The sequence below is a fragment of the Chlamydotis macqueenii genome, chromosome 18 (genome assembly GCF_036417535.1).
Source record: "Chlamydotis macqueenii isolate bChlMac1 chromosome 18, bChlMac1.mat, whole genome shotgun sequence".
NCBI classification, from domain to species: Eukaryota; Metazoa; Chordata; class Aves; order Otidiformes; family Otididae; genus Chlamydotis; species Chlamydotis macqueenii.
In genome coordinates this window covers 11,404,751-11,548,530 of record NC_141573.1, presented here as the reverse complement: position 1 = coordinate 11,548,530, position 143,780 = coordinate 11,404,751, and the positions used below count along the sequence as shown (strand labels likewise).

At 44.4% G+C, this 143,780-nt stretch overlaps 4 protein-coding genes across 9 annotated transcripts; 2 read left to right on the top strand and 2 right to left on the bottom strand.

Annotated features, from left to right (window-relative positions):
• The first annotated feature begins 47,866 nt into the window (after positions 1 to 47,866).
• On the top strand, positions 47,867 to 74,481 carry LOC147598512 (urotensin-2 receptor-like). The gene is made up of 2 exons (XM_086762558.1): positions 47,867 to 49,015; positions 72,411 to 74,481. The coding sequence occupies exon 1, from the start codon at positions 47,867 to 47,869 to the stop codon at positions 48,962 to 48,964; it is 1,098 nt and encodes a 365-aa protein (XP_086618684.1). The 3' UTR covers positions 48,965 to 49,015; positions 72,411 to 74,481.
• OGFOD3 (2-oxoglutarate and iron dependent oxygenase domain containing 3) lies at positions 70,216 to 120,670 on the bottom strand. 5 transcript variants are annotated; one of them, XM_086762560.1, is made up of 10 exons: positions 120,359 to 120,665; positions 119,840 to 120,057; positions 110,447 to 110,522; positions 109,477 to 109,519; positions 108,628 to 108,735; positions 103,127 to 103,191; positions 102,457 to 102,513; positions 94,942 to 95,095; positions 86,556 to 86,679; positions 70,216 to 72,592 (listed from the first exon to the last, which is right to left on the bottom strand). In XM_086762560.1, exons 1-10 carry the CDS (start codon positions 120,445 to 120,447, stop codon positions 72,456 to 72,458), a joined length of 1,071 nt encoding a protein of 356 aa, XP_086618686.1. In that variant the 5' UTR covers positions 120,448 to 120,665; the 3' UTR covers positions 70,216 to 72,455. The 5 variants fall into 5 exon arrangements, with proteins under 5 accessions (XP_086618686.1, XP_086618688.1, XP_086618687.1 ...); XM_086762562.1 differs by lacking the exon at positions 86,556 to 86,679 and having other exon boundaries at positions 120,359 to 120,669; XM_086762561.1 differs by lacking the exon at positions 108,628 to 108,735 and having other exon boundaries at positions 120,359 to 120,587.
• Positions 120,671 to 120,775: 105 nt separating this feature from the next.
• Positions 120,776 to 130,309, top strand: HEXD (hexosaminidase D). Of its 2 annotated transcripts, none has more exons than XR_015260572.1 (12): positions 120,776 to 120,856; positions 120,941 to 121,050; positions 121,137 to 121,224; positions 121,638 to 121,802; positions 122,940 to 123,123; positions 124,510 to 124,581; positions 125,372 to 125,567; positions 126,231 to 126,313; positions 127,097 to 127,175; positions 127,253 to 127,354; positions 127,791 to 127,975; positions 128,783 to 128,841. XR_015260572.1 is itself a non-coding variant. In XM_086762557.1 (12 exons), the coding sequence occupies exons 1-12, from the start codon at positions 120,776 to 120,778 to the stop codon at positions 128,964 to 128,966; spliced, it is 1,434 nt and encodes a 477-aa protein (XP_086618683.1). In that variant the 3' UTR covers positions 128,967 to 130,309. The 2 variants fall into 2 exon arrangements, 1 of the variants encoding a protein (XP_086618683.1); XM_086762557.1 differs by having other exon boundaries at positions 127,886 to 127,975; positions 128,783 to 130,309.
• Positions 130,310 to 133,417: 3,108 nt separating this feature from the next.
• On the bottom strand, positions 133,418 to 143,388 carry CYBC1 (cytochrome b-245 chaperone 1). Its single transcript, XM_086762402.1, has 7 exons — positions 142,734 to 143,388; positions 140,299 to 140,429; positions 139,091 to 139,132; positions 137,775 to 137,848; positions 136,708 to 136,804; positions 135,319 to 135,463; positions 133,418 to 134,746 (listed from the first exon to the last, which is right to left on the bottom strand). The coding sequence occupies exons 2-7, from the start codon at positions 140,381 to 140,383 to the stop codon at positions 134,617 to 134,619; spliced, it is 573 nt and encodes a 190-aa protein (XP_086618528.1). The 5' UTR covers positions 140,384 to 140,429; positions 142,734 to 143,388; the 3' UTR covers positions 133,418 to 134,616.
• Positions 143,389 to 143,780: the final 392 nt, after the last annotated feature.

The following is a 143,780-nucleotide window of genomic DNA, read 5'->3' as shown; positions in this document are numbered from 1 at the left end:
AGCAAGGATAAGCTCAGCAACCCCCACACCTCCTGCACTTTTCTGACAAGGGAAGGGAATCCAGCAGCCTTTGCTCCTGGTGGCAGGAGCCACCTTGGCCTCAGGAGCAAAGCTCTCCAGCACGTGCAAGTCTCAGAAGTGCAACCACCTGAATATTGTGCTTCCACCCTGCCTGCTCCAATACATACTAAGTTAATTCCCCTGAAACTTCAGAATGACATGGCAGAGACATATAAAGAACCCTCACATCTACTAAGCTGAGAACTAGGTACTGTTACACTCTGCTTCCCTTCTTTTCTAATCCATGTTACTTGGTACAAAGCCATCCTGGCCCAAAAGAGGTGATATCATGCTCAGGTGACACCACAACCCAAAAGGAATCCAAACCCCTCAGCTGGCATTGAAAGTTTCAGGACTGATCTCTCAAGCAACATCTTGAAGGACACATCCACCTTCAGGAACAATCCCAAAAAGCTGTAGCAGAGACAAGCAGGGAATTCCTAGACTCCCACAACAAGGTGGACATGGCACTGAGCCAGGGTGACTGAAATAAGATAAGGATCCTAGCAACTCTTCGAAAGATAAACTGCTCAAATAGACAAACATTTTGCATCACAGGCATAAGTGATTTACCAGCTCCAACTGGAAAAAATCAACAGCAATTTTCACATTTTGTAGAAAACCTTAATCAAGTAGAAATGAGAAAAGCAGAAAAAAATGGGAAATGGTGCGTGAAATGGCTGCGTTTGTCCTGTGGATTTTCCAACAGCATTCGTACACAGCCGAACGCTCCACTGCCCACCCAGGATCAAAGCATCCCAGGTCCCAGGGCAACTTTCACGCTGATAGCTTCCTCATTATCTCTCATAACGCAAAGGCAGAAATCAAGCCCTACATCTTTCAGTTATTAAACAGCCATTAATTGTTATTTCTGCTGCATTTCTATTGCTTCTGCTCCCATTGAAACCACTGACCTGAAGAACGATTTTGCTTCTCCATCACAACTAATCAGTAATGGGACAAGAACAACCTAGAGGCTTTGCAAGCTCGCGTGTTTCCATGTTCTCCCAAGATGCACAAAGTCTTGGGAGAGAACACAAACAACTTTCACACATGCTAGATACATGGGCTTTAAAATGCAGAGAAACACCACCTGCCATCGATGGACACACGGGCTGGCCGTTGGGACAAGGGGACACACTGCAAGTTAGAACCGGAGCCAGGTTGAGAGGCAGCAAAACTAGAGAGAAACTTTCATTCTGTCTGAACCTAGCTACCAGAACGCACCCAAATCACTGTTAAGTGAGAAGAAACAGCTGTCTTTTCACAATTTCAAGGGGGAAAATTATTCATCTGAAAAATTTTGGCAGGTGACAGCTGATGTTAGAGCTACATGCTGAAAAGCAGAGTCAGAACACGGAGCCTTACACAGTGCAAACGTCACTGCCCTTATTCAGTCAAAGTTTCCATCGCATTCAGAGAGGTTGGTCCAGAGTGACACACCAGGATTGAGCTCAGCATAAAAACTCTCATCTGTCTCAATGGAAATAAGGCTATCCACATTTTTTAACAAAATTGCCTTTTGCTAGGAATTTAGATTTGAGTACAGGTTGGTTTTTTTTTTTTCCCCCCTCCACAAAGATGCCTGTACTCGGTTGAAGAACTGTGGTTTCTCATTGTGGTTTTTGGAAAAGTCAACTCTTCCTGCCACAAAAAGGGTGAGGAGGGAGGAAAAAAAATAAAAGATCATTTTCCAACCAGCAATAAAGCAGAAAAACAAAAGCCTGTAAGTGAAGAGTTAGAAAATGAATAATTAGGTATTTATCTGCATCTTGTGGTTTAATTAAGCTAGCTTTCATTGTGTCATCCTCGGGAACATTTGACAAGCAGTGGTGAAAAGCCTCTTACCAGACAAGGTTCCTTGGCCCGCACCAGCCGCGGTGCTCGCATGCCATCAGACGGCTCGACGGGACGAGCGGGAACTGCTGGTGCACAGACCGAAAGCTCCCTCGGAACAGCACCGCAGACAAGGGATGCAGTGGATGCACAATGCCATTGGGGCACCTGTGGCGTTTCCAAATCACAGGTAGCACACCCTGCCGAGATGTTACAGACCCAGCATTTATTTATCTGCAACATGAGACTGGGCGCAGGAAAAGTGAGTGTTGTGCCACGGGCTACTGCCATCAGCGAGTCCTACAATCTCACCTGCTTTTCTCTGAGGTGTAAGTCATACTTTACAAGCTAGTAAAAGGTTTAGACTCCCCAAAAAAATCTGCTCTCCTGGATAAGTGCAACTGTGCAGCACAGACAAGAGGGGGGAGAAGCTGTAACAAGGTTCAGAAGCATCTACAGGCTTCCCTCCCTGTTATAGCCAGGTCCAAAATTCCTCACAAACTTGAGGCCGCATCGCAGAGGTGCGATCATTCCCTGTACAACCAAGTAACCAACATATTCAATCGTTTATACCTGTTAAGTTCTCCCACGATATTCCTGTGCCCAGTACTGTTAATGCTCTGCCATAACTGCTCCTGGTTGGGTCACAGTCACAGCGCTCAAGGGATGCAGAAAGAAGAGGGCAGATACCAGAGTCTTATCCCCAAAGACAGCTCTACCCAAAGCCTCTCTAGCTACTGACTCTCTGTTTCATTCTCCAACTCCTTTTCGGAAAGACAACTCACTCAGCTCCCCCTCACCCCACCGCACGCAAGGTTTGAGGGCAGTAGCTGCTCTGAAGCTGGTACTTACCCTTCTGCATCAAGTACCACTGGTACTTACTGGCAGAGGAAAATTAGGATGTATGTCATCTAAGCAATTGCCCAGAAGCCTCCTAAACACATGTTTTACCTGAATTACTAACAAGCTAATTTTGTTTCTCCAAAATGTTATTCTTTGATCTCTTATCAGGGCCCTTTTCCTAATCAAAGTTTCGTGCAACAGAGCTATGGTGTTCCATAAAGACATGGCTTGATGCTACACCACGAATAAGTATTACATTCACAGAGCTGCTCTTCTATCAGCTCAGCTGCCAGTATCTTTTGCTGCCTTATGAATTTTTTTTTTCCACAAGTCTTTCCATTCAATAGAAATTCATGTCAAAGAGTCTTGCAAGAATACTTTGCACTTTCAGATTTTGAAGAATGGAAAATGTTTCATCTTTTCAAGTCTGATCTTTTACTAAAAGCACCTTGAAGACAAAAGACAGAGAAAACAAACTGACAGATAATAAAACACAAAGGACAAAGAAAACGGGTCTGTGAGTGTAGCTTATTCCCAAGTAAAAATTCCTTCAAAGCTTGGCCAGATTAATTATCTTATTGTAGTCATCAATAACTTTCCATTCATTATCCCAGGCTTTCTGTAGAAGACAGCTGTTATGAAAACCTGCAGAAGGAAAACACACAGCATTAACTTGTCCTTTTTATTACCATTTCCATGGAGCGGTCAGACACAGAGCACAAGAACGCTATGGTAAATCAGCCAATCTTAAAGTCATCCCAGGGAGCCAAACAACCACACGAACAGACGTATTCAGACACATGGGTACCCAGGAGGGTTTGCAGAAATGCCTACATAAATCAATCATTTGTAAAACCCAAAGGTACTTTTCCAGTCTCGGAGGTAGCTCGCACCCCCCATCTCCCCACCAGACCCAGAAGTTGGGGGAAACGCTGCAGAGCAGCATGGGGCGTAACCCAGACCCTCGCCGGAAAAAAGAAAAAACATCAGTTTCCAAATGCGTTTGGAGCAGTGTGTGCTGATGCTCACACACCGCCTGGTCTTCACACCAGCAAGGGCAAAACAGTCTACAGGTCTGGATTCTCTCTTAGCCAGAATTACGTAGCTTTTGAAGTGTCTACTGCTGAAAGGAACATAATTCTCTAATGCATCTGATCGTTTCTGCAGAAACATTGGGCTGGGTTTTTTAAAAATCATCATTCTGCTCCAATTTTCCTTTTCCCTATTCCTTATTGCTGTGCACTTTATACATCCCAACAGGTGGCATTACAGATTGAAGCTTGCGGTCTTTCACATACATGACTACCTCACCAGGGAAAAGCAATTTTGGAAGAATTTATTACTCCTGTCCCTTATCAGTGGAAAGCAGGTGCAAGAGAAACATTCATAATCACTGAGGGACCTTCAATCTGGAAAACTACTGCTTCTCTCACAGTGTAATTGAGAACTCTTATGTCTTTGATTTGGTTACTGAAACTACTTGAATACATTTAGGGTGTTCCAGTAACATAAAAGCAGAAATTGTCTACATGTGTGTTCATAAGCACATCTGTGAACATACATATGTATATGTGGGTCTATTTTTTTTGCCTCTCCCCCTCCCCACCCTGAAGTTTCTAGGCCAGGCATTAGATCTGTACATTTAATAATTTGATTTGTGGTAACTAGCCCTTAATATTAAGAAAAAAAAATTGTATTTATGACTGTCTGAAGTATATACAGAAGATTAACAGCCCGGCAAGGGTTCCTGGAGCTGAGGAACTATTTTTACCAGAAGTCCTGGAAAAGCCACCAGAGACCTCCCACCCCAAAACCTGCTGAGAAGATAAAGCAGAGGGAGATAGGAAGAGCTGGCTCTTACAGGGGCCTTCTCCCAGTGCCTGACAAGGTACGCAAGCGCTGTGGAGGACAGCCCTATACTGTGGACAAGATGCTGCCATAGGTCTTCCAGACACTCCAAGCCACAGACATTTTCTTCTTAACAGCTCTTTGCTGAAAAGATTTTTCTTTGTAATTGCTCTTTGCCATCTCGTCACACAGGGAATACTGACAAAGAGAAAGTTCTCTACTTATGCAGGAGAGGCTGATGATGTTAAAAATACACAGCACGTTCTCAAGTCTTCACAAGCCCTCGCTGTCAGACGGATCTTGGTTCCCTATCAATAAAACTGAAGTACTTTCTTTTCAAATCAGTCTTTCTCCTCACTTTCCCTCCTCCTCTATGCAAATTTGGAGAGGCAACCACAGGCTGCTGCTGGCACCAGTCCTTAGCAAGGAAAAGAGGTAGTTATGTAAAATAAATAAATTACTATCAACATCGTTCTGTAATATATCCACTGCTCCTCTGTCAGACATCTTCAAATACACATCCAGTCCTGTTCCACAGAAATTGGAGTCACAATTTATTTGAACACACACCCAAAATCAGAGTAGCCTTTCATTATCGTCTTGTGCCTAATTCCTTCTCCATGTGATTTGCTTTTCCTGTATTTTGTCCCATTAACATTTTATCGTGGAGCACAGAAAGACCATCTGAGCAGCCAAAGCCAGACAAAAAGCACGCGCATTCCAGCCGGAGACAACAGATTACACTTCAGCATAAGGAATTGTACAACCGCAGCGTGATTATGTTTAAATACCCCTCATGTTATTACAAAAGTACTTTGATTGACCAGCGGAGGCCCTCCAGCGCTGGATGGGAGCAGAGAGCTGCACATCATGGGACATCAGAGGAAGACCATATGACAATTAGAGCAGCTGTTAGTGTACATCTGCAGAATAAGGGGGGAAAGAAAAACCCACCACCTTCGTGGTTATTTTCCCCAGTAGCCATACAATAATCCTGTTCTCTAATTAGCAGACAATTCCATCCCAGTAACAAACAATATAACACTTCAAATACTTTCTTCTTGTTCTCCCAGCAGGGAGTCTCCAGGGATGGTAGATTAAAGTCATATTCAAAGATTAAAAAAAAAAAAAAATATGCAGTCACAAATTGGAGGAGATCCAGAAAAGAGAAATAAAAGAGAGTGAAGACCTAACCTGACAGGAGAACAAACAAAAACACTCAGCAGAGCTAAGGAGGAGGTTTGAAAAGGAAAGTGAAGTGTTTAGATGGCAGAGAGGCTTAACGGATTAGGTTCTCGTGGGAACATGAGCTTTAGCCTGATTAGGTAACACACCTTACTCACAGATTCATTAAAGCCAGAACTGAGCCTTTAGAGGAATAAAGGAAATAAAAATATTTGACAATAGGAAACCAATAAAGCAATGAACTACAAGAAATTCCCATTTGTTTTCCAGTCACAGCTGTCTGTCTTTCCAGAGCATCTCTGGAAGAAACTCCTCCTCCCATTCAAGCCAACACGACTCTGTCAATACACATCACCCAGACCCTTCGGGCCCTCAGCTTTGTGGAGCCAGATGATCTCTGAAATAGAGCTCAGGGCCACCTGTAACGTGGCAAAGCCTCAATTCACAGGCCGGGACCTGGTACATCTGCAAACTACCGTCATCGGGGGAACAAGGAGACTTGATTCTGGGAGTACACAGGGTCAATTTTGCAGTGCTGAGCGTCAGCTGGAAGAAAGCGGTTAAGTGTTTTGGGTTTTTTTAATGAAATATGCAGAAGAGAGCCATGCAACAGAACATTACCATAGGAATGAAAAGGGGGAAAAAACAAAACAAAACAAAACAAAACAAAACAAAAAACCAAAAAAGCCACACACTAATGTTAATTTCAGAGTGAAAGGTTTAGGAACATGTTACCATACAGGTGAAAAAAAGCTCTGTTACAGATTAAGCATCAAAGCACGCAAAGGAATACACCTACAATGCCAGAAACTCCAATATTAACCAACTCTGAACAAATTTGTAAGCTGTTCTAGTATTAACGAGCTAGTCCACTCATGGAAGCCCCCAGAGCGAAAGCAGTTTGCGAACCAGATTACATCCAACCAACAGCAAGAGATTCATATCAAGCCACCCCCAGACTTCCTTTCTAATATGCTTAGATGGCTCCCATCAATCTTATCCCATATTTGTATTTGCTATATTTATTAAACAAAATTATGGTAGACAGAGTGACTTAATCAACATTACACTATAGTCCTCATAAGAAATATCACCCAAGTTCCTCATATTTATCCTTCTCCCTGCAGAATACAGAGAAAATAGGAACTGCAAAGCATGTTCTTGAATGCTAACAAACTTGGGCTACTATGGACCAAAGGAAAACACCCAACTAACAGCTGCTCCTGCCTTTGCGCAGTTCTTCACACCACATTTGGCTGCTACAGGAGTGAAACCAAAGAGAATCGCAGTCCCAGGAGGAGGAGCGGTACCCGGGGAGAGGCTTCAAGAGGATCTGAAGAGCCAGTGAAGGGATGAGAGACGCGCCTGGGCACGCCGCTCCACAGAGCCCTGGAGCAAACAACAGCTCTGTGAACTGAGCTGGGCTTCTCTTCTTTATCCTCCCTCCTTAAAATCAGCAGAGTCAGGAATTCAAACATGGCCCATCTCGGGAGGGAGGTGGTGGTGTCTGCTGATTGGTATTTAAACATAGCGAAAGTAGCAATTCTCTATTTTTATTCCAGCTCCTCTCACCAATGAGAAATGCGTGTTTGTCCCAACAGTCTCAACATCTTGCTGTCCTGGTTATTCAACGCACAAGATTGCTCACAAGAGCTGGGCTTAATTTTCCCCTTTAATTATCGCAGGGCTCCTCAGAAACACTGGGCTGCTGGCAGCACTTTGTTTTGCTGTTACAAGAAGAGAAAGCACCACATCATTTATTCTGGAAGAACAAAACACCACCACCGAGACTTTTTTTGGCCACAATAGCTGCCCAGAAAGCTGTCAGAAGCAACCTTTTGTCTCTTAGTTAATCTACACCAGAAAACAGGGAAGGGAGGGCAGAGCGATGAACTTGCTGCTAATAAATAGATGAGCATCTGCCGCTCTGCAGCTGAGAAATCCTCCCCACCAATACGCGCAGCCCAGGGCAGCGTGCGGGTCCCCAGCCCGGCCTGATTAACACCAGCCCAGTGCTGCAGGTGCCTCACACTGATTAATTAGGCAGAGGTGGGTTGAACTCCCGGTGCACACTGGAGAGAGCATTGGCTGACATCACCTGTGATGCTCCCAGTTGGGTCCCTGTCTCCTAATAGAGCCTCTCCTCTGCTCCTAACAGCTCAGCTACTGGGAATCGGAGGATGCGGTAATTGTTTAGGGTCCAATCAGCAGGAAAATCTCATTAGTGACATAGATGCATGCTGTGCTCTTTACAGAGGCCAGGAGGAAAAAAGGAAAAAAATCGCCAGGATTATTTAAGGAATATCTAAAGGTTCCTCAGACACCTCCTGAGTGGCCTTTCTGCCCAAGCCCTGAGATTCACGGACATTAAGATCATTAGCTCCTTCCCAAAAAGGCTTCTTATAAACAGCTAGCACAGGAATTCAGTCATAAATGAAAGGTTTTTCCTGAGGGGCTGCAACAGGAGCCTTTGTGCCCCTGACTGCTTCCACGCAGGCACAGGGGAGAGGAAAAGAAGAGTTTTACGCGATGGGTACCTCCTCGGGGACGTGACCAGCGGGTAAAGCCGTGAGGCTGCCTGTTTGGGTACAGAGCCTCCGATCAAGCTGCCCCATGCTCAGCTTCCTTCATTTCTATAACAAAGCTAAATAGAATTTTCTGCATTTAGAAAGTTTGCTGATATCCATAAAAGAAGGCAGTCTTAAGGGGAAATGTCTCTCCTAAAGTTTTTTTTTTTTCTTGTATTTTCTGTAGATGAGAGTATTTGGAGCCATTTCCTACTCTCACAAAAATTGTCTCTCTGTAACCAGGTAAGATACCCTCTAACAAGTCAAGCTCTTCTGCTCTGTCACATCTCTTATTTTTCTAGGCATGAAAATAGTATTTTCTGCATTTCCTCTGACCACAGGGACAAGGCTTCAGTAATTCTTTTCAATTTATTCATTTTATTTTACTCTTCTACTCAGTTTAAGGGCTGGTGGGGTCACCTGGAGCTTTCTTGCTCCTTTCTTCCACTGAAGAGCACTGCTCCCAAACTTGCACTTTCCCTAGCACATCACTCCGACTCGTGCAGCAGCTCCCTGTTAACCTGCTCTTATTTCTGTAACTGATATAAACAAAAGCTCTGTTTTACTTGCTCTGTGCCCAGAAGCTGCAGCTGGATCCATTTCCACATGGACCTCATGGTACGAGATACTCCAGCTCCTTTCTCCAGCCCCTTTGAAGCTGCATTGTAAAACGCTCCCAGACAGGGAGCAGCCCAAACTTGAAAGACACCTGGCTGCCCTTTACCTTCCTGACTGCTTCCCACTAGTAAGTCTGTCAGGAGAATTTCACAAAGCTTTTTAAAAAGACATTAAGGCATTTTATATAATATGCCATTTTAGACTCATAAGCTTTTTATTACCTATAAGCCGCTCAAGTAATAAAGTCACACTAGTCCCCTAAAGGAGCTCAAATCATGAACATTTAAGGCTGTAAGAAGGGAAGAAAGGAAGCCAAATTTGAACTACCAGAGTTTCTTCTTCTTTTTGGATCTCTATTCAAAGAACTGTTGGAGGCCCCAGCATCTGAAGCCCTGCACAGACTGACTTCAGGCTTGGAATTGAGCACAACTAACAAATGAGACTATCAAAGACATCCAGTCCTTGGGAGAACACTGTATTTTAATATTAAAGAAATTTTTAAAATAAAAAATTAAGTATTGCAAGGCAAATTCTCTGTGTAGAATAGTTTCTTTGACTCCAAAGCAAATCTACAGGAAACTAAAATCTGGCTCATTGTTTTTTCCAGTTCATGTTTTCATCCTTTGCTGTCTCCAAACTTAGAGTAATTATTCTCTCCAACAGGTTGTCCAAAACTTCCCTAGTTCCTCTTGCAATTACTGTTGTATCTTTTAAAAACTGTCTCTTCTAAGGAAATCAGAGGCCCTGAGCTCTTTGTGCCCTGACAGCCTGCAAGTTCTGTGTGGGAACAGGATGCATTTTTTGAAAAACAAAGTTCTTAGCAAGCAGCACCATGGCAATATGTTATGAGGAACGTACTCCACCACCCTCCAAAGCAACCAAGCACTGCTGCACCCTGTCTTGAATGGTCACCTATGAACTCAGAGCCATTACAGAGACCATCAGTAGTTTGTCAGCAGTCCAAGCAGGAAAGATAGTAGATGAAGATGGCCATTGACTTCTAGCTCAAAGCTAAGATGTAGCAGCAAAGCTTGAGATGCTGGCAGCATTGTCCTCCACTTGCGTTGCAAAGCAATCTTGAGTTTCAGGTGGGAAATGGATTTAACTCCTCTCTGATGGGAAATGGAAGCCAAATGGGGCAGGGTCCCCAGTCCCACCACGATTTCATGTACGTGCATGTGTCACTAACTACATCCATCAGCAACTCCATTCCTCAAGGACAGTGAGCCAATGGGACAAACGCCTTCCCACCACACAAATAGTCCATTTTCAAACAAGTGTTGCCCGTTTTCAGCCATGATGCAATGGCCACACTGTTCCCTGTGGGCTTTATTGATCTGCATCTGGAAAGGCCTGACTAAGGAAGGGGACTGGCGAGAAGAATTCATGTTTTCAGCAGGTTATCAAGTTACTCGGGCATACAGGTGCCAGCATTATTGCAGCATGCTGGAATTTTTAGCTCTCCTGCTAAGTTCAACCCTGGCTGGGTTTTGCGTTACTTTGAAGTTCAAGAGCAGAGCCTTGCCCAGAGAAAGGGTCTGACTTAACCAACTACTTCCCACCTGGTCAGAGCCAAAGGCGAGAGCAGAGGAAAGCTCAAAGCCATGATGGTGAATGTTCTTCCAGTGGAGAGGAGAAATAACCAACTAAAAACAGGCACACACAGACCAAAACAAACAAACAAACAAAAAAAAACCAAACAAAACCTCCCACTTTTCTTCAACATTCTTTTCTTTTTGTTCATTGAAGCAATACTATTGCTTCAGATTTAAATACTCCAAGAATAAACTACAAATACTGTTCTGTCATTGACCAAGCCAAACGACACCTAGTAACGAAGGTACGTCCTCACATTGTTTGAGACAGTAAACAGTTCACAGGTAGCACAAAGTCATCGTGTGACTAACTCAAATAAGCACTTTTCCAGGTCACACACTTGGTAAGGAGTGTACTAGCACCATCTCTTCAACACCGGGGAACTGGGCTACACCACTGCCACTTGCCATGGACCCATCCGCAGGACTGGGGATGGAGAGCTCGAGGTCCTGCCCAGGGGATGCTGCGTAAATGTGGATGAGAGGAGGGAACAACTAAAGGTGCTTACAATTCCTTCAGTGGCTGAGCCAGAGGGACATCGGCAGAGAGCAGCCATCCCTGCCGTGCTGCGGGATACAGACGGAGCCCATGGAGGAGGCTTCAAGCCTGGCTGAAAGCTGCCGGCCGTGCTGACACGCAGGGCTGCGTCCCACCGCACATGCTATTCAATAAACCACCTGCTTCCCTGGGAGCACGGCACAGAAATGAAGTTTAATCGACAGCAGAGGATCTTTCCAAGTCAAAATGAAGAGTACTTCAGCTCTACATTGGAATTAAAGATGCCTTTATCTGACAACACGCAAATCCTTTGATGTGGGAGGAGCAGCTGACAATATTACCCAGGGGCAGATAGCAGGGAGAGATTTATTTATATTTAGGTTTTGCTGTGGTAAAAAAATAACTGACAAATTTAATTTTCTCCACTTTGTTTCACCTGCTTTAAAAACAAGACAGTAAAAGAGCTGATGGACCTGCCATGCCCATTCCCTTCAGCGCCGTCCTCACGCAAACCGTGGGTCACTCTCTCTAATTACATCATTTATTTTGTGTGCATTGCAGCCCCCACCCAGAGCGCCGTTTGTCGGCGTAAGGCTGATGGATGTAACATCACCCGAGCCAAGGAATAAGCACGAGAGCCCCCTGCTCCCGAACACTCTGCTCCCCCGCACCTCTCGCAGGCTGCCCCCTCCAAAACCACTGCAGCACCGAGACCTCCAGTTGGTAAAAGGAAGCCCCAGCCTTCAGACCTGCACTGCTAAATAAGAGAGGGTCAAGGACTGAGCCCTAACTCCAAATTAGCACCCACTGCCTCAAGCCTCTGCTGCCTGGGGCCGTCCCCTCCTAAGGAAGATTTGTTCTGGGGGGATCTGGGTCAGGATGTGCAAAACAGCACCTGGATGTGAAATAACACTGAAATATCAATAAAGGTGAGCTCTGGCCAGATGTACGTGCAAAAATAAACACACTAAAGAGAGCGCAAGCGCATCTGTGGCTGCTGGAGACAAGCGATGCTGCAAGGGGAAAGGCAGAAGCCGGGAATGCAGACGTGGTTTTGGTACCTGATCCGGTGGAGACGTCTGCTCAGGCTTTGGCTAAGTCACTTCACCACTTTTCTCCCCAAATGTGAAGAGGAGGAAAAAAAGCCACTGCCTTCTCACACAGAGAAATCATCAGGAAAAATGCAACAATTATAATGAGGCTGAATACAACAGTTTGGAAGCATGTGATTATTTTTAAAAGGCATATTTTCAAGGCTGAAATTGGATTTCAGAAATATTAGTGTGGAAAAGAAAAGAGCCCCTGTTTGCCACTATTTTAGTCCGCTTCCCAGCTTGGGGTGATGCCCGCGTACCTCCCGAGAGCACCGCCCCGGCGCACAGCGGTTTGCCAGGCTCTGCAGGCACTCCGTCAGGTCATGCTCCTCGTCAGCTGGTCACTGCCAACATGCACACAAATTGCAATTTTTGTTTGCAAAAAGACAGAAATATATGGAAATATAACACCTTGCCCCGTAAACCTTCATGCTGAAGTGTTAAGCCCGAGGCTTTTAGAACCAAGTAGAGAAAAATGAAGAGTTTCGGTTCAAGGGAACGCCCTGCGGCTCAGGTGGTCACTCACAGACCACAAATAACCATCGGCATAGTCCAAGGAGAGCAGTCTGCAAAAGCAGCTTCTCCACAGGTCTCTGGCAGAACTGCCGGGGAAAACGTTGGCAGAGCAGATCCCTGCCTTGCCAAGTCTCCGTCACCGCTGCAAGCCCCCTCAGCAGCACGAACGCAAAGGTCACCCAAAGACTGTGTCATCAAGAAAGAGCAAAGTGCCAACACCAAAGCTGCGACATATTTTGTTTCGTTAGAGGGAATGTATTTACCTCAGGGGTTTTTGTGGGTTTTGTTGTGAAACAGGACAGAATTGAATCCAAATGGAGAGGATGCATCAAGCCCTGCTTTAAAGTTAATTGACTAATGCGATCACCTCAAAATGTTATGCATCAGCCTAAAAGGGGTGTTTCTATAAAAATTAGGCATAGGGATTTCAGTATTCTTATTTCATGCCTTTTTATTTTTTTCTTTTAACACTAAGAAAGACACTTCTATTTAGAATTTACAGCTGAGTGACAGCCTTCGTCCAACCTTTACTCTCCAGCACGTTGGTGACTGCATTGGAGACAGCCTTACTACCCAGCAGCAGCTCTGGAAGGTGTGGGGAGATGACAACTTTGGCCTTACCCAACATAAATCGTCTTTTACACCTGGTCCACGGACACCTTTCCCAGAATCAAGCGTGGCTGATCTCAGCGGCTGCAAAAACGATCCCCGATCGTTGTACACTCCGCTTTGAGGCTGGTCCTGCCCATACGCATGTCTGGCAAGGGATGGGAGATCCCATGGAAACCCTCCCTGTGCCCTCCTGGGGCAGGGTGAAAAGCAGTGTCCCCCAAACTAGATACACGCTGATATTAGGACATCTGGAGTCTTCTGGGAAGAGAATGAGAAAAGTTAAAGATTAGTGACAGATATTCACTAGAAATTATCAACAGGTAACGTCTCCCCACCCCAAAGCACATTTTACAGCCTTCTTTTCAGGCTTCTCTAATGCAAGAAGAATTCCACTAAGGAGCCAGCACTTTGTTTCAAAGCACAGCTAAGTCATAAACTGGCCAACTGCCTCATGTCAGATTCATCGTGACACTTTGCATTTTTGCATGTTGAAATAAACTCTATTTAAAAGCCTCCATGCTAACCATCAATCAGGAAACAAACTGAACGAGAAGAAAAGCAGTGAGCAAGAAACCTCTCATCTTCCCAGAGCTTGCAGCCCCAGGAGGGCACGTGGGGAGGAAGCTGGTGCTGCTGCAAAGTTAAAAATGGGAGGGCACCTGCTGTGGCCTCTCTTGCGGAAACACTCGCGTTATACCACTGCAGTTTGCGAGCCGAGAGTTCCACCAAGACACAATCGAGAGGCTCCATCAGTCCTCCGCTGAGGACTCCGAGCATCCAGTCTCTCTCCCACTTAGGTCCATCCTAAAAAAGTACCTGTCCCAAAGCAGACATAGCACGGACAGGATCATTCTTCTGATAGGACCACTGCTGCGTTTGACAGATGATTACACCAAAGCAACACCAAAAGCCAGGGAAGCCTTTTAAAAGTAAATAACACCATCCTCCCTCACCACCCCCAAAATTCAGGGAAAACACGGAGGACCAAAGAATATTTGATTCCTTGAAAGCTCTCCACCATCCAGCTGCTCTAGAGCAAGTGGGGTTTGTCTCAAAACAGAAGTTTCTAGGAAAGATGGACATTTAAAGATATTTTAGAATTATTCTCATAGGAAATGACATCCAAACATGGAAGCGATGCTGGTTTGGGGTCAGATGTTGCAATTTTATGTCATTTACATTTACTTTTTCCAAGTAGCTCTATGATTTTTTTTTTTCCTGAGTGCAAGCAGTCAGCTTCCAGGTCAGCAGACACTAGCAGCATGCTATCAATAGCAGGTGTAGACAAAGACAGAGGTAGCAAGTAAGAACTTTAATCAGCTATGCCTGAAAACAAGCATTGACAAGAAAGAAAATACGTTGCGTCTATATTTTTTCAACATTATCTTCCTTTCCCATCCTAACACCCGTTCCAGTTAGTCTCCATGGGGCGTACTGTGTGGACATGCCGGTGTGGTGCTAACACCAGTCCTTGCCCAGAACAGATAAGGTCTCTTTGCAGCTTGCGTTGACTAAAGCTGCACAAGAGACAGTGGAAATAAGTGGTTCTGAATCAAGTGCGCAGGGATCTAGTCAGAAAGTGGAGCAAAAATATGCCTGAATTCCCAGAGGGCTCTGGATGGTCACAAACCAAAGCAGAGTTTAATTACATCTTCAACCACAGCAAAGTGATTTTGAGCAAAACCAAAAATGAACAAAAACCCCCCATTTATAGCAAAGCCATTTAGGCAAAAAAAACTTCTCAGCTGCTCCTCTAGCACTCAAGAGCACTTAAGACTCTGCACAAATGCACAAGAAAAACCCCAGAAATCACAGAAGCCCCACAGCACGGGAACAAAAACAACAGCCTCAAAATCAACGCAGAAAGCTCTTCCACCACTTGAACCAACACCCACCAGAAGGAAAGTGATTGAATGCAAACGGGAGAGAACCACCACAACTTTAGGCCTGTGAGGAGCTAAACCACAGCTATGGGGCTGCAGAAGGGAAGGAGCGAAGGAAGGAGGTGGTTGCTGGCAAAGCAGCAGCCTCTCCACGCTGGCAGTCTCCGCTCACCGAGACGGCGAGACACGGGCAGACTGGAATTCCTCCTGGCTGCCCCACTCCAGCCTAAGCTGCCCAGTTTAAGTAGGTTTTAAGGCCAGAAAGGTGGCGTTTTCATGGCAACATAGCTACTAGACAACAGCAATCTTGCTGTTAAACCCTAGCAAGGCGAAGGCAGCTGGAGAGCGTTTCCTCTGCTGCTTTGTCAGTAACACACCAGTACCTTATATCCAATAATAAAGGGCCTTTAAGATAGATTTGCCATTCTGCAGATAAAAGACTGTTTTTCCCAGAGGTGAAGGCAAACCTGCAGAGCAACTGCTCTTTGAGAGCTAGCACGAAGATGTAAGAATAAGATGGTTTTCAGAAGAAGAGTTAAAGTAACACTTACTCATTTGGCAACCCCAGCAATCGCATTCCTTCCTACCTGTGAGCTTCCTTCTCCTAACCCCACGCTCATTCCTTCCAGCCACATCCTCTCCTCTTGCCATCACTGAAGTCAATGTTATTAACATGCAGGCTAACGCAGGACACATTTTAAGCCCAAACTCCTGAAAACAGAGCCCTTCGTTCCAGTGTTGATGATGATGACGGTGAGTTTACCCTGCACAGCAAATAATCCATAGTAGGGCACGGGCATTTCAAGGCTCCCAATCAACCCTACGAATAATACATCCAGTAAGAGTATTAATCCAGAGTTGAGATATGAGGAAATTGCACTCTGCTCACATAGCACACATGGCCGTAAAGAAAAGTGGCAATACTTACAGGTAATAAAACTCACTCTTTGAAAACAGCCGCACAAACCACTATTTGGACTATTTCTCTTAAAGTATTTTTCCTTCTATGGAAATAATTTTGCCTCTGAGGGTGATGGCTCTCTTCTAGACTATTGCATCTCAAGGCTTTGCGAGCTGAAAGAGGCACCAGCCCTCCTCGCTCACCCACCGCACCAGCCAGAGCCCGACACGGGCACGTGACAGACCCGGGTAGAGAAGTGCTGGTTTTCACCCCGTGCAACAGGTACTTCAGTGGGCACAAACCCCATGGAAGAGGGGCAAAGAGATGTCAGAAGTACCAGCACCTCCAGGCAGAACCCAGTGGCCTGTGGTCCCTGCTTGAGTGGGAGACAAGCAGAGGCAACACCAAGCAACCTTAGAAGCTCAGGAGGAAGGATCCCAGAAACCCATAGCATTAAACTCAACTCAGCCAAGCAGCCCATTCTCCCAAAGGAAGACGGTAGCGTATTTTACAAGTTTGTACCACATCTGGCTTCCAGCGTGCTTGGGAACACACAACGCTTTTTCATAAGACTGACCTGGACGTTCAGCAAACCATCTGAGTGATCCCAACGCCCTCCCAAGCTCCCCGCACAGATTCATCTCCCCCTCTTCAAGAGATTTTTTTATCATCACCCCATTTCTCCTGAGTTAACAATGACACTCAGTGGCCAGGAGGATTCCCTGCAGTCTATACTCACGCTATAGCATCCAACAGTTAATATTCATTATATATTACATACAGCAAATGCCTTCCATGAGTTTCAAGGTCCTAAGACAGGACTCAAATTATACGGAAAGATCACGAAAGGACAGGCTTAAGAAAAAGGTGAAAGAGCACCATAATCTTTTTTCCATTTTGTGCAGACCTGGGAAATATTTTCCATCCATCCACATCCAGGCTATAAAAGAAGCAGACCAGAAGAGGCAAAGGCAGCTCTAGATGAAATTATTAACCAGGCACATCCAGAGAAGATGTAGTCACCGCAAATCACGCTGCTAGCACACAAATCCAAACCTCAAGCTGAAGAGTCAGGTATTTCTAATGTAAAACTTTTGTTCTGTTCTCCTCCCCCACCGCCAAGGCTGGATGCAAAGCTGCAGAAGTACAGCGTGAAAGTCTGCCTCTGCAGCTTTGTCCTGCTGCCTTCTTGACATAACAGAATTTTTATCAGCACTTCAGTTCTGATAAGTCGGAGCTCGACGGAAAACCAAAAGAGGATCAAAAGAAAACGCTATTGCGTGTGGACAAATAAGCAATGAATAATTTGAGTCCCTTCTCAAGCAGCATTTAATCAGAAGGTCTGGAGGATTCCTGCACATCCAGCAACACAAACCACACTGGTATGATGCCTTTCATTCTTGACCCAGACACAATACTGCTCTTTCAATTAATTAAACATTTGATCTACAGCATTCCTCTGCTGAAAGAAAAACAAGTAATTAGATATCACACTTCAGCCATTGTAACATTGGGTATTTTCTGGAATCTGTTTCTCACAGTAATTCTCTTCTTTCCTAAAGTGTGGCGCTTATTATTTTTCAGGGAACAGTTTGACACTTCTTTTTTCCTTTCAATTTTCTGGACTGTATGTTAGGCAGATGCGCAAAAAGCAGGAATTATTCTTGCAAATTATTTACAATGTAAAGCACACAGAATTTTAAATGCACACATACACTGACAGAATCTTAAAACATGCATTTTACTCCTGCTAATAACTATTCTGTTCATTTAAGCCTGTTTGCTTCTCTTTGGATTAGAATATTAATGCACCACAAAGGAAAAGGGTTTCCATCCCATTTATTTGCAAAGGGAATTGATTTAAATGTTACACAAGGTTTGGGTTTTTCTCTTATTAATGTGTCATAACTGTATTTTTCATCATTCCAGTGCAAGTACCGATAAGATATAGTTTATTATTAAACATTATTACAGCTGCCAGGTCAAGTAGTCAAAAGACAGGGAAAGCAAGAACTCAAGTTTGGCTCCCAGCATGTACACGTTACTTTATAAAAAGATCTGCCTTTGAGTGCTCTGAATTTTTTACGCTCAGAACTGCGCCCGCTGAGCTCGATTCAGGCACCCTGGACACGCCTCTGGCGATGCCCACGTCTCTCCGCTGCCCGCAAGCGGCTCCAGGGACCAACCTCGCTGCGCTGGAGTGAGTCCTTGGGCACGTCCACCACCAACCCCTGCTGAAGGAACAGCAGCAAAGAAGACACAAGCGTACCAAACAGAGCACTCTAACTAAGGAACATATCACTGAAAACCAATTGGGAAAGGCATCATTTGAGCAACTTCCCCAGCATCACATCAGAAGGCAATAAAATCTGAAGGGGAACTGAAGCAGCACAAGGGCTCCCTGCAATGGAGTCACCCTGCAGAGACATCCAAAGGGCCACCCAGTCCATCATAAGAACCAGCAAACACCCAAATACACTGAAGGACAGAATTTCAGAGGCATTAATGCCTGAGGCTGAAGAAGTCTCATCTAGGTTGCGTGTACTCAGGATGAACTACCACAGTTCAGCACCGCCAAGCAGATTGTGTGCCCTTGCAGCCATCGGGCGTTTCTTGGAGTGAAGGGCGTTTTGTAATTAGCTCCATTTCCTTAAGATGAATAGCAGCCTGGAAAATAGCATCCTTAATCCTCACCCTTCCTCCCCATTTGCCATTCTAATGATGGAAAGGCAATTTAAAATGCTGCGGCGTAAGAGAGTGAGATAAATAGGAGATTCTACCTCCCATAAAATATTAATCAGATTCACTGACAAAAAAAAAAATTCTGATTATTAAACAGATATTTAAATTACAACTCAGAATTACTCCAGCTGCCAAAATAAGAGAACTCAATTATGCAAAGCTCCACCACGCTAATCCCTGCCAGATTCATCAACTAGGGCAGCCAGCGAAGCAACCCAAAGCGTAACTTTATCCCACAGCACTCCGCTTCCCTCGTGAGACCCGTGCAGGATTTACCCCAGTCAGGAATCAGGCTTGGGAAGGAACTCAGCTTTTGGAAAGGTTCTGCAGTGGAAGTGCCCTGTACGTAAGCCTACGGCCCGAGTTACGCAGGAGCCAAGCAGGTCACCTCATTGACACGGCAAGTGCCGAGCACTTGATTGCACCGCAAGACCGTGCGATCCAGGCTACCTGCCTGCTAATTATTTCTTCTCTTTCCTTCATCCTCAAGCCTGCAGCTGCTACATAGCAGTGATGACATTCAGACTTTATTCAAACAACCTGCAGTAAATGCACAGTTAACCAAGAAGGCTATTTAGCAAATAAGAGCTGCTGTTAATATTAACGGCAACTACACATGCTATTGCTGGGAAAATTAGCGTGCGTGGCAGTTATTTACTGAGACCTAGGAGGCTGTTGGAAAGCACGTGAAGGTCAGTCAGACCTTCTGAATTCTCTTTGAAAACGGTCCTTGGGCTCCTGCATCGCAGCCAAGTGAAAATAAAGGACAAGCAGAAAATAAAGAGATCATCAAAATAGGAACCAGAGGGACCAAAGAGGTAAGAAAGGCATGTTGTGTAACAGTAAAATAAAAATAATTTATTCCTAGTGTTTTACCTGTAGAAATCAAAGCACTTGAGAACAGCGATAAACATGATCATCTGTTTACAGCAAAGAATTTACCCAAAATCCAGCAAACCAGCAACAGCACCAGGAATTTCACCAACCTCCCGGGAGCCGCTTTAGTGCTCCATGCCCAACCCTGCGTCACCCAAAAACACCAAATAACTGGCAGGTGACTGGGAAAACTGAAACACCGGGAATGGAGATGAGTAAAAGAGATTTGTATTGTTCAGTTACACCGCATGACATTCGATTCTGCTGGTTTTAAATAATTGCAGTACGTATAAATAGCTGGACAAGTATTTATCCAAGCTCTAACACCTAAGCATTCATATTAGATCCAGCAGGATCCTTTTCATATTAATAATTTCAACATCAAAAAGAGGGATCACTTTAGATGACAAAAACTTTATTTCCCTGGTTCCTATCAGCCAGAGTTACTTTTGGAAATAAAACATTGAAAATAGATGCTTTTCAGCCAAACCCTACAAAAGCTCGTGTTTGGCCAAGAACAGGTTGCTCCCCATTGTCTGAGAAGCAGCTAGAAGGGTTTGGGGATATGGATTATTTTTAAAAACAAGAAATCCAGCCTTCCACCAGAAAGTCTCAAGAGCCCTAACTCAGGTAAGTGCCACCAGCTGCCTCCCCGCAGCGATGTCCTGGGAGGGAAGGTGGGATGCAGACGGACTGGAGGTGGCTCTCAGTGGGTCACACCACATCCAGGAAGGACACGCAGTGGTCTGAGGCCCAGAGCATGCCCAAGGGACTTCACCAACAACTTCTCCACAGGCAAGCATCTCTTCTCAAGTCTTTCTTCTTCAGTGCAAATACGCAACAACGTGGACATTTGAAAAATAAATATATATATATACACATACACACACAAGACCCTCTAAGTACTAAAAACTCTTTGTTTTGCAGTGTAAACACAACGCTGTACGTGTGAGCCTAGGCCAAGCCACTACACTTGTCCCCCAAAGCACCCTAAGGCTCATCGGTGACGTCCTGCCAGCCAGCGGCACCCAGCAGTCAGAAACAGCAAGCCTCTGACAAACAAGTGACTCATCTCCTGGGCACCACTGAGCCTCAGCCGCTCCAACATCATCACCAGAGCCCATGCCAGAATATGCGAACCGGCGTGATACGAAGATTATTTCAAGACATTTCTGAACCACCCAAGGCTGCTTTCACGCCTGTACTAGGAGCACAGAGGAAGCTCTGTAACATATCGCTTTACTTTTTCCTTGGGATCACATTGATTAAACTGTTTTAAGCCCATTCAAGGCAAAAAGCTATTCACACAAACAGTTCCAGCTGTAGCACCTGCCCAGATGGTGATTTCACTCGGGCAGCAAGGCTAACCAGATGCAGAAGATGCGGTCCAGGCTGACCCAAATTTGGCAGCATAGCCAGCTTCCACAAACCCTCCCCAGCTCTGCTTCCTCCAGCGACGCCGGCAGCATCACTGTGATTTTGTCAGGTCCAGACCTAGGCTGATTGTTCCTGGACACCCTTTTCCTATCATGCAAACTTTGTGCCAGAATTTTTACAATTTGTAGAAAAATCCTTAGTGGGATTGCAGCAATTTGAGGCTACAAATACAATTTGAGGAAAGGATCAGTAGGGAAGCAAACATCACCACAGTTCCATGGCCAACACAACTGCGAATCTTGCTATGGAGCACCCATTAAGCCCAGAAACAGTTAAACACAGCTGAACCTTCTCACTCCCTCAGATCCATAAAGTAAATAAACAGCAGACATTTCTAGGCTGAGGCATGGCTCTATCATCAGCCTGGAGGGAATTCATATCCATGAATTAAGCCGTAAGATGACATGCTTATGTAACAGAGCAGTTTGTATGGCACCAAAGGGCTCCAGGCTCTGCTTTAATGCCTCATAAACTTCCATGCTACGGGGCACTTCATATTTACACTCCCCCCCTTCACCACCCTCAAGGTTTCCTGGGATTTTAGCACAGCACTGTTGAATTTTATTTAACAAACAAACAAACAAAAAATCAAAAAGTAATTTCATGCCATGTTGGCATATGACTTCATTGCTTTGTCAAAATTAAAAAGAAATAAAGTGCCATGATCCTGTTCACTGCCTTTGTCATGTATATTTATTTTATTTATTTTGTTAAATAATACTAAGAGCTGGAAACAAGAGCAGCCCAGCACCTGCTGCAGGGCCAAGCACGCAGCCACATGATGTCCCCTCTCCGCCCTGTGATGTTGTGTCGTTTCATTCACTCAGACAAGCAGAGAGCACCAGGCGCAGCTGATGCGGCACCTCAGGCTGACAAAACCCGCAGCACCTCTCAGGCAAACTGCTCCCGGCTGCCGGTACATCGGTGCTCGCTCCCACAGCATCCGACCAAAGCATCCCAAAGTCTTTTCGTTGCTAACGATGGACTGAAGCTGGAAACAATGTGCTCTCAAATGAATTCACGGCTTATGAAATGTACCCTGGTAAGACTGACTTATATGATTCGGGCAGTTGTAGCTGCACAACTGGCCAAGAACCTCAGTTTTAACATCAACGGGGTCAACTTTAGTGTATTTGGTCTCTGCAACTGTTCAGTCTTTGACCTCTCTCCACCCAGTTTCTTCTCTCCATCCCACAACTCTCATCCTAGATAGAGATACATTCCCAAAATAATGCAGAGCTGCAGCCCTTGGCTTGACCATCAGCTGCCAAAGGATGAGCAAGGGGCACCCACTCTGCCTCCCACATCTCCCCTGTACTTCTTTGTCCCAGCGCCAGGTTCAGTGGCCCAGACCAGCTCTGTGTTTACAAACCTACATCCATCATTTGGGGAGGGATCTCAAGGGGTGAATGTCGTGATGAAAAATTATTTGGTATTTATCCAAAACCAAAACAAATCAGTCTTACTCAAGCTGGGACACCTCACCCTTGAATTACCTCTAGATAGGATCCGCAGCAGATGACAGCCTCACACTTTATAAGTGTCACATAACAGGGCCAAAACCACTTCTGCCTTCACCGGTTGTATGGGATGAGGGGCTGTTGTGCTCATCGTCTTTGGCCTCCCCTGTTACCCAAGCCAGGGAGCTCATCAGGAGTTGCTCTAGGTTGAAATTGTCAGGAATCATCCCTTTGCTGCTCCAAAAAAGCACATTTTCCCAAGCTGCTTTCCTTTGGAAAAGGTTGGTTTATTCATAATGATTAAATATTCATTTTTACATCCCTTTGGAGAGTTTCAAAAAAGCAGCACTTAAAACTGATTTTCAGAAAGCTGAAGGGAGAGAGGAGGAAGAATCAGGATTTTTAAAATCCCATCCTGGCTAGAGAGCCCGAAAACGAGCTATGAGTGCACCTGCAGCTTTAGGATGCACCTCTGCAGTTGGAGGCTAGAGAGCTTGAATTGGAGTTGTGCACCTGAGGAAGGAAAGCTGCAGCTGCCTGGGTAAGCAGGAACAGAGCAGGAGGAAGCCAGGGTGGAGCTCCCTCACCCCATCACGTGAAGGGACGCACTCCATTTCCAGTCGCCGGAGAGGAACCCAGCAAGAAAACAGGATTTCTCTCCCAGCCTCAGGGATTTACAACACCAGAACTGCAGAAGCCATTTTTTTTTCCCCTTTCCTGATATCTTCCCAATAAGATGGTTTTATAGGTGTATTTCTATTAAGCCTTTAAATATTTTCAGAAGCTACACAGGGCTTAGCTACTGCAGCTTTACGTACAGGTGAAAACAGAAGGTACTGTGTATGATATTGCCCTACATAGCTGTAAGCACAGTTACCTTGTGCTGACTATTATATTCAGATATACAGACACACACACCCACCCTCAATACCTCTATATGCTAAGAGGCCCACAAAAAAGTTTATATAGATTTTTATACCAAGACAATCAACAGAGGTTCAGAGTTTCACATGCAGAATTTCAATACCACTGCTATTTATTTATTATGTTAAAGGAGTGGTGTGTGTTTTTAAGTGAAAACTCCAGGGAAATTGTGAAGCGGCTTTTTTTGTTAGGGTCAGAAACCAATCATAATGACATCCTTTATATTTCTAAATGCACATGACTCATTCAGGCATCTTTGTTGAAGTAGCAGATTTCTTTCCAGTAATTTAATAGCTGAATGAGTTTATCATTAAAAAAACCCACTACCGTTGATATTCACACTGAGAAACTGGAGAGATTTTACAAAACCTACTCGCATTTGATGCTCTTCCCTGCTCCAAATGGCGAGTACACAATTCCACAGGACTGTTTGTTCCCACAAAGCGCAGCCCCAGCTTGGCTTCATATATCAGTCGGTCCAGAACAAACGTTCTGTACTTACAAACAACATCTTAATTGACTAAATGAAAAGAGCAGAACATTTACTCCAAATAACATACAAGTACATATTTTCTGTGTCTCCTGCCACATTTCCAAGCACATAGGTTAGGATAAGGGTAAACACCTGACCGTATCAACAAACCCTGCGTGCCAAACCCTGCAAAGCAGTGAGAGCTTTCGTGCCTGGATCTCTATGCCAGTACCAACAAAACCTGACATTTGTTTCAGACGTGTGCCATGAATCAGATCGCTGTCACTCCTGGGACTCTCCAAACTGAGTTATGAGCTGTTGCATCTCTTTGCTCGCGTGCACCTTAACCCTTTAACCTTTGCCGTGCAAACCACAGCATGAAGCTTATTACTGTATTAATACTCCGAGTATCTTTAATGCTCTAGGCAAGTCTCGTAACATTTCCTTTAATTCAGAACTTTGAGAGTCTGCAAAGGGGTTTCCAGTGATGAGGGCAAAATGATTGCTTCTCTCACCAAACCCAGAAATTGTAAGTAGCTCTTATTTGCTCACATCTCCCACCAGAAGACACGGATGTCTGAATTAATTTTTGTTTGGGATTAACAGAAGATACAAAGCATTGTTATTAAGCAGTAAAATTAATTAAATTTCAACAGCCTGGAAAATCATTTCAGACTTCCAGTACACAAAATATGTTAATTCCCAAAGATGCCATTCTCAGTCCTGATCTGGCTCCTTTGCACTGAAACAGAAGGTGGGAACATTTACATTATGCACTTTTCAAGTGAAAATCCTTGCTGAAGAGCAAGGTACGGGAACTGAACACTCCCATTCAAAATGGGGTACAAAGGGGATACCTCATTCTGTGGGATATCACATATTTCAGCCTCAAATTTAGCAATGAGCGACGTAACGTAGAGCCCCCTCAATCTCAAACAAAAAGGAGTCAAGACAAAGGAGTCTTTCCACAGTCCAAGTTATTTTGCTCTCAAACAAGAAACTCTACTGAAATTGGACTTTCTTGCACGTGTTTTCTGACTCTTGCCTGGCATTTTCGGCAGACCCTGTGATGCTCAGTTGGACCAGCGCCGGTCAAGAGGAGGTATCCAGCCGAGCCATGCAAGCTTTCTCCATCACCACCTGCCCTTTGCCTCTCCTCCTACGCAGGACACAAGCCGAGACACAAAGTCATTCCCAGGGCAGTGCAGCCAAGAGGTGGCAAATCCTCAGCGCTGATGGAAGCGTCCTTAGGGCCGTCTCTGGTGTCTAACAGAGCAACTGGAGATGACTCAACAGAACCAGTCCAGGGACATGGTCTCCTATGGAGCCTCCTTGCTTCTTCCCTGCACACTGCATCTTGGTTTTGTCTTTGCAAACCCCCTCAATGCCCAGATTTATTATGCAAGACTGACACAGAACCCTCTTATCCTGACACAGAACCCTCTTATCCTGACACTCTCACTTTTTTTTTTAAATACACATACCTGCATATCATGCCCACTCCAACCACGTTCCCAACCCTCTGACATTTCAAACTTTCATATAATTTATTAATCAGCTCAGTGTACAGCTTCCAAGCACCTATTCTCATGTTTATGTTGAGGCACCAAAGCTGCCAAATCCAGAGAGGACTGCAGTGTCCAAACTAGCAGTTATTTTGGCAGCGTATGGAACTACACGTGATGTATCCAGCACAACAGCAAAAGCTCTACCAGCTTGTTCTGATCTTTTTGGAATAAAACAGGAGGTATTTTTCTTAAGTGCTAAGTATTTGATATTGCAACAGCCGCTAAACTCATTAAGCCAGCCCAGATAATGACCACATCATTATCATAATTCTATTTAAAGCATTTACCTCTTTTAAGAGGACCAAGGCAATACAATCATTAGAACATTTTTCTGGCAGTTAGCATCCTTATCTGTTGTGAGGGTGAGAAGCAAACTGCAGCATCCTCATTTTCCTTTGATTAAGGTCTCAATTAGAAAATCAATGACTTACTGAGGTCACCACAACACTTCAGTGTCCCAATTCTTCCACTGAAAACCACAGACACTTCACTGGACTTCAAAAGCTCAGCAAATTGAGCTCTTTGCTTGTGAGACAGCACCAGCATGAAATTTATTAATCTCTAATTATTTAGAATAAAATTCATGTTTCTTATGACTTGTGGGTGTTTTGCAAACGCAGTAAGAGAATACCAGTATGGTTTCTATAGAATGCAAACGCAGCACCTGAGGAGAGAGAATCCCTTGCCACATCTCACAAACCTGCCTGCCTGCAGGAAGCCAGAATTTTCCCTGAAGAGCCGCGTGCAAAGGAAACGGATTGTGAAAATCCCATTACACAGCACTGAGCAGAGGTGCCAGGAAACCATCCCCTGCTGCTGCCTGCGCATCCCGCCCAGCACCTGCAAGGAAGAAGTTGCCGCGTAGGTGATAAGAGAGACAAATCTTTCCTGCCAGCAGGCTAAAGCCATCTAAATCTGAAGATGACGCCAGAGAACACGCCGGTGGTCGGACACCTGGTATCACCTGAACCTTGCATTCAGCATCTTCGGGTGTGAAAAGCAAAGCTGACCCAGTGCGAATTCCACCGGCTCTGTGCACAAACCCCAAAGCATTCAGAAAAGCTGAGTTTCAGCAAAATATGTGCTTATTGGCTTTGGTACTTGTAGATACTTTCTCTGGCCAGAGAGAGAATCTTGTCTTAACAGCATCGTATCCGAGCCTCTGAATCTGCAACACAGACATGCACTAATATTTAAGTGACAATCTAACGATTTAGTTAATAAAAACAGCTGGCTTTCGCCATTTCACAATCCTCACTACATATCTTAGGTTTTTGATGGCTGCTCTGAAATGCCCATTAAAATGAGAGATTTCTAACTGTCAGTGCCGCACATTTTCTGTTGACAACCCTTTAAATTTGGACTGGCCAGAATTCAGACTTTCAAGCTCAGTCAACTTCTATTTACTTTCCTGAGCTGGCAAAAGAAAGAAAAAAGAAAACACAAAAAGACAAAACAAAGCTACAATTTCTTGCAATATTTTAACTTTCCTAAAGAGAGGTTTACTTTGAAATTTCCTGCTAGCACATCAGATCAAAATGATGTCTAAACTGTTTACTCTGAAAAATTCCCACAGAAAGCTCCGATAGAAATCTGTGTTCCTCCAAGATAATTAGATTTTTGTGAGCAGCATTTCCTCAAGTAAAATAGATTCCTCAGATAATTTCCAATCAGATTTTCAAGACCTTTCTGATTTGTACCTATAAAAAAGAATGCAAAATCTAGAGATTTTTTAAATTTTTTTTTTTTTTTTTTTACACACACTTGTGCATTGATGCACACAAACAAGCAGTGGCATTACCAAACTTTCTTCCTTTACTGATTCTTTTTCTGTAGTAAAAGCTGCTGTACAGTGAAAAGAATAGTCCAGGCAAGTCTCAAGTGTGAATGCAAAGTAAACTGAGTAAGACTTCCCACAAGAAAAAAAAACAGTTACATCTACTCCTCCACGTATTAAAAAATTTAATGATCGTGCAGTATAATTTGCCTTTATTCACCCCCTTTATCCGATCAGCAAAGAGACAATTTAATACATTTCCCAGGAATCTCACTGCCTGGAGTGGGAATATAAGATGTCACTTTAATTCTTTCAGCTGTTTAAAAAAGAACATGTCCATCAAAAAGGGTCTGTTAGGTCAGAGGGAGAACTGGATTTAAGATTATCAGTGTATTGGTGTATTGTGCTTGTATCCCCACTACAATAAGCAGGGCTTTAAATCACAGAGTGGTTTGCGTGGGAAGGGATCTTTAGAGGCCACCCAGCCCAACCCCCCTGCCAGGAGCAGGGACATCTCCAACCAGATCAGGTTGCTCAGAGCCCCGGCCAACCTGGCCTGGAATGTTTCCAGGGATGGGGCATCCTGCCCACCTCTCTTGGCAACCTGGGCCAGTGCTCCACCACCCTCAGTGTAAAACATTTCTTCCTAATAAATAGTGAGAATCACACGTGTCATTTCCATTATTCCTACAGTGCATTTCGTGCTGAGGAAAGTTGCTCTACAGCACATTCTAGTGAACATAAGCAGCCACCATCTCCATGGGGCTACCACCATGCCCAACGCCCACCTTACATCCTCAGGAGCCCCGAGGACCCGGCTCAATCCAGCCGCAAGCCTGACACTCAGTTCCCGGCCTCATCCGCATTAGAGAAGCTTTCCTGCTGCTGCTTTACATACACAGCAGTCCCTCCTCCCGCAGAGACCGCACATGGCAGAAAGAGATGACTTATACCAAGCAGGGTACCAAATAAAATCTGTCAGGCTCACAAAATTATTTTTGCCACAGCAACGGCAGGGAGAGTTTGCTAACCTTCAGCTGTACGGAGATCCTCTGCCCTTCCAACTCCTAACAGACATGCTTACACCAACAAACCTTACTCCTAGTAAAGCCAGCATGCTTCTGGCGTGATTTTTTTTCCTACCCTTGAAGATTTCCCACCAGAGCAACCCTACCATCAGCATACCCGTCTTGGACCCTTCTCACCCTCAAACAAAGCCAGAGAGGATCCCATCCTTGCAGGTTGCTATCGACAGACCACTGACAGTGATCTTTCTCTGGCAGTTTCTCTCATTACTCCACGATGATAAAAACAGAAGAATGGACAATTAAAAATGAAGGAACTCTGTTGTTTTTCCCCAATGACTGTGATAACTGCTACAGTGGAAAGACTAAAACCAAGTATTCCTATTCCATCACAATACGTCCTCCTCCCTCATGAACTTTGATGATCACGTAATATTTCTTGACACTGATGTCTAGAAACAGACCACCTAACATCCACTTCCAAAAATACCTGTTTAATTCCAAGCACAGCACACAGTTGCACACAGATGCCAAGGACAGAGAATTAAAAAAAAATTCTAAGCAAATTAAAGATCATGACAACACTTTCGGATGAATCAGTGGTGGTGACCCCATAGGGTACTGGTATCTACATGCACCACTGTGCAATGACAGCGCAGAGCTCTCTGCAGGCTTTCAACATAATTAACGTGGGCTCTTATCTATGGAAATGTGCATCATATTTCTTCATGATGCTATTCATAAGGAGCTATAACCTAAAATGGATCACATTTCTCAGCAACTGGCACCCTCTTTTGCTGACAGGGAAAAATATAATCAATGCTAACACTTTGTTTCCGAAACACGGCTTCTATTGTCATCCCATTTTGACTCACCAGCACACAGCATCAGCCTGTAGTTGGCAGTTTTAGTTCCCCGCTAGTGCAAACACACGGCCCTGTTCCAAGCCCACAACTTGCCTACTAGCAAAGCTTCATAACCTTACATTTCAGTTAAATAAATAGTCCAGATTATCTGCGTTCAAGAGTCACGAACAATACAATAGCCCTGACCCAAATTCTTAGTTTTTTCACTCTGAAAGGTAAGGTAAAGTCAAAATGGAATTTGTAAAATAACTATTTTGATGGCGCTCTTTTTAAGATATCTGACAGGCAGAAGAAACGTGAATCCAGAAGATGTTTGGGATGCTTGAAAAAACTGTTGGTTCCACACATTTATTTACATGCTGCTGCCACTGGTGCAATGGTACTGCAGGTCCTGTATTTTAATCACAGCAGCAGATCTGCCCTAAATTCATCAGCCCCAAAGGACTCGCGTGCAGCGACGGCTGCCAGCAGCTTCTCACTGCCCTAAGCAGGAACCAACACCATTTCTCCATAAGAGGAGGTCTCAGTACCAAAGGTTCATTTTTAAAACAGTTGGCTAAGCTACTGGAGGTTACACGCTAACATCGCCATGTAAAGGCCAGACACCGCAAAGCCTGGTCTAACCCGTGCAGACAGAGAGTCAGAAGGTCAGGTGGGACAAGACCACCTCCTGCAGAAGGGAAAGGAGGGACCAGGTTTCTGCATCACCGAGATGCTCCAGTCGCTTTACATCTCCAGGTATTACCTGCTGCATTTCCCGTGACACATGGGTGTCCTCTGCGAGGAGAGGGGGCCAGGAGATCTTTCACATTCGGTGGGTTGCGTTGGCCTGGACCTTGTCCTTCCTCCAACACTGCCTGCCAGTAGGATGGTGTCCCAGGCAGATCCACCTTGAGTTTTGGAAGGTTCCTCAGGTGCTGGAATTAAAAGTGGGTTGGCATGAAGCTTTTTGCACTGCCTACAATTTGTAACCAGCCCCCCAGGAAAGCTTTCTGCTGTGCCAAGGCAGACATTTCCCCCTTGGTGCTGCTTGGAGGCCTTTCTCGATTTTAAATTGCCAGGCACAGGTTGCGGGAGGAAGCACAAGATCTGTGCAAAAGCAGCTCTTTGGTTCCAGCTCTGTACATCACACAACACTTTGCAGGCCTTGTTTGTGCCAACGTCTCCAAATTGTACCTCAGGACAGGGACAAGAGGTTAAAGACAGGTTATCTTTGTAACCCCACTCCAGGCTCCAGCCTGGCCTTTGGCGACACGGCCCTGGGAAAAAAAAAAAAACTCCTATTTTCTCTCTCTCAGTAATGTTTTCTGCAAAACAAATAACGTCACTAGAGAAGAGGAAACATTCACGCTCACGTCTCAAAAGGCAGTGCATTGAGATGAAGGACTTTTCACACTGCCGCGCAACTCAACTCCTCTGTGCCTACGGCTGCTCGGAAACACCACTCCAGCAACCCAGAAAGCATCACCTAATGTTCTTCCTAATGATCCATACAAATCTGGCTGAGCTTTTTAATCAGAATATACACTGGAGAGCCCTTTCAAATACTAAAAAAAAAAAAAAAATGAAGATTTTCTTTACTTTTTTTTTTTTTTTTTGCTTTCCCCCTGGAAGTCTCTCTAAGAGTTCAAGTAGTTAAAGAGTTAAATATTTTGTCGTCGCAGAAGGATGTAGTGATATTTAATCAGTAAAAGACTTTATCTTTACTGTAGATTGATTCCACCTATGGATTTTCAAAAGTTAAAGTCTATTTCATTGGAGATTTGCATGCAGCCAAATTAAAACCACTTTCTCCCCCAGTTACTTAACAGAGCACAGAGGGACAGAACGACACCACTTTGAAAGGTCTGCGCTGCAGTGTTGTAAGGAGACCAAGACACTCCTGTAACTTGAGAAAGGATTTTGTGCCCCAGAAGGGATGACAGTCATTCCAGAGAGGAAGAGGAAGACGTGGAGAGGGCTGGAGGAAGCAAGCTATATCCAGATCTCCAAGAGAGAAGAGGTGTTTCCTCAAGACTTATTGTTACCATTTTTTTTTTTTACTTTCTAATCCTTCTCTTCCAATAATATTTTGGCTTTTACTGGGTTGTCTAGGGGCAGTTTGCCACAAAACATTGCAAGCTTTTACCTAGCTTCCCCCGCTCCATGACTGCATCAATAAAATAATAGAAAACCTAGAAATGTTAATATTTAAACTGTGAAACATGAATGATTCAGAAGATCACAGCAAGGTTCTAGTGCGTGAAGCTTTCACACCTTAGCTAAAAATAATCTTAGAATCAATTACCTTTTGTTAAAGCGAAGAACTTAGCCAGTCATCTCTAATTGCTTTACTCCATAAAATCATGGTTGTACCACAGAAACACTTATATACTGAAGCTACCAGACAGTGGTTGATTTTTTTTAATGCCCAGACATTTTTCCATCAGAAAGATGTGGTTTTAGTAAAATAAATATTTTTATATGGAAAATACCATTTGAAAGGATACTAGAACTGTATTTTTAACAAATTAACCTTCATGGAAAACTGAATGAACTTCTCATTCTAACCTGAGAACATAAGCACTCCCTTGGGAAAAAGGGAAGAATCTTAGAAGGTGAAAGGAAATAAAATCTAGAGAAGGAAAATGGAAAACTCAGTACATGCTTTGCCAAAGCTGCACTGGGAACTTGTAGCAAGCATGCTTTTGTTTCGGACCTGCTCTGGGAAGCACGGAAGGTGAAAGCAGTCCATCCAAGTTCACACAGTAGCTCAGAGGATCAAACCCTAGGAGGGCTCTGCTCCTCTGGCAACAGCCACCCGAAGGAACCGGCTTTGGAACAGCCAAGGCTTGGAGCCAAGAGTGGTTCCTCTTACCCTGTGCAGGACCGTTTCACATCGAAACTTGTAGTCACAGACTCTGTTGCAGCAGTGGTATCAGGCACGTTCCCCCAGCTGTAAGCACTCATTCACTTGCACAAGTTGGGAGAGTAATTTCAAGATGGTTTTAAACCCCAAAATGAAAGGTGAAGGGGCAAAGTGCACCGATACCAGCCCATAGTCCAGACGGACTCTTTAGTGCCCACAGGTAGCAATACAGAAAATATTCAGACCTGGGCTGCAGCTTATTCTCACTAATTTCTTTGAGGGTTCATTGTCATGGTTTAGCCCCACTCTGCAGCTAAAATACCACGCAGCCGCTCACTGACTCCCAGCTCACCACCCCCCTGCAGTGGGACAGGGAGGAGGCTCAGGAAAGAGAAGGCGGCAAAACTCCTAGGTTGAGATAAACACAGTTTAAGAGAACAACAGAGGAAAAGACAACTGAGACCGAAAGCAAAAACAGTAAGAGAGAACACACAAGCACATAATTTCCAGTACCATAGCTCATTGTGGATCCTGATGTCCAGCTTCCTCCTGAGTAGCAACAACCTCCCCACAGCCCCCTCAGAACACGGGAAGGAACAGCCCTTTGGCCAACTTGGGTAAACTGGCCCAGCTGTTGGCTGATTGGTAACCTATCCCAGCTGTGTCCCCAGCCACGGGGGCCACCACTCCAGCCCCTCTCCCAGCTCAGGTGAGAATTAACTCTGTCCTAGCCAGAACCAGGACATTCATTTATGCTGGATATCATTACTGAGCTTGGCTAATGAAGAGTCAAGCCTTTTGCTCCATACTAGACTGCATTTCTAGGATTGTTCATGGGAACAGCCTGCTCCAAACTAGGGACGTACTTTGAAAAGCACCAGAATGTAAAACATCTCCACAGGCTGCCTTTGTTTATCACCTCTCCTGGGCTTCAGAATGTACTGGCTAAGTCAACAAGAGAGAGCATTACAAGGAACAACGTTTTTCTTTCAGCCCTGACATCTTTGTGGCATCTGCAACCCAGGCTCAGTCCTCTCAGCTCCTAGAATAAGACTACAAGAGGGACAAGACAGCTATGTTCCTAAATACACCTTAACTAGTAGTAAAATTCAAGCTTGTGAGGTCGAAGTTACTCCCAGTGAGAACAAATCAGCCAGATTTCTTTAATTTGCAAGCCAGGCAATTAGAAGATTATTCTTGTTTGTACACAGCAAAATAGTAGAAGCAGTCGAGCACAACTGTTGAACAATGATAACGATTTCCAAGGCAAAAACCACACCGATTTCTTCATGATGATGATTCTTCCATTCACGGGAGCTCATTCATCCCACATGGCAGCGTTGCAAAATAGCTGTAAATCTTGATACTTCTCCCAGAAGAAATGACTGCACTTACAAAAGAGCACGGTGAAGTAAAAGGATATCATATTTTTCCTCTTTTTCTTAGGATTCCTTTCTGGCTCATCCCTTCCAGGACCAAGTTTCAACAAACCCAGGGATTTTGGACATTGCAATAGCTCATTTTCTAGCCCTGCCCTCAGGTTCTTCACAAGGGTTTCTACTACAATCTCTGTCCTCCCAGTCTTACTTTTCAAATTTCACGAATTTGAGTGGAAGCGTTTAAATGAACAACTTTTGGAAGGGGGTGAAGAGAAAGAAAACAAAATAAAAAGAGTTGTCTGCTCCACCATTCTGTTTCACTCAGAGACACTTTGCAAGAGATAATGAATTTTGAATATCAGTAAGATTGTGTAATCCAGCCACGCGCTATCAGGCTGCTTCGCACAGATTTGGCTATAGTTTTCTCCCTTGCCAAACTGTTCCTGCAGCAGGCCCCTTACTTGGCAGAAACGCTGCTGCTATTCTGGCTGTAGAACAGATTGAAGGGGAACACTTTGTCCCACCGTGTCAAATTTATTCTCAGCAAACTCTTCCTTCCTGCTCACGGCATTCCCTGCTCTGGAAAAAGCCCACGAAACCAGAGCAGCCCAAGCCTCGGCCTTGGCTCATCCATCATCCGACTCCACTGCACCGTCCTTCTTTGGGAGTCTCGAGCAGGCGTCAGAGTCCCGTTGATGGAAGCACCTATCCTGAAATAACTCATCTCAAGGGGCAGCATGAAGTGGCTCAGCGCAGGACTCGTTCGTGGGGAGGGACAGGATCTGCACTTCAAGGCTGATCTCCAGCCCAAACTCGGGTTTCTTCACAACTGTGACAAAGCCATGTGTCTGTCTTCTGCTCCAGTTCCCTCGATACAAACCACACATAATAAAAACCCCTAGGAAAGAGGCTGCTGGATAGAATTCATGCACAGTTTCTTGTTTCTTTCTTTTTTTCTCCCACCTCAGCTCATCAGGCCTGAAGACAGCTGTAACAACCCACTCTTACCATCAGCTCCACCGAGATGCAGCAACTAAAAGGGCAGCGGGAGCGGTTTTGAACCCAGGCCTCTGAAAGGGACAGAATCAAGATTTGGGTTTGTTTGTGGCTTTTTAAAATTTGTAAGAAGCACCCATTAATTCCACCTGGGAATCAGTGAAGTTGCCCATTATTCCTAAAGCAAAGCTAGAAGGCAAAAGCTTAAATACCCATGCGCTAGTCCCAGGTTGCAGGCCTTTCAAGTGTCCAGCAGAAAAACACAGGCAAATACCTTGCTCCCAAACCTAAAGCTCTTTTATGAGACAAAAACTTGCACTGAAATGAAAGAAACAGATGTGCCTTGCCACAGAAAAAGGAATAACACAACTTGTAATATTATCAGTGTTTACATCTAACTTTGCCTTAAAAACCTTAACCTTTTTATAGCTTGCTTTGTGGCTGAGCACTTTCTGTTCCACGTGATGTCCTTCTGAATAGCAAAGCCCTCTAAAGTGAATTTAGCCTAATGACAGAAGTCTGCGATGACACTTAAAATCACCCATTCATCTTTTGAAAAGAAACAGTGTACGTGTATTCCCCATACTCACAAACTCGCTCCAAGTCTGTTCTCTGCGGCGAATTTAATCCCAGGCCAGCTCCATTAGCTTTGGTGGGTTTGTATCCTGCTTGATTGCTCTCTGGGAATCGGTTTGAGATCAACGGCTCGCACCCGAGAGCCATGGGACAGTAATTAACTCAGGGTTAACATCAGCTGCCCTCACAAACCAAGTGGTTCAAAGGTTAAAGGCTCCGCATCAATTCTCCTGATAGATCTGTGCAAAGACTGCCTTCAAGTAATTTGCAGTGATTAATACGTGTAACGAGCTGGCAGGACTCGACACAGGCAGGCACCAGAATGCTGCTTTGATAGGAGAGAGGAGGATGCTGCTGCCAGGGAGAGACTTGCCTGCTTCACACCTATGAAAACACAACTCTCACTGCATCAGCACTTCATTTTCTGGGCCTGGCAGAATGCAAACTGCCAGCCTAGCGACTCTAAGCCAAAATCCTACCGAGGATGCAGAATTATGTTTGGTTTCTACAGTGATCAACCATTTTAACACCCTCATCATTTTTACATTTGTATTACTGAGGTCAATGTTATACCTGTTGCTGCTCCTGAATTTGCCATCCAGTCTGGGCTATGTAAATTGAACTTTTAGTAAAATGGCATTTTTTTCCTTGTTAATATACAGCAATAAATCTTACTGATAGGAAAAGCAAATTTGTATTTGTCTGTTGAGAAATAACACGATCATGAGAACAAATAACACCAAACTGAATATCTAGCCTTCACATTCCTAGTTATTAGGGAAAAAAAAAAAAAGAGAGAGAGATGCAGTAATATGAAAGGAAGCACAAAGCCTTCTGCCAAACAAATATCTTGACTTGAAAAATTAGAATAATTACTAGCACTCTCTTACCTTGTTGATGAAGTCTCAAGTGAGCTTCAGACCTAAATTGTCCTATAAATGCAACCCAGCTTGAGCTCAGACAAGCGCCTTAGGAAAACACTTTGAGAAGTGCTTGAACTTAGTTTCATTACTTATCTCTGAAGATGATTTGGGTTGCTTGGTTCCCGAACGAAACCGAATGAGCTGAAATTGTCCATTTAAGATACCACCAGCTCCAGAAATTAAAGGTAAAGACTGTGAAAATCAGTGAGCCTGATTCTCAAAAGTGAGGATCAACAAAGTAAGCAGAAGAGTGGGAAGTAAAACTCAAAGTAACCTGATGCTGGAGCACTTACAGGGTGCAACAACCACCTAGAGAAAGTACAGACACTTTAAAATGGTGATAGCTTCACAAAGCATGAATGTACATATTGCTAAGAAGTTTCAGCCCAGTTCTGGGTTGTATGGAGTTTGGGGACATTTCTACTGAGACCAAATGCATCGGGGCTTAGTAACTACTGAAACTACGTGAGAGAAGTGTTTTAAGAAACGTCCACGTACACAACAGAGGCTGCAGGAAAACCTTTAATTCTGACAGCACCTAACTTTTGACAAGGGAACTCATAGAATTCATGTAAAACAGATTTTTGCTACATTATTTCTTAACTTAAAAAAAAAAAAGGGAAGGGTACATAATGAGGCAGCCCACCACAGGGACCCCCACACGAGCTGTCTGTGGGACTCAGCCCCCACATCCCACAGCAGGGAAGCTCAGGTTGGAGCCCAGGGTTGACCACATCTCTGAAGGAGCCGTCAGCTGTCATCCTCACGCAGCAGCCAGCTGCGGACACTCCCAGGGAGCGAGCTGGGCTCATTCGGGGAAATTCCCAGGTGAGTCTCTCAGCCCTAGGCCTCAATGCAGGTAAAACCTTCCTGGTGTGTATGATGGAGGTGTCCGGCGTGGTGCAGCCCCGTGCAAGCAAACAGGCGCCAGAACAGAGAGGCACCTCCCGCACTGCAGGGTGTCCTGGCCAAATCCAGCCCAGACAAAGGAACTCTTCAAGCAGCCTGGTTTTTCGTGGAGGAAATGGCTTCCAAGGCAAAACATAATGAACAACAAACACCAGGCATGGCAAAAGTCTGAAAAACCCCCTTGTAAGCCAAAACCTGGACGTTGTGGGAAGCGCTGAGCTGTCTCAACCATCTCACCCCCACCTGTAGCTTGATGCTCCTCTCTGCATCCCCACTTCCACAACTTCACAGTGCCACGGCCCTCTGCTACCCCAGGTGTCCCTGGGCACGGGAGGACGCACACACCGTCCTCGGTGAGTGCAGCCACCCTTGCGCACGCCTGCCTGCCGTAAGGGTGACCAGAGACACACCTTCACTTCCACGCCCTGCTTGGCTGCACGCTACAAACCCTTCAGTTTGCTCATCATCGGTTCACCCCAGGCAGCAGCCAGCACGTCCAGCTAATTTAGCTTGAATTTGTCCCACCCAGGCCTGCGACGCAACTCTCAACTTGCAGGGGAAACTCATACCAGAGAGAGAGCGCGCAAAAGCCTCTTCTGTTTCTGGCAGCAGCAACTTTGGATGTTTCTTAATCAGAAGCATCAAATGCTCTCAGCTCCACGTGGACTTTGATTCTCCTCTGCAGAGCTCCTGAAGCCTGCGGATAAAGCGATGTCAGATATCCCGCCAGAGCCACAAAGCTTCAAACCGCACAAAAGCCGATGGCGGGTTTTCAGCAGCCTGTCTGGATTGCCTGGATGGATTAAGCACGAGTAAACTCCTCTGCCTTGCAGGGCAAAACGTCGTGAGTTTGCACATTTTCTGATGGTTGAAACGCAAGCCAGCCCAATGCTGGGAGCATTAATGTGCGGTGATGTAAAGCAGTCAAATACATGATAATGACCGTCACTCGGTCAGCAGTGGCTGTGTAACGTGAATAAGGAACACGTCAAATCTGTTTAAATAATTGGCACTGTGTGTTTAGAGAGGACTAGGGCTGCATACTAAAACACACCTGATTTTTCTTCATAAGCAATGAGTATTTACTACATCTGTGATAGCTGTATAGATTCAAACCTCATTTGTTAAAATGATTAATTGGTATTTAATTAGCATGCGTTACCATACTCATTATATACATCCTAGTTGTGAATGCAAATATAATTCTAATAATTGCATAACTGGTTATGTTTTCAAGAACCTAATACATAATGCAGTGCAGGCAGCTTCCCTCGCCGGTGTAAAACAGCACACAACACACACAGAGCGCCAGCACGGTGCCGTTCCACTCGCTCCCCTCTGCGTCCTCACAACGGCAACGGGGAGACTGAGGCACGGGATCCCCGCAGCAGCCCTGGCTTTGACAGCAGATAACACGGGGTTTCACAGCTGACCGGCCTGAGCAGAGGGAACCGACACATGGCAGGACGTGTCGCTGACGAGATTGCTGTGACAATATTCAACCCCTTTCCTTCCCCGTAGTTGGCAACTCCTTTTTCAGCCACTTTCTGCAATCCATACATAAACCTCCACCCACTGGAGGCTGAGGAGCCTGCGCACAGCACAAGGAGCTGGGAGCTGCATGGGGATCCTGGAGGGTTGCGCTCTGCATTTGTTTTACAGCACGGAGCCTCAAAGCTGCTTCAGTGCCTAAACCCCAGTGATTTTCAATCAAATGTATGATCCTACATCTCTAAGTCCTTTAAAAAAAAAATAAGATCTAGTCTTTTAAAAGCACATTAGGCAGCTTGGAAAGACCTCTAGACCTCTATATTGGCACCCTTTCTAGGAGTCATGAAATTGAGGACCAGGGGTTGCAGGAGGCTCTTCCCTTTGCTAAGATATGCCTGTGTTGCACTCGTTGTAAAGCAGCAGCTTCTTTCAAACGACAGACGAGGTTCTAGAGACGCGTGTTTGAACCTCAGCCAAGGAGCAGTGCTGTGACAGCTCCAGGACTGGGCAGAGGTGGCACCTTCAGACCATGTGCTAGGTCAACCACCAAGCATCAGCCATGTCTCAGCACCTCCCTGGGAGACAAATACCATCACAGTCTCCTTCCCTTCGGTGTGCTAATTCCAAGTGGCAGCACAGAGAACAGCCCTGGGGCTACCGGCAGCACGAAGGGTAGGTGAATCAAGTAATAACGCTCAGTGCTTGCATTCATCATTTTACCAATATCTAAGAAAATCTCTAAAATCCCCCAAATCCCAGTGGTTCTGTCAGATGCTCTCCTATCTTCTTTCAGCTCCGTGCTACCAACAGGGAGCCACTTCTGACCAGGTTAGGAAGGGGTAGGGGGGAACAGAGTTCTTGGGGATGTGAAGAACAACACATCTGCTACTTCTCCCACTCAGAGAAGATGCTCCAGCCCACAGCTCACCAGCCTGGACCTTGAAAGACAAAACTTGATTATCCCAGCCAGCAGAGAATCTATCCAAGCAGAGAATCTCTCTCTCATCCAGGCTATTTAGGCTTTTTTTCAGCAGTCCAATCTCCCCTGATGCTGACAGCTAACACTGCTCATGTCCCCACACATCCTTCCTCTGAGCACTGAGGGAGGCAGAGACATCCCAGCCCCTTTCCTGCGCTTCAGCAAGAAAAAAACCCACCCCCTAATTGGTGGCTGTGAAGAAAAACCATCAGGCCCAGTTCTTCCCTCCAACACCACCTCCCATCCTTTCTTTACAAAGCCCCACACCTCACGTACGCGTGCTTCTGGCCCCGGTTTTGCCAACGTAGTGGTATTTCTATTTCTACCTGCAGCTCGGGGTACAGGAACTAAGCAACAATCCTGTTTCCAAGCCCAGGTACGTCTCTTAAGAAGATGAATTCGCCCTCTGTGTTTCTAATCAGAAGCCTACAAAAGCAAATTTCTGTGCCTTAGGCCAAAGACACACGGCCTCCTTCCAACCCCTCGCTGTTCAGTGTGAGCTTGCAGCTGGGTGAGAAAGAGCGCACCGGAGCCGCTGGCCTCCGCGCACCCCAGAGCATCCTACAGCTGCGGTTAACAGGGAGGAAAAGGCTGCATTTGTTAGTCTGACAAAAACAACCCCGAGATGTGGCATTTTCTCTGAGCTCGATGACTCCCCACGCAGAGCTTCCTCTCCCCCGAGCAGCCCTTTATCCGGATCTCGCCACTTCCCACCAAGGGGAACAAAAAGCCCGGAGCTATTCAGCTGCACTGACCAGGCTTCCCTCCCTGGTCTCTGCCTGCGAGAGCGATGTTTATCTTTCATTCCTCCTGTTGAGCCCAGTGCAGCAAAATCCTACTGAAGATAAATCCCCTCTTTTTAAATGCTAATTTTTCATGGAAGTAGTTTTTAGCTGAAGATTTGCTGGTCAGTTATTGCGAATAATATAGCCTTTAGTTATAAACAATTGCGCTTGTATCGTCTGGTCTCTCCTTTTGTCACACGTGCCTCGCTCTTTATCTTGTAGAGGTTTCTGAAGTGTCAGTTATTGCTCAAAAGAGCTGTTTGATTGTGCTTGCTCAATGCAGCCACACATCTCAGCACCGTCTCTGCCGGAGTTGTCCTGACCATCGTTACCAAATAAACGCCTGACCATCATAAGCGGTGGCAGACGTACCAAGGGAAGGATGACAGAAGGTAGGAGAACTCTTATGGGTCCCACACTTGTACAGTGCTGGTCACCCAAATGGGGGGAAAAAAGGTTTCACCCTATTTTGGCATGACTGCATGAATGCAAGTGACTCTGCAAATACCCACTTGCCCTTGGAGACGTGCTCCTCGTGTCAAACCCACTGCCCGGGGAAGCGTGCATCACCAAAGCGTCTCCTCTGGAGATGCCCAGACAACAGCAGCGCCCAGGACTTCCCACCGCCCTGCTTTACCAGTCCTAGGAACATTTTACATTTAAAGGAAGCATGAACATTGCATGTTTTGAGAGCAAATACCTATTAATTATTGCAGACAGTTAAAGCAAAGGCACGAATTGCCATCAGGAAGCAAGGAATAGTTTTGTGACTGTGAAGCTTTGCGGAGCCACGAACACAGCCGCTGCAGTGTGAGCTGATCACACGGCACAGCAGATTTTGATGTTCTCTTTGCCGTATGTCACGTACTTCGGAGCTTTTGTGCAAACTGCCAAGAGACAAGAAAAACAGACTATTACTGGGGGAAAATCAAATATTCCGTTTCTAGACCAACCGTAGGGGCCTGATCTCTGGGCTGTCTTCAGTAATAAAAGTATCAGTGGTTTTACATAAATATGCTGGTCTGGGCCCAGGCTGATTAGTAAAGAATTGGAAATGTACCTGGCTGTCCGCAGCCCGCACGGAAAAAGCCCTGTTCCTAGTGGGCAGTTCTTCAGTGTCTGAGTTTCTGAACGCTGATTTTCTGATTGTCTACAAGTTGCCACGAAATCAAAAAATGGCTCCCAACCCCCTCATAAACAAACAAATGAATCCCTGTGGTTCCTTTGTCATCGTTCCTCTCCGGTGCTTCTGTTTGTCCTCGTCACCCACCAGCCGGCACGGTGACACACGAGTCCGTGGGGAACGAACCTCTCGGGGTCGGCGTGACCGCGGAGCTGGTGGCACACAGCCATGGCATGGGGCAGCTTCTCCAGGCATGGTCTGAAGAAAGCCCTCTGCCCGAGAAGCCCGGCTGGCAGCCCCGGGGCTCAGACGGCCCCGCACTGCAGCAGCTCTGGGCGGAAAAATGGTAATTTCAGGACAGGGATTAGAGCAAATTCTCTGCTCTCTTTGGTTGAGGTTTTTAAAATCAATTTCAACACAGATCTGAAGAAAGACAAAGTCAGATCCAAAGGCAATGGAAAAATTGGAACAAAGAGGACTTCATCGCTCTTGCTGTAGCCTGTGTCCGTACCCACCCAGCTGAAGTTTTCCCTGGCTGAAATCCTCTTCCAGCAGCAACATCGGACAGTGATAGGCTCCGACACAGACCCTCGAATAATTAAGCCGGAGAAACATTAGAATAAAAATACAACAAATGGTTCTCGGCTTCTCCAGAGGCATTAAAATCTGGAGGCAAAAGTCAGCTTACGGATCAAACTGGCAGCAATGAGTCCCTGCCGGGTGCCGCCGGGCTGCCGCACGTTCTCCTTGCCTGCGTAACACGCACACCTGCACAGCGCGTCCCTCCGAGGAGGAAGAAATCTATAGGAGGAAGAATAGAACAAGGAAAGAAATGACAAAGCAGAGGCGAGCGGGTCTGAGTCACAGACGCAGCCGTCACCGTTGCCCCGAGAGCTGTGCCAGGAGTCGAAGCGCTACCCGAGAGCTGTCGGCGCTGCTTAGTGACGCTCCGAGCGCGCTGACTGCTGGAAGAGTTTTAAATAATCCGCCCCAAAATGATCCTGCGCTGCCAGCCTCCAAGGCAGAGTCACCGCTCAGGTCCCACACATCCCCAAAGCTGGACCTAGCTCTGGTCTGAACCTCTGTTCAGAGAGGGGATACGAGTTCTTGGTTGGTTTTTAATCCCTGGCTTCCTCCAAAACCCACTGAAATCCAGGGAAAAGCTCCCGCTGACTCAAGTGAGCTCTGACGCAGACATGGAGCACAAGGCTTGACTGGGAAGTGTTTCTCCGGCAAAAGGAGATTCTTGGGCTTCCACCTTTTGCTCACATCTGTCAAACATTTTTATATAATTCTTATAAATCCAAGATGAAAAAAATATCCATTTTCCTATTAACCATTCCTCCAAAACAGAGTGGGAGTTTCCCTCTCACGGAGCCGGCTGCTCCCAACTGGCTTCTCTTGTGGTTGCTCTTACGAAATGCAGACCATCCACCTGAAGAATGGTCCGCTTGTGTGGACAGAGAAATATTACAGAAGTCAGGAAATAAAAGAGTGTTTCCAGTAGCCGAAGCCCTTGAGTAACGACAGGTTGAGTTGTGGTGATGAAAGCTTGCCATAGGATTTGCAGCCTCCTTCGGGTGGAATTCAGACTGGAGAAAGAGCCAATCCTTTTTGGGGAGACCTTTGCAGAGACAAACACTACAATTTTCCCATTAGTAGAACAGGGTACTTACGTGACTGAAAGCCTTCCTACCTTGAACAACACCAAATCAAGTACCAAAACAAACACTGCACTGTGACTTCCAGAGCTTCTTCAGCTACATAACAGGTGACTCATATGGCCCAACCAAACCCGTGCTGTCCCCGGCGACACCCTGCGCTCCTCAGGTCCCACCTCTGCCACCGTTCGGCACCACGCAGGGCTGTGCAATGCTGTGCTGTACAACAACAAAATCACTCCCCAGCAGCCAGCATGGTCTCCTTTGTACGTGCTGAAGAAGGATGACTTCTTTTCTTTTTTTCAGTGAACAGTTTCTTTTAGGTGGGGAGAAAGAGTTCAAATCTCAGTGTAACAGTGGTTTGAGTTTCCACAGGAAACGGCTGGGGGTTATTAACATGTATTTTTTCTGTTGTAAAATGACTTCTTCTCAAACGCTCTAACTCAAGGGGAAGATCCTAAAAATCCTGTCGGAGCCCTTACTGCTCAAAGTCACTATAACAGCACACAATTTCCACTCCTCCTCCACTGGAAAAACCAAGGACAAAGCCTTTGATCTTTTCTCGTGGCCCACTGCCAGGTCTAATCCTCAGTACTGAAGATCTCAGGCTTATTGCCGCACTCTGAAGAAGCTTTGATGGCTTTGGACGCACAAGAGGTGAGGAGCAGATTTTTTTTACTCAAAACTTATATGATTGCTTGCAATTCTATGGACTTGGACTCAGCAGCTGTGATGGTGCCTTCCTGCAGAAAGCCTCCTTCAAAGGCAGCCAGCACCACCGGCCCCGTTCTCCGTTGGCGCAAACCCACGCGGCGTCTCAGACCTTACACTGTTGGTGACTTGGCTCTTCGCACATGGCAGCAGGAACAAGAGTGCCCTGCTCTTGCTCACGAGCGCTGTGATGAAGAGGTACAAAAGCAAGGCCCTCCTATGTTCTTGGTGTCTGGGAGGGCTTTTAAAAACCTACTCAATTACCTTCCGGAAATAATGCTGCCTGAAACCTGTTACGCAGCCTTCTTTAGAGATCCTGGAGAGGGTTCAGACTCTCTCCAGTGCCTCGAGACTTCCCTCTTAAACATCTGAGTGGGGAGAGAGCGCCGACTTTAAATGGAAGCCTACCTGTAAATTTAAATGTAAGAGCACGTTGAGCTGTGCTTTCAGAAGCGGTGGATCAAATTTGCTTTTGCTGATGGCTTTGCAGACGGGGAGTGACTCCACTGGGATCAGCGGGTTATGCTGTGCACGGTCCTTGGTTTTAAATAATCCCTGCACCTGAGTGATGATTCTGGTTCAGAAAGAATTTCAAAGACAGATGAAGACGTGTGCTTATTATTGCAGAGCTTAAACATCGTACCAGTGAGATTCCATTGCCAAGCTGCAGGGATTATATGTTAGTGTATTAGTAACTTGAGAAAAAGCTCTGGACAGCAGACGCTATCGAGTTAAGCAACGCAGCCAAACCAGCCTCTGGGTGTCCTGAGGGATATTACGCTGCAGTTGCTTTCGATACCTCTGTCATCCGCTCCCACTACAGCACTACATTCTATTTCCAGGCTCTAAACTAACAGATGATAACTCTGAGGCTCTCAGTTTAGGATAACAAATGAATGTGTGGATCTCATCTGGCGGCACGTGCTTGGGAGCTACCAAACCTCACCCTTGGGCTCCTCCAGAGCCGTCTCAGTCTCAGCCTGTCTCACACGGATGCTGTATCAAGCCCTCTCTGAACCTGGCAAAGGCTAAATACTTTCCCAACACTTTGCCAAGTGATCAGCTACGTCTTTTCACTTCCCACTGAGCAGGAATCTGACGGGAAGAGCAGTGGCCACACGGTGACAGGGCACAAGAACATCACAAGGAGCCACGGTGCTCTCCTGACCAGGCAGAACGGGTACAGCTAGGAGCAGTCCCATCCAAAGGCTGGACCACTGCGCCATCACATCGGTGCGCTCAGAGCTGATGGATGCTGAGGAGGAGGCAAAGGTGGTATTTCACGCGTTCCCTGAACTGCAAAACCCACTCTCAACGATAAAATTCCACCCAGATGGGGCTTCAGAAGGACAACAGCGTACAGTGACAGTCCCTAATTGGGAGCCTCTGCTTCCAAACACTCCCTGCCTCCCTTTTGCCTGGCCAGCACTTAGTTTTGAAGCCTCTCCCAGATGAATAGAGTGACAAGAGCCGCCTTTCAGTTTGCCAAGACCACAGCTTTCAGCCGCCCACCATACATACCCTGACCTTCACAACCAAACAAAAGAGTTCCAGCCATTCCCTGAGTAAAACAAGGGGTTTCTAAAAAAAGACATCGGACATGGCTAGTCAAACAGCCCTCAGCATGTAGACTGCTATTATCTGCTTCCTAATAAGCAGACAATTTTGTTAGGAAATTCTAAAATCAGGCACTGAGCATCTGAAAAAAATTTCCTGTTCAAAACAGACAATAAAACACCAAATGAAACTGTATTTTAAGATGGCTGGGGATGTTTTTGTGCATTAGCACAAATGCCTCCAGAGGGGAAATTTTGCACACAAAGTACATTATTAATAATTTTCATATCAGTACTTTTTAGATATTACAAGAAAAAACCACATGGGGATTAACAGATTTTGAGGTTCACAAAAGACAATTTGATGCTTGATGACTTGGCTTTGCGTGCAGCATGTCCCTGAGGATGTAATTCTGACAGCGATCCCACACCGAGCTCCATATTTCCATTTGATTAAAACACGTCTTCCAGTAAGGCACTTGCAGTCCTTACTCAGACATCTGGAGAAATGGAAAATTCACCACTTCTTCTGCTAGCTTGTCACTCACCCTGCTGAAAAATGTGTATCTTGTGCACACAGACAAACAGGAAACATCGGTATTCCAGACCCCTGCGTCGTCCCCTTTCTAATCCTGACCGATCACGGTTGTCAGACGCCCCAGAGCCCATTCCACCAGGCATTGCACGCTGCCGGCTCTCGCGGGTGTGCGGCGGAGACTCGGCGCGCGGCAGGAGCAGCGTGGCGGAGGGAGAAGCGCCTCGTGCCCGGAGAGCAGGCTTTGCTTTTCTGCAGAACGACTTTGGGCAGCAAACTATTTTTTAAGTGTTTAATAGGAGCAAGTTCTCATGGAGACATGCGAGTACCCTACATGTTTAAGAAAACAAGCGTCTGATGGACTCACTAGCATTGCTCAATTAAATATTCTTCTACTGGAAGGAAAAAAGGGAAGTTGAAATGTACTAAATTTACTGAAATTTACTAAACAGATGGAGTGTTTCTCTGTTTATAAGAACACATCACTCTGATTATCTCTCCCATCTCATGTGATCACCCAAAACAAATCAGGTAACATGGCAGACAACAAAATATCCCTTCTGTTCTCTTTTGGCCTTCTGTCCTGGCCAAAAAACCAAAACAGCACAGAGAACGGCTTCAAAACAAAAAGGAGACGGGACTGCAAAAGTTGCGTGCAAAACCTGATTGGCAGCGAGGATCTATTTATGCCAAATCCGGAGCTCACTCGGAGTCTGGGGCAGTCAATCCCCTTCACTGCCATGCAGGCAGGATTTGGCCCCGGTAAAGTATCCGCCTGCATTCCCAGCTGCTGGGTCCAGCTGCCACGGAGGAATGCAGGGCTGCTGGCATAGGATGGAGTCTGAACTTTCAGCAGAAAAAAAAAAATCTTCATCTCAGTGCCTGGATCTAAACTTTGCAGTGCGATAGCTGAACCGGACAAAGCAAATCCCTGCCCGACAATAATTCAATTTAGATTCCTCTCCCTCACCAGCATTCAAATCATGTTTGAACCAGGTACTTTATGAAACGGAGCTTGAAGGTTTGCAGAGCTTTGGAGAGAGACGCGTCCGTTCAGGAGCAGCACGGGGTAGGAGAGCAGTCACACGTGTGCGTGCGTGTGAACCTTGCAGCAAATGATGACGAGCACCCGATACAGTATTTTTGTAGGGCTGAATCCCGTTCCTACGAGCCGACGAGTTTCACCGCTTTGTAGCACGCCACAGAGAGTTAGATGACAGTTTGCACAAAAGCGCTTTGAGGAGGGATTAAAACAAGGAAATAACCACATAGCAGTCGTTTCAGCACTCCAGACACAAGCAGAAGTGTTTGAAGGCACAAAAGCCAGTTAATTCCCATTGGAAACCAATGGGAGCTGAAGAAACACAGCATCCCCGTACCCCTGGGGAGCTGCCCTGCCACTGTGGACTGCCCTAATCTCTGTTTTCTCTAGAATAGGATTGAGATGCGCGGTTCTCAGTGATTTTGCAACTGTTCCCGGATTTCCTAGCTCACTGTTCGGAAAAGCTGCCTCTGCAAACCTCATTCATCACGCTCTGTGCTTCACCCTCCTCGGGTGAATCCGCCGTCACCAGCGCTCCCGTGTAAACCTCACTGTGACACTGCCACGCTATTTGGAGCAAAATTCAGAATACAAGCTATTTCCATGGCGGGGGGGGGGGGGGCGGGAACGGGGGGAAATGGGGGCTGTTTCAGCTCTGGGTTTGTATCCGCCTCCGTCTGCCTCCCAGTTACCCCGAACGCCATGTGCTCCCCACCCGGGACCCGCGCGGGGTCTCCACCGAGATTTCTGTCACCGGTGGCTGAAGCAAAGCGGCGAGCTCCGGCCGCCGGCGCCCAAACGGCAGCGGAGCGGCAGGAAAACTTTTGGGGACCCCCCCCGCACCTGCCCGGCGGGCACCGAGGGCTCCGAGCCCGCTCCCAGCTCGGGGATCCCACGCCCGCCGGGTCCCTCCCCCCCCCGCCCCGCAACCCCCGGGGTGAGTGCGGGGCTGACCGCGGGGCGTCCCACCCTCCCCGCTCCGGCTGCCGCCTCCCCCGGGCCGGCACCTGCCCGTGGGTGGTGGGGGGGTGCGGGGGGGGCGGGGGCAGCCCGGTCCCGCCCTGCCCTCCCGCGGGGGGCGGAGCGGCCGCCGGCGGGGCCGGGAGCTGCGGGGCCGGTGCGAGGCTGCGGGGCCGCCGCCGCCGCCCATGGAGCCCAACGGGACGGCGGCGGCGGGGGTGGGCAACGGCTCGGCGGGAGGCGGCGGCGGCGGCCCCGGGGGGGCCCCCCTGCTCATCCCCTCGGCCTTCGGGACGGTGCTGTCGGTGATGTACGTGGCCGGGGTGGCGGGGAACGTCTACACGCTGGTGGTGATGTGCCACTCGGCGCGCTGCGCCGCCCCCATGTACAGCTCCATCGTCAGCCTGGCCCTGGCCGACCTGCTCTACCTCTCCACCATCCCCTTCATCGTCTGCACCTACCTGGCCCAGGACTGGTACTTCGGGGACCTGGGCTGCCGCATCCTCCTCAGCCTGGACCTGCTCACCATGCACGCCAGCATCTTCACGCTCACCCTCATGTGCACCGAGCGCTACCTGGCCGTCACGCGGCCCTTGGACACCTTGAAGCGGTCGCGCGGCTACCGGAAAGTGACGGCGGGGGCTGTCTGGTCGGTCTCGCTGCTCCTGACTCTGCCCATGATGCTGATGGTCACCCTGACCGAGGGGGGCAAGGCGGAGGGCAAGGTGAAGAGGATGTGTGCGCCCACCTGGAGCGTGGACGCCTACCGGACCTACCTGACGGTGCTCTTCAGCACCAGCATCATGGCCCCGGGCATCATCATTGGCTTCCTCTACACGCGCCTGGCCAGGACCTACCTGGAGTCCCAGAGGAACCCCCCCCACAAGGAGAAAAGCAAGAGATCCCCCCGGCAGAAGGTCCTCATCATGATTTTCAGCATCGTGCTGGTCTTCTGGGCCTGTTTCCTGCCGTTCTGGATCTGGCAGCTGGTGCGACTCTACAGCAGCTCCCTGCAGCTCACCACCCAAACCCAAAAGTGCATTAACTACCTGGTGACCTGCCTGACCTACAGCAACAGCTGCATCAACCCCTTCCTCTACACCCTGCTCACCAAAAACTACCGGGAGTACCTGCGCAACAGGCACCGCAACTTCTACAGGTTCACATCCTCCTTTCGCAAGCGGGGCTCCAACCTGCAGTGCTCCTGGGGACGGTCCATGTCCTCCAGCAACCAGTATGACTACAGCTCGGAGGCCCTGGGCATGGCCACGCTAAAAGACAAGTGAGGAAGAGGAGGCGCTCCGGAGACACCAGGACCAGCAGAGCGTCTGGCCAAGGTAGGGCTTTGGGACCCCGTAGTCCCACAAGGTCCTAAAAACTCATTTCTGGTGGTCATTCTAGTTAGGGGCGAGAAGTTGCGTGAACCCAAGTACTGAGATGTGCATTTGAATTTCCATCTGGCTCAGGGCTGTCAGGGGGGTCCTGCCGGGAACCGGCAGCCAGCCAGGACAAATCCTTCTGGGTTTTGGGTGCAGAAGGTGAGGTGGACACTTAGTTCAGCTCTGCCCCAAACCCTTGTCACGCTCTGCTGAGTTTTGCCCAGCTCCAGCCCTGCGCTGGTTCTCTGTGGTTTCTCAGTGCTATCGTCAGGCTACAGCCGGGGCAGGTCCCCAGAAGTCTGAGTTTGTCCTGGCATTGCTTAATTTAGCTGCAAGCCTCAGGTTTGCCCTGTAGATGACCATTGTCTTCTTCTGGAGTGTGCAAGGAGACCTTTAAGCCCCTTTTCCTATTTCCTGCTACCTTACAGTGCACTACAGTTTCACCAAGCTTTAAGTCTCTATTTTAAAATTCATTACAGCAGCACTTCGAACCCCAAGCATTCAAAACTACAAGGTAAGCTGTCAGAAATCACCAAAAAGATATTGTAATTTTTTAAGGTTTCTACCTAAAGTGATTTGAATTTGGCACTGATTTTCTTTTTAAAATTGGTCCCTTTCTCAACAGTCAACAGGGCTTGAAAAACTGAAAATTTACCTGGGAAAGAATGAAAAATGTCTTACAGTCCTATCACTCAAAGACCTGAGGCTCTAGGAAAAGTGACTGAATCCTGTACCATGAGACTCATCATAAAAGGCACAAATTTATTCGTGACATTTCACCAAATGCATTTTGCCTCAATGTACTCTGCTCAGTTTCTGCCCACTTAGCGTCTCGTAGTAAACCTTCACCACGAATACTCGAGATGCCTGTAAGCATCTAAACAACTGTAAACCCTCAGTTTATAAAATAAACGGAGATTAAAAAGCTCAGGGGGTGTATTTACTAGGGGAGAGGCTGCCGTACCCAGCGTTCTCTCAGGAGCTCATGTGCACAGGGATGGAGTTGGGTTCGATATTCCTCTCTCCTGCTCTGGGACAGACTCTGGGGATGAGTAAAGCACGATACGAGTTGCATAAACTACTATCAGCAGCTGGTGATGCGCAGGGACTTCTGAAACAGCAGGCAGCTGCTTAAGCAGCAGTCATTTCCACTTTCTTATGGCAAACCCCGACCCCATCTGCTCGAGAGGAGTCCCGTTCTGGCCCTGCAGCGTAACTGGGTTCCTGTGTCCCTGGGTGATCCTCTCGTGGCACGCGCCAAAGTTTAGGGTACGTTTGTGCTAAAGCAGGGCCACGAAGCGCTGACACCGCAGCCAGGGACTGGGAGCAGGGAACACAGCACAGCAACACGCTGGGTTTTGTGCACTCAGCTAACAGCAGAAAAATAAACCCTTCGGGGCAGGTGTTGGATGGAGACCAGGGGAGCAGGTTCCTGTGCTGGGAGTCATGCACGCTTCTTATAGATGCAGGTGTTGGGGTGCTTTTCGGGGAGAGGGGAATAAGTAACTCACTTTGCTCGTACTACTTTTAACCACAGGACTGTCTTTGAAACACTGGCGGCCACTTTGTTGTGTCCAGTGTTGCGCACACTACCGAGCTGGGCAGTATCAGTGGACCTAATGGTGCCCACTTCCTTGTGGGACAGGGGGACTCACACACAGTTCATGTTGGACACTGGCAGGGAGAGCAGTTTTAGGAACAACTTTTCAGGAACTAATTCATTTTTTAATTATGAATTCTGAAGTCATTGTTACTTTTCCTTTGCTTCCCATTTCCGAGGCTGGAAGTCACTCCTGTACAAGAATAACAAAGATAAGACTTAATTCAAAAGGCGGCGTGGGGAGGCTGGAGTACGTGCGTCACCTGCGAGGTGTGTTGCACTGTCCTGCTCTCAGGGCGCGTAACGGTGCGGCCAGACAGACTTCCTGGCAGACCCAGCACAGCCGCATCCCTCCTAGGTGTTGCATGTGCCATTTGCCCACCTTTGAGGGAAAAAAAAAAAAAAAAAAGTTTAAAAAAATTCCTTATGGCTACAGAAAGAAAAACCCACCCTGATTTGGGTCCTGACCTGACATCGTACTGAGGTGTCTTGATTTCCACTGCTTGGCCTGAGGAGAAGGTTCCGTGCAAGGCCACCGACCCACCCCAGCATCACAAAGCTGCTCCAGGATGGATGATTACCCTCTATGAAACAGCTACAAGGCATAGTGTATGCCTCTTAACAGGTGTGTATGGGGAAGCAGGTGATGGAAGGGCTGTAGAGGTATCAAAAACAGTATTAGGGAACACACTTTCTGCTGTGAAAACCACATTAAATCATCTAAAGCCAAACAGTCTAAAACTATAGTTGTTAATACAAAGAGGGAGCTGAAAAGGAGTCGTGCCTAGGAGAAAAGGGATGAAAATGCCGAGCAGATGAGATCTATACTCGTAACTTAGTGTGAGGATAAGCGAGCAGAAGGGTTTGGTTTTGGGGTACGCTTCCGGAGACGTCCCATCCATCCCCAGAAGGGCTTCTGCTGCTCTGCTCGGCGTCACCAGTGGCGCGTAGGGGATGTGCTTTCTGTGCCCCATCGTCAGAGCGTTAGACAGCAAAGGGCTGACGGAGGACCGTCCGGATGAAAGACGGAATGCTGGGTATTTGTCACTCATCGGGCTTTTCAACCAGTATGTGCTTCATCCTGGTCCCATCCCAGTGCTCCTCCCTCCCACCAGGCCCTGGTAAACCCGTGCGAGGTTACTCTAACGAGAGAGCCGGTAGATCCGATGACCCCCAAGGAGCACGTCACTGGGGTGGGGGAGCGCCTGTTCAACAGCAGAACTGGCGGGCAGTCAGCAGGCGCTGCTGTCTGTGATGAACGACGGCTCTTCAGCCGCGCAGGGAGCACGACACGGTGCAGACCCTCGCAAACACGACTCCTCGGGAGCCCCTCACGCGCCTGGGGACCAGAGCTCCGTTGAAAAGATTAATTACATAAACACCATCCCTCTTAGTGTCCCATGGGAGCAGTTAAACTGCCAAAAGTCAGCAGGTTTGTCCCACCTCATAAATATCCCGCAGGAGCAGATGTTTAACGGAGTTCCTCATGTAATTGGGCAAGCCTTGACTCCTCCGGGTGTGCTTATGTTTTGGAAATGAGGAGACAATCTTCATGTATCTTCCTTTAACAACAAAACCAAATCAATCTGGTAATTAGCTTTGGAAGGGGATTGCTGCTGCCTGCCTATAGCACAGGGTCCTGTTCGGGGCTGGCACAGCCTTTAATTCACCCAGGAGGGGCAACTTTGCCTGCTGCTCACCCAGGATGTTTTGGGGAGGGTGCTGGTGTGGGTCTGGGAGGATCTCAGCTTTCCTAAGCGTATCGCCCCGTGTGCAGGCCACGCAAAGCTGCTGTAAAGCTGCTCGGGCTCTTTTCTGCTGGGGGGAAGAGGTATCACGTGTCCTCAGCACTGAAAGGGTTGAGTCAGGACTCCCAAAATCAGGGCATTAGAAACACGTCTTGTCTCCACACCCACAGAGGCTGCAAAAGCGTTTGAAATTGAGATGGACACATAACCAGAATCCAGATGATGGGACTTTGCAAACTCTACCTATCCTGTCAGTTGTGGTGAATCTGAAGCATCTCAGGCCAGGCTGAAGCACACCAGGAAAGTCAGTCAGGCTGTAACTGAGCCAAAGGCGGTGATTTCCTTGAAAACTATTTAACTTTGGCTGTTCTCCTACGTTCTGAGAAGGCAAGCGATCTGTACCCTGGGATCGTTTATCACACCCAAGTCATTGTAATTCTGTGGGTTTTAATGTGGGGTAGTTTTTTTCTAATTATAAATGAAATTTTGCAGCAGGATTAGTGACGTATCTAGTTCTTCAGCAAAATGGAAATGGTAATTTTAGGGAAGACAACAGCATTTTTGTTGTTGGGGCAGAGGTTGTAACTACAAAACTCCGTACATGCTCTACAAGAAAGAAAATATTTTCATCACTAGGAAATCTTTTCCAATATCCATTAGGTTTTAAGTATTTAAGACAAAAAAAAAACCCACACCAACCCAACCCAGACTGTGAAAGAAGTGCAGTTTCATCCTGAGAGCTCTTTCCTGCCTTTAATCTAAGGTGGCAGCTACTGCAGCAAAGGCGATTGTTCTGCTTTCACTTGAAAAGAGAAAATGCCAGTGCTTTGTGGGAAAAGTGAGAATGGTTCTTTTCCCGAGGCACAGGAGAATCCATTTGAATCTTGCTGAATTTTTGCAGATTTCACCTTCGATCACAGATTTTTTTAAACCAAATTTGCAATAAATGCTCAGAAGCCCCACATTACCATTTAATCATGAGCGCAAGGAAATCATTAACGTTTTAGCTGCCAGTTTAGCAGTCATTTTTGGTGCCTAGTGTGTGATTGGTACCGGGGAATCACACAGAGGTGATTTCATGAGCAATCTGTACCTTGCGCAGTACAGAACGCAGGGCTTGCTGCCCGGTTGCGTTAACCAAGGCGAGCAGGCAGGATGAGTGCGTTCATCACTTCTTCCCATATCAGCATGACGAGAGGAGAAAGTGCATAAATTTTCTATCCCAGCTCAGCACTCAAACCCTGGGAGCGGATAACGCGGCACCTGAGAAATGCTGAAGGCAGCCCCAGAAAGGCGGGTGGCGGCGACGGGAAGTTTGGCCGGCTCGGGGACGCTCGGCTCTTGCCGTCCCATTTCTGAGTGCCTCTGCTGGCAGCAGCCATCTTCCAGCCTGAGGTCTTGGGAAGAAAATTCACATTTTATTTTAGGCTTTAAAGCATAGCGGTCGCACACAATCAGGGCACGACCCACCTACATAAGAGCATTTAATTTCTTTAAAGTATAAAGTTACTACAACATCTGAAGGGGAAAAGTCTGTTGCGAAGAGAAATCCCGCTTCCAAGCGCTGCCTTTCCTCTCCCACGTTTCTATGCCGAGCCCAGACTCACTTTATTCCTGTCATTTTGCACAGCATCCTCACTGCCAGCACCCACAGAAACACCCAGGACTGGTGACTAACTGCAGTTTAGCCCAGCCGGGTTTTTTTTTGCCTTACAATATTGGTTATTACTGTTACTTTCAAGTGTTTCTGGGGAATTGAGAGGCACAGAGTTAATTGCTGTGGCTTATAAGAAATAGAGCTCTTTGGCTTCAAATCTCCAGCAGCAGCTTCAGAGGATATAACTTTAAAGTTGTCATTATTCTCATTATAGAAGGGGTTTTGCCCTTATTTGGGAATGTATCTAAAACACAGTAAAGAAGGACGCCCCAGTTGGAAGCAGAGCGTCCGGGGGGGTTGGGTGGCCCAGGTTGAGTTTGTGAAAGCAGAGGAAGGAGCTCGCTGCCAGTGAGGATGCCATGAGCTTCCGTTGGACACCCAACACTGAAAGAAGATACTGAGGTATATTAAAACCCTAAATTGGACATATATTAAAAGGTTTTTTTAAAATTATAAACATTTCTGCTCAGGAATCCACCTTTCTGCCCACCTTGAGTTCCTAGCGTGGTGTCTGTCACTTTTGGGGAGAGCAGCTTCCTCCTGGCAGGTTTTGAATGGTCAAAGCTGAGCTTTGTGACCTGGGGTCCCAACTAGAGCCACGCTGTCTCCAGAGAAAAGGTTCCCAATGGGATATACCAAAGTAAATTTGCTGCAACATTTTCCTGGTTTTCCCCCACCCAAGAAAAGGCCAATGAACAGAGGAAAGGGAGAGATGAATCCCAGAGAATCCTTCTGGCATTTGGGCTCTACTTTTGTGGTTCTCTCCATTTATAATTTAAATTTTAATTTAAATGAGACATTTTTGTAAACACTAGGAATGCTTCTACAGTGAGAAACAAGGTGAATTTCTTAGAGGGCTGACCTTCAATATTGTGGAAGATCTCACTCAAACCCCTCCATTGAGATATCTGGAGGAAAGCAGGAAATAAGTTTGTGCAAAATCCAACCGTCCAGCAATATGAGCCGTGCTTGTCAGAGGATACCGTTCTAAAACCAGGGCGATGCTGGAGAAGTAACATCTGCTAAGTTTGTTTCAGCTTGTTTAGGGCAGTGTCTCTCAGAGATGTCGTTAGCTTTTCCTCGTGCATTCCCGTTAGGGTCTTGAATTCAGCTCCTGAATTCTTAACTAAAACCAAACATGATTTCATCCAAACAAAGCAAGGGAGATTCCTGAAGCTCAGTGTGGTGTGTCCACAAACAGCCTTTTGGAGACAGTCACCATTTCATATACGCACTCCTGCAAGCCTCACCAGGGACATCCATCACACTCACAACACTTCCACGCCTTTTTTTTTTTTTTTTAAATATCAGCTTGCCATTTGAGAAGCACAAGGCTGGCTCTTGCAAGAAGCCTCCCAGGAAAAGGCACAGTGTAGCAATTACTTCTCAGTAATTACAATTGAACTTATGTTTCAAAAGTCTGGAAGGAGGGAGAAGGTAAATTCACTGTAACGCGGTAACGCTAAAAGAGGAGAGACAGCGGCACCCTTGAAGACACCCGTAGAGAGAGGACAACCAAACCTTCAGGGCCACGCGGGTCCCACCAGACGAGCTGTCCACGGCAGCCGGCAGTGCCGGCTCCTGTCCCGCGCTCCTGCAGCATCCTCCCTTTGGGCAACGCGGGCCGAGCGCCAGCTCCCAGCGTTGCACTACTCAAAATCCCGGTAACCCCGCTGATTTCAATTGAGTTTCTGCTTTTTCTTCCTAAGGTTTTTTTTCCCCTTTCATTTAACACTGCAGAAGGCAGTATCTCACAGGAATGGCGTTATTATAAGATCAGCTGGAGCCCTGGTTACCGCTAGCCACCACATTCTGAAAGCCGCTCTCTGCCCCTGGGCAGCGTTCAGGTTAAGGAGCGGTAGCCGGGCGACACGGGGAGCCCGCAGCACCCGCCTGCGCCGCCCCTCGCGGTAGCCGTGGTTATCCGATCCCACTCAAGTGTGTATATTTATCTTCCTTCACGTCATCTGCTGGTGGGGACGCGCAGGCCATTCATCCCAAAAGCACCAGTGCTGTTGATAAGTCACCCAGGCAGGCTTAGAGCAAGATAGTGAGCAAAACCCAGAACAGATTGACGAGGGTTTTGATGTTGGAGACGCCTATCGAGGCAGCACTCGCCACTGGAGCTGATGAGGGAGATTATTTGAAATGGGGGGAGATCAGCAGTCCTGGCTTCTTGGACAAAATCACCGCTGTGACCTTGGGGAAGTCGCTTATTCATAGAGTCACAGAGTGCTTTGAGTGGGAAGGGACCATCCAGCCCACCCAGCCCAAGCCCCCTGCAAGGAGCAGGGACATCTCCAACCAGATCAGGTTGCTCACAGCCCCGGCCAACCTGGCCTGGAATGTTTCCAGGGATGGGGCATCCACCACCTCTCTGGGCAACCTGGTTCTACAACCCTCAGCATAAAAATTTTTTCCTAATTTCCAATGTAAATCTACCTCCTTCTGTTTTGAAACCATTACCCCTAGTCCTGTCACAACAGGCCCTGCTGAAGAGTTTTTCCCTCGAGTTTTTTTCTTGTGCCGCTTGTCGTTAACTGCTTATAAAACAGCGACGCCATTTCCCTCATTTGCAGAAGTGTTTTAAGAATCGCTGATGTGCATGAAGTGGTTTGAGATCCTTGGATGAGAGGTGCTACCTACAGAAGGGAAAAGCGCTTCTCGTAGGGATGACAGGGTTGGGTTAGCTATGAATGGTCGAACAGGGAAAGCGTTTGTGCACCAGAACTTCTCATCCATTTTTAGCTAACGGCAGCCGGTCAGCAAAAAAGGGTCACGTAGCCACAGCAAGGGCAGCTGTGCTCAGCCGGCTTCGCTGGGAACACGGCTGAAGGGAGGCTCCTGATAAAAGCACCATCATTTCATTGCACCAACACCCTCTCTAAAGCCCTTCCTTGGGTGAGAAGCAATAGCAGGAGATAGGGTATGGAGGCAAAATCTTTCTTCTTTAGCTCCTGGGAGCCTCCTCTTCCCCACCTTACGGGTTGGGAGCACTGGGAAGGGAGGGAAAGGCAGGGCATCACTCCCCGGCAGAGCCCATGCTGCAGCCTGCTCCAATAGCAGGATCTTGGTGCAGAGGAGGCTGAATAGAAAGGATTATCCCAACGCTCACGACCGACTGCTGAACACAGCACAGCTTCCCTGTCATTTTGTTGTTGGCATCTTTTTAGAATGACTAAATCTGCTGAGGAACTTCTGCCTGCCTGCAGCACGAGTAATTCCCAACAGCAGAGGAAATAGCAACCAAGGAACTTTGCTTCCCTGTTTTCATTTGTTTGTTTGTTTTAATACAAAGGCGAGTTTATTGTGGCAAACAGCTCTCAACTTCAAAGCACTGCCTCTGTCTTTGCAGCAGCTTCTCTTTGGCAGGATGAGGAAGTGAAGCCCCATGCCCTTTGGTGCCCAGTGTGAGGGGAAAAGCTCCTTGCAGGTCTGGTTTAAATCCGGAGGAACCAGAGTGGAGGGATGGGGACAGAGCTGGAGCATCACTTGGCCTTTCACCTCCGTCCATCATTAGTTAATATTTCTTTACCAGGCATTGTGTGCCCTGGGTATTCAGTATCTTTCTCTTATTCAGAAGAAAAACAAAAACAAAAACAAAAAAAACCCCAAACAACCTAAGTCTTGGTTTTACTCCAATAAAAGCCAAGAAAAAACATTTAAATCTGTAACTTCATGGCCTCAGGAGAGTGTTTGCGTCCCCCCACTCCATCCCTCATGGTCACAGCCCCAGACCCCATGGAAGCAGGGACGAGAGGGTCCTCGTGCATGGGGAGAGGGGCTTGGACAGCTGCGCTACCTGCAGAACGCAAAATCCCAACAGTTAATGGGTCACACTGAATTATTCAATCTTAATGAGAGCACCGAAAAATTGCTTTGGCTGAGAGGAGGCTTAGGAAGGCCGTACTACATCAGCTTCGTGCTACCTCTAACAATAAGCCTTTACGCCCGGTGTGAAAACAGGACAGGGAAGAGATGGGCACCCCAAGGAGCTGCCGAGCAGAGCACGTGCCCACGCGCCGGCAGCGGACGGAGACTTACGGTTTCTTGAAATCTCGCCTCCTGTCAGGATCTCGGCGCAGAACCAGCATTTGGTCTGACAGCCACGTGCCCCATTCAGGATGCAGCCAAGTCCCAGCTCAGCTTCCTTTCGAGTCCTCCTCTCTTCTCACCCTATTTACTGCGCTCACGAGCGAACCTGGTACGGGAGCCTCCGAACCCCGGTGCAGGCACCGAGCCCTCGCGGTGCAGGGTGAGGGGTTACAGAGGCAGCGTGGGGCAGCAGGAGCAAGACGTCTGCTGCTCTGAGAGCACCAGGGCCTGTAAAGAAAGAGGGAAGGTCGCTGGCACGAGCATGTTCACTTAGATCTCAAAAAGCAGCATCTTCGTAGGCATTTTTGTCTTCCGTCACATTCTTCAGTAAACGTTTGTCTGCGAGAGCTGCAAGGCCTGCGTTTCAGACCCAGACTGTGGAGGGTCCATGTATAATGACAGACTTCACCCCAGAACCTGCCTTCACAACGTGCATTCCCATTGCCCACCATCGATGGAATCTCCTGCCCACATTGAAGGGAGCTTTTACGGAAAGGTCATGGATCAAATGTGACTGTTTAGGTTATTTGTTCACTGGAGATACGTGGTTGTTTTTAGCATGTTGCTCTCTTTGGCATTTTTACCTTAATCCTATGACTTTTTTTTTTTCCCGTCTCCGCATGTTCTGTGCTCCGTGTTACATTTCCTTCTCAGCAACAATTTGCAGCCTCTTCCAGGGACTCTGCTTCCACCCTCGCTTTGCTCCACAGCTAAAAACTCTATCCGTCAGACTCCGTAACACCCCAGGGAGAGTTTCGAGGCTTTGGGAAAATTTCATACCTCTTGAATTTCAAATCCGTTGTTTCAGGTGGCTTGCGGGGAAGGCAGAAGTCTCGGTTGATTTCCATAATCTAATCAGAAAGCAGGCGTGTTTCTGCAAGCACGATTGCTATAAATCCTCACCTACATTAGAGAAGTTACATCTGCATAGGTAGGAGCATAATTGGACAAGCGTTTCCTTTACTTCTGCTCCAGCTTAAACCTCCTCTGGCCCCTCATTTGGGCGGGTACGTCTGTTTTTGCAGCCTTGTGTTTTTAAAGGATTACGCAGTTTTAGTTTGTAAAGTTGTTTTATTGTTTTTTTTTTTCCAATTAAGCCAAAAATAATTATTTCTTGTCCCAGTCAGATTCAGTGTCCACCCCCAGGCAGCTAAACCAATACAACTGATGTGAAAAGAAGGGCTTGGGAAACGACATCGTTAAATCTGGTTTAAAAATCACGGGTGAAAAGCATCAATGCACTTGAGCTTGTTCATGTTTAAAATATCGCTCAGACCAGTAAATGGCTGAATTAATAATCCAACTTTTACCCTGCTGCACCTAGAAATACCTGCCAGACCTGTGTTCTCCGATGCTCTGGGCTTTACCTTCTGCTTCTTACCTTCTCCTTTCTGCTCCATGAGGCTGCGTCTCCCCTCTCCAGAGAGGCACACGAGCCCCCAGGGAGGCTTTGCAAAGCCTTGCGAGGCAGAATAACCATGAGGAACCTTCCCAGCTTTGCCAGAGCACCCCTGAAAACACAGTACTGCAGCTTCAATCCACTGGTAATTTTTATGCTGGATGCTCGGTCTCGGAGGCACTACACACTTAGGGACTCAGCACGGGGGAGCAGTTTTCCTTACATTGCCTCTGAACCTGCGGGGTTTTTTTCCTGTTCAGTTTTCAATTATTTGACTCACACTTCATGGCTTTCATTTCCCCGCACATTAACAGCTGGCGGTTTCGAAGGCCGCAGTTGGCGAGGGCAGCGCCTGGAATGGGGAGTAATTACTTGCAGAGCTCATTATAATTGTTTAGTTATTTAATAATTTGGAAAGGCAAGCAGGGGGAATATTTGGTTAATTAAGAGGTCATTTAATCACTGCTAAATTTAGCCTTCGAAAACAGCGCGCACCTTCCCCAGATTCAAAAACCTTTGCTTACCCACGCTGCCAGGGGAAGCAGGAACGCTTTCTCTCCAGTTTTGGGTTCAGTCATCAGGATGGCTCTTGCGCTTCGCTTGTGGTGTCACGGACTTGATCCTTAATTCCCTGCTAGCTGCAGCCCTCCCGTGTTTGGCTTCATGGGCAGTAAGAAGTCTCTGAAGCTGCCATCAGTCTCCAGTGAAATATTTAATATGAAAGAACTCACCTGTAAGCACTCAGGCACTTCTGGAGCCAAATTCTCATCTGATGAAAAAAAAAGTAACATTGGAGAGAGAATGGCCAAGTCTGAGGTTTTAATAGTAAAAAAGAGCAGGAGAAAAGCTTTAGACCCTTCGTCATTTTTCTGTTCCTGCTGATCTAACAGTTGCTGGGCACATGTTTCTTCTGTTTAAGGTTTTTGATAATTCAAGGCTTCGGAAGCAAGTTTATCGCCAGAGGATGCTTTCTGGAGCCTGGACTAACTTCCAGGGGCTCTGGGGAGTCTGCAAAGCATTTACAGCTCATTCTCATGTCTTACTGTTGCATCAAGAACGTCAAGTATCAGTATGAGAGCTGAGGCAGGCTTGTAAGGAAGGGATTTTATTTGAGGACTTTTTGGGAGACTTTTGAGGGAAGGACTTAAAAGGGGAGGTATCATTTGACTCAAGATGAGTAGGACAGTTTTAAACAATGAGTTAATAGATTTTAAATAATTATTTTGCTTCAGGCTTCTTGTGTAAGTGCTTTTATCCTTTGTCCCAGATTGATTTAATGCATTATACTTGCACGCACAGTGTCAGGTGTAACTACTGCCCCAGACATGCCTGTGGGATTTGGCTGTTGGCTGGCACATGCTAGTGAAGAGGGTACCCTGCTCCCAGCATGGAAGTCAACCACAGGTGTTCGGAAAGGAGAAAAAAGTCCCAAAACCCTTGCTGACCATGGGCAGACTTATCCCCTTGGCACTTCCAAAGTGAAAAATGTTTAGAGCCTCCAAGAGCTAGCAGCTCCTCTGATCCCATCTGTAGTACACACAAAATAAAGAGGAGGAAGAGTCCGCACTGAACCTCGTCCTTCCCAATGTGCTTCAGAGCGGAGTAAACTCATTTTTCTGTTAGGGAGAAGACATTTGAATAAGCCAGATCTTGCATGTCTGGAGACATACCAGTCTTTGGCAAAGGCGTCCGTGAACTGCTTGTATTTTGCTTTTAGTTTAAAAGCTGCAAAAACAGAAAATAATTTTTGACCATTTTTTTCAGAGCAAATTCTGCAAGGTAAATTCTGCACAACAGAAGAGCCGTCAAAGCAGGCTGATTTTACAACCTGACAACTTTGACAGCCTCCCTGCAGCAGCACACAGCCACGTCATTTTTGCAGTTACCCGTGGTTACAGAATTGTTGAATGAAATGGAATCCAGCCCTGCCGAGGGTTGTAACTCTCAAGCAGGCAGAACAAACGATGTGGAGTGATAACTAGTCAAGTGCTCCTCTGGATCCTTAATTGAATATTTTGCCAAACTGCTTCAAATTAATGGACCTCGTCCGTTATGAGTCTGGGCTGCTAAGGGGATGAGGAAGCTCCTGGTGGGATCTAGCTGATTTTAAATATTCCTTTTTTTTTTTTTCCTCTTTTTTTTTTTTTTTAAAGAGGGCAAGACATAAGGCAGCTCTTCGAGAGAACCTGCAATTTCAAGTAGAGAAGTGTTATGAAATATTCTCTCCCTGCCCTTGAGGAAAAAGAATCAAGTTAAAACATGGGCTAGAATGAGTGTTTTCAATTAGTAATGTCTTCTAAATTAAGAAGGCTGAGACACCTACTTTAGCAAAACAATTAAGTAGTACATCAATAAAGTAGCTGCCTTAAACCAGGTAAGTGACTTCGCTTCATTCCCCACCTTAGTTTCAGCAGTACCACATCTATTATGCCCTGGAGGGTCAACATTTGTGTATTTGGGGCCACTTTTGGATTTTTGGAAAGACCAGGACCTGGCTGAGCTCCGGGCTGGCTGGGCATGCGGCACTGCTGGCCGCAGGCAAATGTCCCCAGTGCGAGTGCTCAGCCCGGGGACATGCGTGGCTTCTGTCACACCGCCAGACAGTCACCAGTCCGATCCTCCTACGTGTCCTGCCAAGGAAACTGTATTTAATCAAGGTGGTTCCTTAACTTAAGTTCCTTTAACTATTCTTCCTGAAATTTTCTGCTTTATGCAAAACACGCTTCTGCAAATTAGCTTATCAAGTTCCAGAGGAGTTTTAAAGTTTTTAAAAAAAAAAAGAATAATAATCTGTTTTACTCATTCACTCTTGCCTTTGTGCTTTCTGGTCCTTCCCACCGGACGTCTCTCAGGTTTCTGTGGAGGCGTGCCACTGAGGCAGCCACACGCTGATCCCATTATTCCCTTCAGTTTTCTGCTGGATTTTGGAGGTACTGTGCTGGGGATGGCAGCAATGCTGTCAGGATCTTTTCCTCCTGCTAAGTGTCCCTGCCAAAGCGTCCTTCTGTAGCACACCCGGCCAGCATGAATTTTCTGTCTCTCCTGTCAGCCTCCTTCCCTTGCAGGTACCTGGGAAGCTACAAAAAGTCAACAGGTAGAGAGTCCTGTCAGCAAAGGATGGCTGGAGAAGTGCTGCAAACTGATTTGAACTCTCGGTGTTGAGTGAATTGTCTCTAAAAACCTATTTCGGTCTCCTCACACAAAGAGATCCGCCACTCTGCTGGATCCCTGGGCCATCAGTCAGTTTTACCTGTGATATCAAGCCCCATCAAGTGTCATTTGGGATGTCAGACTTTGCTGTTCAGCACTCACCACTACCCAGATTTAACATTGTTCCTTCTCAGCAGCTCTCCAGCGGCAGGAGGTCTCCCTTTCCTTTCTTTCAATAGCAATTAGCTTCTCACCATCCTCCAGACACTGTCCTTTTCCCTTCCACAGCAAACCCAGCTCACACATACTTCCCATCACCTGTCATGTCTTGCTGAGTCCCACAAAAGAGCCCAAATATTGTCTCCCGTTTCTCCCCAGAGAATCTTTTCTGCTGCCACCACCTCTTTAGAGGCTCCAGAGCTGGCAGATGTGTCCTCCCCATCCCAGCTGCTGACTGCGTTTTGGATTTGCCAGCTAGAGCCAACCATCGAGCCCCCACCATGCCCTGAACCTCCTCCTGGGGTGGTCTCTCCCCTCCCCCTGTGAGGGAACAAGGGACACAAGGAGTTTTCTTGGCTTCCTATGCGGGAGTGCGTGCAGTCAGAATTCTTGTAAGCATCAGTTTTACTGCCTTTTCCCAACATAAACTGGACAAATTGATGGAGTCTGGCCCGGAGGATAAACACCATCTCCATTGTTTAGAGTAGCTGTCTCCTGAAAGGAGAACCGTGCGGCTGGGCGGACACCCGCGCTGCTGGGGAGCCACGTCGGGGTACGGGGGGTGCCTGCAGGCTGGTGGCACTGCCCCAGCAGAAACCTTCCCCGCTATCAGCCATGAACAGGAGTAGCCCATAAGGAGGATTAAGGCTCCAAAAGCCTGTGCACTTAACTCAGGTACCATAACAACAGTCTTAAACTTATTTTGCAGAAGTACAGGGAGCTAGCAATCTTCATCTGAGGCACTTGTAAAAATTCCTGCCCAGGGCTGTGCTAAGCCCGTGCCCAAATACAGCGATTGGCTTTTAGTTGCAATACATTGATGTTGCGACAATGCTCAGTTTGAATGGAGTCTTCATATTTCAGATTAGTTTCAGCTTTTTAGCTGTTTAGGAATGGAAAATCCTTTGTGGTTAAGGGAAGCATTCTTGGCTATTATCTCTACAGAGAGCTTACTTTAATATTTATGGTCAGGCTAGTACTTCTGACAGAGATTAAGATTAGATAAGCTCATTAAGTCAAGCATTCTTTCCACACCTATGTTCTTCCCAACAAAACAGTATTTCCCAATTTCAAGGCAGCTAATTAGAGGCAGATTTTACTTGCACTGATACAAACCTGAACCACTGGCATGCTCCAAGAATAAAGCTAGCTCAGATGTACACATGCTATCCTCACCTTTCCAGGTCTGGAACACAACTGGAAAATACTTCTCTTAAGTAATGCAGTCTAGTGCAGCTGGACTCCTCAGAGTGCATTCAGTAAGCATGCCGTCACTATTAGAGAGCCAAAATCTTATTAATTTAAAAAGATTTTCCAATATCCTAGTCGTATTCCCACCCTTGTCTTCTCCGTACCGCAAACGAGCCCTCAGCAGCATGTAGGAAGCAGCTCTGGATGTCTGGAGCAAGTAGTGACTGCAGGAGGCAGGTCCATCACCAAGCTGAGTCTTCTCCCCTACTGCACGTCTGTCCCCTGCACGTCCAACCACAGCTAGGAGAGAAAACTAAGGTTCAATAACCGTGTTCAGCTGATGGACAGGGGAGAGAGACAATGACATTTACTTTCTTAGTTAATTGATCCACTTACTCATTCACTTCATTTCATGTGTTAAAAACAAGGTTTTAAGGCTCAAAGATTTCTGGTTTTTTCAGTTCTGTCAAGTGGTCTAACAAGAGGATATTACTGTTCCTTGTGAGCCTTGCCGTGTTTGTAACTTTAATATATAATCCCTTGTAAGCATGCACACAATTACACCACTACTACACCTCCCACTCCAGGGGAGCCAGGTGAACGACAAGTTGCTGTCAAACTCCTCCGGTTTTGCCTTGCTCAGGATCCTGCAAGTCAGGAAGCTGGCCTGACCAGAGGACAGAATAATTAATTTAGACCTGAATATCACACAAGTATATCCCCTGTACAATTCAGCTATGGAAAGGCTTTTCATTACTGCCTGTCTGTGGGTGCTTTATGGCTGAAGTATTTAATTTAAGGAGAATGATTAGGAAGAGGATAAGTTTTAATGGCCTGCTCCAAAGCCCAGGTAAAAGTCTTCGCTACAGAGTTGAAATGTGTTTATCTTGTATTGAAAGTGATAGTTTTTGCAGCACGCTGGCATTCACTGACTCACAAGGCATCTGGAGGTGCTAAAAGCATTTAGAAAACAAAGTCAAGAAGTCTCAAGTTCCAGTTGCTGAGATGAAAATGCCAAGGCTCAAAGGCAGCAGGCAGTCAGCTGTGAAGACAGAAGACTTCAGCGCTCTTGGCGCTAATAAGCAGGACGTGAGTGAGTGCCTTCATCACCTCTCGAGCTGCGTGCTTTCAGCCGGGCACTCAGAGAGCAGCCTTCCTGAGAAATCCACGGGCGCCGAGGCAGAGGAGTGAGATTCTTCCTGCCTGCTTGTGGTCTGAATGGACGAAGAGCTCCCACAAAGCGTGTGCGTAACTAGAAAGGGAAAATGAGAAGGAAGAGGACTAGACTTCCATATATTGTGGGAGCATGAAAATGCAGAGTGGAACCTCAGTGGAGAATACTGAGGAGCAGGTGCACATCCCCTACAACTCAATTACAAGATTACAAAAATGAGTAAAACTGTCTTCTCTTACAGTTCCAAAAAATCCAAATTTTTCAAACCTTTTTTTTTTTTTTCCAAGGGGAAATTTCTGTAGCCTTCTGTATATTTATGAATGCAGTTTTTAATTTCTTCTTGGATTGTTTCTTATTTGCAGGTCTAAGTTCTACCTAGAGCCAGAAAGGTAAAATAGACAGATGCTATACATGGGGGACACCATCACCTAAAAAGGCCCGGGTGATACACAAGATACATGCAGAAGAATGCTTAACTCATTATTTTTAAAACAGATGGATGCAGCATGACAGCTTAATCTAGCATACTCAACTTTCATTATTAATTCCAACAGAGTATGGACAGGATAAATAGCTTAAGGAAACGCTGTTGAGGAAGAGGTCCCGTTGGAAGTTTTACGAAGGGTTTTAAGAGCAGGAGCTTTGCTGCCTGAAAGCTTGCAGTTTCCAGTTCTCTGTCTGATCTTCTAATGAAACTGTGAGGCAGACTGAAGGCAAGGAGGGAAACACGAGTTCAAGAGCAATACGGACATTTCACTGTGAGAGAAGTCTCCTGTAGCTGCTCTCTGCCTAACACCATCTTAAATTTAACTTACCCCTCTGCTTGACTGACTTGTCTTGTATTTCTTTTTTCATACTAGTGAACAACAGTTTATTTTCATCAGATTCCTCCCTGTGGAAAGGAGTGCCTTCCTAATGAATTTCTATCTGCCTTTAAAATAAACAAATGAGGGAAAAAAAAACCATTTATGGCTCACGGAGCTGTTACACTGAAGTAGAAATAATCCAAGTGCAAGACCACTTTTCTCACTTCTTTTGTGTTCAGAGGTGCAAGAATTACATGGCCTTTTAAGTTTTGAATTGCCTGGTAAAATGTGGCCTTCTTTTTACAGGGTTATTCAGTGAATCACATGTAAAGCCCTGATGTACAGAGAGGGCTTCCAGAACATGTCTCCTCTTCAGTAACATAAGTCAGAAATAAAAACATTTGCCTGCTGGAGGGAATGGAAGAAGCTGCCCTCCAGAGCCAACACATGCAGCACTGCTCCATTAGGACCTGCTGCTGTTTATTCCCCTCAGATTTAATGGTCTGGCTGGCAAGTTAATATGCTGAGGGGGTCACCTCCAAGGTGTGCATCCCCCCAGAGGCCTTACCCTGGCAGTGAAAAGCAGTCTCAAAAGAAAACATCAAGATTTTTTTCTGTGGAGTCAGCAGCAAAGTGTCCTGGCATCTACATAAACAGCTTAATATAATTGTATAAACTGAGGAACAAGAGAGAGAAATTCTCGGGGTGTCTGTCCAGAAAAATCATGCCTCAGTAACCTAGTTGGCTTTTTGTTGTTGTTGCTAACAAAATAGGAAGAGTATCCGTTTCTAAAATGAGCTTTTTGAACACTGGAGGCCTGTTACAAGAAATTTCCAGAAACAAACAACATGAACATTCCATACATCTCAGCTTCTCTTTATAAATAACATTTTTTCCTTCAAAAAGATGCGCTGTGGTTTCAGGCACGTGCTCCTTCTGTACTCCTACGCCACTGAGTCTTCAGCTTGAAGTCTCGGTGAAGGTCTCAGTAAAGTTAATTATAAACAATCTATCTGACCTGGCAGCTTACGGACTCAACCAGCCCAGACTCCTTGGACAGCCTCTGGATTAGCCAGCAGTACATGTAAGTATTTTGAGGTTTTTGCTTTGTTTGGATGCATCTAAAGGTTACAAACATAAAGGAGAGAGCACTTCCAGGCTGCTTTATTGATTTCACAATAAGAACTGTCCAAGCAAGGCATTTCTTGTGGTGATCCCACTGTCTGATCTGCACGCGCAGCACCCTGTTAAAAGTCAATGAGAGTTCACAAAGGAGCAGCTCTACCAGCAGTTCCGTAATGCAAAACAGTCACTGACAAAAAAAACAGCAAAAAGATGAAAAAATGAACTTTCTCTAGTACCTGTTTCAAAATTCAGTACTCACTGTCCACACGTTACAATCCAAGACGAGTGCTCAAGAGCAGGAAACACCGATCCCTACCTTGGCAGTATTTCAGCTGTATAGGAAAACCGGCAAGGTGGAAATAAACATCTCTGAAATAAAGGGCGTTGTTTCAAGTATGGACAATGCCTGTAACAGAAGAAAAATAAGAGTATTTGGAAAAAAATGAATGCCGAAGAATGAAAAAGGTCAAAAACGGAGCAACACTTCACAGTTCCATTACCGTTAGAAATTCTTCTTAAAGACTAACACAGCGCATGAGCTAAGAGGGTTATCGGAACAAAGCTAGTTCCTTTTCAGTTCTAGCGAGCCAGTCTGTGAATAAATAAAGAGCTGCGCTTATATGCTCTATTCAATAAATGCTACAGTTAGAAGCTTAAGTATGCTGGGACAGAATTGAGAGATGGAATAACTATTTTGAGGGGAGATGATGGGCAGAATCAGAGAAAGATGCACAGTTTGGACATAGGACAGAGTTATTTGCCTTGGACAGTCCATCCTGAAAAGTTGTAGTACAAGCCACCAGCACTCATACAGCAGTAAAAAGTGCCTACACAGAACTTTAGGGATAACTGGATTGTCATTGAGAGAGAGTTGACTGGCAGGTTTCAAACATGACAAAATTTGCTTTCAGCTTCCCAGGGTTTACAAAACCAGAGATAAGGCAGAGTACGCTATAGGTCTTCACAGTATTTTACAAGGAGCAACAGACACTCACCGTTTTATGATGGCTCTCTTTGCCGGATTTCCTGAGAAGACTGCCATTCCGTATGAGGCAAAGATGATCGATGCGTGCCAGAGCCATCTGCGCTTCAGCAAGGAAATAACTCCTCTGCTGTTCTTGGAATGTTTGGTTGGGTTTCCGCATAAGAGACTCAAAGAGGAGAGACAGCAGTTTGGAATTTTATTTTTTTTTTTCTGCTTGGGGGAGGGAAGAGGAGGAGGGTGGTTGGTTGAGCGTTTTTTTTTTTTTTAACTCAGAGAGCCCTGACCTCCAGCAACATTTCCTAGTTCTATTCCTAGAGTTTAGACAAGATAAAAATATCGCACAAAGCTACGTTAGAGAGATCCAATTCCCATGTAAACACTGTGTAAGGATATCTAGATGGAGAAGGAATGTGAGGAACTCTATATTAAAAACAAACCCATTTTTATTTACTGGGGAAAGGAAGCTATAAAGGAGAAATTCAAATGTACTAAAAATTGCAACTGAAGAAGAAAAAGACATTTTCTTGACAGTGTAGTAATTATCAATGCCATTTCAGTTACACTTCTATTTTAACGTGCACATCATTATGTGCTACAGCCTCAGAAAGTACCCTGTTGAGATGTTGACCTTATAAATGAAAATAAATAAGACAAAGCTAAATTTCTGCTACAAATCCAAATTAAAACACTTTTGTAAACAGAGTATCCTGGTAAACATTTCTGGACTTGAAATTCATTAAGATGGAGCTTAGGTTATTTCAGGTGGACAATACACATTCAGGAAAACCTCAGCGTAAATGTACCTTTCCAAACCTTCAGTGGATTTACAGGGACAATGATTCCACAACTGCTTACACAATGAAAATTTCATACATGAGAAATGCCAAGAAGTCCATTCAGAGTTCCTAGAATCACATCATAGGGGATAAAAAATTAAAATAAAATGCATGCTACAGGATTGAAAGCTAGGTTTACAAACACAAAAAAAAAAAACCCTAATTTGATCACATATCTGTTAATTTTACAAAAGTTCCTGATATTCCCCAGAACCTTTGAGTGCAAAGATAGTTTTTTAAAGTAGTACAATTTCACAGGAGTCCTCAGGAAGCTTCACTCAGTCTCTTAGTAGGGATTCAGACCCTGGCTTGCTCTACTGCTGTATTTTCTATTTCACCCTGGGATTTTTCACACCTTTCCTTACAAAGATTTTTATTTCAAAATACAAATCGATATTCCCAAATACTTGTAACAAGTATGCTTTCAGGTACAAGGCTATGAATTTAATGTCAGGACTTCGCCCCAATTCGCACTGAACATGGTTCAGTTTGAACCATGAGGGCTCTTTACAAAGGTGCTCACACAACTGGGAAACATCCAGCTGAAATTCTGCTGTCACTAAGAGCACTTGTCTGCAGCAGCTTGGCATCAGATTTATGCTGGTATAACAGAACAAATCCTCTCCTCGGCATGATCGGAGTTTTACGAAACAGAGCACCGTGTTTCCCAGTAGCAACAAGCAGACTGAACCTGGAAGACGACAGACAGTAATTAAAGTATTTCAAATTCAGAATTGTCTGTCAAGAACGAAGATAAACTTAATAAACTTAATAAAAAGTTATTAAAGATATTTAAGTGGACTAAAATCAATTAAGCCAAGTTTATTGCTAATGATCACTGAATTGTGCAAATTCCACTCTGCCCTAGGAACATCAGCCTTCCTGCAATTACTGGTTTCCTGCTGGAGGCTACGTTCACAGTCTTCTAGATTGCACTATACTTCTTCATTTGCTGTTTAATTCATAGATCTAGATATTGCTTTTAGTAGTCCAGATACAGAATCTTCAAACAGATAAGTCTTGGCTGGTACTGAAACATGCAGTACACTGAATTGTACCTCTTTCAAAAGATTAATTCTCTTCCCAGGTACAGCGCACATGTTATTCGCAAATTACATCTGACAAGTCTGGTCATCACATTGAACACATTACTGAAGCTTAAAAACTCCAAAAGACAAATACCAACTTGATTTTATTTCTGAATGACAGTCAATTCATAGCATGAGATGCACCAAGTTTGGGAGATATTACAGTACACAGGACCTTCAAAAGATTAAAATCCGAGAGGAGATCAGCTGAGATTTCCCCTGTGGTCTAACACTATCTTGTTGAGCAGTATTTCACAGAGGGCAGCTCTGAATGTGCCACTTAGTGCAACTCAAAGCCTGCATGACAGACAGAAGTCATTAACAAACACTTAAAAGGAGCAAAGCAATTTATATGACAGTGTAGCAGAGCAGCAATAAGACTCACAGTGAAATTAAGAATTTTGGAACATAGGACCTCAATCTGGAGAATCCCAACCCAAATTCACACAGGTCCATTCATAGTCAGATTCCACTGCTGTCACATATTTTTGTGGAAAAGGCCCTACATTTAAATCTCAAGATAATAATCAGACATCACGTTTTAAGCCAGTAAAGCAGTTGCTGCCCATCTTGCTCTGCCCTCACATAGACTTACAACGTGGGTGTAATGCAATTTCTTGAAATTAACAGGCTTTGAAACAAATATTTAGATATAGAATAAAATTTAAAAAATAAAAGCACATTTCCAGATTTTCCAAGTGTTTCACATAAATTATATAGACTATTAATAAATCAAATCAACATGTTTGCTTCAGAATTTGATTGAGAAAAAATATTAGGTTTTCCTACCGTTTACTTAACAACACGCTGACCCGCAAAAATCTTTGATTGCAATAAGAAAACAAGGTAGCTGGCAAGATTGCGCATTTGTTTGTTATTTTATCTGTACTGCAATGCAATTATCGCTCTTCTCTGAAGTCCCTGCAGTTTATTATTCAAGGAACACCACAGATTAATGGTCCTAGTTAATAGGAAAAAAAGTCTTCATGCTAAACTGAAAGAGAAGTCCAAAAAAGAGCTATTGAGAAACTTTCTGAAACACACAAAACATTGCTTTGGACAAGATAAAACACAGTATTTCACAATACAAGATTTGTAGTTGCATCAACAATAAAAAAAAAAAAGCAAGCTTCCTTCAACTTGGTCTTAAGATTACATTGGAAACCTTTATTTATTGGGCACAAAAGTGCTTCATCATCAAGCTCCAGCTCAAGGTTGTATCAATTTAAGATGCAGGTGGACATCAGTTCCCCTTAGACTCCACATACCAGAGTCCGCTGGTCCCTGCGGTTTTGTTAGCCAGCCTTCCACCAGCAAGCCAAGGTTTACAGGATTGAGTCTAAGGAGGCATATGGAAAACCACTACAAAACTAGCTTGTCATCTCAGCTGTTCCCCTCTCAAATCCTACTGCTCCACCTGGGAATTAGGGATCTATGAATGCCAAGATGAATCCAGAGGATTACCTCTGCCCAGCTTTCCTTTTAGCATTTACTTAGTGTACAGCGTAACGTGGTCAAGCCATCTCCATAAAGACCTCTTAATAACCTTAACACTGGGCTTCCAACAGGAAGACTGCTCATTTTCATTATGACTCAAGAGAAAATGGGGTCAGTTGGTAGTGCTGCACTCTGATCAGAAGGATCTAATGTCATGGCATTCCTTAGCACAGCAAAGTATTTGTCATCCAAAAGCAGTACGTCTTCTCGCTAACAAGAGAATTGTATTTCTGACTTTGTATTAACTAGTCCCAGTTTGTAGCAGAAAAATGTCTGTAGTAATTCAATTTTTAAAAGTTCAAGTAAGTCCCAGTAGTCAAACCACAGGTGAATTGCCCACTAATGCCCACGCTAGGGAGAATACATCCCTGTCAGAAGGTATGTTCAAAAGAATAGCACTCATCTTCCTCTATTCCCTTTGGTCAAGCTTTCTACATTCCCTTAGTGACCGAAGAGACTAAATAATTAAACAGGTAACAGCAGCATGGGGAGTCGTATCAAGACATGGTCCAAAAGATTGTTTGTCTCTTTTGAACTGCAGAATTAAAAAATAATTTAAAAAAAAAAAAGCCCACTCCAGGACTCTTCTTTGTAGCCTATCCCTTTAGCACATGAAGACAAAGCATTTTCAGAATACACCAAATTTCAGGTAGTCTTTAAGGCACTGTTTGCAACATTTATGGAAAAGGACATGTGAAAACAAGATGTATTACAATATATTAATACAGCTGGGAAATTCTAATCAAATGTGAGTTTCTCTCTCTTTTCTCTCTCCTCTTGCAGGGCTTCTCTCATTCCATTTGATCTCATGTTCCATCCCTGGAGGAATTACATCAAGACTGGATCCCCAATGCCATGGTCTGGGTTGCAGGTGAAGGAGATGGTGATGGCATAGCGAGTTCCCCAGTGAACCTTTTCCACTCGATGAAGGTTCTCTGATCCAGAAGTGAAAAAGGAAACCCGGCCTGGAAAAGAGAAAATATTTAATCAGTGACATGAAGGCTATCAGCTCTTTACGCAGTTTTGCTGTTGTCTCAGTCCAGCTATTCTCTAGCTACCTGAGCGCCCGCAGGTCATCACAGAGACAAACTGTTACGAGCTTATGCTGCACTCTGACAGCTTTATGTACTGTTTAAAACGTACGTTAATCCTTCGTGCTGCAAAGCTGGAGACATAATTCCACCATATCTCATAGTTTATAAAAGGCAGGAGGAGGCCAAGAACATCTGAAACCAGTTCTTAGTTGCCTCAAAAGAAAGAAGGAAAAAAAAAAAAAAAGGCAAGCAACTCTAGTGACTGTCAGCAAAGTGTATTGATTTCCTCCCTGCTCCCCTTCTCTCCCCTTCTAGTCTGGCTCTAATTTTAGACCAAAGAAGGAGGAAGTACCGCAAAGGTAGCAAAAAGTCTTCAGTGAAAAAACGCTCAGCAGGTTTACAAGCAGCTGTGGCAGCTTAGCAGCATTGTGCCAAGTATTTGCTATAGCTTTCTGTGCAGTCTGATCACTCTCTGTTCAGCCAGGTTAGACAGTTATGTACCAGTCATATACAAATGAATTTTCCCTATGAAGAGCCCCTCCATCAATGTATTGACTCGGAAATCGTTTTATAGATGCAAGTGCTTACTCCTGTGCTTCATCCTGGCCCTGCCACAGGGTTCTCCAGGCCTTAAGTGGCATCAAGCTGCAATGCTGTTACTTTGGTAATGGCAGTGGAGGTACGTCAGCATCCCGCTCGATGAAACAGCAGAATGGAGCCCTCCGCCCTTTCACATTGCTAAACCATTCTGAGAACACAGGAGTCTGATGTTTAGCAAGTAACTCAGAATTGATGCAACTCTGTAGGACTGCTCAAGTTCTCCTGAGAAAGCCAGTAACACCCATCCAGACAGCTGTTTCATCCCAGTAGCATGTGTTTTTCCTACTCAGGCTTTTTTTTACACTGTTCAAATTAGATTAAAGTTTATTAAAAAACTTATCATAGGGACCTCATATTGATAATCTAACTCTGCCTTGGACACATTCAATCAGGCAAAATTACGCCTTATATGCCTATGTAAAATTTGCACAATGAGATAAACTACTCCAACCGTTATACAGCCTCCACGCAGAAATGGGCACCAGACATCACAGCGGTTTTCTCTTCCAACTAAAAGTGATCCAAAAGATTCAAAAGTTATTTTGCTTGCATACTCCTAAGCAACACACATGGGAGATGTGAACACCACCAGACTGGCCCCATGGAGCTGGGATTACCCAGTACCGTCTGAGTCTGAGCAGCCTGTATCCCTTGCACATTCAGTTGCAGTTCACATTTAGTCTTTCATAGCTCACAGTCTGTTACCACTGCCAAGCAGAAGTCATATCATACTCTTCCCTGCCTGTGGCTGCACATCAGTAATTTATAAAGCTCTATCTATATAGAAAAAAAAAAAAAAAGAAAAAAGAGAAAAGAAGGATTAATTCGTATGCACAGCTCATTTATACCTTGGTGTCCTGCTTTTCTGGATGAAAGACGAAATGAAGGCCATGTACTCCTGTCCCATGAATGTTGCAATGAACAGTGTTACCCTCAAGGATTTCATACAAAGTCCCTAGGTCATGAGTTTTTTTTTTTAATTTTAAATCTTATTTCAACATAATTCAAGTACTTTATTATCAGTCCTCACCTAGTCACCCAAAGCTTTGCCTTAAACTGACTTTCAAGCATATTTGTTTGATCTCTTATTAGAAGTAGTAGTAATTCAGAGTTAGACAAGTTTCAGTGTATTAAGCCAGGTAAACTGGATTTTTTGGCTACACAGAACGTCTTTTAATTTCTTTCTTTAATAAATGTCTTCATATAGATGGTATCTTACAGCTCCTTGTGCATCTGGTCTCATATCTGTCAGCTAGGGTCTCCGAGTCACTGAATGAGCCTACAGTCAGTTTTCAAAGTTACTTTTTTTCTCACTTGAAGAATTTCTTTTAAACTAACTTCCACTGCAAAATTTCAAAACAAAAGCAAACTCTCTCCATGGCACACTATTTTTACTAGTATAAAAGTTCAAAGAGATGGTAAAGAATGTTAGTTCCCGTGCCATCTGACAAAATCTTCAAGGAATATATGGCAATATCATTATCCAGGGACTCCTGAGGAAAGACACAAGGTAGAATAAAGCTGTACCATTACCAGTTACGATGACATCTAGGACTTGCAAGCACACCAAGACTGGACCCTTCATAATCTTGCTTCAATACACAATATATGGAAACCACTTCAAAAATTAAATCACTACAAGAAAGCAAGCAGGTCAGGACTAAGCAAGCTCCTTAAGAAAGTGTGGACCTACTCCTAGGTTACAACCTGTCCTTGTTCTAACTATTTTTTGATAAATTTTGAGTTAAGATTTCAAACCCCGAAGTTCCAAACTATGAACCATATTAGCAAGTTAGTAGGATCATATACACTATGGGTCTGGATTTAGCTGTGGGATTGCATTCAAAGTGTTTAAAGTGCCCTTTTTTTAAAAAAAAAAAAATTTTTTTTTTAATGTTATGTGTTGTCACAACTAATGTAGCTGTGAGGATTTCTCCCATTATGCGTGTCTTCCTCACCATTCACAAGGCAACTCCACAAAGCTCTCCAGGGTATAAAATACTGACAGAGTGAATGCTGAGCTTCGTAAGAGATTAGTGCTGTACTACACATGCTAAGGCATGGCTATGCAACTCTTCACTGCAGACAGAAGTACATATGTACTTACAATTTCCTGATGAAACATTTTTGAGCGGAAAAAAAAAACTCAGGAGAAAGTGTGTAAAACTCTAATTCCATTTCCTTTGTCCTTTTCTTTCATTATTTAACAATGGTCTTAAATCAGTCACTTCAGTCTTCTCCCCAACTCTGACCTGCCTGTGCAGATTTCTTTCCAACATGCTTTTCTGCTCCACTAAAGAAATCTTGACTACTACCTCCTGGCACATCATTTCAGTTTGATTTATGAACACTTACTGTTAAAAGTGTAAGCTTTTTTAAGATCACAAGCTACTACTGAATACAATTTTATAGAATCATAGAATGGATAGAGTTGGAAGGGACCTTCAAAGGTCATCTAGTCCAACCCCCCTGCAAGGAGCAGGGACATCCCCAACCGGATCAGGTTGCTCAGAGCCTCATCCAACCTGGCCTGGAACGTTTCCAGGAATGGGGCGTCCACCACCTCTCTGGGCAACCTGGGCCAGTGTTCTACCACCCTCATTGTAAAAATTTTCTTCCGAATTTCCAATCTAAATCTACCCCCCTCTATTTTAAAACCATCACCCCTCATCCTATCACACCAGGCCCTACTGAACAGCCTCTCCCCACCTTTCCTGCAGCCCCCTTTGGGCACTGGGAGCCGCTCTAAGGTCTCCCCAGAGCCTCCTCTTCTCCAGGCTGAACAGCCCCAGCTCTCCCAGCCTGGCCTCACAGCAGAGCTGCTCCAGCCCTCCCATCATCTGCGTGGCCTCCTCTGGACCCTCTCCAACTGGTCCATGTCCTTCTGATGTTGGGGGCTCCAGAGCTGGACACAGTACTCCAGGTGGGGTCTCACCAGAGCAGAGCAGAGGGGAGAATCCCCTCCCTTGACCTGCTGGCCACACTTCTCTTGATGCAGCCCAGGATGCGGTTGGCCTTCTGTGCCGCAAGGGCACATTGCGGGCTCACGTTGAGCTTCTCATCCACCAGCACCTCAAAGTCAGGGGAGAGTTTTAGATCTGCAAGTTACAAGGAACCGCTCTCACACATCTGCTGTCTGTCATCTCCTCCTCACCTATTGCATATGGGGGCACCTCCATTCCAGTCTTTATCCCAGGCACAAATCCAGGCTGGGCGGGGAATGGATTGAGAGCAGCCCTGAGGAGAAGGACTTGGGAGTGCTGGTGGAGGCTTTTAACACTTGGACATGCAGCCCCCATATGCAATAAAAATTACATTTTGTAGGCTCTTCTATCCATGCTCTTTCCTCTTTTCTGCCCACAAACACTTAAGATTTTGTTATAGCTGTTACCAAATGACTTCAAGATTTCCATCAGGCCGTCTACTAATGGGGAATGAGCTGTACTCCACCCTAGTTTCCACAGAATAGTGTAACAATGGACTGGAGGAAGTTCCTCCCACACAAATCATAGAATGTACTTATTCTCACCTTTCTTCTATTAGAAGAGCAAAAACCCCAAAGAATTGGAAAGACTTGTAGTAACCTCAAGACTTGCAGTAGCCTGTTTCTAAACAAGCAGCGTGCCTGCCTTTGATCTCTAAGTGACAACCATACCTGAATCTACAGCTTGTTCTCTCTTCTTTTCCATGTTTTCTCCACTTTCCAGCATTAAGTGCTAGAAAGTGTGTTTCAAAATGGAGTTTGGTCCAATAAAAGCTTAACTGGTGAGCTTGTGTTCCGTGCAGACTGCAGAAAGTGTTACTGTGATGCAGTCACTCCCTTTTCCAGTTCACAGATACACCTCGAGCTCTGCTTCTGTACCAACATTAGTCAAGAGTTTCATTCACAGGTGGAACTGCTTCTCACTCCCTTCTTTGTGGCCCTTAAGCATCCACACAAGTTTTAAAAACTTAAGAGTAAGCAAAGGATAAATTGTATTGGGGATGAAATAACTGATGTCCTGGAAAACTCAGGTGCAAACTCATTTAAATACGCCACTCTCTCACACTGACTTGGGACACGGAACCGCTAACAAGCTCAGCGCCACAGCATCCATCAAAACTGAGCCCGGTCTTTGGTGCCACTTACACAAGTCAAGCTCTTAAATGCTGTCAGGCAGAAAAAAGCTTGTGATGGGAAAACCACATCTTACAAGGAGCAGGACCTTCATCGCATTAGGGATAACCACTTATTCTCCTGATTTTTCAAGAATCAATTTTTGCACTGATCCACAGGAACCATTATTTATGAAGACATACAAGTGCCAGTCACAAGCTCCATTGCTATGAATTTTATGTGACCCTAATTTTGATGAAGCAACACTTATTTTCAAGGATAATACTTGACAAGCAGCCAAAGCAATTTCATTATACAGTGAAATATCCACATCCCATTTAATTGCTCAAACAAAACCGCTAGAGGAATATAAGTATAAACCATGAGCTTTTGCTTTTCCCTGCTTTTGCTTTCTCAGGTTATAATCACATTCCTAATTGCCCCTTAGCAATGAATTATTTTTAGATGTACTCAGAAAATATAACCACTGCAAGCAGCAGCATACAGGTGAGAAGAATTATGCATTCAGCTATGTATCACAGTAAAAACGTAAGTATTCCCGTGAGGCTGCTCTCAAGAGATTTTATCTGTGTTGAATTTTACCATTCAGTTGCACTTCCATAAACAAGCTGCCTACAAGTTGCTACCTAACCGCTGTGCTGTAAGGTAACATGGATTGGAAGAATAAACAAAAAAAACCCCACTTTTCAATGACAACTACGCCCTCAACACATAACTGACTTCAACCAAACCACTTAATCTCTCATTTGTTTCCTTGTCTCTCAAATGAAGCTAGCACTGACCTATTCTAACAGGGTTACTGTGAAAATTACTTAAACACCATTACAATACTTTGCAGTTAACACACATTCTATTTTACAAGTATTATAAAAAAAAAAATTCCTCTGTTGTTCTTATTCTGGCAAGAGAAAAAGTAGTAAGGCATGCCAGATTAAATTATAACAAGATGTAGATAATATATTAAAGGACTTTGAGAGCCATTCAAATATTAACATACCTCAAATGCTCATAAGAAAAAATACTACAAGATTATTATGCCTCTAATATTACAAATTAATTGCATGACTTGGGAGGTCATCTGGTCCAACTCCCTTTTTCAGATCAAGGCCAACTTCTACATTATATCCAGCTTCTGATTTCCGTCAGGTTGCCGGGGATCATACCATCAGCACACGCGAGTGCCCCATTCAGATGCTGACACTTCCCAGGTATGTCCCAGACGCACATGTTGTGCTACCTCCATGTCTTCTATGCTTGATTTTTGAGCAGGAACCTCCAGCGGTCCCTTACAACCTCAGTTATTCTGATTACACACGGAACAGGCCATTCACATCAATACCAGATTTGGCAATCACCTCCTGTTTGCGGTGTGTCTGTTTTGCCAGGCTCCCTGGGTCACGAGAACATCAAGGAGAAACCACAAGTTATGTCTTAGCTTGTCTCAACCAACACTCAATCGTGTAAGCAAGGGAATGATAACTGTCCCCTCCTCTCCTCCCTGGTCTGCTTAACCTGTGGCTGGACACCAGGGAAGGGCAGAGGCTCCCCTTGCCTGGTGCCAGTGACAGGGAAGGGACGCAAAGCAGGGCCGGGGGAATGTACGAGGTCTCGCCTCCATCCAGGGCCACAGTAGCTGGTTGGGGGCACTGGAAAGACTGAGCTGCTGCTTAGAAGGAAACGAAGCAACTCATCTGCCTGATTAAAAGGGAAGCAGGAACGGTTTATTTGGCATGACAGATCTATTCAACTTCATCTTACACGCTGACAGCTTTGACTGTTTGCTTAACATTTACCAGCTCTAAATGTTACTCGGGAAAGAGGGAAAAACTGCATCTCATCTGCTGAATGACACCAAGACAGAAGCTCTGCCAGGAAACTGCACAAACACAATTGTGTTCTTATCCTTCTCATTGTGTAGGATCAATTGCTAATTCATTCTCATGTAAAGTGTTCAAGAAAAGCCACTATTTAATTAGGCAAATAACCTGATAATAATATTTTCTGTAATCACACTAAAACTTACTTAACATATATACATATTCAATTAGTTATTTAAAAAATGTTGAATGGGGAGAGCTTTAAGTGCTTACTTAAATCCCACAAAAGTAACCTGGAATGACAGCATCTGCAAGTGCCCTGGATCCCGGCTGAAGAGAGGGCACAAGCTTCTCTAAACAATTTCACTACATATATGCCAGGCACAGAAGCACACAGAAACTTATGGCCTTAAAAAAAAAAATAAAAACAAAAACAAAACTCAGCCAACACCTGCAACAGGTATCTAACGAAGCCTAGTTACAAACTTGTCCCAAATTTATTTACTAGACAGAGAAATTACTTGCTGTTATAAATAAAATCACCAATTCGGATAGCGAAGTCTCCCACAGTTGGCTTATTATTTGTAGAAGTATTATTACTACTTTTTAAAGTACTCGCTTCTATTTTAAATTCAGAAGTACCTGGACTGAAAACTTCCAAATTACAGCTTTTAACCAAAATAAGTGAACATAATTGTTTCCTACTAAAAGTATCTGAGCATTTTTGGACATCAACAGAATCCCTGTCTGCTTGTCTCCATCAGCACAGTTGGCTGCTCAAAATAACAGGAGCTTCCGCTCTGTATCTTACGGCTGACGGTGCAATAACCTAGTGAAGTATTTAGAAGTGAAAGCTGCATAACTGTGCTCTCTCTGTAAGTAACAGCTACGGAGTCTCACCAAGACCCTTTGGCTCCATTTCTTCTCCTTCTCTTGGCTGTAGGAGAGAGGCATCACCTCTGCTCTGCGTTCCTGTTCTCCCCTTCAGGGCTCAACCTCGCCCGAGAGAGCTTGAGAGAGAAGCCTCTAAGAACAAAGAGTTGCGATTTCAGTCACATTAAATACCTCCAAATCATCTCTTTTACTCTTCCTGACATTGCTAAACATGGCATGTTTATTAGAGCTGTGGTGAAATCACATGGATGCCCAAGTTGTAGGTTTTGGACTTCCAACAGGAACAGAAATTCATCCTTACATTTAGTAAATCACTACAGCCTAAACACAAGGGTAACTTCTGCTGCTCATTTCTTATTCAAAAAGTGGCCTTTAAACAAAAAGACTTCATGATAACACCGATGGTGCATGACATTAGCACTCACAGCTTAGGAAACAAGAAATGAAACATCATGACTGCACCGCAGTGAGACACAGCAGAACCTGCAGTTAATTTGCTATTTTGTTTTACTTCATCTGTTACATTACCTGAATTCTGCCAGGTAACTGGTTGAAGTTGATTTTCCTCTGCTCCCTCTTTATGCCTTCTGCTTTCCTGCGTATTTGTTATCAAATCAAATTAATGAAATACTGGCCTGCACATGCATCACATTAAAAAAAAAAAAAAAAAAGGCCTGTGCAGCAAGCAATGAAAAGCACATAAGGTGCATGCTGCATGTGTCTATTTATAACTACATATTTTATACCAGGAATAAAAAGCCTCCCAGGTACCTGTTGCATTATGGGCCAAATTAAAATATTATTTCATTTAATGCCATCATAAACCTTTCACCAAGCACCACTGGAATGCAAAACCAGAGTCTGGAAGATAGTTACCCTTCCATGGGAAACAAAATAGAAAGCAAAAGAAAAACTTTGGAGTTCTACAAAGAAACGAGGAGCTATTCAGCTGTTTTCTACATGTTCTTGTCACAACTGCACCAGTTGTGACTCCTCCTTTTTCTACCCCCTGTGATCACCTTACCAGTCCCAGGTGCAGTCTGCGGTTAGTATTGCAAACCAGTTCGAGCCACTGTCCTACAGCCCATGAGCTTTGCATAGCTGGTTATTACTGCAGCTGCTAATGCTGGCTCGTTGTGGTTTATTGTAAAAGACAATAATTTATTCTCCTCTGCAACTGACAGCTACTTCTGTGGATTTTTTAAAAAATCATTCTCAATTTTCAGTTGTTACTGATTTAACATCAAGACGTGATCCAGTTTTACTGACTGGAGCAAAACTAAAACTAGGAATGCTAGAAGATTATAATGATCTAGACTGAATCGGGATGATGCAGATTGGATGCAAAGATCAGACTACTAACACCCAGTGACAAGAAAGAAAAAAAAAAAAAAATCACTATTTCATGATACAAGATGGATTACTAAACGTATGCTTTAAGCACGAGGTGTGAAAACTGTGCTTAAATGTTATTGTGGAACTTGTGAATCCAAAAATCTTGCTTTCCACATCATCGCACTTTCTGTCGCTATGCTGCATTCCCTCAGCCTTTAGCAGTGAAATCCAAACTGATTTTTTAAAGAGCACAATAAAATATATGACAAATTCCCACCACTTAACTTGGAGTACTGCACTTATTCTCATGATGAGCAGTTGACGTCATCTACCTGGACTTGTGTAAAGCATTTGACACTGTCCCGCACAACATCCTTCTCTCCAAACTGGAGAGACGTGGATTTGACAGATGGACCACTCGGTGGATAAGGAATTGGCTGGGTGGCCGCACTCAAAGAGTTGTGGTCAATGGCTTCACATCCACGTGGAGAGCAGCGATGAGTGGCGTTCCTCAGGGGTCGGTACTGGGACCAGCCCTGTTTAACATCTTTGTCAGAAACACGGACAGTGGGATGGAGTGCACCCTCAGCAAGTTCACCGATGAGACCAACTGTGTGGTGCGGTCGATATGCTGGAGGTGAGGGATGCCTAGGAGGACAGGCTGAGAGAGCTGGGGCTGTTCAGCCTGCAGAAGAGGAGGCTCCGGGGAAACCTTAGAGAGGCCTCCCAGTGCCTAAAGGGGGCTGCAGGAAAGATGGGGAGAGACTCTTCAGCAGGGCCTGGTGTGACAGGACGAGGGGTCATGGTTTTAAACTAGAAGGAGGTGGATTCAGACTGGATATTAAGAAAATTTTTTTTACACTGAGGGTGGTGGAACTCTGGCCCAGGTTGCCCAGAGAGGCGGTGGATGCCCCATCCCTGGAAACGTCCCAGGCCAGGTTGGCCGGGGCTCTGAGCAACCTGATCTGGTTGGAGATGTCCCTGCTCCTGGCAGGGGGGTTGGACTGGGTGGGCTTTAATGGTCCCTTCCCACCCAAAGCATCCTGTGATTGTATGATCACAGGATCTGACAATCATGTGATATCTAACCACTGCTATAAAGCTGCACTTATCTCACTAAACATACAGACAGACACCCTGAAGTCCATCCCTGCACTCCGAGAAAGCTACGTAGCATTCTTAAATGTAAGCTTTTCCTTACCTAGGTGGAAAAACTAATGACTCAGGCTTTGAGCACACACTTTTTTCGCTTCTAAGAATAATCCAACTTCACAAGTTCTCAAACAGTGCATACCTTCATCTCAAGTATTGTGGCACTGGCAGAAACATACACTTGTGGCAGCTATGAAAATACGCTACGGTTGATACACAGGGGAGAGTTACATTTCACTGTTCAATGCACAGAATTCATTTTGTACCATAGATCATTTTCTTCAAACAAACACACAGAAGAAGTGATTGTAACCTTTCCTTCTACCCTCATATAATAAACAACTTACATGAAGAACAAACTCCCTTGTGAGTTGAAAATAAGCACAGCAAAGCTGATCTTAAAACCAAGAAATGTACACGCAGATAAGGAACACGCAACTGGTGCTGAGGCTGCGTTCCAGCTGCAGAGTTTCTTTTACACTTTATCATGAAGTGAAGTCTGTGACCTGTCTAATATTGCCAGTTCTCAGATTCATACAAGAGTCTCCAAAATTATGAAATTTTAAATATGGTTTACACTGACACATTTAGTAGCAGCAGGAAGTTTACTGTTTTATCACTGGAAAAGGAATGCCTTGATGTCTGCCATTTATTTTTAATCCTCTTAGTAATCTTCAATAGATCCAAAGTAGGTCTCAGGCCACTAAAGGAAAGTTAATGTTGAAAGCACCATTGGTTTCATTTTGAAGGAACTCTTTCTAAACGTTGCTCTATTTCTTTTAGTCTCTTCAACAGAGCTATCTCTGGTGCAAAGGATAGAAAAAAATGCCAACATATGAGTTTTGGAAATAGAATTAGCACAGACACTTAGAAGTAACAGATACTACTGTAGAACTGTTTCTTTGTCCAAAAAATGTTTTCTTTTCAAAGCAGTATTTCATTTGGCACTAAGAATTCTCTTACTCGTGGTACAGTGAGTTTCTTGCAGCAGAGAGAGGTCCTGACTTAAGTCAAGAGACATTATATATACTTCTGAAGCCCATCAGGGCACGAGAAAGATGTGTTCCTTAATGCCACATTTGGTTTTGAATTAGCCAGAGTCTGTACATGGGAACTGGCAGCATCAGCGGTGACTTGTTCATGTTCGGTAAAAAGAAAAAAAAAATCTCAAGAGCCTCTAGGTTAATAAATTATAATTCCTTCTTAAAGCTGGAGGTGTTTGTTAATAATTGAACTAGGCAATGTTACAGATCATGCTACAAATTATATTGAGAGTCTTTCACTCAAATAAGCAAGAATCAGGGCTTACAGACTTCTTACACACTCCAGAAATGATGGATACTTGGAGACCTGGTAAGTTTTTTAAATTAGGCTCTGCTTCCAACAAAATCGTTCTCCTTGTCCCTAAATGTCTGCCTTAGACTGATCCTTAAACACCAAGGGCTGCGAAAACATCTGAAGCAACAGTGGGACCTCCCCTGGCAGCACTCCCACAGGAAAGCCCACAGTGTTTTAGTTTTAATTGTCTTTTTTGTACTTCAAATTACTGCTTTCCTGCTCTGCTGCATCAGTAACAATGCCTTTCTGTTCCCTGCTGTAAAGCCTGACTTTTTTTAAACTGAGGGTGGTGGAACCCTGGCCCAGGTTGCCCAGGGAGCTGGTGGATGCCCCATCCCTGGAAACATCCCAGGCCAGGTTGGCCGGGGCTGTGAGCAACCTGATCTGGTTGGAGATGTCCCTGCTCCTGGCAGGGGGTTGGACTGGGTGGGCTTTAATGGTCCCTTCCCACCCAAACCACTCTGTGAGTCTATGATTCTGTTGCTCACAGAAAAAGGAATGGGCCCATTTTACCACCACAGTACCACGTTCCCAAAAACACAGACTAACTTTGAGACAACAAGAAGTGCCAGGTTTTGGAATTGAAATGGCATGAGCAGTACTACAAAGGTAAATTCACTGTGAAGCACTAAACCTGAACCAGCAATTGAGAGTCATCTCTAAAAAAGCCTGGATCTCCTAAATGAGAAGCATAAAAGCTTATCAACACATGGTTTCAAAAGTTGGGTTGGAGTGACAAGCATAAAGGATCAAAAGGAGCATGAAACAAACCAAAAAAACCACAAAGAGGGAAGGAGAGAAAAAAAAATACCACAAAGGAATGTTCTGAACATGAAAAATACATCAGCTTGTACCAGCAACAGAAAACACCCTGGGGTTATTCCCTCGTTTGCATTCTCTCACAATCCACATTTTATCAGCAAGAGGAAAACTTAAGTGCAGCTTCCTTCACATAGTGCTTCACCTCTAAAGCTTTTCTCCTTTGCTCCCAGGTTGGTAGTAGTTTAGATTGCACCATAGGTTGTGACACAGCCACAGTCAGAGGAGTGTGTTAGAAAGGTGTAACTGGCATTCAACCTAATTTTCTGTTATGAGCATGTAACACATTCAGTCTTTCAAAATAGGCCATTCCCTACAAGCTTTGCATTCTTCTGGTTTAAAAGGTGTGTTTAACCAGTTCTGTGGCACACACACTGTCAATGCAACAACATGTGAAAGGGAATAGCCAAAACCAGGTCCTATTAATAAAAAAAATAAAATAAAGAAAAAAAATTCTATCTGTACTTCCTCCGCTTCCCCTTCCTGCCCAAAACCAACATTGCAGCAGAGCCTGAAAATTAACCGGATGGGGCTGAATGGAAGCAATTTCACAGTTGCAGACTTTTTGAAATTAAGTCAGGGGCACACTGCATACAGCGACCGGACTGAGCACCCCTGTACTGTGCAAGGAGACAGCTGTCCTCCCAGCCACCTAGAATGCAACTATGATTCCTACAGCTACAAAAACATGTTAATCTTAGAATTGCATCTGGAAATGAAATAGTTTAGTGCATTCCCTTTCAAAGTACTGGTGGCAGCATTTTGCTAAAGATTATACTTTCAGTTTAGGGTTTATTTCCAACCATGAAAGCCAAAATAATCAAACATACAATTCTCAATACCAAATCCAGAATGCAGATAAACTCAGAATTTATCTAAGCCAGCATTACTGCTGCTGAGTGGATCGCTCTGATCCATAAGTCAAAAAACCCCACACCCATCCCCATTTGCAGGCAGCAGTAGTCAGAAGTCAGTTCTGCTTGGTGTAATGCCTGTCAGCGGCCAATGACTGAGGCTGTCTTTATATAAGTAAATTTCCATCTTTCCTCTCTTGAAAAAAAGACAGAACACAGCAGGAATATAAAGTTGTCCTTGATTTTTTTTTTTTCTGCAAAACTGTGACTAGTCTTGCATTATGAAAGGTTACACTGCTGTAAGCTCAGCACTCACCTGCCAGACAGATGAGTTGAGGCTGAGCTCTTTCTTCCTACACATACTGCCCTAAAGTAATACTAGTTTCAAATTATTCAACTTTGAAAAATCTTAAACCAGCCTTAAAGCATTTTTTTTTTTTTTAAGGTATAACTGACAGCCAGAATGCTCATCCCTGTCAGAAAGCAGGTATGGACTTATAACTACCTTACCATGGTTCATCACGTTAAGGCAGGTTAGCAGAGGTGTGGCAATCAATCATCTTCACACTCAGCCCACAGCAATTACAAAGTGTTAAGCCCCACCTTGAAGAGCAAAGGAATTTCAGGCCAGATGTTCCAAAATAAATTGCTTTATTTTGGATTTGTTGTAGTCACAGGTATCTTTGCTCTGGACGCATAGTGACCTGCTAAGCTCTCCTAACTGGATTGCAGTTCTAAACTCCACAGCTTTCAAGGACGTCAATTCGTGTGGCTTAACTCCAGATATGTTAAACTGTGGCCACATTTTAACCTTTTTAATCTTTACTTTTAATCAATCTGAAGACAAAAATGCTACATTATTCTACAGTTACTGGTGGCACAAAACAAAGCCCACTACATACACCACCCACCCAGTTAATACATAGCACAATTTCACCTGCCTCAGCACAGCAAACCAAGACCCTTACCTGCTCGGGGCTCTACTGTCTTGTTGGAACCTGCATCCATAAACACGAACCGTCCACCACCAAAATCTTCAGCGTAGTCAGAGAGATAGAGCAGCGAGGTATAGTCAAAAGAGCCGTAAGTTACCTAGGAGTAAAGCAACGGTACCAAACATTACCAAGTTCTACACTCATCTCTGCAGAGCACAAGTAATTAAGCAGGTGGATCTAATGGGTTTTCCTAAATTTCCAGTTTTCATGTATTTGATGAAGGAGTCTCTGAAAGTTGAGAACATTTTTTTATGGAAGTGAAATACATTTGTTAGTCTATTCTACTATGTTTATACACACACTACATGTAAGACTAGCATGTTATGTTTATTACTTCTATTAATTAGTTTCCATAATTAAAGCAGCACTCATTGATTTCTGCCATCCAAAGTCTACTAAACAGCTAGCTAAACAACTACTGAACAACATCGTGTCAGAAGTTAGACCTTTGCACTGTATCAAAAAACACAGAAGGGCTCAGATCTACTTATGCTATTTCAAGATAAAACTTCACTAAGGTTAATAGTAAAAACAACCAAAGAAGTCTTTGACTAATTAATTCCACCCATTATCTAATCACAGTTATAGGTTTCCAGAAACCTCACCTTTTACTCTTCCACCAGCTATCACGTAGGAGGTTTATCTTTTTATCATAACAGTAAATCAGACCTTCCACATAAACACACATTTGTTGGAGGAAGTTCTACTCATTTCCATACAGGTTTTGTTTAAAAACATTTAAATGTGATTTTCAAAGTTCCTGCTTGCTCTCAGCCTACCAAACACCTCATTTTTAAGTACCATAAGGTGATTTTCCTTCCTTTTAAGGTATTATTTTCGCTCAATATATAAGTTGAAGATGGAGAAAATAAATACTATATGTTAATGCTCAGAGTGAAGCTACCCAAATATTTGACACTGAGTTTAGCTGGATTCTGAAAAATTTCCTTTTCATATCTACATGTCACCAACAGTTAAAAATATACTTAAAATCAATGGCTGTATTCTCCAATTTCTTTCTATCACCACTCAATCAAGTTCTGCATCACACTGTCAAGCAGTGAAATGCACAGCACTACATAAATACACAGCCTTTGCAGGGTGTTTTGACTGACCTGGTGACTGTTAGAGGTAGGTGCTACTTCCAAACTTACAAGTCTGCTAAATATTTTCAATTCTGTTTTAAGTTACACTCATTAGTGCCAGTTAGATTTTGGCTCAGCAGCAGTTGTACATGTTATTCTGTAAGGGCACTGACTAACGAGAACACAGCAGCAGATGGAATAGGAAGACATTTTCATTCTCACCCGTTTTATTATTTTGACCATAAGGGCCTAAAGGAAAAAAGCCAAATTCAGCGATATGCTGCACTACACAGTCCAAATCACGAGAACGAGAGAAGTGTTTTGGTGATCCCCTTCTCCCCATATTTACCCAAACCTTAGCAGCAATACAAGGCAATAAGTGGGAATTAACGAGCACGTGGCACTGCAGCACCTCAAAACAGCCATTCTACAGCCCTCCCCATGCCATCAGCTTTGCAAAGCTATTTTCACCTTCATTGATTTGCAGATAAAACTTCCACTTTAAGGAAGTCTTCCAGCCAGTGAAGGCATTAGCATAGTGAAGAAGTTCATTCAACTCGTATTTGCAAGTCTAATGCATTAAAAGTGTTTTTAGGAACTTCTCAGTGGTGCAATCTCTGCTCCATCAGCGCACTCTTCATCCTCTCCAAGGTGGCTTCACCAAGTTGGAACTCTTAAGAGCTGACTACAAAACCATTAGCCTACCCAAACACATCTGATTTCTAGAGATGACTAATCTGAGGAAACTGGTATGAACTGGAAAATGGCTTTTCTGTTCCTGTTCATTATTAACAAGGCAGCCAGGCCTGAGAAATGCAACACTATGGAAAGAAGGCACTAAATTATACTCAGTTATTTAAAATGCCAGAAGTCTCCCATGTATATCAAATATATTTATTACCCTGGTAATACATTTCCAATTCCAGAAAGGTTAATAACTGAGCCACAAGTTCAAACTGCATGAGAAAAGCTGCCATTAAAACCATGCAGGTAAGTCATGCAGGCACACAGCAGCAAATCCCATTTCTGTAGCTCCTTACGAATCATTCAATAGAAAAGATACGGGCATTTCCATTCAGCTTCATACTCCACACAGCGTGGTCTTTTTGAGTGGCCTTTACCCAAACAAGTCAGACACAGCTAATACTTAATGGGAGATGCTCATAATGACATTTATATGATACTTCTTTAAAGGCTGTTATTATGAAGTTCAACCAGGCCAAGTGCAAGGTCCTGCACGTGGGTTGGGGCAATCCCAGGCACAAATCCAGGCTGGGCAGGGAATGGATGGAGAGCAGCCCTGAGGAGAGGCATTGAGGGTACTGGTGGATGAGAAGCTTAACACGAGCCAGCAATGTGCCCTTGCAGCCCAGAAGGCCAACGGCATCCTGGGCTGCATCACAAGAAGCGTGGCAGCAGGTTGAGGGAGGGGATTCTCCCCCTCTACTCTGCTGTCATGAGACCCTACCTGCAGTACTGCATCCAGCTCGGGAGCCCCCAACATAAGGAACATGGACCAGTTGGAGAGGGTCCAGAAGAGGCCATGAAGATGATCAGAGGGCTGGAGCACCTCTCCTGTAAGGCCAGGCTGAGAGATCTGGGGCTGGAGAAGAGGAGGCTCCAGGGAGACCTTAGAGCGGCCTCCCAGTGCCTAAAGGGGGCTGCAGGAAAGGTGGGGAGAGACTGTTCAGTAGGGCCTGTTGTGATAGGATGAGGGGTAATGGTTTTAAAATAGAGGGAGGTAGATTTAGATTAGATATTAGGAAAAAAAATTTTTGCAATGAGGGTGGTAGAACACTGGAATAGGTTGCCCAGAGAGGTGGTGGATGCCCCATCCCTGGAAACATTCAAGGCCAGGTTGGCCGGGGCTCTGAGCAACCTGATCTGGTTGGAGATGTCCCTGCTCCTGGCAGGGGGGTTGGACTAAATGACCTTTGAAGGTCCCTTCCAACCCAAACCATTGTGATTCTATGATTATAAATACAACTAGTTGTCAGAGTTAGCCAGCCATACTCTGCAGCATGGCACCCTTGGGTTTGACGGACATGTGTTTACATGCAGCTACACAACTGCAGGGACATTCAACAGCCCTGCAGGTAGTAAGGAAGATACACAGGACAGCATCCTCTGCCTTCCTTTGCAGAAGAAAATAGCAACATGTAGTCACTTTCCAATCAGCACAGGTCTAGCACAATACTTTGCAGGAATACGAGTCAAACCTGCTCTTTTCCTACAAGCCTCTACTTATCGCTTTGTGCGGATAATCACAAAAATGGCCCTGATATCTAGAACACTGGAAGTAGCTATTAGCAGCATCTATTTAGTAGACAATATAAGACAGCAAATAGCATGTCTCTGAATTACAAGGGGTTGAAGGTGAGCTGAGGTAACAAATTTGAGCAGAAACAAGAATAAACTTCCTCAGATTTCAAAGACTATCCTGTCCTAAGGCAGAAGTAAGATCTTCTGATGTATTCCATTAAATACCTAGAACATAAGGGGAAGAAAAAGAAGAGTGAGAAGTCTGCTAGAACCAAAAGCAGCTGCTACCAGTGACAGCCTCCACAGCCAGCAGAGAGAGGGCTGCTAGAAGGGTTAGCAAGATGGAGAGCACATCACAGGTAAGGAGACTTGAAGGTTTGGCTTGTTCAGCTTCGAGAAAAAGGCTAAAAATGGAAATGACGATTGCTACCTATAAATACATGGGGATGGGAGGAGGTGGAAAAACATAGCTATAAGCTGATCATGAACAAATTTAGGTTAAAAAAATATCAAGAAAATTTGCACTGAAGTCCTGAAATAGCTCCAATAGAAAAAATTCAAGGAAAACAAACCAAAACTGATCTTATGGCAGCGCCTGACAATTCTGTGAAGGATGATGGGATCCTTGCCCAGTCAGGGGACTGCAGAAATCTTCAAGTCCCACATCACTTCTATTAGAGAACCGAAGACTATTTTGCTGTCAGAGTTGAGCGTGCAACAGCAATTCCATTATAAATCAGACATTTGCCGTTTGAAAGGCTCAGCTCCAAACAAGTTCTGTCCAAGATGAAACTCTACATCTTAAGCCAACACTCCTTTTATTTGATTTAGCTGCTTATAAATTCAACAAGATGAAACGGGTCATTTGGGTGATTTCAGGGTTTCCATTCCTGTGTAACCAAAATACAAATAAATTCTAGGAAAAAAAACAAAGCCTCATACAGACACAATAGATCTGTGCTACTCCGTTACACAGTTAAAGTCTTCCAAACTAAGGATATTCAGACTGAGAAACACAATTGCAACAGACTCAGCAATATAGGGAAAAATTTAAGAGGGGTACTCATGTGCTCCAAGCCTACATCTTTGAACCAACAATGTCAGACTGAAGAAGAAAAAAACAAATTAAAAAACCAACAGTGTCAGAAGAAAGGAAAAAAAAGGAAAAAAAAAAGTGTCAGATTCGTTTTTCAGGGGCTTGATTTTACCTTTCTTTTGGAAAGAGGCAGGGAAAAAGAATCCTAAAGTCTTCTAGGAGCAACCTTCACCATTTAATTATTATGCAGTAATATACAGAGTGATTTGTTGCATTCCAGGGCAAAGCATAAATAATGATACAACACAAAAGCATCCAACAGATAGGCAAAATTTTTAGCATGCTGAGTTTTCCTGATCTTTCTGCAACTCCCTAGTATTCACACTTATTTTGGAGGCCACATAAGAATACTACTGGTCTTACCTGAGAAGCATTTTCCACCTCAGAGCAAGAGCAATGTATTTTTTTTCCTTGCTTTCAACTGCAGTCTGGAAGTGGTCAGTGAAACTTAGCTTGTTGGGAGAAATGAAAATACAAGGCAGGCTGACTGCACTGAAGAGAACCTGTGATGCTACACAACTTGCCTATCCTACTGAGCCTTCTCAGAAATTTTTTCTGACCTACTGACGTATTTGAATTCAGACTCCTGCATAACCCGATCAGCTATAAATACTTATTTTTACCTTTTTCTAAGCATGTAACAATATAGCTACAGATCTGCATAATGTACACCTATAGTAAGCTAAGATTATATGCAGACATATATTCTACAAACACCGTAACATTTTCTCTAAGCCATAGTCTGGCAAACATGTACGTGAACGCTACAGCCACAGACAGCTCTGTTCCAACTGCACTTAAGGGGAAAATAATACCAGACCTTTCAACACACAAAAGTTAGAAAGGAGAGAGGAATTAGAGGCTTGTTTGTGCAGCAAGTAAAGGATTCAGATTCATCCTTTGATGCTGGTTCAAGTGAAAGATGTACCAGAAGCAAAGGCAGCCAGTGTCCAGTAGCAATGACACATCATGGTGTAATTTGGATTTTTATGACCGATGTGAAGTGAACAGGATCAAGGATGTATCTCTATCAGACCTTATTTAAGGCATCATTAGCTTGGTTCAAACTCTGAATTTTCATCCAGGCAGTGCAAACTGCTATCACTTAAACCATAGAAGTAACTATGATCTGAAGTCCTTTATCCTAGAGAAGGGATGAACCACTGAGCTGGGGCAGTTTCCACAAGAATGATCCCAGCCCATACTGGCTTCTCCATCTCTCCTCAGCAGCCTCTGCACTGGCAACAGCATTTGCTCCATATGAAGACCAAAGAGTGAGAAATGGACCCTGAGTCATGAGCTCAAGAAGCTTTTACAAGAAGTCTGCTCTAGGTCTCTATTCCACAGCACCCACAAAGCCCCTTCACTGTAGCTGAAGGACAGGGAAGTTCTGTTCCCTTCTGCTCCCTACAAAAATGAAAGGGAACTGATCCACGCGAGGCTCCCAACTTAGGATACAATGCTGCTGTCATGACAGCACAGGTAGTGTCCCAACTTTGGCATATTCACATGCAATCCTTACTACAAGAATGCTTGTGAACAAGAATGAAAATAACTGCATTAAAATATATTTGATCAAACCTGGAACAGAAGTTTAAGGTGCAGACAAAAAGCACTTCAATAGTCTGAATGCTTTAGCTTTCCCCATACAGACAGCTTCGTGCAGAGGTCAGCTGCTACAGAAGGGAAAAGTGTTCAAACTACTTCTAGAATAAACAGGACAAGCTACAGTTTTAACTCCCGGTGTGATCTAAACAATATTTATCTCAGAAGATACTTAGCATAAGTCATATTTTCAAATTTTACAGCAGGTGTACCTGGTACTTTTTGGTGGGCCCAAATTCAACACAATTATGAACAAGGAGTTTGGGAACTGCCCCAACTGGGATAATTATCTCTTCGCTGCTGTCATAAACCAGACTACCCAAATTCAGTGTAGAAGCTATTAAGGTTTACGTTATGCACAGCAAGTCTAAGAGACCACATTTGGTGTTTGTTTTTTGAAGCCGGGGTGGGTTAGAAAAAGCCAAGGCCAATCAGTTGATGTATCTGCTCCCTGAACAACCTGCAAGATAAACAAAGTGTGGACAAAACAGATGGATTAGAACAGCAAAAACCTCACCTGCTGCCCATCACATACAGGAAGTGTCAGGATGCTATAAGTGAGAAGCAGCTTCAACAAAGGAAGTAAGTTATCTTCATGGAAACAGATTTGCTTCTAAATTACAAAATAACTTGTACATTATAGGAGAAATTCAGATAGAAGCACTTAATAGTAAGGTTATCCAACCTTACTATTTGCATTTACCAATGCAAAACACATGCAGAGAAGAGCGAAGAGAATATTGGCAAGCCTAATGCTTGTGCAGACAAATCTCATTATAGTAATAAATCAGAGTCTGAAATTCTAAAATACACTTTTTTGGGCTGAAAGGAAGAAAAGTGGAGAAAATAGCTATCAGCTATTGAAGTTTACTGCTTTCTCTTCCCTTGTGGCAGTCAAATTTGATTCTCTGGAAGTGTGGAAAAACTATGAGGAATCCATGAATTTTTTGCACTTCACACAACTACAATCACTAGTTCATTTGGTATCTCTGAGAAATGAGAGGAACATGGGATGGGATTCTTATGAACCCCACCCAGCCCAATGTACTCCCTACAACCAGTTCCTACCAGCACTAATCAAAATAATCTACACCTCAAAATCATCCCACCACCTCTGGTCCTAGGTCCACTCCTGTCACAGCTTTTTAAGCAAGAAGTATCCAAAATCTGGTCTTGTCTTTGTCATATCAGTGACTGCAAATTCCACCCTGCACTACTTTCTTCTTTCAAACAGCGGCTGTATCAGTTATCATCACTGTCACTGTGTTTTTTAAATTTAAGCTGCTTCTGCCTACATGACAAGAAAGGGCACAGGAACTTACGCTAACGTTGTGAGCAACAACAGACATTATATTTCCCTCAGACTGACTTTTTCCAGGTAATATTTTCAACACAAGGAATATTTATCTGTTTGATTTTTATGATAGATGTTTCAGGCCACAGACTTCAAGGTACAGTGCCCACATACAGACTCTAGCACCGAGGCTTAACTTAGATTTTGATGGAATAAGTTTTATTTTATTCCATCTTGGGTGAACCCTGACTCCAGAGTGACTCTAATTTTTAAATCCTGAAGGCATGAGAGGTGGGTACTTTGGGAGTTTTTTGTTTGGTTTTTTTTTTTTGCTATTTGATTCTTCATTGTTAATTTGTATTCTGCTACATTGCATGGAACCTTTGAATTCAGTTAAATTCAGAAATAAACTCAATACCAATGCCAAATCATTTAAGTCCATTGAGAAATGCAAAAGGATTAAGCTGTGAGCCTACAGATAGAAGGCAGTTTAAAAAGTCACAATACTTCAATTCTAAAAACAAGACATCAAATTATAAAATATCCCCATTGAAGAACACGCACTAAAGAAGTCTCAGTTCACATATAACTGAAACATAAGTGTTCAGCATTTATCAAAAGGCTCACATCAACAGTGACCAACTGCCCACTTTGAAATAGCTCCTGCTAGACGTGGCTGGAAGAGTGATACCCTAACTGGAAATGCTGGTTTGATGAAACTGAAACACTTTGTAGGTGTACATAAATTTAATCAATGTTTCTGACAAAAGAGATTCCCGAGTAGTCATTCACACCATTTATTAATTCTAGCAGAACTAAAGTACAAAAAATAAAATGAAAAGGAATGTACTGGCCTATGTTTCTAAACATCATTTACATTTCCATTACGTTAATCCCCTGAAGGATTTTTACAAGCACCTGTTTTCAAACATGTTTAACTGATTATTTAATGCAAAATAACTTTAAAGTGATCTAATAATAACAGAAATATTTGCATCCCATCTACCTCCTACTTACCTTGTCAACGTGTGGGTGCCAGTATTCATCATGGGTTGTCTTGGCTTCTGTGTTGTTTATTCTCGAGAAGAATGTTGGCTTAGTCAGGTACATGGAAGCAGAGCTGATTCCGAATGCCTGAGCAATCCTTTGTTGAATTCTCAGTCTCACATCGCTGCAGAGAACACAGCACAGCATGTTGAGTGACACCTCTCTCCTGCTTCTTCAGTATTCTCCTTCATTCACTGTTATTCCTTCTTCAGAGAGAAGTTTCTTGCTCAGCTAATAAATCATGGGGAACATATGCCCATACTTTCTTATTTTTCCTTAAACAAAGAAGATCAACTACATCCAAAAAAAAGAACCCCCAGTGTTTTGGGTTAGGGTTTGTTGGATGTTTTTAATTCTAAGGACAGCAACAAAAAAAAAACCCCTGTCTCAATGATACAAGTACATTGGTATACAATGATACAAACAAACAAATGCAAGATGTCTGTTCAACCAAACTATTTCTACTTCGGCTATTCCTGTATTTCTTGGGAGAAAAGAACAGGATTTCTGTTTCTAAGATTATGAAAACAGAAGAGGAATAATCACATGTGAGTTACTATACGGAGTGGCTTACACAGCAGCATCCATCCTTCAGGAGAGATCACTGCATACAGGCCTGAACAGGGCCATTTACAACTGCCAGCCTCAGTTCGGTCAGTGCCACTTTTAGAGAGGAGATCTGTGATTAATGAGGAATACCACTGGCAAATCCCACCAGTAAGCACACACAGTTAGTAGTTAACTTTGAAGAAATTTAAAAGTCAGCAAAGAATGCAATAACATAATGCAATTAAATGAAAACATTGGGAATTGAGGAGGTAATCCTCTATGCTTCTTAAAATCTTTATATTTCTTAAAATCTTTATATTGTTTTCTTCCAATTTTAATGCTTCCTTAGCTATTGTATTAGTCTTAGTTTTTTCCTTCCTAAGTGCTTCAAAAGCAGCAGACAAACCAGATACTCTGAATAAACACACTTTTGAAGTTGTGCATGGAATTACATTAGTAGTTTTGCATCTTTTCTCCACTGGGTAGTACTGAACTTCAGCATAATTTTTCCCCAAGTATTTCTCTAGGAAACTAAAGTGACAGAACCAAAACCAGATCTACAGTGTTAGGCTGTCTGTTAAAAACTATTTCCACAAGTACTAAAAAAAATCCTAAATATTCATGCTGTTCACATCTTGTCCGTCACCAAAAATAAAATCTAAAAAACACATACAGATTTTATTTTAAACCTGTCTCTCTACATTTTTAGGGTCTAAGCTTTAGGGGTCAATTCCAGCTATTTTACATGTGAAATACCAAAATCATTAAATGAAGTTAAAGCTGAGATTTCCAGGTATTTACATGGCTGCAGGAACTGAGGTTTCAAGTTGAGAGCTACACAGGGGTAGAGTTTGTGGATCCTTTCCTGATGTCAGTTTTACAGTTCCGTCCTCTCATGCCTGTGATCCTTCTGTCTGTTTTCTTTCCAAGAAGCGAGACTTCAGCACAGTCTGCCTTAGGTTTCCCAAAAAGCATTGAAAGTAATTATTCATTTCACTTCATCATGAATTGAGGGCAGCTGGCACTCTGAACAGCCCAACTCAAGATTTAATAGCCTAACCCACAAATCCTAGAGCAGCATATTCCCTGGCTCTGACTTCGGGTGGCCACTTGCACAAGCCAGCTGGAATAGATCTACCCTGAAGTAGTTAGTTACAGTTAGGCCACAGTCTTGACACAACTTTAAATTTCAAATAGTTGTACTGCTCTCTAAGCAGTACTGCTTTCTCTTTCAGGCTGATTCCTTTTCCAATTTTAAAAGCTTTCTATTAAGATTTGCTGTCTGGTGTTTATAAGGCTCCGTTAAAGCTTCACTCCTCTTTGAGACTTACGTTCAATAGCTTTGGGCACCACAATGTTCTGCAAATGAAGCAGGAAAGAAGCTCTATTTAACTTTTCCTGAAGGACACAAACAGCAACCAGAAGTCTGCCTGGTTTAGACCGACCAATGGGTCATCAAAAGAAAAGGACAATAAACTCAACAGTTTAAGTGTGCTGCAAAGAGAACATAAACATTTTTTCAGAACATAAGTTGTTTTTTTTTCCTGTTTAAAAATCAAGTAGGCAGGGAAGTGGTGAATAGGAAGACAGAGCAATGGAGTAGGTGAAATTACAGATCTAAAAGCATGACTGGAGGTGCTATCCTGGTCTCATGGATGCAACTGCCTTCAGCTGATATTTCCCTATGTGGTATTGACTTCAAGTATTACTTTTAATCACAGCAGCTTCTTCAAGCGCACAAGGCGACAAGAGGTGACAGCCTTGCATTTCTTCAGCTGACTTGTGTGCTCCTGCCTTTTGCTTCCCTGTGAGCTATCATCCTACCTATCACAGCAGCACTCAAATCAAGATAGTCTGCAACATATGTTGTGACTAACATGAATTTTATGCACATCAATAACTTGCCACTCAAAACAACAAATGGTAAGCTATCAAAAAGCCCCACTGAGTGAAATGGATCTTGGACTTGGCTTCAAAAACCAGGTATTCGCCCTTTGCACTTACAGCTGTGCTAACACATCATACAGACACACCATCATATCACATGTCCAGGGAACAAGTTTGTAGCAACAGCCTTCCTTCAAGAAAGAGGTCAACAGGCAAAAGAATACCGACTGTTCAAATCGGAGCTTAAGGAGCAAGAGGGGTTAACTTGCCTACAACAAAAAGTTGAAAATAACAAAGCTAAAGTAACTTTGCTTGACATGCAGGCCGCAAAGTCATAAAAAATTTCCGTCTCAGGGGGAGAGGACACTTAATCTTCTAGTTTGCTTTACTGCTCTCAGAGATATTTGTGAGAACTGGGGAAACAACCAAATTATTTTTGTAGGGCTTAATCCAGCACATGCTGAAATCAGAGGGAAGTCATTTATTAATTTCAATGAACTCTAAATCTGACATTGGAAAAAACAAGCAAAGTGACCCAAACTGGTCATGTACTGGTCCACGGAAACAACACCCCTTCCCAGCAAGCTTTACTCATAACAGAAGCGCTTCACTGGATGACCTTTCTAAAGGGAAACGGTAGGGACAGAAAGGAGATCTTCAAGACTGGACGCATAGTCTACACTGCTGTAAACTGGGCGTTCCCAAAGTTCAGGCTTGAATTCAAGAGATACAACAGAAACCTACGTGACAATTCATGGAGCAAAGAGTGACAGGACATCTCAGCCTCCCTATTTCTTCACATCCTGTGCATGCTCTCAAATCTTTAAGCATGAAATACTATCCTAATACATAAAGTGTCACCTGATATATCCCCAACAAATACCCAAGCAGTTTATATTTAATACAAACTATTAAACTGGATAACTATGCCTACAAATATGCGTAACATTTAATGCACTGTAATGCAGTGTAATAAATAACCCAATTATAGAGAATCAAAAAGAAAAACAAACAAAAAAGGCATATCAGTCATTAATAAGCTGCAAATTTCCACTGATGTTTGAATGGATAACCCATATGGCAAAGATTTCCTGGAAATAAGCTCCCAATAGCAATAACTTTGAGTGCCTAAATGCTTTTTCTTGCTTGAGTCTGTACCATGCTGCTTAAAAGCTACAGAAACTCCATGAAATTCCTAGTTCAGTCAGTACACAGATATTATTTCTGCACATAGACAGTGTTTAACAACTACTTGCTAGTAATGTGGTATCAGTCAAATCAAATACATAGGCACTATAAGAAGAAAATGAAAAATATGCACGGGAAGACTGTTCCTCAATGCACGTGAATAACAACCTGGATTTGTCACTTTGTCATATGGAAGTGACTGCAGTTCAAAACAAGTTTAAAGAAAGCCACATGAGGTATAAAAGAACTGAATGCTTAATGTATGGGCTGGTGGAGAACTAAGGTACTGCTCTCACTAGAAAACATTGCATTGCACTATTGTAACTAATGACAAGGCGATTTTTAGCTTGTAGCTGATGTAAGAATGAGTAAAAACCATCCATTTCAAGTTTGGTGCCAAAGGCAAACAGAACTGCATGCTGCAGGAGGTATGTTTTGCAGGGTGCTTTGTGATAATCTTGGTTGCCCTTTGTTCCAGAGCCACATTTACCGCACTGCAGGAGTCATCAACAGGTTGACAAACTTGTTAGTGCAAACACGACCTCTGCATCAAACTCCATAAGGTATCTCGGGTCTCCTTTGCGACAGCAAACTAAACACTCTACAGGGGAATCAAATGTTTACCTCGCAGTAGGAGCAAAGGCACCACTTCTTTTAGATCAAAGTGTTCCCTAGAATCCTGTAAAGCATGTATCTGAATGCATGCACCTGTGTACTTCAGCTCACTCTGTGCGCAGTGTATGCCAGCACCCAGCTGTTTAAAGTCAGTTTTTAGCCTATAAAAGCTCTTCTGTACAGCATGCTTTCCACTGACTCGGCCATTTCAACATTTATCAATATCATGACTGCAACGTTGGTTTTTTCTTCCCCATTCCCTGCTATTCTAGATGCAGCCTATACAGTCTATTGGTAAAATACTCATTGTAATTCATGTGTAAGCCATGTGACAAGATAAGCCAAATTTCATCTTAGAAAGTGCTGTCAAGGAAGCAATGAATAAGCCCAGAAATTCCAGCTACCTTGGATTTGGTACATTAAGAGCCACATTGCTCCTCAGCTACTTCTCCCATGCACCCAGAAGCAGCAGGAGCCTCCCCTCCCTTCCTGATCCTGGCCCACTCATCCTTCAGACTCTTTTCTCCATGTCCCCCATAGATCAAAAACTGTTGGGAGAGCTCTGCCGTACTACAGCTACAAAGAAAATACTTCTTTATGTTGGAGAACGTAAGCATTAATTTTCATAAACACAGCAACTATTCTATCATTCAAACTGCTTCGGGTGTACCCTGGCTCTGATCAGATGCACTAAATAGAGCTCTGCTATGGCAATAAATACACAAGTACAGAACCCAGTCAACAGTCTAAGTAACAAATGAATCCCTCCCAGAACTTGTCAGCAGCAGTCCCTGTATATTTGCACTGAGTCCCTGGATAATATCAAAATGCAGAGGCCAGACTCAGGGAAAGGCAGAACAGAACTTACTAAAAACAGCATGTATCTTCTATAAAGGCAGTTACTGAAATCTATTTTGGAGTCAGGGAGATGAGGAATTTAAAAAAGCCAGTGAAGTAGCTAAAAGTCATAGAACATACAGCTGAAGAAAAAGAATGTTCACTGATTTTAAAGCTGACAGCTTAATGTATCAGCAGGAGCATAAAGGACTGAGTAAAAAAAGTGCCACAGAAAAGTTTCTGTAAGATACAAGCTCTGCCAGACAGAAGAAAGATGCACTGTTAGGAGTCTCTGCAAAGCATGATTTGAGTTCGGTGACAGGAACACTCAAAGCTTTGCAAGACCCATACAGCTTCTCAAGTCGGCTTGTCAGCATCTCTGCGCTGTTCCTGGTGAAAAGCACTCAAGGCAGCAGAAGCAGACAAAGCAATGCTCTTCTATAGGCAGAAAGTTTTAACAGAAGTCACACATGCAGAATGAATAAAGGAAGAAAGCACGCTATTAGCTCTCCTTCTGCTCATTCTGGGCCTCCACCTTAATAAATTGTAAGGGTTTCTGAGTAAAATCTTTGATGATGACATTTTCTGCTGAAATCACAATCCTTAAACCAAGCATCCAGATTTGAAGGTCTCTCTTCTGGATAAAGATGCGTCTATTACGTGAAACTAGAGGAATTGCAGTAATACGCCTGGCAGATGGTGGTTAAAGCATCAGCCTAGAAACCATAATTGACTCTGAAGCAACATAACTCTGACAGAGACAGTTTAGAAACCAGCCTCTTGGCTCAGAATGCCTACTCAGATTTGTTATTGTTGCAATCAGTAATATTTAGATATGAATTACATTTAGTTATTTCTCTCAAGAGTGTATTTTTAAACTGACCTTGGTAGGTAAGTGAAAGTGATGAAGACAAATGCTCCCAAGAATAGCATAAAACCATTCAGTAAGGACATAAGGTTCGACAGTCCATGTTAAAGCACTGCCATTAATATGAACAGAAGCATTTAATAATAGATTTCACATTAGATTCATATCCAGTAGACTGAAACATCCCCTATATTGGCCTGAGATACCAATGGAGTATTGATACTCCCTAGCAGCTGTCTCATCTCACAGTGTAAGGATCAGAAATTCATAGAAATTATTGAAAAACTGAATGTTTCTGTTATGTGAAACAAATATTCTGTAGTAAAACAGCTCCTCCATACACTCATATTACTTCTAAGATTTTTTATTTTCTACAGAATGGAAGGCAAAACAAAGACTATTTTCAAAATATTCTCCACTATCTTGGTGAAGCAGAGACTACACGTTTTCTTTATGCAGTCACAGTTCAACAATAATCAGGGAAGTGTCTCATTTCTGTGATTCTGAGAGCAGAAGTAAACACATTTAAAGACATTAACCTATGAAGACAACAATAGCTAAAAATAGTTGTTGAATAGAAAAAAGTTTTAAGTGATTCATATTTTAAGAAAATAAAATTACTATACTAATAACCTATTTGGCTACTTAATACTACTGCAACCACTAGAGGGAGGTCATATTCCTTCACAAAGGCAAGAAAAAAGACAAAAAGAGTTAAAATGTACCTGGCTTGAACATTTTAAATTATGAGAAAGTAACCAAAATGCATAACTGAAGATTTATTGTGTCTAGTCAACAAAGAATGCTTGTTCCTAAACTTTGGCCACGCACCTTCACAGACACATGGAACTGGTTACGCTTGTTGTCCTCGTTAAGTATATGAGCAGGTCTACAGGAAGGCTGAACACATCCGATGCCAAAGCTATTACATTTTAGCGCTACTTCACATTCTGGCTTCTTAGGGTGGAGAATGGTCTGCATCTCTAGCCAGAACATTAGTAATTTGAAGTCATTCTACCTCCTGCTTTACCAATTTTAGCGTTTTGCTACATTTCACTCCAAAACCCCCAAGTTCCTAATGTAGTAATAGCATAGGATTGTCTTTTCATCTAACACATCTCTTGGATAACACACGTGAAACGGGAGTTGATGCTAAAGGATTTTACATCCCGGCAAATAAACCCAGAACTCGGATGAAGCAGCTCTCCTTGCTTGCAGGTCTGCAGGGCTGGCAACAGCCCCTCACACAGGAAGGGAGATGTGTGGTGCTGCCATCGTTCTGATCACATTGACACCATCAATACCATCCTGGCATCTGTACTGCAGCCAAGTTCAAAGCAGATGTTATTTATCAGGCAGTCACCAAATAGTCCTTTTACTTATTTTCCTCAAGGCATCTTAATTCTCACAGAGACTACTATGTTGAGTCGCAAATTCAATGATAGGTCTGAATCTAAAGGACAATCCCCTCGCAACCAGTACTCTACAAAAAATTGCAGTTATGTTTTGTGGTTCATTCAGTAGTTATTGAAAGTCTTTACCGATATAATGCAAAATCCTCTTCTGTGAAGATGTCTTGAATTTTGTCCTCAAAGTACCTGAAAAATTAAATAACAGTCTAAAAGAGGAGTTGCTGAATCAGACTGCCTGAGTAATACCAAGATGCATTCTCACTCCCATCTGGGCTTTACCTACAATCAATAAATGAAAACACAATGAAAAAAAAAGAAAAAAAATCCTACAAGTGCTTTTGAGTGTGATGTTCCCAAAGCACTGCTCAAAAACAGAATGTTAAAAAATTAAAAGATCAAGATGCAGCAAGTGATAATGGAAGTCCCCAAGCATGAAAAGAGTCCTCTCCCACATCATCAAATAACATGAATTCAAGTTTTTAAGAGTTCAGACCACTTGATTTCTTCCACTGCTGACAAACTAGACTATAATCGTGAAAAAAACACTATTATTTACTGGTGCAAGAAGAACTCTGGAAATAAAGGTAACAGTAACTTTTCCAAGAACTCAGTTCAACAGAAGATTGGTTTTCATGCCACAAAAGCTTATTAACTGGTCATGAAAACTGTGGTGAATCTAACCAGCTTCTACAGTTTGTCATTGCTAACTCCAGCCCACAGAGCTTGAGAAATTGGAAAAGGCAATGAGCACTGAAGTGCAGGATAACAAGAGAAGACACAAGCCACAGCCTCATCTTACCTGTATAGATTAACAAAATGCTTCCCCAGTGACAGAGCTCCAGAGTGCAAGTCTAAAATTGATGCCTGGGAAAGGAAACAAAAAGTAGGAAGAATGAGCATGAAAAGGTTTTATCATTATTTAACTATGACCTTTAATAACTGTCCCAAGCTGGCTCTTACTTTCCACAGCTTCCCAAGTGAAAATATTAGTTTCTGGCATTTGAGTTCACAATACTAATGCTTACTTTACGACTACAAATGTCCCTCAATTTGCTGTATAGATGCATAAAACATCAAGGCACAATGAATAAAACATAGGATTGCTATTCCTGAGACTCATATCTGACCTACAGAATCGCCAGAGTCTCTCTCCGTGGGCTAGGAGTAAGACACTGTGTTCCTGGATCCCTTTTTGAAGGCATTTCGCTTCCACACAAAGATGACTAATTTTCCAATATTTGTGAAGCGCTCAAATAGCAGCACTAATATTTATCTTGCCCAACATTTGTTATTAAAACTTCTCCTTCACCATGAGTTCCTGTATACTTCTCATATTTAATACAGACATAAAAGTCTGTTTAAAAGAACAATTATAGTTCTAAGGCTTACTAGAGCCAAACTTTTTCTCCAATTTCTAAACCACTATAAAAGAAAACCAAAGAGTGAAAAGTTTTTACATATGAAAATTCAATCCATTTCTTCATCCAATTCAAGCCAAACACTTCTGCTGAGCTCCAGACCAAGCTAAAAAGATTAGTGTGCAGATTTGCCAGGGCCGAGATATACCTCTCAGGACTCTAAATCATTCCTCTAAATTGAATAAAGTACACTTCTCTATGTCCCTCTCTGTCCACAAAATACAGGTTTGTTTTGCATCAGTGAGACAGTATTTAAAAATATGACTACCTAATAGCAGTCCTTTTTTTTATACTGGAAATATCAAATAGCAACTGTTAATTAACCTGACCAGAACCAAAATGATGACAGCTTTGATATAGAATATCCGGGCTAAAGAACTCATCTTGGAATTTGGCATTTCTCGATGCACTACATACCATTCACATTATTCTAACAGAATCCAGCAATAATAATACCACTAGGTGAGCTGCCCGGAAAGAATGATAACTTCCATCCTACCAGTAACAAGAATTTCTGGGCATGGTTGGAGCAACACTGTCTGAAGCTACTTTGTATTTTTTACCCAAATGCACTCAGGCTGGTGAATGCACAGCAGTAAACCATCAGCGCACAGATGTGCCAGAGCTGCAATGCCAGGCTGGCAGCACTGCTTCACCTTCACCCCAGTCCCAAAGCACTTCTCCCTCCTCCTCTGGATCATGCTGGAAGAAGACACCGATGACAATCCCTCAGCAAATTGCTGCAGGCTCAACTGCTCTGAGCTTCAGAGCTGAATCAGGGGAACTCCACTAAAGTCTCCTTTTAAAAGAGACAGTAACAGCCTTCTTTCAATAAACCTACCCAAATAATTTTATTTACAAATACATAAATGAACAAGCTATTCAAGTGGATACAGCATGAGCTTTTCAGACCTCCACTTCCCACAGTTCTCCAAAAGCTTCAGAGAACTATTCCGGAAACCAGTAATCTCACACTCATGTAAGAGCCGCTCTCCTAATAAGCTTTACTCAAGCTTCAGAAGCAAAATATTTTCGTTTATTGGTTTGTGGTTCTGTACAATAATCTAAGCTACAGCTAGAAGAAGTAAAACTGTTCCTGTGTAGTTTCAAAGGGTTGTGATCCTGCTAAGGTAGACGATAAGGAGAAGTAGCAGGACACATTTGAAAAGATTAACTTAAAAACAAATTGCCTTTCAAATACTTTCAACATGCTTTCCAAATGTACACATTTCTTCTCAGGCTTCAAGCTCCCAATGGTTACAGTTGGGAAGATCCAAAATGACCAAATGAATCAATACAAGAGCCCCCCAAGAACTGTAGGTATTCATTGCTGAAGAGATAATAACTACAACATAAAGCCTGGAAAAGCCAGATGAAGACAACTGAAAAGTTGTCTGAAATGGAAAGAATATTCTTCAGGGTTGTTTCAGACAGTGGAAAACAACTGAATGCCAAACATAGACAGGGACTTGATTACACATGAGCACAGAGCTATTTCTTTAATAGCTACCTTGGAAAGAAACCAACACACGCTTATTTTGACCTCTGCTATTTCAGAACATTAAATATTTTCAGCATAATTTCCTACCCTGAGAAGAGTAACTTGGAAGTTCAGCTATCTGATCAAGGGTCACCCTGCAATTCAGAGCTTTCAGCTGGAAATGCTGACCTACAGAGTTTATCTAAGGATAACACTGAAGCACACATAAACAATCTCTCAGAAATAGGTGTGTGGGTAACAGAACTACCTCCATAGCCTGTTTTACAGAACTTCTGTAGAAAAGAAATTGAACTTCCTTAAAAAAAAAAAAAAAAAAAAAAAAGGACAAATATGTTCTTTTGGACCTCCAATATTGTTAGTGTCTCACATTCTCTACCCTCTCCCTGCTAAAAGGATTCAAAAAGAACGTGCAGGTAGCCTCCATTTCTCAGCATATGGCAAAAAGGACCAGTTTCCCCACCTTGCAAAGACAGGCCCTGCCTCTGATCCTCGCTGAAAGGGATCACCAACCAGTAAATACACTTTCACTGCTACAGCAGTTCCACCTTCTTTTTCCACTCATTAAAATTTTTAAGTGACACATTTAAAGAAAACAGCAGACGCTGCCCAAAAGAGAAAAAAATGCAAAAATACTTCTAACTTGTCTACAGAGGAAGCGGCAGCACTCAAAGCCTTCCCCACTCCTGCGGGAACGCTCACGCACCCGAGCCGAGGAGAGGGGAGAGCAATGGAGGTTCCATGGGGGCAGCATGTCACTGCACGCTGTCACTGCAGGCCGTCTTATCCAGGCTCTCGAAACAACACCTTTAAACACTCTGCCTTACTTGAATCTTGAGAGCAGACAGACAAGGGTTCTTAGGGTAATGCCGCTTAAAAGTTACCCTGATTAATTATGAGACACAAGAGTAACCAATCTACATCATTCAGATTGCTGGAGGTACAGGTTATTGCTGTGGAAATTAAATGCAATATCTGGCTACAGAGTCCAGTACAAATGTAGACTAGATACAGATTAGACACAACCAGTTCCTCTCCAGCTCCCTAGAGTGAAGTCCAGCTAATCACACCACCACCACCACCTGTAAGTAAAATGAAAGACACTGCCAAGTATGTCTTTCACCCTCACAAGTATGTGTTTCCTAAGTGCTATCAGGAGGCTAATTATGAAGAAGAAAACCACACAGCTTGTAGTAGAGCTACGAGATAGGACATGTGTAATGCAGAGGCTTTATCCTCTCCCTGGAAAACACAGAGCTGACAATGTTTTAAGGACTTCAGAGTATGGCTGGGAGGGCTCAGAGCCGAACAAGGAGGGATATGGTCTGTAGAACCACTGCTCCACGCGTGGGTTGGTGGGCCCACAGCAGAAACCCTTATTTGGCACCACAGCTACACAGGTTGTTTGCTTCTCCCAGTGCTTAAGAAATTTAATTTCCCCCTGCAAAAGGGAGCTCTAGGGGGCTGGTGGCTACTCCTGCCAGTTTTGCTGTAACGCCGCAAACAGGCTGCAGCTGTCTGGCTGCGCCAAGGGATTTCTTTTCTGGGGCTGCTAAATAAATGCCAACAGATCTGATCCTAAATGAGCTGGCTCATTTCCACTGGAGAGATGTTATGACGGCAGCACCTACAGAGGTGTGAATGGGTGAGTCATGACTTGGTAATGCAAGCAGGGGTAGCAAGCAAGAAAATATTAGGTAGGGAAGAAAGGGAAATGTCATTATCTTTATAAATAAAAAACCTAAGCTGAGGCAAACATCAAGAGAACTAGTGTGATTCACATTCTGTGAATGAGGAACAGAGCATAAAACTATTTTACAGAGACAGAGACGCACAAGGGAAAGCAGCACACTGGTGGAGAAGATGCTCCTGTTTGGATTCTGTTGAAAGTTAGACTATAAAGATTACAATGGCCTTTTCTAGCCTCACTCTGTGTGTGCTTAAATAAAAATAAATCTAGGAAGAATTACAAAGGAAGAAAGAAAGAAAGCAAGCTCAGTATGACAACTGAGGCACGACTCCTGAGAGATTCAATAATTCAGATGTTTGCTAGGACTTTCTCAACACAAAAGGATGGAAAAGGAAACAAGTTTTTCTGCTATACTTCAGTACTCCAAGGAAGCAGAAGAGGCAGCAAACAATGAGAGGAGAGGATTGACAGTCACAAACAGCAAATTTAGGTCTTTAAATTAAGTTATATCCACACACACACATATCCACTTCTGTGAATTGAAAGATAAGCAGTGTAACAAATGAGTCAGACATGTTGCTTAAAAAGGGGTTAAGAGGAAATCAGAGAGAATGAAAATGCAGTCTGTACCTCCACAGAAATATGAAGAAGTTTAATTTGGAATAGTGGAGAGATCAAAGTGGCTAAACAAACAAGGAGTTACTTAAGGATTTTTTTTTTTTAAGGAAAAAATTAGTCTTAGAACAGAGTTGGACAGAATTATCCAAACACTCTAGAGCCTACGAAATCTACAGCAACAAGCCAGGTCTGCTCCAACAGGCTTGAAGCTTGGGGGGCATATGGGCAAAGTGGCTAGACGAAGTAAGGCTTGAAACATTGAGTGGTATGCAGGTAAAAGATAAAGAAGATAAAAGGCTCAAATTAAGAAAGATAGTTTCATCTATATTGTCAACACACATCCCATCAGTATTTAATGATATCTGGGAGCCAAGATAGTACTATTGGGAAATGATTCACTCCATGACATGGGGAATACAAGCAAGCACATTGAAAAAGAAAGAGGCATGAAAGAAACTAGTTAAAGAAACTGTATTTACAGGCTCCTCTTAAACATCTCCCAGAAACACTGGTCAGCTCTTGGTTTTAGCACCTTTCAGTATTTATCCACTATTTTGGATAAGGCCCCAGCACTTTCTTCTTGCACCTTTCCCTAAGGAGTAACAGCACGCAGTAACTGTCCCACATCTACAGATTATGACAAATGTGAGAGGCTTGGATCAGAGCCCAGAGCTCTCAATGAACATCAGGTTTCTTAACCGACTTCTCTTATTGCAGCTATAGAATCTTCTCTCACCCCCCACACCATTTCCTTCTCCTTTAAAAAAAAAAACCAAACCTCAGAATGATGCTTCCAAAGTCATGTAGATGATGGATTTATATTTGTCTGATACTCTGGCTGGTTGTCCAAGTAAGCCAGCTCAGGACCCCTGCCCAGCAAGTTCACCTCTGCTCATGTCTCTTCCAAGCTTTGTCTCTGTTTCCCCAGTTCCCTGACCCCCACAGCTGGACGTTAACTTTCTGTGGTCCAAATCCATAAAGCTGTCCATGTTATACGCTGCTCTTCTAATCTCTCTTTGTGGAAGTCTAATGAAAAATGACATGTAGGTCCCAGAAGAACAGGATAGGAAACCCACTTGACAGCACTCATGACAGGAGTTAAGCCATAGGTCCCAACAGGCAGAGTAATCTAGGCAAACTGGCAAATTATGCAACCACAGAACCGACAAAAATTCCAAAGGATCCTGGCAGAACCGAACAGAGAATGTTAAATCTTTTAACTATATTGTTTCAGATGGGCAGCACTGCTTAAGTTTCTTGGGTTACATGTTTTTCAGGTTTTTCTCAGCAATCACAAGGATGATAAAGTCTTATTGTTTCATTGAAACCTTTCTCCTTTTCTTCTAATAGATGCCTTAATTCAGCAAAGGTCTAAAGTGGTTGTGTTTACAAATACTGAAGAAATAGTTCCTGTTCATACACAAAGATATCTTGAGAACAAAGATGTGGGTAAAAAATTAAAATAAGCATGCTTGTTAGGAGAGAATTTGTTTTGTTTTCATTTTTAAATAATTTATTTAAAGGTCTACTTATTGATTATATGCAAAAAATATTACATTATCTTTTTGTCACTGCACAAAACCAGTCTTTATGTGATGCTGTGAACCACTGTAATTTAGTTTCAGAAGTCAAACTTGTACAGTTCTACTATAGGAACTGTTTCCAGATGGAGAAGACAAAATCAGTTCAAGGGAGGTGCTAGAAATAACTAAACCAAGTAATAGGAAATATGTCAACTCTGTTACAGAAATCACAAATTATACCGCTAGCAGAAGCATTAGTGGGAGACAAAATAACTTTCCAAACAAATTTTTTTCAAGTCTGAATGGAAGGAAAAATTCTCCTTCTCCTCAAGCCCCACAAAATGCATTTATAATCTTGCCTTGGCAGTAAGAAAATGTAAAAAGTAACAGGACACTGCTCACCCCTCCATCAGATCCTCCCAAGGACAGTCCCCTCTCTGCTATTCTGCAGGCAAAACAATAACCTCCGATGAGAACTGAAATCTGATTATTTTGTCCTTTGATGTCATTATTTACAACATGTAACTCTTCAGTAAGTGTTATTTGATACATCAGTTGTAACCCAATTGAATTGAGAAGAGAAGCCGCCATTTATTTGAAACTGAATCTTGCAGCCTGTCATGAAAATAAAGTATCTAGGTTGCAGAACGTTTGAGCTTGTATAAATCACCAAAATACCCCCAAAAACCATTATTTTTCAAATACGTTCTAGCCAAATAAGATTAAACATAAAAAACCACTCCTAGATCTTGATTCATTGGGGCAGTACAAATAAACCTGCATAATACTCTATCAAAATCAGGAGCCCAACTGAATTTTAAATCGCAGAGTGAACAAAGCACTTACACCAGCTGCATATCGCTTCGAGCATTGCAGTGATATTCCCCACTTACATGATTATAAGTGCAAATCACAAAGAGCCTGATAACTTTTCTAACTGCATAATTTGACAGTGTCCCCTACTATCTGATTAAAACTCACCACTTAGTGTTCATAGAACGACTATAGGGTCAGCACTAGCTCATAATTACCCAGAAAAAGACTCAGCTGAAAAGAAGCTTATGTTGTTTTGTTCTGTTTTTAAAGGCCAAATGGAACAGAAGGCCAAGTGAAAATCCTTTAAAATGTATTTAATTCGTTTTCCTTTCTTCTCTACAACACTCATGCCCCAGAGCTAGGCAGACTCTGTATGAGAGAGAACTGCCTCCACTGCTGCAAAAAAATGGAAAATGGCCTTTTAAAAAGTTTAGTGTTTTAACCAGTTTAACCCATCCTCCTTCAGCTAATGAGCTTTGTCCTACACCCTAAACACTTGCACATCATCACTAAAGTAAGGGCTCATAAAAGTTAAAAGAGCTAAAAGAAAAATTACCTACGGATTCTTTCAGCTTCCTCCCTTGTGATCACTGCATCAGTCACACCTCTTCCACACTTCCTAGGAGTGCACCCTAGAACACAAAGAGGAAGAGAAAAAAGAAAAATCTAATTTTCCAAAAAGATTCAAAATAAATCTTTATTAATATTCTCCTACTACCCTTCCAGATTTGCAACATTCAGAAGAGACACTGGCAATCTCAGAATACCACTTAAACTATTAGAAAGTTACATCTCCATTTTCATCCGTTTTGCACTGCAGTCATCAGAGAAGACAAGCCAGCCAGTGTCACTGTTACTCCTGCCAGATTCGCGTCCCCAGGACTCATCTAAGTTACATCACTTTCCCTGCTATGGCCAGTTGGTGTGATTCAGGTGAACTACACCAACTAAGCTGGCAAGTTATTTCCTGCTATGTCCGTAACACACTTCAACAGAACGGAGATGATGTAAAAGGAATGAATCTCACCCTCCAAAGTAGCACAGCCACTGGAGATGTGGCTGTCATGCATGACCCAGAACCTCCAGTGTTTAGGTTAAGCAAAATGTACAGCAATATAATTAAAAAAACACCACAAAACTACTTTTTTCCTGTTGATCTGAAAATAATTCTTAGAAACCTTAACTTTGTTACAAGTCTTTACAAGTTTGCTACAAACTTTGGAATTAAAATTGACTTACTGATGCTCCTTTGCACATCTACCACTTCAAGCTACTTAAGATGGCCTTTGTTTAGTAAGGCATATCAGAGTGTCGTAGTTCAGCCCCACTCGGGACCAGACTACGCAGTCTCTCTCTCACATCTCCCACACTCCAAGGGAACAGGGAGAGATAATATAAGAAAAAGGCTCGAGGTTTGAGATAAGGACGGGGAGAAATCCTTAAAGTTACCATTACAGGCAAAACAGACTCGACTTGGGGAAAACTATTCCTTTATTATTAAAACCAAAGCAGGATAATGAGAAAGAGAACAAGATAACCTCCCCTTACCCCTCCCTCTTCCCAGGCTTAACATTATCTCACCACCTTCCTCCCCCCCCCGAGCGGCACAGGGGAGAGGAGGGAATGGGAGTTACAGTCAGTTCATCATACGTTGTTTCACGCCGCTCCTTCCTCCTCAGGGGAAGAACTCCTCACGTTCCTCCCCTGCTCCAGCGTGGGGTCCCTCCCACGGGCCACAGTCCTTCGTGAAACTGCTCCGGCGTGGGTCATCTCTTCCACGGGGTGCAGCCCCTCCAGAACGGCTGCCCCAGCGGGGCCTCCACGGGCCACAGCCTCCTTCAGGCCTCCACCTGCTCCGGCGTGGGGTCCTCCCCGGGCTGCAGGGGGATCTCTGCCCCTCCGTGGGCTCCCCGGGCTGCAGGGGGACCTCTGCTCCTCCGTGGGCTCCCCAGGCTGCAGGGGGATCTCTGCTCCTCCGTGGGCTCCCCGGGCTGCAGGGGCACAGCCGGCCCCACCATGGGCTGCACCACGGGCTGCAGGGGAATTCTGGCCGGGAGCAGCATTACTGCTCCCCCTCCTTCTGCACTGACCCTGGGGTCTGCAGCCGTTCCTCTCACAGAAATCCTTCACAACAGGCTGGCAGACGCCTCTCAGGGTCTCTTCACATCTCATCTCCTCTCCACTCCTCGCAGCCAGGCCGGGCCGAGTCGGGCCCAGTCAGCTGTCCGGCGGGAGGCCAGAGGGTGAGGGGTGCAAGGCCCACAAGGCTCACAGCTCCCCCTCTCTGCCCTCACTCCAGCTCCTTCCCATCTTTTTTTTTTCCTCCTGTTTTTCCCCTTCTTAAATACATTACAGCAGAGGTGTTATCAGGGAACATTCTGTCACCAATTGGCTCGGCCCTGGCCAGCAGCGGGTCGGCCCTAGGCCCGGCCGAGTCCACTGAACAAAGGGGAAACAACTTCTAGAAGCTTCTTACAGAAACTGCCACCATAGCCCCCCACCACTAAATAAAAACAGGACACAGAGATCCATCTATATCTCAATATACATGCAGCAAGACAGAAATCCAGTGATTTTCCCCTTCTTCTCAAGTGCAGCAGTGAAATAAAAAAGTTCCTGTTTATGTAACCGGTCTGAGAAGGGAAGATGATCTTAGATGATTGCATCTTCAGTGTTCTATTCCAGCCTTCGGAGAGGCAGGGCAAAAACTGGAAAGCTCAGTAGTGCCACATGGATCCTTCCATCTCTGACAATTCAAAATCAGTCTAGATGTCCAGCAAATAAACCCCTTTAATATCATGTGTCCATAAACAAGATGTTTTCTGTTACAATCCAGGTAAGTCTTCAACTCAGACAAAGGTCCAGTACACACCACTCTTAGGTAAAATACACAACAGGAAAAGAGTTCTGTCCCAAAACCAAACCATATCAACAAGATAAAGAAACTCAATTATCCTGGAGAAAAGTGAGACACACAAGACAAGACCTACTTGGATGGAGACTGCAGTGGATGTAACACTGGAGCACCACCATGCTAATAATGGAAAAGAGAGAAAGCCACTCAGACAGGAAGGAAATCTCTACTTGACGGGGGAAAAAAAATTGAAGAAAAATGGTTAGAACACAAATAGTTCAAGCTGTGAAGAAGATACTACTAATAATGAGGGTTCCTGAATAGGTGTAGGATCCTTATGTAGTATCACCACATACTAGTTCATATGTTAACACAAAGAACTGAATTTAACTTATGTTTTGGTACACAACCTTAAATCATGCAGTTTATTGCTTCCTGTATTTAAGCACTGAGAACCATTACTTTTGTTCAGTGGAAAAGCAATGGTAATTTTTAAAAAAGCAGTGAATTTGAATGTTCCAAGCATACTGCCAGGAGGATAAAAGCGGCATATTTCGGATTGCTCAATCCCCTCCCCCCAAACATAGGAGTCAAAAGGAAGCAAATAACATTCTGTAGGGAGTCTCTACACAAATATACCTTGAAGGGCAGCTTTCTATATGAGACTTTGCACAAAAGTATCTTGAAGTGCATAGCTTCAACATATACGATAAAAAAAGCCTCTTAACATTCTTTGCTAAGAAATCCAACATTAAATTTTAAAAGCTAATGGAAAAAAGCCAGCAGTAATAGTTCCAGGTGAAGAATATATGTAAGTTTTTATGAAATTAGAAGTCTGGTCCACTACAGCTTTCAGGCAAGAAGAACAAATAAGCTCAGTTCTGAGCCACCAGAGACCTCGGGATGTCACACTTGGCACTTCACTGGGGAAGATCCATATATAGATGTAAAGCCACAGAAAAGTTGGGATGAATGTATTTTCTGGCATCTGCCAATACACCTCTTATTGCTGAGCTGAGCTCCTCTTCAAGGATTATTTGCTCATCAGAACACAAGAGGGGAGGGGGGCAAACGCCTAGAAATAAATCAATCAATTCACCCATGCAAGTCAAAAGCATCAGTCTGCTCTGATCAAAAGCAACTTATGTCAACAATGTCCATGAACTGACAGAAAGATAGACTCTGCCACAGGATGAGTGCTTTGGAGGAATTTCCACTACATGATACTGGACACGCCCTGGCTACGTCTCGGGTGCGCTGCAAAGCCCTCCAATTACACCAGCGTTTCAAGGAGAGAGCGAAGCAACAAGACGTGTGGGTGACTAAGCTGAGTACTGACAACAACATACCAAATTACACATGCTGTTTCCTTGCTTGGGAAAAGAAAAGTCCCTTGTTTGACATTTGTTTAAATTGAAGTCAAAGGCACCCACACCAAGCAGACTATTTAAACACAGATCAAGGTCAGGAAAACAACTGGATTAAACACAGATAATTCATTGCGTTTTCAGACAACACAGCAACAGTTCACTGAAGTCGGCTCAAGATGCAGATTCCAGGGAACGCACACTAAGTTATTTGAAGATGATCTAGGAAACTAACAGTCTAAAATAATGCTAGAGATCACATTCTTAAGCATCCATTTATCAGTGCCAGCAGGGTGACAAGAATTAACCAGAACCACTGCTTCCCCAGCTCACTTTTCTCCTCTTGACTTTGCAAATTGAAGAAATGAGCAGAATCAAAATATACCGTTCATCAGAAACCGTAGTGCCTTGATATTAAAAAAAAGCACAAAAAATTAAAGATTCTGGTAGCAACTCAAAGATGCTTTGCATATTAAAGACCAACACTTTGCAATACGGTACCAGCCCCAAAGGTACAAAATTCAAACGAACAAAAACCCACAAGGGCTTTATAGGCAGAAAATTGTTCTACGTTACAAATTTGAGAGGGAACGGAGTGGAGTGAGGGGGAGCTTCTGTGCCATGTTTCAGGCACACTGTAAATATCCCCTCTGCAACCAGAAAGGCTAGGTAGTTTTTGTGGAAATTCTCACATTTTTCAATCTCAATTCCAGGAACCTACAATTTGTAAGTTAAACACCACAGATCTTGCAATAAAAATGCAAACATTGGAAATGCTGTATTCCTTTGGAGCATATCACCTAGCAGTTCGAAAAAGCAACTAGTAGTAGCCAGAAAACGTTGCAAACTATTTCTTGTCTGTCCTAACAAAGACACAGACATTTCATGTTGCTGTGCCTTGAAGGCTCCATCATACATTCAGCAGTGGCAGGTTAAAATCATCACTAATTCACTTTTAAACACCAGGCTGAAGAGCATCTCAGAAGCCAACTGACAGTGATGAGACATCTCTGCCTCCAGGCTAGCACATACACAAGGAGTGAGACAGATGGCTGAGGCAGGAACAGCTTCCAGCACCCAATTTTAAACTGGGATGCATGTGAAAAAAACAGCCACAGAGGAACCAATTTGGGTTCCCAGAACTGGGGAGAAAAAAAAAAAAAAAAAAAAAACAGCAAAAAAACCCCAAACACCCCCCCCCCAAAAAAAAAAACAAAAAAACCCAAAATAACCAACTTACCAAACATTTAGTTAGTAACCATAATATCCACTTAGAGATTTGCAGAACAACAATCAATCACAAATCACATAACATGTACTCCACACTGTATCCAACATTCCATTGGGTATGAAGATGTCAACAACCTTATGAAGCACAAGTTTCGATATTGGTAGTACACTTTTTAAATAGTCCTGTTACTAAACAAGATTTTAAAAGGCTGAGGTAACAGACTGATAGGAAAAAAAGAAAACATTTTTGTTAGGAATTAAGGAGAAAGCTGAACACAAAAGAAAAAAAAAAACCAAGAAAGCTCTCTTGGCTAATAGAGACAAGAAAAGGGGAATTACTGTCCTGCCATTTAATGGTTGGAATGCAAAGAGAAATGCCTTGGAGATTAGGCAAAGCTGATATTCAAGGAAAGAAGAAGTGGGAAAGAATAAATTCAAAGGAGAATTTCAATACTCCAGGACAAATCTGTCTAAAGAGTTTTCTTTATATGACACTCTGCAAAAAGGACACTAGCAGAGACTACTGATTTCAGAAGAGATTACTGCTCTCTATTTCCAGCTGCAAACAACAGCACAGATCTTACCCTTTCGGAAAGGCTGGTACTGGAGAGTCCAGATCTGGCAAAACTACAGCATTACCTAGGACAACTGTTACATGTCTAGGGTCTCTGATGAAGAGCTGGCAACAACAGTACTGGAAGCAGCAGGTGTTCTGAAGGCAACAGCAGAAGCTTTTCCAAATTTAGAAGAAAAATAAGAAAAAGGTAGTCTAACAAAGTCAGCCAGGTACCAACGAGAAGGCACAAATACTGGATGAATGCTAATGAAAAATCACAACAGTCTGTTGGTTTGAAAACAATCTTAGTGTTAAGAAATCCATCATCTTTGTCTAGAAGACTGTGGAACGTGGGAGCGCTGAAGTGCTGACAGCATACTTGGGGAACTTGCACCCAGGAGAAATTCAGTTTAGTATTACAAAGTACCCAGTAGCTTCCACAAATTTGTGCCTCATAGACACAAAATCATTGATTTATTAGATAAGGCACTCAGCTTTGGAGCCAAGAGTTTTTTCAGTCAAGGTAAAGGTGGAGCACATCAAAGCATGCAAAACCACAAGTACCTCCTATGGTCCCTGTTCCTATCCAGTACACAGAAAACCGAATGTAGCACAGGGGTCCAAGTGCCCAACTGCAGCTTTGTCTTCTACTTGAAGTGGTACTTGCCCAAGCCCCATATACTGCCTAGATCAGCATAAGGAAAAAAAGCCCCATCACGACACTCCCCTAACACAATCCATCTCAAAGCAGGACAAGAGGAGGCAAAGATTTACTGGATGTCATCCCATAATCACACCAGCAGTCTAGGTGCTGGAGCTTTCCCTGCACCGCTCAGACTTCTCTGCTTTCCACATCCACCGATCTAGTCTCTGGAAAAGCGTCTGAAAGCTGCCTGCTGGGCAGTCATCACAGATGCTTTGTACGCTGACATAATACATCAACAGCAAGAGACTGCAAGAGTTTCATCAGACACACTAGTAGCCACAGTGGTTTTAAGTAGTTAACCATGTCTCCTGACAGCAGAAAGAGCCAGGATCTGGCCACAGGGTTCAGAACGCAGATGAGACTGTGCTCACACAACACCCTCCCTTCTGCAAATGTTATGACTTAAGTGAGCTTGGCCTCTGAAAAACAGCACATTTTATTTCTGTATGAAGCAGGTTTACTGGCAGGCAGTGCTGTGGAAATAACACCACTGCTCTGTGACACCAGCTCCCATAGAATTTGAAACAAACTAGAAGCTCAGTTGCACCAGTTCAGTTTGACAGAGGGACAGGTGCACAAATGAAAAGCTCATCTTAGCTGTGGAAACTTCACGGCTGAGCATCAGACACCAAGCGATGACAGGAATGTGCCTCCTTCCGACACAGCACCAGCAGCTGCAGATGTCAGGCCAGAGTAAAGACAGAGAATGAAAAGCTGTCCAGCAAAGTTACTGAAGCTCCGGAGCTGAATCCGGTTTGGCAGAGAACCCTAATCCGCATTTACAGCCTCACTACGCCATCGGTGACACACACGGGGAGTCAGGAGCCAGCTCTGATGGGACAGCACGGCTCAGCAGCTCACCACCACCCTCTTGTGGGCACCGAGCAGGGGACAAGAGCTAAAAACCGAGCGCAAAATTCATCATCACAGCACGCCCTCAATTAACCACTTAACAGAACCGATGTTCACACATTTCTAATCTCTTTCTGAAAGCATAATACAGGGGAAAACACGTAAAAACATCTGCTAGACACCAAAATCAATCACATAAGTTAAGAAACAGCAGCAACGAAACATTTAATTAGAACAGCACAATACAAACTCACAAGGGATGACCGCGCTTTATTCCTCCTGGGTTGATGCCAGCCATTCTCACCTAAAGCCAAGAACGGTCACACCTCACCCTGCAGTCAGCGTTTGCAGAGCTTGCTCACCATGACATCGAAGAACAGAGCACACGTTCATTCCTCTGCCGGGGCACAGATAGCCCTGAAGTTCCTGCCCTCCTTACGATGGAAGGAGGAACTGATGGGGTTGCCAAGACCACAGGTTCACAGCTTGGAAAATTCCTCTTGCAAACCAGGGAAAGGAAAAATAAGGTTTTGTTGGTTTAGGGGGTTGCTTTTCCCCAGTAGCAGAATGCAAAGTTTTAGTCTTAGTTCAGTCATAACTACCAAATCTGTGGCACCACTGGCTGCAGAGTTTCCTCTGGCCTTGGCACTAAGCGAATAAAGCCAGAAGCAGTTTCTCCTCATACTAACTACGAGAAGTTAAAACAGAACACGTGTTTTTCACGTGCTTAGTCAGAAAATCCCCCTCCTGAGGAAGTTCTCCTGGTGGTAGCTTCTTGACAGCAGTTTTCTTTGCCTCAGTAACATTTGGGATGAAAAACCCTCCAAAACCCTGTTAAGCAAGATACTACAACAGCACCGCTGAGGGAAAACTATCTGACCACGGACTACACCAGCTTCTGGTTTGTGATACAAGCCTTTCCACCAACAGGACTAGGACCAGACCCGTGAGGAGGACAGGGGAAACTGCCTCCGCAGCTTTGCGGCACACCTAGGCTACAGTTTGAACACTTTCTATCAGAATTGGCACTGCAGGAAAGTTAGAATTTGCAGAACAGCCCAGGTTGCAAGGAACTTCAAAAGATCACCTGGTCCAGCCTTTCATGGGAGCCTTTCTCACACCATATCCAGTTGCATCTTGAAAACCTCCAGTCACAGGGACCATACTGCATCCCTGGGGACGTTGTTCCAGTGACTGACTGTTCTCTCTGTAAAATTTGTTTTTCTTATATCAAGATGAAACCTTGCCCAGTGCAACCTGTACCCATTGCCCCTTGTTTTCTCCCTGTGGCTCCTTGTGAAGGGAGAGCCTCATCCTCTTCGTAGCTGCCCTTTACTATTGGAATACTGTGATGTGGTCCCCCCTGAGCCTTCTCTTCTCCAGGAAAAAGAGACCCAACTCCTTCAGGCTTTCTCACAGGGCAGGTTCTCCAGCCCTTTGATCATCTCTGTTCTTCCTTAGCTCCAAGCAGCTTCTTCCAGCCCCTACACTGCCTCCAACTTTGTGTCAGCACGTGTTTTGTCAGCCACAAAATGAACAAGATCAGACAATTGATTTGGCTACAAATTCACTCAGAGTATTTATTTTTTTAGATGCAATAGCTTATCACTCAACACACAGCTAGGCTGACAAAAAGCAAGAGCAGAGCTGCTTTCTGGCAGCAGTACCTGCTCAAAATGTTCATCAAGATACACTTTGCAAGCCTGAAAGAGAACATGAGCATAGCTCATCCATGCAACCTGCAAGTTATGGTTCTCACTGCTCTTCATCACAGAAGACTAAAATCTTCCCTTTCTCTAGAAAATCCAGCATCAACACTCCAAAGAAATACCTGACACAAAACAAATACCAATTTGATAGAAAACAGTCTCAGCTGAAAGACAAAGACAGAGAAGTGCTTTGCAGGCAGCACTAAAAGCCGCTGGCACACACACATCTCAAAACAAGCATATCAGGAGCTGGTATCTATGCTGTTACTGCATGCTAGCGGCACAGACAATACCCTAAATCAGTTCCCTTCCATACCCTGTATGGGAATTACCTGTAACAAACACACCCACAAGCCTATTGCAGGAATCCAGGGTATGAAAAGACAGTAGAAACAGATTTAGCAAAAGATTTATTTTGCACAGCCTAAGTGAAGCAGATTCAGAAGAGAATTATGTAGGAATGGCAAAAAAACCTCTCAGATGCAACATCTTCAGGGCTGGCCCAAGAGGCATGAATGTTTGGGGAACTACGCGATACACACAGTGACCAGGTGTTTGTTAGAAACACAGGAGTTTTGCAATACAGCTTTGGTTTAACAGAGTTAGGCAGCAGTCAGCCTGTTACGGGCCTCTGAGCACTGCTTCATCCCGCTTCAGACAATCCCATCCAAATACCTTCAAATCTTTTGTGGCTGTCGTAGTCCTCGGAGCAGGGGATCTCAACGAACTTGTCCTGCAGGCTCTCACCGCGATGAGCCAGCACCTCCGTGACCCCATCCTCGGCACTCAGGTAGCTCCAGCTCAGGAAGCCACCGGCAGCAGCAGAGGAGAGGAGGACCGCTGCCTTCAGCCACCCGCACCGGGACTGCTGCTGGCCTCTGCTCTTCCTGGCGCTGAGGAGGGAGCACAGCGACAGCGCCGCGTAAGCACACGACCCGCTGCCGAGCCGGCGAGAACCGCTTAGCCGCTACCTCGCCCGATACTGGCTGTGTGTACACAGACACATCTATAAACACGCGATTTCTCTCCCGTTTTCACGCCCGGACGTTACAGGCCGCCTTCCCACAGCAGCTCCCGCGGGAGCCGGCCGCGCTGCTGCAGGCCGCTCCCCGCAGCCCGCCGGGCCTGGCCACCGCCGCCCCCTGGGACAGCTGCCGCCGCTGCCGGCGGGAAAAGCGAGATGCCAGCCGGTACCTGCTGTGGCGGCGGCCCCCGCGGTCCGGCCCAGCCGCCGTCCCGCCGCTCTCGGGGCCTCTCGGGGCCGCCCGCCGCTGCGCAGCCATCGCGCCCACCGGTACTGAGCGATGCGCTCGGCACGCCTCTCCCGCCTGCCAGGGGAAAGCAATCGGCCGCCGAGCAGAAGCGCGTCAGACAAGCGGACAGGACAAACCCGTTACAGCGCCGAGAGCCGCGCCGGGACAGGGGGGAAGGGGGTGGCGGCTGGGTAGCACTGAAACACCGGTGCTGGGGGGAGAGAGGGACGCGGTCGAGCGCTTTATGCCGGGGTATCGCGGCGGGAGCGGCAGGCCAAAGCAATCGATGCGGACCGGCGGCCGGCCTCCAGCGCACAGTCGAGAGCAATCGATGCCGGAGCGGCGGTATGCGGCGAGCATGGCGGCGGGCGGGCCGCGGCGGCGCCTGGTGCACCTGGACCTGAAGGGCGCCCCGCCCCGCGCTGCCTACCTGGCGGAGGTAAGGGGGGGCAAGGGGGGCGGCCCGGCCCGGCCCGGTCCGATTCGGCCCGGCCTCACCCGCTGTCCCCTCCCGCCCCCTCAGGTGCTGCCGCTGCTCCGCGCCCTGGGCGGCACCGGGCTGCTGCTGGAGTACGAGGACACCTTCCCCTACGCGGGGCCGCTGGCGCCGCTGCGGGCCCCGCACGCCTACAGGTACCGCCCGCGGTGGGCCCGGGGGCAGCCGGGCTGCCGGGCCGGGCCGGGCCCTGACCACTCGCTCTGCCCCCCCCCCCCCGCAGCCCCGAGGAGGTGAGCGCGGTGCTGAGCCAGGCCCGGGCGGAGGGGCTGGAGGTGGTGCCGCTGGTGCAGACCTTCGGGCACATGGAGGTGAGCGGCGGGCGGGCGGCGGCGGGCCTTGGACGCCTGGGTCGGGGCAGCGAGTGGGGGCGAGCGGCTCGGGCTTGGCTTCGGTGTGGGGGTGGCTTCGGTGGGAAATCACGGCAAGTCCCGGCGTTGCGGTTATCCAGCTGCTAACGCTGCACTGAGCGCTCCGTTTCCCTCTCCTCGTGGGGTGCTTCGCGGTCGGAGACCCCCGCAGCACCGCGGAGCGGCACCTGTGCCCCTCCTGCCTGCACCAGCCCTGTACGGCCCCCAGCAGAGGCCTTGCACCGTCCTCTGTGCTCACACACAGCCAAAACTCCCGGTTTAGCAGAACTGTTAGCAGAGCGCTGGTGACACGGGAGGACACTGCTGTCCCCTTCATTTTGCGGCTCTTCCCCAAGCTCTCGTTTCTCTTGCAGTTTGTGCTGAAGCACAAAGAGTTCGCGCATCTGCGGGAGGTGAAGGCATTTCCCAACGCCCTCAACCCACACAAGGAGGAGTCGCGGGCACTGGTCAAAGCCATGATTGACCAGGTCATGGCGCTGCACGAAGGCTTAGAATGGTTTCACATCGGATGCGATGAGGTGGGACTTCTCTTGAGCCAGGAATAAGTTTTTGGTGAGGAATGCTGGTGAGGGCTGAGTATTCTGCATTTCAGTGGTGCCCAGGCCAAGTTTGGGTAAGTTTTTGGGGACAGAAAACACCAATTCAAGCCGGTGTAGAAATGTTGTTTTGCTGATAAATGATTCCAGTACCGCGGGATGCAATTTCTATTGATCTGAGCGTAACATCGGAAGTGTTGAAAGTAGTTTCTTAAAGCTATCTCAGCGTTTGGTTTTAGGTCAAATGAACATTTAAAGTGAGCTGTCAGTTGGAGGTAGTCATTAAGAATTATGTGAGTTTTGATGTAAGATGTTGGCTCGTTGTTTTGGATTACTTATACAAAGTAAGCTCTTTTGTGATGGGATGTGTTGGTTTTTTTCTCTTGGTAGTTTGTCTACTTGAGGAGGTGAACTTGCAGTTTTCTCCTTTCTCAGTTTCTTAAAAGCATCTCTGTGGCACACAGATCCCTGAAATTCATTAACGGTACTGATATTAGTTTAGCATTTTGTATCCTGTTGAGTGGGAACCAATGGCAAGGTTAGATAGGGACCTGCAAGCTTTTATAAAGCAAAATACTATTTACCTGGAAAAAACGTGTTTTCAGTAAAACCTGCTTTAAAACTGCAAAGAAATTAAACGCATAGCCAGCTGAACAGGCCCACATCCACGCTCTGCGTAGGACCAACTCTGCTGAGGCTGCTCTGGGATGTGCCCCAACATCACTCCTAGGTTCGTGTACAGGTGATCTCCTTCCCCAAGACAGGAATCTTATTTTATATGGTGCAGGACCTTATGGGTTGCTAGATTTTAACTGAGTAAATCTGTTGAGAGCTACTTCCAAGGACAAACCTTCCAAAGACAAGTACAGCGGGCTTTAATTGTTCGTCAGATATTTTAGTTTCTATAGGAAAATTCCCATTTAGTCCTGGCCACAGTCTCCTGCAGACTGACAGAAATGCTTGCAGTGTCTTCATCTCTGAGAGGTGCTTTTAAATACGTCCACTCAGCGTATCTTACCTTTGCAATAGGTTTTGAATATTGTGATTTCGTGACACTGTGTCAGACTCGCTCCCCCTGTTCCTATAAAAGAAGTCAGGGTTATCTGTTTGACGTTTCAGGTCTACTACCTCGGTGAAGGAGAGGAGTCAAAGCAGTGGCTGCAGCAACAAGACAACACTCCAGAGAAGCTGTGCTTATCCCACATAAAAGCAGTAGCGAGTTGTGTGGCTTCGTCGTACCCCACCGTGACGCCCATCGTGTGGGATGACATGCTCAGAGGGATCAGTGAGGAAACACTGGCAGGTGCGTGACCAACGATGGGGTGAGCCTCATTTTGTAGCATACAAAAAAGCTTACCCAGCCAGTTAAAACAGATCTCTTGGCAGATGAAAAGAACAAAGCCAAGAAATCTGAGAATAGTTGAGATATGATCCATTGGGCTAGAGACATTTAGTCCTTGTCACGGACTTTCTGTATGACTGTGGGCAAGTCTCAACACGCACACTTTAGTTTTCCATCTGCCACACAGTGACAAACAAAGCACTCATCATGCAGTGCTTGCCATCAATTCTACTTTCTTTACGCGTTAGGAAAAAAACAAACTGTTAGCATGTATGGTCTCAGCCTAAATTTCTGCGCTTCTGACCACCTTTTAATGTCAGTTGTTGCTCTGTGCAGTGTCTGCTTCCAGTGGTGCAGATTCACACGGAGAAGCTGCGACCCTGTGAGCGTTTCTGAGAGTCTCTGTGATCACAGTGCACGTCCCGAGGAACTCTGATACTGAATTGGGGGGTGGCTCCAAGACCTCGATGTCACGAATCTTGTTTGTTGAAAAATGTGAAACCAGTGCTAAAATTTAAGTAGTCCTAGCACAGATGGAGTTCCAGCATTTCCAGACCTTATGTATCTGCTCTAAACAGATTTAGAGAACACCATGAAGAGCTGTGCAGCTCCTCCAGCAGTGACTGACCTATTCTTGGCTCCAACAGTGGGAAATCATTTTTAAAAAAATGCAGATAGGACCTGTGCAGTTTCCACAAGAGCAGCACAGCATCTAGCTAAGTGCACTCTGCTGCCACAGGCAATAACAGGCTAAACTAATTAAAATGGGATGCAGTTAAAATACTGAATTTCTGTGCAATTTACTGCAGTTTCTGTAGGGGTCCGTTTCTCATGTTTAAAACGAGTCAGGGAGCTGATTAGAAAGGGATTTGAAGCTAAACCTATATCTTATTTGTACTTTAAAGGCATCTTGAGAAGTTAGGTTCTTTGCAAACACGCCTTAGACAATCTCTAATTTAAAGGGTGACTGTTTCCTTTGAATTCAGCTGAAATCTTGCACATAGAGTTTGCAGCTCCACCAGTTCAGCGCAGCAGATACACCGACAGATTCAAAGAACTAAGAACGAGGTGGGCTTGGAATGAATGGGGTCTTTGATGAATTCTGACTGCTGACCCATATTTATGGTTTCAAGATGCCTAAGGACTCCGTGGCCCCTGGCGTGTGAGCCCCCGTGTTCAGAACCCTGGCCAGGCTGACAATACACGTGGGCACTTCCACTGAACATGAAGAATTCTAGTGACAAGCCATAGTTAGTTCTAGTCCTGTGCTACTGCACCAGTAATGTTCTTAGTTCTCACTTCTATCTGCCTGTTCTCCATTAATCAGAAGCACTCTGCTCCTTTCAGAGTCGGGGGTCCCACAGCTCGTGCAGCCAATGATCTGGGACTACGCAGCAGACCTCGACGTGGAGGGCAAAGGTTTGTACTTCTCCGCTGGGCTGCTCAGAAGCAAAGAGCTCTCTTACCTCTTAAGCGAAATAGCCAAAACAAAGTAGTATTATTAAAACGTGCCTTAGTTGGACACTGAAAAATTATATTTTTGTTAAACTGCTTTTTATTGCTTTAGTAGCATAAACATAGCCCTTGATTGATTTCACATAATAGTTGCTATTGTTTATTTTCTTTTTCTGTTTATGTTTCTCCTATGAAGGACTTGCATTGTCTGCTGCTTAATTCTTTTCAGCAGGGCTATGGAGTCACTGACGGGAGACGGAGAGGTTTTTCACAAGCACTGTTACATTAACTCTCCTTGCATTAAAACCAGTGGGAACAGATAGCTTCATATTGAACAGCTCTGCAAAAGAAGCTTCAAGGCTTCATACATCTACAGAATTCAAAGGAAAAACTCCTAAAACCTCCAGTCAGGCGTCTGATACACACACAAATATTTCTTTGTTGGAAGAAGAATCAGTTGTCAGATGTTGCGCATGCTCGTTACAAGCCCATGGTTCTTAGCATGGAAGCAATTCAGCAGTTCAGGGGGGTGGAATACAGTAACTGGGGACATGAAAGCAGGAGGGCAGTCACCAAAGCAGGTTGCTTAGAGGATGTCAAATCTCCCATCCTTGCTGACGCTCAAAACTTGATGGGGCAAGGCTGAGCAGCCTGTTGTAACTGCATCTAGGTTTCTGATAACTGGAGCATTACAGTCAAGGCTGAAAATCAAGAAAAGTTTGTCCTGTAAGTGTTCTTTTTTGTTTTATTGCAGTGCATCTCATAGAGAAGTATCGTAGGTGTGGCTTCTCCAAGGTGTGGTTTGCCAGTGCTTTTAAAGGAGCTACAGGAGCGAATCAGTCTCTAACGCTTATTGGACACCACTTAAAAAACCATCTTCAGTGGCTGAAAGTGGCAAGCAGTAGCCCCGCTGATGTCCTTGAAGGTATCGCGCTGACTGGCTGGCAAAGGTAAGGACATCCTTTTAAATGGTTGCAAGGATCTCATGGAAGCAAACTTCCACCCAAAAACTCCCTGAGAGATACAAGGAGGCAGGGGGTTTGGAAGGGAACTTTGCAACCCCGCCGTCCTGCCTGTTGATTACTGCTGGGCCTCACCCCCTGACTACAAAGGGTGGATTTTGGAGTTCCAGTCAACTGCTGCAGCATTCAGCAGCAGGAGCAGTTGTTCTGGCAGACGCCACCAGCAGATTGGATTTGAAGGCCTGAGTGTACTTTATGCCCCTTTGAACTGCTTACAGACAGCGTAGTTAATGCATCTGAATGTCTAATGGGAATTCAAACGGGATGGAGTTGCATAAGAGAGAAGAACCTTTTAATGTAATGAAGGAGTAAAAGGTTTTTATGAAACAGTCAGGAAGTCCAAGGGGATATGAGAAAGCCAAATTACAATTTCTGACCCTAACTTGGCTTGAGAAAGTAGTTTGGTTTGTATCTGTTATTACTAGTGAAACAGGAACACTTAGCATTTCAGAGATAAAGGTCCCTTCTCTGAGACAGAAACTGCTGTTTCTGAAGCTCTTTGAATTTTTGTGATTGAAATATTAACGCTTCCCACTTGTTTAGCATGTTCTAACAGTAAAATGTCTAATTAATGAACGTTTTCTTATTTAGGTACGATCACTTCTCTGTTTTGTGTGAGCTTCTCCCCGTGGCAGTTCCGTCACTGGCTGTGTGTCTGCAGGCACTAAAGAATGGTACAATGCCAACTTTGTTCTCTCTCAGCTAATGCCTAGCACACGAGTGAAGTGACCTTGCCCTAAGGTTGGCACAGGCTTATTATATTTTGAGGTGGTTTGACTGTCTGATTGTGGTCTGAGTTATGAACAATAAATTACACGTCTTGTGTGTTTGCAGAGAAGCCTCTTGGCCTCAGTATTTAAAAATAGCCGCAGTGTACTCATCATTTATTATGTTTTAACACATAAATGGTTGCAAACTTCTTCATGCTTATACTTAAAAAAAAAATAAGAAGCTGAATTGCTTTTGAAACTGAGTTGAAACACTACTGGTATGTCAATGAAACTGATTTTGTTTAGATTTAGATCTTTTTTACATGTAAAAGTTGTTTTAACTGATCCATTTTCTTAAAATTCATCTAGGAAGTACATAGCCTGATAAAATACTTTCTGTTGTTTCTTGGCAATAGAATTTTTAGTTTTGTCTTTCTGCATTTCTTCTTTTAAAAATAAAAAAACCCTCAACCTACCTGTTTTTAACGAAGGCACTAAAATACTCAGCATCCTGAATGGAAAGCTCGTAGCTAGGAAGTGCTTTACCTAGCACAAGACAGTTGTGTGAAAGACAAGGTACTCCTCCTGCCCCCAAGTTTTTCCTTGTTCTATGTCTGTTTTACCTTTTAAAAAAAATCTTGTTCCAAGGAGAACTACTAAACCAATGCAGGGTACTCCAGAAAAACCCTCTTTAAGAACATTTTGTTATTTAGGCTCCTTTTACTTATTTCCGCTGTCTTCTGCCAGGTGGCTATTCTGAAAAGATTAAAGAAAATGTGGAAAAGCTCCTGGGAATGTCCAACCTGGAAACTGAAACTTTCATGAGGTAAAATTCCAGCTGTGGGATTCAGACGCTTCTCATTCTGTGGTAAGTTCAGAAACTAACAGATCCTCTTCGGACAGCACGAGTCTGGGGACCTTTCCTGGGAGCAATGTCCTTACGCTTGTGACGCAAGTTAGTTTCTACCTCAAATCGTCAGTGGATGAACTCCTTGAAAGGAACAGGTAATACGGTTTGTGGCGATTCTCTGGCTGTCTGCAGGAATATGGGAGCTGTATCCTGTCAAAATGGGGCATAACTCCAGCAAAGTGGTTAAACATCAAGCTTTACATTTCAGGTGTCACATCCCTGTATATTGACACTTCAGCAGAACATCATATTCAGATGCAAATTTAAAGTATTTAAAGCAGAATTCCTAAACACTATGTGCTGCCTTATTTCAAAAATCAAGTTCTTTCCTGAACTAAATCTTACTGTTATTTAAAGTAAAATTGAATTTTTTTAATGGTATGGTTACCAGAAAAAGGAGCTTGAAATAAAACGAATTGCAACAGAGGATTAGTTACTCTCATCTGCCAGGACCAGTCCTTTACAAGCTAGTTCCGAAGATACGTAAACTTAAATTTACTCACTCCTTGAGCATTATCTCTGTTTGTGCAGGAGAAGCTCAGCTAAAGCCCTGTCGCCTCCCTGCCAGCCTACAAACATCGTGTCACTGCTGTTCGCAAACTGCTCACGCTAACGTTCGTTTTCAGATACGTCACAGGCTGGTTCAGCCCCTACCACAGAAAAAGGAAGATCGTTCATCCTGTAATAGTGCATCACTTCCAGCCAGACGCAGTAAGGTAACGCCACTTTGCTTTATAGGGGAAGTCGCGTCTCTCATGTTTTGGGCACTTGGGTACATACAGCTCAGTCCTTGCCTCTGCCTAAAATCATTCCAGAAGCATCAATGGAAATCAAGCCATATGAAGTATTCGTGATATCATTTTAAACAGAACATGTTTATCTTTGCCTTCTGTTGGACAAATTCTTTGATTACAAGTACAAAATTGGTCTCTGGAAAACTCTCCCTTGTGCATGCAGTTAGTCCTGTAGAGATATCCTGCAGCTTGCAGCAGTCGCTAGCCTCGGAGTAGGAGCCCACCGCGGGCCGGGTTCCAGGCAGTGCCTGGACTAAAACCAGGCCCCTTTCCCCTGCTCTCTGTGTGTGCTTTGCAGAACTTAACTTAACTTACCCTAAACATGATGCTGGTTCATGCTAAATGGCTAATTTGTAGGTTTTTTCCTGTGATGAGGTGAATGTCTAACTGCATCTACTCTTCCTGCTAAAAACCAGAATTAAACTCCCAACAAGTCTCACAGTGGGTTTCAGTTACGCTTAAAATGCATATAGTTGCTTTTTTGAGCTCACATTTCTGTACTTTAAAAGTCCACAAGAAAAGTGCCAAAATTAATGGTACTTAAACACAAACAGCATCAGCCTTTTGCCATCTGCACAAAATCCAGTCCTTTGAGCTCTTGTAATAAATGCTTCTTTTCCTGTAGTCATTTAAGGACTTTATGCCCTTTAAAAGGCCGGTAAGCTGGCCCTCCCTTGAGGCAGAGCTCAGCTCAAATGTGATTGTTTCTTCCCTCTGGTTTCTGCTCAGTCTTCTCTCCAAGTGGAACGCTGTGGTGCAAGACCTCCAGGCAGCCATGGAGCAAGTTTTCCACAAGTGTACTGTAGAGGAGTGGATGGAGGAGAACGTCCAGCCCAGCCTACAGAAGCTGCAGCAAGTGGTGGATGATTTAGATCAAGCGATAAAAGCACAAAATTTGGGGCATTTTGATTAATCTGTCTTGTTCCATGGGAAAACGTGGCTAATGGAGATCTGCATCGAGAGATGAAGCAAGAACTGTGATTAAACAAAAGTGACCTGAAGGCGTAAAAGGATTTATTAGTGCAATCAGCTTCAACTCTATTTTAATTTTCGTGTCTTAACCCATTGTTGAGCCTTAAATCACCTGCCCTGTAAGTCAGATTTGCTCCCACTGCAGAACAGTGCAGGAGTCAGAACTCAGCTATATTACAAGGCAGGAGGAAAAAAAAAAGAACAGTTTCTTCCAAGCTGATTTGTAGTAATAGAACTTCTTACATTACAATGACCTGGAAAAGTCCCACCAGTTGTACTCTAGTCAGTAGCCAGCATGTCCTCCCTTCGCAGTTCCGATAAAAAGACAGATTTAGGGTACTTTACTCAGGCTTGAGGTCCTTCCGGTCTGTACTGTGGCTCATTCTTTCAGCTGGGTTCAGAGATGTGTCCTACGCATCATGGTAACGCCTTCCACAGCATACAGCAGTTAATTTGTTTAATTTTGGTTTGGACTTTTTCCAGTTTGTCAATACACATCAGTCCTAAATCCAGCTGTGATCAGCTCAAGACGGGGAAATTAACATCCAGCTTTCTGCAGAAGCTTGAGCAAGGCACTGCTGTCTCAGTGCTTGCTAGGTCACAGCAGATGAGTGAAGGAACATGAACCACGCCAGTACAGAGCAAGAGGGAGCGATAGAAAATGGGCTCGTTGCCAGGTGACACCTGGATTTTGAGGGAAAACTGCCACAATACATTGGGCTTCTTGCCATTTTGCCAGAGCATCATCTAAGCTCCGCGGAACTTCATCCCCACAGAAAAGCACCGTCTCAGTCACCTTAAGGCATCTGCTTTGCACCTGAGACTGCAAGTTCAGCCACATTTGAAGCATGACTAAATTCTACTGAATATGAGGGGAAATGCTGGTTTATGCTGCTTTAGTGTTGAACTTTTACTAATTTATAGCAATATATTTTGTGGACTTAACTGGAGCATTAAGATAATCACCACAAGGGAAAATAATTCTAAAGTCTGGTAGCTAAATACACTGCCATGAATATTCAAAAATATTTGTTTGCTTCATTGCTTTCTTGAAAATCTTGTTTTAAAAGCACAGGTATGGAAATTTTCTTGGAACAATCTATGATAAAGAGTAAAGCGTAAGAAAAATCTGAATTATTTAATGAGAGCTACAGGAGTTAGGTCCACATGCAGATTTTTATCTAATCAACTGCTTTGTATAGCTTAATTACAAAGTAACATACCTTGTTTAGTTAAACAAGATCTTAATTTATTTTACTTTAATAAATCCTTTGATACTCAAAATGTTTGTGGAGGCTTGCCTTTGTTCTGCATGTGGTATGTTGGCTTGGTTTAAAGGGGGAAAATGCAAATACCTTCACCAGGGGAGAGCCGGCTGTAGCGGCTGCTGTAAAGGAGTGCAAGCGGGGTTGGCAAGGAGCGAGGTACTTGAGTTTCCTCTACTCCATCCTCCCCCCCCCCAACACCTTCAACAGGCCTGGGCCAAGTGATAAGTTAGACAGCCATTAATATTTTAAGACATTTTAATTAAAATCCATTAAAGAAAGACTACAGTGACACAAAACAAGTTATCAAAGTTGATTTTATCAATGGACTTTTTTTAAAAAGACAATGTACCAGGCCTTGCTGAACCTCTACTTGCAATTTTAAAGTAGACAAGCGATTTCTAACCATTTTACAGAAGTATTCTTGCCTCTCAGCAATCTACTACAGTGTCAGAACTAGCACTCTTTATTTACTAGGTAAGCCAGCTTGGTTTTGGTACCTGTGTAACTTCATAAATACAGCACAAGAGCCAGGAAATCAGCTATACAGTATAAATACCTGGATTCTCTTCAAGACTCACACAATTGATCCTAGGTACTGGAATATCATTTTGTGAAATGTCAGAATATTACATTACAGCTGAGATTACGCGACTTTCTCCCTCCGTACCACGTGCAGCCTAGCCTTTGTTCAGTGTGCCAGCCAAGGCTGCGATCCCACCCAGCCGCACACGTGAGTGACTTCAGATGCGCTATGCGAGTTTAAGCTGAAGCATCTGCCACAGACCACTTAGGATACAGCTCTACCAAAGGACATCGAGGAAAGCGTTGGCTTTACAGAGCAGGAGGTTAGATCAAACTTAACATCTTTTATGCAAATAATTTGTAAGTCAAACTACAGCTGTCTAGTCTCAAGTTACCAGACAGCCCCAGATGTAAAAACCTTAACAAATACACCTGTAGTGCTCGTGCAGGAATTTCCTGCACCTTTCTCCTCATTCCTTTTAGCACAGCCACTTTACGTCAGGCACACGGAAAGGCTGCGTTTACTGGCCCTTTAAATATGCTAGGCCCAAGAGAAGCGAGGAAAATCATCCAAAAAAGCCTTCAGCAAAATGGTAAAAAGTGGAAGGAGGATCAGAGAAAGGACTAGTGGAGAGAGGGGAACCTGTCCTGAGATAGCACCCGCTGTTCAAACAGCTCCTTCAAGCTGCATTGCGTTGCTGAGCGGTCTGCAGACACTGCCATAACCAAATCCACGTTAACGGCAATTTGCAAGTTAATTCTCCTTGCACAGTTACTGCAAAACATGAAAATCTGGTTGCGTCTGCCACGTACAAAAGACAAACAGTTTCTGAAGGCAGGAAGCTCAAAACGTAGATCAAGAGAAATACACACCAGCCTGTGGCACACTCGTGTACAGCGTCTGAGAGCCAAGTTGTGCCATTCTGTACCTGCGCCGTGGGTCAGCATTGCAGTCAGCTCCCCGTTGTACGTTCCAAGCCAGCAGTGCCCAGCGTACAGCCCGCAGCCAGAACCCACAGCACGGCAGGAATTTACTCCGTCCTCCTTCGCATCAGCCCAGTCTACAAAACTCACGTTCTTGTTTGAAACTGTCCTAGTTTGTACAGCAACAGAGCTGCCAAAGGCAAAACAGAGATGGTACAAGAGAGGATTCCATCAGCTGTCCCAAGTGAAACATTCCTCCTCCACACCCAGCACATGCCAGCAGCCATCCCTCTGCCATCAGCAGGAAACTGATGGAGACACTGGAGAACACCTTTAGAAAGATGATTGTTGGACAAACTCAAAATGCAACTTACTCCACAGAATGTATTTCCAGCTGTTATATCACACTATAGGCCACTCCCCTTTCCAGGGATTCTGGATTTTCCTTACACTGTTTTAGTCTTTGTATCATGGTATTGCATAGTCCATAACTACACACATTACTCACACCAAGAACGTACAGCAAGCTAGAGGCACAAAAGAGCTCGGCAGAAGCAGGGCACACGATGCAGCGCAGGGTCAGACGTACCTTTCCAAAGATTATTTTTAACTGGAAAACCACAGCGTGGTTTGTACCTTCCACAGAATGCTAGCTCTCATGGAAACAGAGAAGAAACCCAGTACAGCTAAGATGGAACGCAGGCAGCTTTGGCCATTTCATCCATGGTGCAATCCGTGGGCTCAGAGTATGGCATGCAATGCACGTCCACACCGTGCACTCCCTCTGGACATCCTTGCTGCAAAGCAGCAGTTATCTGCCAGTGGAGCCCTTTTGCTTACGTTGTACCATTGCATACTGCAGTCGTTTCAGCATTTCCTGCTGGAAGTCCTTAGAACACTCGACATTCTCATTCTACACAGTGGGGAAAAAAGTTCTCCAAATACTGTCCTCTAAAGTGAGTGTCACCCAGGGTATATATTACAGTGGATTTAAGTGAAGAACTCTGAACAGGCTTGAGGAGTATTCTTACTCACAGCTGTGCTTCAGAATAAAGGCCAAATTTAGCTAACTGCACCCTAATTTTCCCCACATTCATACACAGCAGTTTCCGCAGTGATGCAGTGTGGGGATGGGGAGCCACGTGATCAGAGGTCTGCTTTGATACCTGATGTGATCACCAGTTTCTTGTCTTATTTAACAGTAACAGATCCACTTCTGTGCTGCAGCCAAGCTGCATCAACAGCTGTCTCCCTGTTAGACTGCCCTTTCAAACAGAGCAAGAGCATCTCCTTCCCACAGCTCCATACTGGGTCTCAATGACTGGAAGCGAAACCTTGGTGCAATCTGTTCTTTGGGCAGCTAAGCGCGTGCTTAGTTTCAGACACAGCTGGAACACACAACAGGACGTGGCTTCTGCTGAAATATTTTCACAGCTTTCTCTTCTGTAGAGGTAGAGGGCTTTGAAACAAGAATGCAGGTTCTTTTAAGTCCTGAAGAAACTGCTGCCAGAAGATATTTGCTGCTGGCCAAATATGAAAGCAGAGCACACAGTTACCTCGTACCCCACTCAGATCTCCTAGAAGTAACCCTGTAAGTGTTTCGTAATTCAGGTCTTAACACCATACAATTCCTAAGCAAAACCCAGCAAATAATACAAGCATTTTTAGCATGTCAAAGGAACTTTCAGCTCTTAACGACTTTTTTCTTGTACTGACAAGCTGATATAGGCATGATGAAGTTTTAGTTCTAGACAGAATGTGTTGACTAACAGAGGTAGCTTTCACTTAAAACAAATCTTGGAAAACTCATTATTTTAACCACCTGTGAAACCCTTGGTCAAAACAGAGGATGCTACACACACCTGGAGTAAAACAGGGGTGCAAGTCAAACATTGAATCTATCCCAGCTATCTTAAAAAAGCTATTATTTAGCACTTTGGTATCGTTTCAAGTGAGGAAATACTAACAAATCTACACTGCCGGGTTGTTTGACATCAGTCTTTTCCCTACCTAAAATAACGGACATGCTTCTCTTCCTTTCTAAAAACACAGTTAAAATAGTAAATATTGATGTCTAGGAAAATGTTATTCTGTCTTGGCGTAGTCTATGCTCAGAAGTTAAGCAGAACAGGATTAGGCTAGAACTTCCCAGAGATGCTGGATCATCAATGGGATCATTTTTTGTTTACTATTTACGGCTCCTTGGCAAGCCCCAGAGAAGACAGTTAACCAGTTGATCAGACTGACGTTTACAGTTCCAGTCACCCAAACTTGAGATTTTCACAGGAATCTAATGGCAGGTCAGCAGTAGGGAATGTAACAGTGCCACAATCCCGCATCACCTCGTCGCATATATTAAGCTGCTTAAAACCAATTTAGCAATATATTCAGTCATTTATAATATTTCAATAAAAACCTCAAAGCATTGTGTTGTGAGTTACAAATTCAGCTCTCCTACATTTCATACACTGTACCTGCAGCAGATGTTTGCAGGAAGTGGAAGTTTACATCTGAATCTCCACTTCTTTAATGGGAAAGCAATTAATGATTTCAAACCATTTCATTAATAAATAACTATTCCTAGACAACTTTGATGAGTTGACAAAGTTCAAAAGCCAGCAGTGTCCACATGCAGGAACTAAGGCAAAGGAGCAAACAGAACAGAATTTGCTTTGGACTCTACAACAGCAATACTGTGAGCATGGATCTTGAAGCCATTTAGCACTAAAAAACTTCCCCTACAACAGATTCCTCCCATTGTAAATGCGCATGTAAAGAAATGCCCAGGTCAAGACTGTGAGGGGTTTTTTGTTCTGAAGAACAATCAGTATACTTTCCAGATGTTTCAAAGCCTCTGCCTTCAGCGCATGATGATTGTTAGTATTTATCCTGTGGTTCATCTGCATCGCTAGCCTCCGTTTCGCTGCTCTGAGAGAGATCTTCTTGGCTCTCTTCTCTGTCCAGTTCCAGAAAACTAATAATGAGTTTGGCAACTGCTTCCACATCACTGGAAAAAAAGGAAGAAACAACGTAAGAGTTAGCAGAATTGTGGTGTTGACAAGACAAGAACAGGCACGCTAACTGTTGAGAACTGTTTGAAGGGTCAGCCAACATACAGCATGGAGTATGACTGACACCATCCCATTTGTGAAGGCATTACTTCCACATCAGAACAAATCAATCCTTTTCACCACAGCCCCTGCTGCAACATTCCTTATTATCAATGTTCAAAATAAATCCGTTAACTGATAAATAGACTGAATGTTTGCAAAATAGAATTAATCCCCTCTGCCACTGCACAGCTGAGGTAGCGAAGGTAACTGCAGCAGATGTACAGCTCTAAAGGGATCTTAAATACCTAAGTGTGATCAGTCTCCTGATGAGAGATGGTGTTACCCAAATATCTGCAACTGAAAGCATTAAAGGGTTTAAAACAGTTAAACTGAATAACACAAGGTCATATCAGTAAATATGAAAATGGTGCTAAGATGAGGCTCAACAGTTGTCAGTTACTGACCCATGTGATTGGCATTTCCCACCTTACATGTTCAAATTAAAAAAAAAAAAAATCCACTGCACCTTCTACAGCCCAGCACTGCACTCTGAGTCAGCGGGTGTGAGAATCCAGTGACAAATCGTAGCACCACCAGGTAACCCTTCCCAAAATATCGCACCGTCTCCTCTTCCACGTTCACATCTCGGATCTCGTTCAGCAGAGCCACTACTGTGAACAGAGATGGAAACCACGGCAGCCTGTTAGCACACAGCCGGCTCCCAGCAGCACCACCGGCGACTCCCACGACTGGGACTCAGTGCTCCTGAGTACTGTTGCTCTGGTCTCATAAAACCAAGGCAGTCCTGCGACAGCAAACAACTGCTGAGCTACTCAGGCAAAACAAACGAGGAGAGACTACAGCACCTAGTAGCTGCTATAGGCCCTGATGAACAGAGACACTGCCTCCCAGGAACCAGGGACCATTAGTTTATTGCTTGTGATTCCCACTTAATGACAGTTTTAATTATTTTTCTGTACAGAGTAGGTAAACAGGTGTTAAGTTTACTGAGACTGAACAAATACTGAAGGATTTAACCATGCGGAACATCTGCTGATCTCTGCATCCCCATATTAACGGTACTTGAAACAGGTACTACCAAACAGCCTCTCAGGAAGAGATCTGCTCAGCTCCCCAACATAGAAACATACCCTAAGAAAAAGTTCACAAATGTTAAACATCCTTCTCTCCACAGCTCTTAACTTCTGTCTCCAAAGTGAACTGTTTAAAAACCAATTCAGCTTAAGGACACCCCAAATTTTGTCAGTTTTCTAAGCATATTGGTTCGACTTAGACTAGCAAATAGAATAAACAAATCTGACGCTGAAGAGGATCCTGTCTCACAGTTTGCAATGGAGCTCCTGTCTCACAGTGACTCAGCCGGGTCACACACTGTCCTTCAACTTCTGTTACTCCCACAGGGAGCTCAGAAGAAATGACACTGCCTTAAGCTGAGCCTTCTCTCTACGCTGGTTTAAATGCACGTTATCCATCTGCAGGATAATGTGCCTGCTTGCATATGATAGCTAAGGATCTGCCTGCTACAAAACCCACATTAGATTACAGAAATCAACTCCTGGATCCAAAATTTAACTTTTTCCACCAGTCCCACTTGCAAAGTAGGCTGGCCAAGGGAAACACAAACCTGCACACAAACATCCCAAAGGAATGGCTAAGGCCACTATGGAAAGGAATGGATTAGAATCACTAACAAGATGCACCCAGCACCCTAACCTGAAAAAGCATTTGGGTCCCGAGAAGCAGGTTATTACATCTGCTGCTTGGGAACAAAGCGGATCTGGAAAGAGATGTGACGAATTTGAGTACAGAACTCTAGAGAAGCTTACTAAATGGGCACGCATGCATTCCTTCTGTCTGCTCACCACATTTGCTACCAAAGATATTGCTTTCTCACCTTGTTCATTGCCTCCTTTTGAGAAGGTCAGTATTTTTTTGTAAAGATTGAATGTTTTGAGGCAAACTGTTCCCTTGTTCTTATCAAATACAGCTTCCTGTTAAATTGAAAAAACAAAAATCAATATTTTCTTAAACACACCATCAATAGCTATGCTTCAAAGGAAAATAAAAGTAGTTATATGGGAAAATAATCTTGGTAACATAGAAAAACACAGAGCTATTTTAGACATTCCTCTATTATTTGACTGAAAAATCACAATCTTGCTCTTGGCTTTAACAGACACTTTACCATATCTCCTGTGTTACTTCTAGAAGGAAGTTTCATTGCCCCTGTTGCCATACTCCTTATGTAACAAGACCTTTGCATGCATCAAACTTGAACACTATCCTGGAGTATCTCCTGTAATTTTCACTTTTGGTGTACACATTTGGCCTACAGCATAAGAATTCCAAAATTCCAGCGTTGTGCTGTATGGGCCAGCCTTACAGCAGATTTAAAACATCCCTGACCATTGATGAAAAGAGGAGGTCTCACGTGTGGGTTGCTTATTCCAATAACAACTCAGGTCAGTAAAGTGACAAGCTATGTAATGGGTTATCGTTCTCAGCTCAACTCCCAACAAATCAACATCCACAAGACCATAAACAAGCTTCACAAACACCACTTTTCCCAGTGGAAAACTGCTGAGTGGCCTGGAAGGTTAGAGCTACCCTATCTAATGGTCATTCTGTCATTAGCTGGAACAGTACAAAATCATATTGTAGCAGCTGAATGTGCTATTCTTTCTCCCTCTTACATGAAAGAGGAAGAAAAGGCCACAAAACAGCTTGGGGCAAGTCTTCCATTAAAAAACTCTTACATTTAGCCTCATGTTTTCATGCTTGTGTAGTGGTACAATTATCACCCTAATTCTGGTCCTAGTTTAGCAACCCCAAAGGGTTTCCTCAAAACCAAAAACATAACTTGTCTGTTTGGACGGAGCAAGTGCACAGGGCTGCTGCAATCAGCATCTGCCAACTGTTTCTAAACCAGCACGACCTCGTTTCCTGCGTTCAGCATCTTACCTCCCACTGGTCCAGATTCTGTGCTGCCACAAAGAAACACCCAGCCATATAGAAGAGCTTCCATGCCAAGCTGTCTGAACAATGTAAAAAAATTGCACAAATTTAGGATTTTGGTTTTTTCCTTCTTTGGTATTCAAATAGTATGTCTTAAAAGCAACATGCTTCCTTTAAAGGCAACAAAAGGAAAAAAGGTTTCTTTGATGCAACAATTTTGCCTTTAATTGCAATGCAAGCCATTTTACAGCTCTCCCCCAGGACAAGAGTACAGAAACTCTTCATATACTTTTCAAAGACTCCATCTACATCGGGCTCCAAACCATGCAGAATTATAAGCACATGTATTACTGGCAAGGCTGTAACATCACTACACATCTTCCTCTTCCCTAAAGGCAAAGGCATCTCAAAACACATCCACGAAACTCTCAACCTGCTCTCCACCACCAAATATTTGTGCTGCAGAGGACAAGGGTGAGGGACAATCAAAATTCACTGAAGCAAACATGCTGCTTCATAGAAGGAAGCAGTCAGCCCTCTTGACAAACATTTGCATTTTATGCCCTGGAATTGTTTACACATAGCAGCCTAAGCAAAGTACCTACTCAGGCTTTTACTGAAAGCAGAGTAGAACTGTGCTCAGTATTGTTTCAGAAAACTTTGTTGCAATGTCTTAAAAAAAGGCTGATATAGCTGGTGTCTCAAGCAGCTTTCACTGGACTTTGCTCTTAAAATAAAAATACATTCATTATATTTGTAGTATATTCCTACACACCATTACGTTTTGAATTTTGACGTTAATAGGATGCAGCAAGAGAATCACAGGACAGCCAGCAGGATAAATCCCATAGATGGAAGGATACCTGGTAGCTGTCTGTTCCCTAAAGGTGCCTCTGTGAGTAATCTCTGCCAGGGCTGATTTAACAGTTTCCAGAGAATCAGAGCACTTCCATCAAAGGCAAGGTAATCATTTCATTATGGTGGCAAACAATCATTGTATGGCTTCCCAGGAGAGCTGTGAGGACCAGCTAATCACATTTCTAAAACACACTGAAAGTACAAAATGCCACAGAGTACTAAATATCATTATTAAAAATACTCTTGCACATTGAAAGGGAGGCTGAGTAAGAATTAGCGCATTAAAGCACAGTAAGTCATACACAGGCAACAATTCTTGTTGGATTTTAATATTCACGCCACAAAATGTGATAGGTACCCATACTGCCTTTGTAAGGCCAGAGAGAAGCTGCAGAGAGGAGTCATCAGCATGAAAACCAGATCCACAGAAACAAACAATTATTCAGAAAATGCTAGGCCATTACCTGCACTGTAATAGGCAGCAGCCAAGCCTATGGAGGCTATTCCTAGGACGAGAGGGGAGAGCGTTAGGACAAACGAGCAGCTCAAACCACGTAAAATTCCCTGATGAAAAACATACCAACATTCACAAGTTCATCACTTTTCAAAAAAGGGACAAATGTGACAGCAACATTGAGCACTATATGAAAGAGTCAGTTATTTTTCTCTGCACTCAGTATAAAAACCCTGACATCCTGCAAAGCCACTAAAGAGCGAGGGGCTCGCCAGAGCCGGGAACAGAACTTCAGAGGGACTCTCACTCTAACCATTACATCGCACTTCCTCTCGAGCGCAGCGCAACTTTGAGCATGCTAACAAACACAACGGTTATTTTTCCCCTCTAAGTGCTCTGTGGAGCTAAGAGAAAACTTCTGCAACAAAGTTGTGTCAAAAGCCGCCAGCTCCTTTCTCCTGCTGAAGAGGAGGCAGTGGAAAAGTGCCTCTTGCCTCAGAGCGCTGCTGCAACTGCAAAGACCCCACCTCGAGGACAGTTTGACAAGATGACACCACTGAAAGCAACGACAACGTTGCAGAGTTACTGCAATGGGATCTACCCAGCTGGAAAGCAGGATACGCCACGTTTTCCCCACCAGCTCTCTCAGTGTGGTCCTAAGAAGTCCTGGTCCATTTTCCTTCTGTGTATTCAGTAGTGCACAAAAACAGACGCCTTTCAGAACATCCTGTATGACTTCCTATTTCATACACACAGTGCTGTTAAGAGTTCACTGTCAACCACGCGCAAGATGTAACCCCAGCATCGCTCCACCGCAGATTTTTCCATTTCTGAAAGCCTAGATGTTTTCCTGTGCAAGTATGCACCCCCTTCAAAAGCCTCACATTTATACTGCTACACGGCACATAGTAAACTTTTTCTTGATCATTCAGGACTCCCTTAAAATTCTGTCCATGAGACTCTGAGGTTCTGCAGATGACAGACTGAAAAATCATCAGTCCCACAGTGAAACTACCATGCTGAGGAGGAGACTTCAGACTCATTTCGTGGCTAGGCTAAAGGAGAAGTCCAAAGCATGACAATTTCTTTTCTTGAAAAAAAAAACCAAACACCTGAAAGACAGGCATCTCTTGTTAGAGGTTCTTTTAGGAATTTATTCTGTGACCCCCTTCCCTTAAAGCAAATTCTGAAATAAACTGAGGAATATTATGGTCTTACCAACAAAGAGAGACCAAGACCGGATGCCAGGTGACCTCTTCAGATGAAGATAGGAACTTGTGCGGTTTTCAACCAACATGTACATCTTCAGAAGAAACTCCCAACAGCCCAGTCTGACTCATGAAACCTCACTGGACAAAAAAAAAGGAAAAAAAAAGTAATAATTTAATACCATTGCTGACTCAAACACTCTCAACTGTCGGTTGTCATTCCCGACGACGGACCAGCGAGGGTTACCGCCTCGGCCTAGCGGTGCCAGTGTCACATAATGCCATATATGGCATTCCCATCTTTCCAGCCAACTCGAGAATAAAACAAGGATTTTCCAACAACAAGCATGTTTGTCTCTCCTCAACAAGACCATGCCTTCAGTCCAGACAGACAATAACAGCACAGATTAAAAAGACAGGTACTAATTAAAATCAGTACAAGCGGGCAATTTCAACAAGTTTTTACTATTTACAGCACAAAACTGTTTGAGTTCTGGCATGATTGTGAGCTCCAGTGCAAAAAACAACCCTATCATAACACTCAGCAAAAGCATAAAGACCGATGTGCACAAAATGCAAGAGGCATATGAGGACCTAGCTGATTTCGCAGAATTGCCACCAGGGAAAGGACAGGCTGCTCGCTGCTTCTCCCGCACAGACTGGCAGAGATGCCTGCTGTTGTCAGGAAGAACACAACCCAGTAAACGGGAAACGAAAGCATGTGCTAAGCACTGTGTCGTACTGCTAGCAGGGTACGGTTGGCCTTAATCAAGGATATCTCCCGGTTTGCTCTTTTGTGTCACAACCGTAACACCACTTAAGGTAGGGGGTTTTTAGCAGACTTCCCCCAAAGGGATTTCCAAAAAGGATATCTACTTTTCTGTTTGGTGTGATGAAGCTCAGTATCTGTGAGGCTTTCTGGGGACTGCAGGAGGATTAGACAGCTCTGTTACTGTTGAAGACAATGAACACCAACCCCTTCTATCGATTTGGTACTTTAATCATTAAACAGACTCCTCTGCCCACAGGGCCAGCAGGCTTCCAGAAGAATGCCAACATTCAACAAGTTTGTGAATAACCATGAAAAATACTTAGAGAGCAGGCCCAAGCACATCCAGGTTCTTACAGAAGAAAAGTGTCAGATTTTTAGTCCTTTTGTCATCTTGCTGTTCTTAGATACTACATGACACTCCTGCAATTCTGCATCAACTGGCTAGTTTAGATATAAAACTCCAGGGGATTTTTTTTCCCCCATTTTTAAAGCCAAGTCTTTTCAGTTCAATAAAAAGCAGATAAGACTTTGATTTTAATCACTTAGCAGCACATCTGAGAGAATCTGAAACCGAAAGAGACAAAACCACTTATGCGTAAGACACACTCCATCTCCTCCGGATGTCAAGTATCAAATTTAAATTTTCAAATTACTCCTGCGAGTTGCTCTCAATCTATCAGATCGCATTTCTGCACATACAAAGCCTTCTCCTGCCTGCAACCTAAAAAAACACCAAGAAGTGATCAAATACATGAAGATCACTGCAGAAATCTGGTCATATTTCACAAAAACGATACACTCTACTTAAAACATTATTCATATATGTACCAGTTAAATCCATTAACGTGAACCTCAATAACTCCCCCCTCCATATTCATTCAGCGAGGTCCAACGATGCCAGCGCCAGCTCAGCGTCGGACACACGAAGTGAACGGCACTGTCTTCCGCACAGGCAGCTACTCGTGAGATAGCTGCCCCAGGGAATAAAAAGCACCAGAGCTGCTTCTTAAAGTTACATTTAATAAACTAAGTCATAAATGTGCCTTTAAGCGAACATGAAAGTTTCACTATAGCAGTTTTACGATTACAGAGAGAAAGAGAGGTGTTTTGGGGCTGCCAGTTTTGCTTTAATTTGTTGGGTTTGACATTAAACTGATCTTCAGCACCAAAATAAACATTCACCGAATCCCCCCGAGCTCTCGACCGAGGATGAGCTAGCGAAAGCTCTCTGAACGAGCACCCTGAAAGCTCCACCACGAAACCACCCAAGCCAGGACCACGCACTGGGCTGAATTCCCTTCCCTCCCGACCCTGCACCTGCCTCCCCCCAGCGCGGCCGGGCACCGCCCGCTCCCTCCCTCACCGAGCCTCCAGCTCGGGAAAGGAACAGCAGCGCGCTGCCAAAACCAGAACAAACCTCGGTCTTCCCTCCTCCCCGCGCCCCGATAACACGAGACCTTTAGCTGGGACTCTCCCGCAGCGGCCCCCGCCGCGCCGCACCCCGGGCCCATTTCCGAGCGCGGGCAGCCCCAGCGCCGACCGAGGGGCTCACGGCGGCTCCTGCTCGCCGGGCCCAGCCCCCCGCCCCATCTTCCCCCTGACAGACCCCCGCCCCATCTTCCCCCTGACAGACCCCCGCCCCGGCACGGTCCCCCAGCCGCCCCCCGCGGTACCTGCCCGGGCGCGCAGCAGCACACCCGCCCGGCCGCGCTTTGAATGGACCCGCCCGGGCGCCTCCGCTTCCTGCGGCCCCGCCGCCCCCAACCATAGAGCGCGGGCAGAGCGGCCGCTGGGGCGCGCCGGCGCGACGCCCGGCTTAAGAAGGCTCGGAGGCGTCAGCGGCCATTTTGGGTGAGGGCAAGGCAGTGGATAAATGCACCGTCCCGGCCCGCGCTGCGGTCCCTTGGGCTTTGTGTGCGAGGGGAAGAGCCTCGCCCAAGATGGCGGCGGCCGTCTGCCCGTGTTTAAGATGGTGGGTCAAGCGCAGGGGTGCTGCCTAAGTAAGAGCGTCGATGTTTTCTTAGGTTTTATAGCTTTAGCAGTATTAAAAAAAAAAAGAGAGAAGAAAAACTTTCATATTGGCAGAGGAGGGTGGTGAAATGCTTTAGGGCGAGGCTGGGGGTGTGGAAGAGCTTTACTGGGCACAGTTGGTGGCAGTTTGCTAGACCTGCCCTGAGGAGGTGGAGATGGCCCCTTGCTCAACAGGGCCTGGCTGGGCCGACAGCCCCAGGCTGAGGGGCAGGGAGGACAGAGGCAGCCTCTCCGCGCTGGCCGCCATGCCTGGCCAGCCCCAGTGCCTCCAGTTGCTGTCTGGGCTCTCAATGGCAGCTGGTGCATATTTTGCACTTGGGGTGCTGGCTGTCACAGAGCACTTGTGCTGTGTGGCAGCCATTACTTGCTAGTACTCCATGGCTATATTGTATGGGCAGGAGGCTGTGGCAGGGTGAGGTTTGTAAGTGATTTCTGTGTCACAGATTTGTTTCGAGATGGCTGCTCAGAGAAGACCCACTGCTGGGACCTTGATTCACAGTTGCAGTAGCTAAAAACCATTGCTTCTCTGTACTAGGTGTGTCTTTGTATATGTATGTCTCTATCAAGATATACCCCTGTGAATAATTACACATATATAAGCAGAGAGCTGACTTCTTTGTCTGAAGTTTCCCATTCTGCCAGATGTGACTCTTGATATTTGTGGGAGATTTTGCTGCTGTTGTTTTTTT

Excerpts from the sequence above, each read along its gene's own strand:
- LOC147598512 (XM_086762558.1), top strand. The coding sequence starts at position 47,867 with ATGGAGCCCAACGGGACGGCGGCGGCGGGGGTGGGCAACGGCTCGGCG.
- OGFOD3 (XM_086762560.1), bottom strand. The coding sequence starts at position 120,447 with ATGGCTGCGCAGCGGCGGGCGGCCCCGAGAGGCCCCGAGAGCGGCGGG. Across the intron at positions 108,736-109,476 it reads TGGGAGGATCTGATGGAGGG|GATCCTTTGGAATTTTTGTC; the intron begins GTGAGCAGTGTC and ends CGGTTCTGCCAG. Across the intron at positions 95,096-102,456 it reads GAGGATTTTGCATTATATCG|CGATGTGAGACTGAGAATTC; the intron begins GTAAAGACTTTC and ends TGTTCTCTGCAG.
- HEXD (XM_086762557.1), top strand. The coding sequence starts at position 120,776 with ATGGCGGCGGGCGGGCCGCGGCGGCGCCTGGTGCACCTGGACCTGAAG. Across the intron at positions 120,857-120,940 it reads GCGCTGCCTACCTGGCGGAG|GTGCTGCCGCTGCTCCGCGC; the intron begins GTAAGGGGGGGC and ends CCGCCCCCTCAG. Across the intron at positions 121,225-121,637 it reads AGACCTTCGGGCACATGGAG|TTTGTGCTGAAGCACAAAGA; the intron begins GTGAGCGGCGGG and ends TTTCTCTTGCAG.
- CYBC1 (XM_086762402.1), bottom strand. The coding sequence starts at position 140,383 with ATGTACATGTTGGTTGAAAACCGCACAAGTTCCTATCTTCATCTGAAG. Across the intron at positions 137,849-139,090 it reads TGCTGCCTATTACAGTGCAG|ACAGCTTGGCATGGAAGCTC; the intron begins GTAATGGCCTAG and ends TACATTGTTCAG. Across the intron at positions 135,464-136,707 it reads AAAAGGAGGCAATGAACAAG|TAGTGGCTCTGCTGAACGAG; the intron begins GTGAGAAAGCAA and ends CTCTGTTCACAG.